Here is a 114,832-nt window from a genome sequence, read left to right on the forward strand (position 1 = left end):
GCTCCGTTGTACGGCGTACCTTACTGCGATCATCGGAAAGCTGCAACAGTTCCGAGTTCTTCAGCGCTGTAGCAATGTCCTCAATGTTATCCGTGAGCTGCTTGATTCGATTGAATTTGAGGAATTCCTCCAACGGAATGACTAAATAGTTTAAAAAAAAAACAAACACTTTATTACATTCAAAAGTCTCCAAAAAACAAGATTTACTCACATGGGTCACTCTTAATCCGTTGGCCGAGGTACCGATCCTTGGTGAGATTGGCATTCGAGAAGTAAAACTCCATCTGCGAGCGGATGGCGTTGTATTTTTGCTTTTTTCGGTGACGGCCCTGTTTGCCGGGTGGACCGACTTTGGAACTGTGCATTACCACGGGTTCCATAATCGTCGAGGAAGGCTCCATCGATCCTCGAAACTTGCTTGTCTGCGGTGAAATATTCAAAGGAAGAAACTGGGACTATAACCAAATCCGTCCAGAATGCGCGCCGGTAACGTTTATACAAAAATGTTGTGCTTGATAATAAATTGATGACATTACTGACCGTAAGGTTTGTTTACTCTCATCGGCGAGCTTCACTTGCACTCACGGAAAGACGAAACAACTCAAAATTAAGTCATTAAATGATCATCAAATTTTGTACTCATCTTGACAGCTAAGTGCAACCAATGAGCTGGATTACCAAGGTGAAGCAATCACTCACACAACCACTGTACGATACACGCAAGTACACGCAAGTAGTGACGTCACTACTTGCGTTTACGTTGATTTTTTGGTTTACTAATACAACCCTATTTCACGATCTGCCCACCTCTCTCTGTACCTCATTGAAGTGCAACCACTCAAAATTGAGGTTTTTGCGAAGTATCCAATTTTGAGTTTTTTGCTAAGACTTCGTTTTAGGTGAAATGTAACTATTTCGTAAAAAGTGAATGTTGGGTGAAAAGTACCTAAAACCGAGTATTTAATGTTAGTGAATATTGTCAAAACAATATTCTTTCCTTATTTATCTTCAGATTGCATTACCCAATCAATCAATAGTTTTATTTGCACTTATAAAATCTGAATCTCATTCTCATACATGTAATCTAATGTAACACAATAAAGCTTTCTCTCCAACGTTGTTATCACTCTAAGATAAGATTACCTAAAATTAGGTTTTGATTCTACCTAAGAATTAGGGTTGTAGAATTTTCACTCAAATTTGAAGCTTCGAAAATAAATTATGTATAATGTTTGAAAAACCTTCTGCTGTTGATCGTGTGATTATCGAGAAGGTTTTTGTCAAAAGTGGTACAATACCAGGTTTATTTGAAAATTTTACATCTGTCAAAATTAAGTGAAAATTCCCCACACGAAACGAAAATCAATTATGTTATTCATGTGTTTCACTTATACATTTTTGCCAAAAAATCAGCCTTATACATTCCATAAGACAAACCACATAGGTCCACTAAGAATGCATAAAAGGTATGTGTAACCACTTATACATTTCATTTGACACATAATCTTCATTAACTTTTCGCAAGGCGTCTGCTTATTAGTTGACTTATACATTTTATGAATAATCAGCAATAGAAATTTGCCAAAAGGTTTCTATCCGTGCAAATAGAACATAGCCTATTGGCGAATCAAAACCTTGAGCAAAGCCAAAACTGGCCATGCAACACCTAGTTTTTAGATTCGCATTAAAAAAAAATGATGATTTACTAAAAAAAAAAATCATGCAATTTGACAGATGAGCGGTTCCACGAACAAGTGGGAAATTTTTCCAGTTTTTATTTTTTGTATTTTTTGATTTGCATGAAACCTTGCATACAAGTTTTTGGGGAAGAAAAACGCCGTTTTGCATACTTGGTTCGCCATTTTGAATCTAGCCTTACTTATGAGAAGGGCCTATGAAAAATGCACTTGATATCTTCAAAAAATTGTATCTCGGAAACGGTTTGTCCGATTGGTTTGGTGTCTTAGGCAAAGTTTTAGACAATTGTTGGTGTTATATGGAAAAAATATGCACGGTAAAAAAAAAGTTTGGTATTTGTGTTTTGAACTAAAATATAAATTTTCCCTTTAAAGTGACATGTCAATAATTTTTTTATTATCCTTATGTTATAGCTGACTGAAAATGCTATCTAGTGCACAGTAGGTTGTTCTGGAGAAAAATAGGTTACGATGAAAAAAAATGTTTTTTAAAAAAATACAATTTTCAAAAAAGCTATTAAAAAAATCAAAAAAGTTTGTCACCCTAATTTTATGAAAGTACATCAAATTTGCAAACAAAAAGTACTTCGGTAACATTTTTCTAAGATGCACCGTTTAGAAGATATTACTGATTTAATAGTAGTCACCTTCCATCAAACTAGAGGGCTGCCGACTGATACCTCAATCAACAACCGCCGCACTCTTTATTCATTCCAGGTATATACAATTTACAATCTTCTTCAATAACAATATACCTACGCCAGCAAATCTACCTCGCTCCAACTCTCCAAACTCGTACCTGAAGGTTCGACTATACCTGAGCGTTCAACTCTACCTATCTTCCAACAGTCTTTACCCAGCATTCTATGATTTCTACCCGCGAGCTGTATAATAATGTCTGACTCGGTTCTGAATTCATCCAGTATCTACTAGGGAAAACCAAACAGTAAATGCAGAAAGGTTGCTAGTAGCATAGTGATTATAGTAATTTCAGCTCATAATCCTGTGTTTTTGAACGAGATCCAGTGTTGTTTGATAACATAATAATTGTAAAGGAAAGTGTAACACGTTTTGGTGCAAAGGTAAGTTTTAAATACACATTTTAATTATATGTTTTGTGATATTTTCGTACAAAACTAACAATTGGAAAATATTTTCTATGTTACAGATTACAAAATGAGTAAAATAAGATGTATTCGCCCATTCAAAGACATTCAGTGTTCGAAAGAGCTGCGATATCTCACGGATGGTATCATCCAAAAACTAAAATCAATTGGATTTTCCAAGGTATCCACACTGAACACCAAGGATTTTCGTGTTTGTTCGTCTTGCCGTCTACATATTGATTCAAGAGCTCACCTTACCCAAAACGAGGAACAAAGCGTAGCCGGCGGCTCAAGGATGCCAACTGTTGAAAGTTTGGTCACGATACCATCAGAGTCAACGCTAAGCACAATTAAATCAAATGAAGACTTCACGATGCCTGTAGACGTAGAAATATTCAACCGAGGAATAGCAGCTATTCGTGTTTCGCCTATAGATTTAGGTAAGGTTAAAAATGTTCGCTATCCTGAAAAAAGTGCGCTGAAATCGTCGAAGGTGTACGAAGAAATCTTTTTAAATTAGACGCTAAAACAGAAAAAGCAAACGAGTTTGATGAAGTCATAGAAAATATGAAAATTAAATTTTTAAATTCAGCCACAAGGCAAGAAAAACTATCAATTTTATCATTGTTGCCAAAATCATGGTCAGTACAAAAAATTGTAGACGAATTTAAAACCAGTAGAAATATGGCATCAGATGCAAGAAAGGAAAGAGATAATGTATTTGATTCATCTCAATATTGTTAAGAAAGTTGTGTAAACAATAATTTTATAAAAATACAGGAATAAAAATACACTGATGATATCCAACATATAATGTTATTTTTTATTGCGCACAATCACCATCCCTGGAAAATAAGCTTAATTCGCTCTTTTGAATCTTGCTAATTGAGGAGCTTACATTTGCAGTTCTCAAAAAGGTGTATCTCGAAATCGAGTTGTCTCATCGGTTTGATGTCTGTGGCGATGTTCGGCAATAGAGAGAAAATATGCACAGTATAAACACATCCAGTTTAAATGGATTAAACTGTTAGGCGATATGCAAGAGTTGAATGCACATTTTCAGCACAACGCACCAAAAATCACTTGAAGAAATCATTGTTCCTGATAGTGGGATTTTGAAACTTGTTTTTCAAAATACTTTTAAGGCAGAGAATTTCACTCGAATCTTTAAGCTGTCAGTGTCATTTTAACTCAAAATTTTCCAATCTTTCCGAAAAAAATACTTTTGAAACTGGAAAAATACGGAATACATCCGAAAAGGCCCAAAACTTATTAAGTTATCAAAAAAAAACAATATTAAATCAGTAATATCTTCTAAACGGTGCATCTTAGAAAAATGTTACCGAAGTACTTTTTGTTTGCAAATTTGATGTACTTTCATAAAATTAGGGTGACAAACTTTTTTGATTTTTTTAATAGCTTTTTTGAAAATTGTATTTTTTTAAAAAACATTTTTTTTCATCGTAACCTATTTTTCTCCAGAACAACCTACTGTGCACTAGATAGCATTTTCAGTCAGCTATAACATAAGGATAATAAAAAAATTATTGACATGTCACTTTAAAGGGAAAATTTATATTTTAGTTCAAAACACAAATACCAAACTTTTTTTTTTACCGTGCATATTTTTTCCATATAACACCAACAATTGTCTAAAACTTCGCCTAAGACACCAAACCAATCGGACAAACCGTTTCCGAGATACAATTTTTTGAAGATATTATGTGCATTTTTCATAGGCCCTTCTCATAAGTAAGGCTAGATTCAAAATGGCGAACCAAGTATGCAAAACATCGTTTTTCTTCCCCAAAAACTTGTATGCAAGGTTTCATGCAAATCAAAAAAGATGAAAATTACTCGTTGCTTTAATGATATGGAACCGCTCAGATATCAAAACGTCATTACCATTTTCACCCACTCGCCATCTGTGAGTCAATCGTCACTTTGATTCTTTAATAGCAAAATACCTATACACGCTAAACCGTTGTCCAGGCTGAGCAGTTAAAACCATGGTGGGTATATATCCTCATAAAATTCGACCCTGATGTTTGATTGGTTGCGCGGCAAAATAATCGTGATAAATTTTCAACACGAGGTTCAACAACCCTAATAAACAAATACCATAAACGAACGGTAGCCCGTACGGTCGAACTATCCCACAAATAGTTTGGATGATATTCCGAACACGTCGTTAAGCTCTTTCAATTGGTTATTTTTATTAGGGAAGCGCTTACATGTAGGAATTGAATATTTATTATATTATTTTTTAAATTAGGCAAGCTACACAGCAAAAAAAGGTGTTGAATATTACATCGAAACTGCTGCAACCAGGTCAATCCATCGGTTGTGTAATATCTCAAGGTACGATGTACATCGATTTTGCGAACAAAATTATATCCATTGATGTAATATTGTATCTGCTTTTTGCTGTTACATCATTATTTCATACATCAGCTTGAATTACGTTGATCGATATTACATTTTTTTTGCTGGGTAATCATGAAAAATTCAAGTTTCATTAATGATTATTCACATAAAATTTGTAACGCATGCATGCATACAATGCACATATAAACATAGCATAAAAACTGTAGGCTACAGTGCTGACACCACCAGAGGATGGTATTTTCGGCCGCCATTTTTACTAACATCAAAAATTTTTTTTACACATCGATGAAGTTAAATGTATTCATTTAACCTTAAAACAGTTTGAAAACGTCCGAAAGATTGGTAACGCTCCCTTTATGAAAAACAACCGTCATCAGAAGACTGATGGGATGACGGGGCTAACGTGGCGTTTGGTTTGTTTTGATGATGATTGTTATGATTCGTCGTCCCCTCTCTCATTCACAGCTGATACTGATGAAAAAATATGACTGTCATCGATGGCAAACGCAGGCAGTGGCAAATCGCTTTTTGTTATCAAACATTTTTCTTGTGAATTTCAATAGTTTTATCAGCGCAACAGTGTTTATTGTTTGCTGTGTATCCACCAAAGGGTGCCGTTTTTCTGTTTGCTGACGGATTGTGTAGATAAGAGTTGGCAAACAAACAACCATAACTAGAGTGTACTTTCTTCCACCCCCTTTCGGATGGATTATTAGTGTCTGTTTCTTTTGTTTTGTCCGAAGAATCATTCGGTAATAATATTATGATGGTTTGAGTGCACTTTCAGTGGCTACGTGAGTCAGTTTCGGTTGTTTCGGAATTGTGAAAATTGAACAGAGAGTACTGTTGTGTAGTGTGGATAATGCCACCAGAAAAGGATATCATCATCAAAGCCTGGGAGAAGCTGGACGATGACGTCATCATCAAAGATGTTGCCACCAAGGGTAAACACGTCAATCTTTGCGTAGCCTATCTGGCGGAGAGGAACGAACTGTCCCACAATGAGGCGAAGAATTACTTCCTGCAGAAGGTAAGATGGGATTATTGATGCAGAAACGTGAAGACAAAAGAAGAATCGATCTTAGTACCTGTTCCGGGATTTCCGATTCGTTATGTTTACCTGTGTAAGACGTTTTCCAAAGTTTGTTGTGATCAGTAGTTGGAGTTGAAGATCACTCGGTTGCGAGTCAGTTTTTTTTAGTTTTGTAATTCAGGAGATGCTTTTTTGAGGATATTCGTTTGACAAAGTCCATAAGGGACGATTCAAATATGACGTCCGCTTTTAAGGAGCGGGTGGGGAGAGGAGGGGCTTATAGAATTTGTGACAATACGTGTAATAAATATGGGAAAATGCGTGTCATAGGGGGGGAGGGGTAGAAAAATCGAAAAGCTTGTGGATGTCATATTTGAATCGTCGCAGGGTATACTGCCGTTATACGCATAAGAGTTCCACGGTGCATAAGGATTGCATAGAACATGGGACAGTTATGAGTAGAACGGCAGTATAGCAGTTTAGTAAAAAAAAAAACACTGTCCTAAGAATAGTGTTGCCCTGAGACTCGACCTTTTTAGTTCACTAGTCTTGTCTCGTCGGTCTTATCAAGATGACAATAGGCTCTGAACAGCATCTGCTCGACGTCCTCTCGCTCTTGCGAGGCGCCACGTTTAACATGAATCACTCGAGCAAACATCGGGCCGAGGCAATCTCAGCTTTTCTAGAAAGCTTAGTACAAATCGGTTCAGCTCGGTGTAACAAAACACCCCGCTAAAGGTGAACGAGTACCCCGACGCACTGGCACCAGCCGACAGTAAACAGACATGAGTTGATGCTCTAGTCTCGCACTCGGCATATTTAGAGTAAAGACGATCGGATCAATCGTTCTGTGACGACGATCTCATAAACCGTAGCGATTATCAAACGCAAATAGCACTACCAGTTGAAACGAGAAAGTGCCAGTAGCTTGAATAGCGATAAGACTCTACTTGATTGGGTCAGTTGCATCCTAAGAATAGGCCAGCGGGACAACATTTTGTTTTTTTCCTTTATAAGCATACCTAGAAATTTACAAAATCCTGATAGAGAAGCTTCTCCATTGATGCGCTCAGAACATTGAACCCATAATTTTACGGTTGTCTATACAAATTACCTCAATAAATTTGAGAAAATTATCAGCTAATTAATTGCCCGTCCAGACATAATTTCACTCTCCTCGTACTCGCCATTTCGAACTGCTCGTTATCAGCAACCAGTAACCGATCTTTGTTGAATCGAATCTCCCTTCGAGTCTCTCATTTTGTTCTCGCTGTCTCTGTGTTTGTAAACGAAGATCGATTCGATGAAATGCTTCCTGCTTTGACTTACCCCAGTGCACCAAACGACGATCCTCGTTAGGCTCACGACTCATTCATCGTTTGTACTTGCTCGTTTTCACACGCAGGTTAACGCGTACGTCTATCGGTTGCTCTCGAATCGTCAGCTCTTCAAGGCGGAACATATCCTGACCAACATTGATCGCGTTCCCAAGTATGTGCTCTACCAAATCGCCGCGGAAACCAGTGACCATAGTTTGAGGGACTTTATTCGGGAACATTTGGGCAAAACAATCGAAAACTACAGCGGTGGTGGTGAAGAAGACGGCGAGGGACGGCTGATTGAGGCCAACTGGAGAGTGTACTGCCTGCTGAAGGCGAACGTGCGCCAGTTGGCAGATTTGCTCCAACAGTTGGACAGTGAATATAGTGTGCTGGAAGTGGAAACGATGTCATTCAATACCTTCTACACCAAGGATGAGGTGTACCGGAACGCTGTTGCACTGGATTTGTTCTTCAAGAATCAAGGTAAGAATCGGATTGGGGTTGGGATCGGGGAAAACGTGGTGCAGTAACGATTTGAAGTTAACGGCCGATTGATGGTTGATGTTACTAGGCGATAGTGGTTGGCTCTGTGTAATGACGCTATTTGATTACGTAAATGAATTATGAATAAATTTGTTTTGTCGTTCTCCCAGAACGCATCGGTTTACTTTCATGTAAGTTGTTTCCAGTTCTTGCAGCTGACGGAAACATAACGTTACTTCTAGATTTTGTGAGAGGTACGATATTCTTACGCATGTTACAAATTATACTTTGTTTTGCTTAATTTAAAATTTAAATTTAAACGTAATGTTCATGCAATTACGAGAACTCTCACCATATAAAAAATACTAGGAAACATGAATTAAAGAAGGGGCGTCGATAGACCACCATAGAGGGGTCTAAAACGTCTCAAAAACTATTCACATGAAATGCGAATAGTCCCGAATAGAATACAATAAGAAAATAGGGGTAGACTATAGTCGCTATATTCATAGTCTAGCGGATAGAATTTCGATCTATAAAAAAGCGGAAAAACCGAAAAAACAAATCCACTCTTTGAAATAAGAATAAGCAATAATCGATAACATGCTTGTTACAACTTTTCAGAAACCCTACCGAAATAACTCCAAAATTGAATACATTGTATTGTATGAATGTGTAGGTGCGACAAACAACTCAGCGACTCGAAATATGAATAAATTTCGTTTGGAAAGAAAATTCTCTGAGTCAATTGCATTTAGTCGCTGAGTTGTTGTAGTTGGCCGTATACAGATATGAACAATATGAAAATTATGTCAACCTTAGGGTGGGTATCTTGCCTCCTCTACCCCTGCTATGACAAAATAATATAAAAATTATAGAAATTGCATTCACTGGGAAGCTTAATAAGCAAGAAAATCAAAATTCCGGCACATTCCGGATGTAAAATAGTTGGGCCTTGTTGGTCGTAGGAGCATGATATACAGCCCTATTATGCGCGGAATGATAAATTCATCATTCTTTCCTTTATTTAACGTCGGTCTCTGTTCCGCAATCTAGTGCCAATCACCGACGGACATCGATTGCCATCCATTGACGGCAATCGAATGTGCAGGAAGGCAGCTTCCACACCTGCGTAGGATATCGCACCCATTCAACACACATGGGCCGGGACCAACGGCTTTACTTCCCTTCCGAAGGAAGACGTGACCAGAGATTTTTATGCCTCAGAAAAATCCCACCGACCTCGGCTGGGATTGAACCCAGACCCATTGGGGTGTTAGAAAGCAGTCACGCTTACCACTACACCACCTGCGCCGGCTTGTTACATTCATCATGTCACAACTATTGTCTTGTCATTATATTACGCTCTAAGAGGGAATGGGGGTTCTGTGACAAGTGTTGTTGGAAAGTATCTCCGTATCATGATAAAACAACACCGCTTTGCTAGCAGTCCATACGGAACAGAGATTCGTGTTCCGAGAGCGAATTTTTCGGAGACACAATTTTCGGCCAACAAGTGCTCCTTTGTTTCAGAAAAGGAAACTAAAGTATTCTAAAAACATTACGAGGGATGCCTTAAATCTAGAACAGAGGTTGTAATAATCGAGATGTTGTGATAAATAATAAAGGGACTTCAATTTACATACGCTTTACAAAGTGTTTATTCTCGACGTTTTCACTACACTCCTTGCGTACCTTCACTGCCCGCTATTTACTCACCCAGGCCCGTACTTTACTAATCAATCATTTTACACTTAAACTTTTTTTTATTAGGAACCATAAAACAGAGCAGCACTCGGCACCACATCTCCCTTTGTTTAAATTTAAGAAGTTACATGTAGTAATCGTTGAGTCGGGCCGGTTTCTTCTTTGATCTACACTGTCGGCTTGATATGGTCAGTCTTGGTGCTTCAGTCACTTCTTCTGACTCAAAGCCAAATAAATCTTCTTCTGATGATGCCTGCAACTGCGCCTGATCTTGATGGTTGTCATCGGATGCTACATTTGGCTCAGCCAAGGTTTCAGCTCAAGGTCCACAGCCTTTTTGAGATGTGCAACATTCCTGTCATAAGATTTTCCGTTCTGAGGGTCTTCAACTGTTACACGAGGGCCTGATCGTGAGATAACTGTATACTGCTTTGGGTTGAAGGTCGTGGAAAGCTTGTTACTTGGCGTTAAATTCTGCATCAGAACAGTATCACCCGAATCGATAGAAGATCTTCTAGCTCGACGACGGGTATCTTCTGCCCCCTTCCCTTTTCCCTTCGATTCTTGGTCTCGATTACGGAATTCTGTGTTCTGTGGGGCTGTCTCGATGTCTCCGATCGTAGGTAGCTTCGAACGAATCGTGTGTCCATACATAAGCTCGGTTGGTGTTTTACCAGTAGTCGAGTGGGGCGTTATATAGTACATGATTAGGTAATCATGCAAGTCCTGTTTCCAATCTCTACCAAGCGCAGCGCTGATCTGAAGTCGTTTCACGAGAGATCTGTTTTGACGTTCGACGAGGCCGTTTTCTTGTGGCCAATACGGCGTCGAATGATTCAAAGTGATTTCATGTAGTTGGCTGTATGTCTCTAGCTCCGTGCTGACAAACTGCTTGGCATTGTCCAGCGTTATAGTCCGAGGATATCCCAAGCGAGTGAAAATCCTGTCAAGCCTGCTTATTGTCTTTTTGGCTGTTATTTTGGACATTATTTTCACTTCTTTATAACGACTATAATAGTCGATAATTACCAACAGGTACGAACCACAAGGCAATGGGCCGAGGAAATCTATCGCGGTGTCGATCCATGGAACAGATGGTAGCGGACGGCGACTCATTGGTTCGGGTCTGCTAGGTAATCCTACCAAACGACAGCCATCACAGGTCTTCACTCGAGTCACAGCCTCATTGTCCATACCCGGCCACCAAACACGATCACGAAGACGACGTTTCATAATAGACTCTCCCGGGTGTCCTTCATGGGCGATATCAAGCATCCTTGCCTTCAATTTACTCGGCACGATGAGTTTGTTCCCACGGACCAACAAATTTCCAACAAACCCAAGTTCATCCTTGAACGGTAAAAACGGTTTGACTTCTTTTTTTCCCAGCATCCAGAACGCAAACACTCCTTAACAATGCCCAGGATTACATCAGTATTAGTCGCATCTTCAAGCTCCTGAATGTCAATTGCTGCGGACTCCATAACTGCCAACACCATGAATTTACTCTCAGCGTCAAAGGTCTCGGAAGACGGGTTTTCAACGCGACGAGACAAGGGATCAGCCAAGTTGGACGATCCTTTGCGGTACTTTACTACAACAGAAAAGGATTGGAGACGCAGCACCCATCTTTCAATTCGAGCACATGGCCGAGAAGTTGGTTGAAAAATCACTTCCAATGGTTTATGGTCCGTTTCCAGCTCAAATGTTCTTCCGTACAGGTATATTGAAAATCGCTCAACCGACCAAACCAAGGCCAACGCCTCTTTCTCGGTGTGGCAATATCTGCGCTCCGTGGATGTTAAACTTTTGCTAGCGTAGGCGATCGGACGAGGCTGGCAATCCGTTGGACCTTCAAATTGAATCAACACAGCTCCAAGAGCCACTGGTGATGCATCCGCAATTAGTCTTGTTCGGAGTGTATTATCGAAAAAGTACAGTTGCTGAACGTTACCAATCATATCCTTAAATTTAACGAAAGATTCCTCTTGGTCTTTACCCCACGAGAACTTAATGCCGGATCGGATCAATTCCCGAAGAGGAGCCGTTATTGTTGCTAGATTTGGAAGGCATCGTCCGACATACGTAACTAATCCGAGGAAACTTCGGACTTCTTCTGAAGGTGATTGGTGTACGAAAGCATTGAAGCGCTTCAACCTTACTGTTCGAGGGTTTGATACCATCTGAAGAAATTGTGTGTACGAGAAAGTCTAAGCGGTCCACCTTAAACAAACATTTCTCCGGGTTCAGGAGAATTCCATGTTCGTTCAAAACCGATAACACTAATTTTAGTTCCACATCGTGCTCTTCCTCGGTGCTGCCGAAAACAAGGATGTCATCAATAAAATTTACCGTTTGCTTACAGCTGCTCAAAATTTGTTCCATGATTCGTTGGAATATTTCTGGAGCAATAACAGTTCCGTACATCAGCCGCTTGTTTTGGAAAAGACCCATGTGGGTTATGAAGGTTGTTATGTAACGACTCTTTTCCTTCAACTCCACTTGATGGAAAGCCTCCTTGATATCTAACCGGCTAAAATATCTTGCTGACGTGAACCGTGGCAAAAAGTCCTCAATTGTTGACATGATATGGCGCTCACGCAAGATCGCAACGTTCGCTCGTCGCATATCGACGCATAGCCGAAGATCCCCATTATCTTTAACCACAGTTACCAAAGGTGAAACCCACTGACATCCACCTTGAACAGGTTCGATAATATCACTAATAAGCAAAGACGTCAGTTTCTCTTCAATTTTTGATAAAAGAGCAATAGGAGGACGGCGAGGATGTTGACACACCGGAACGACAGACTTATCAATAGGAATCTCAACTTGAACGCCTTTTATCTTGGGAAACGGGTGTTTTTGTGTGTACTCAACCATACTAACTCCGTGTGTACTCGGTAATCCAATCACCAAAACACCCAGACTCATGGCTGTGGCACGACCCAGTAAGCATTGCTGACCTCCAACCACAACGTAGAATGTCGCAACCTGTTCGATGGTTTTTCCTCCATCGTCTACGGAGATATTTGCGTCAAATTTGCCAAGAACGGACAACGGTTTTGCTTCCTTGCCATATGGTAGAAAAACTTCGGTGCAGTGCTTCTCCTGGTTCCAAACCTTTGCTCCATTGTTCTTCATGTACACCCAGGCCTTTTCATTGATAATATTCTTCTTACAGCCAGAGTCAATCAATAGTTGCAACGTCACTCCCCCAAGCTTAAGCCACAGAAATTCTCCTCCATCGTTTATGCTAATGAAACTCCGATCTTTCCTTTCCTCCTCGGTTTAGATCTCATGTATGCGTTGTCGCTTGAATCCTTTGCTAGGGCCGGGTTTAGGTTCTTCAGCATACTTTCGTTTTCCTGCAGGGGTTCGACATCGTGCTGCAAAATGACCAATCCGTTTGCACTTTATGCACTCTCTACCACGTGCAGGACAGTTCGGATCATTGGCAAAATGATCCCTTTTTCCGCATCTCATGCATTCTCTGATCGGGATGTTTCGAATTTTGTTGACGTTATTTCTTTCGCCAGCATTGATATCAAAAGACTCCGAAAACCCAGTTGATGGAAGATTCATCAGCTGTGCCTGGTGTTTCACAGATTCGTACGAACTAACAATTTTCGCGACTTCATCTATGTTGAGAGAATCCTTTTGCAAAAGCTGCTCTTTCAAATCGCTCGGGGCAAATAAGATGACCTTATCAATAACATTTATTGCCCTGCTCTCCTGCGCAGTACTTCCGAAATTGCACTTACTGGCCTGATCCTGGCAACGCAACATGAATTTCTCCAATGGCTCTTCATGATTCGGTTTAAGCATCCAGAAAACGTTCCGTTCGAACGTTTCGTGCTGCTTAGGTGAAAAGTAAGCGTCTAGCTTCTGTATAGCGACAGCGTACGGATCCATATTCTTCTCCTTATCTGCAGTCACATCCGCGCCGGGAATTGAAGTAAACACCTCCTGAAGGTCCGGCCCAGCTCTAGATTCTTGATGCTTGTTTTATCGGTCTCCCCCGATGCCGCAACTATATACTCAAAGTTTCGTTTAAAATTAACCCACTCATTACAAACAGTGTTACGAGGGAAAGTCTTGAACTTGAAGGGCTGTATCTCCCACTTTTCCATAATCGATCTGTCTGATCCTAAAATAATAGTTTATAGAAAGTTAAACATGATTCATATTATTACTGTCTCGCGTATTAGTTCTTACCAAGCAGGTACTTGGTTTAATTGCAGTCTATAGCCCGTCGTCAGCTACCTGGTAACTTTTTTTTTTACCCTCACCCACTGTACAGCCGCTACTTAATCGTAGCTTATCACATCCAGTGACGATTATCCGCTGTCACAGCCGCTACTGTGTAGCCTATCGCTTCCAGCGACAAAACTCGAACCACTGCTGTTTCAGCAGTCGCTACCCTGTAGCCTATCGCTTCCAGCGACGATATTTGTTTTTACTCACTGCTCTTCGGCAGTCAATAAGCTTTCCAAAATACACAAATAAGACGACGTTACCTTCAACAGAAAAAAAAAAACATTGTAAACGTAACCTCAACTTCCTCCCCACAAACATCGGTTTGAGTAAACAAATATAGTCTGTCTCTCGCTTAGATTTTCATGCATTTCAATGTTCTTACCTGTCCAGTTACACCTCGTCGCCAATGTAATAATCGAGATGTTGTGATAAATAATAAAGGGACTTCAATTTACATACGCTTTACAAAGTGTTTATTCTCGACGTTTTCACTACACTCCTTGCGTACCTTCACTGCCCGCTATTTACTCACCCAGGCCCGTACTTTACTAATCAATCATTTTACATTTCAATAGCAAATTTTCATTATGTCGTAAGTAACATTCGCACCGATCCGAGAAAAATAAAGTTTTGTTTTGATGACCGAAAAGTTATTCCTATTTTCAAGTAAACACATATAATCTCATAGTGATAGCAATGTTTAACATATTCAGCCGGGTTTTAATCATTCAAAGGCAAATCGCTAGCTTTCATGCTAAGAAATACTGGTTTTTGAGTCAAAAGTTATTATACGTCGTTTGGTGGCCCCTATTGTTACTTAAGTCAAAGTGTATTTACCAGGATATTCGGGAGAATTATCAATTACGTCTCCTTACGTGCAGCCCATTCATCATTTTAGGACCACCGAAATTATCTTAGCAACAAACAGTTCGATTTATTCACTTTAATAATGAGAAAGCAAAACGACGAACGTACACTTTTCACGGTTTTCTCAGCGCTGTTACTTAAGTCAAACGGCATCTCCATAGAAATTGGGTGACTTAAGTAACATCGAAAACTATTTTGATCGGAAGGTGATTATGTCAAAAAGCAATTTGACTGGTAAATAAAGTTAAAAATGGGATTTGATCCTATGTTCGGACAGTATATAGTGTAATAGCAGGAGAATCGATTGACACTGATAGCTCGACTTTGTTTACCTTTGTTACATTCGACGTAATGAAAATTTGCTCTTGATTTATACTCTTTTTATTAGGAACCATTAAAACAGGGCCGCACCACAGAGGTTTAAAACAAAAATAGGCTATAGGCTTAAGCAACGTGCACAGATTGTTTCCCTGATTGTATGTCTGTTGCAGTGGTGACTGGATTTTTGGGAATATTTTGAGTCGCACTTTGATGGTATGCTGACGAAAAACAACGAAATTTTTGGTTATTTCACGCCTAGAACGCTGTTGAGTTTAACACATTTGGAAACAAAAAAGGTGTACCATTTGAATTTAAACACGTCTCAAAATCATTTTCAATCTAATTCATACTTGGAAAACCATATAATTGTTCACAAATAAGTAATTTAGAATTAGTTCACAAATAAGTAATTTTGCAAAATTATTTTTACACGTGTTTCGAGTAGAATGCAATGCGAATGTAAGATCTTGAAATCAAAACAATGTTTTTGTATTCACTTCAGATAAGCATAACTGTCATTTTGACAACTCTATCTGTCATACGCATGGCCCGCACTTATTTCATCCCGCACTTTCAAAGTGCGGAGTCCAGTAAGGTGCAAAATGCGCAATAATGAATGTAATAAAATGGTATTTTTCATGTGTAATTATTGCAAGTAACTCGAGTAACTTGTAAATATTCTCTGCAGTCCGCAAATCGCACCGTATGCTTCATAATTTGTGCGACGTAGAGGCAGTCTTAGGATAAGGTTATTACGAAGCGGTCGGGGTTGAACATTCAGGTCAATTTGCCTCGCAATCTGTCCTTCCTTGCAGGATATCGTCCACGATTGGGGCTCTGCTAGTCCGGACAAGTTCTAAGTCGATAAGTTGGCAACGCAAAACGAAGAAAGTGACGTTGAACCGATTCAATTCTCTCGGCACCGTTGATGTAGTTTGGCTTCCAAACCGCTGAACAATACTCAAGCGTCGATCGAACAAGCGAACAATAGAGATATTTTAGACAGTAGATATCGGTGGTTTTTAATTATCCTAAAAATGAACCCTAAAGTTCTTGACGCCTTATCGACAACATATGCAATGTGTTGCTTGAATGAAAGCTGCGAATCCAAGATCACACCCAAGTCTTTCACCTGATTCACGCGTTCGATTGTCGAGCCAAGTAGGCCATAGCTAAATAAAATCGGTTGTTGTTTTCGTAAGAACGTAATAGCAGAGCACTTGGCTGGGTTCACTACCATTCTGTTTAAACTGCACCAACTAGCGAATACATTCAGCTGACATTGAAGAAAGTGACTGTCAACAATGGAGCGGATTCGTAGGAAGATTTTGAGGTCATCTGCATATGATAACCGAGGAGCTTCGATGACCAGATGCACGTCGTTGAAGCACAGTATACAAATCAACGGTCCCATGTGGATTCCCTGGGGTATACCTGATATGCAATCTCCTATGGCAACCTTTAGTTGGCAACCGGTAAGATATGATCGAAACCAACTCAGAAGATTACCGCACACACCGTGCCTGCCGAGTTTAGCAACCGCAATAGCATGGTACAACTTGTCGAATGCTGCGGATAGGTCTGAATAAATAACGTCCGTTTGGACCCGATCCGACATGCTTTCGGTTATATACGAAATGAGACACAGCAGATTGGTGGTTGTAGAGCGGCCGACAGTAAACCCATGTTGATCAGCACTCAAATATTGCTTGCAATGGGATAGCAACGGTTCCATAATAACTTGCTCGAATAGCTTCGAAGTGGCACTTAACGATGTAATTCCACAGCTCGTTTTCTTCCTTTTTTTGTGGACGGGAAACATGTGCGCAAATTTCTAGCAGGATGGAAATATGCCACTGGAGAGAGACATTCGAAACAGGTGAAGAAGCGGAATTAACAAGCTAGCAATATGTCTCTTCAAAAATACCGATAGAACTCCATCAGATCCAGGATTGAAGGATGACTTGAGCAGAGTCGCGGCCTTAGAAATCATCTCAGCATTAACATCAATTGCACCCAGCGTTTGATCATTTACTGGAACGTTCCTGGCAGCCAGGTTAATATGGTCGTCAGTTAGTATCTCATTAGTGGATGCACTGGCAAACTTGTCGGAAGAAAGGCGGCATATATCCTGAACGGTGGCAGCAACTTTTTCGTTGAATTCCATTGACGATGGGAGGCCGGATTCCCTGCGTTGCTCGTTCACGTAGTTCCAATAGGATTTCGGGTGTAGCTTAAGTTTGAGCTGGATGCCTCGTTGGAAACTTGAAAAGCATTCACGCCTGACTCGCTGTTACATGTGATTCAGCCTCACATAATGAAGTTTCAGAGGAAGCGTGCGATACTTCGTAAATCTTCTCAATGCTGCTCTCTTGATTGACTTCAACCTACGTAGCTCTCTCGTCTGCCAGGGAGGGTAAACCACTTTGTGGTGAGTTCTTTTCGGGACGTGTCTGTCAATGACATATGCCAAGACATGTGAAAAGGTTTGCGCTGCAGCCTCACCGTCATCTGGATCAAGGATGTTCTTCCATACCACGCTAGACAATATATCTATGATGCTACGGTGGTCAGCTTTACGGAAGTCATAAGAAACCCAAGAAGAAACCGTAGCAGGATAATCGTCAAAATCACGCACGAGTTTGTCCTAAACAGTGACAATTAGAGGAGGGTGATGTGGAACTCCCTTAGTTAGTGCACAAGGTGCCGAGGAAATTAATGGAGCACTGTCCTGTGTGCTCACGAAGCAGAGGTCCAAACTACGATCCAATTTTCGTTATCTACATGATTAATTTGAGTAAGCGCCACTGCGCTGTAGTTGTCGAGAAGGCTAATAGCTCCTGCGTGAAATGTAGAGCTATCAGGATCTGGATACAGGAATCCGCTATGAGATGGACTCCACGAAACGCCTGGCAGATGAAGTCACCAAAAATGAATATCTCATAAACTGGAGTGGCACTTTCGATAACTGTGAAAACTGACCGACAGTGAGTATCGATGAGTTAATTGTCCGGACTCGATCAGGTGGAATAACAAAGCGCATAGAAATAGTGTGCGATCACCCAGATTGATGGCTGTCCAAACATGCTCAACATAGTTCCATGAATCGTTCTCGATGGCCTTAGCCTCCAACCCGCCACGGACAGCTACAAGGATACCTCCACCAGTAGATTTACGGCTGTTGTTAGGATTCCGAACGCAACGAAGTCCTCGTAGTCACTAGCGAAAATTTGACTGGAAAGCGTTCGATAATCGAGCCACGTTTCGCACAGACAGGACAATTACATCGTAGCAACAGCGAGGCGGTACTCTTCAACATCAGAATTTATTCCACCGGCGTTTTGGTAGAAGATCCCGACGTCCTGCTTGCGGCAAGGAATCGAACGACTGCTCTCCCACAAATACATCAGGTAATAACTGACCATCATCAAGTCTGATTGGATACTCGCCATAGTGAGTGGGTTACTTAGAGTTACCTCTATGGTATCGCTGAAAGGGATTGAAAGCCATAATGAGGTTTTGTTTCAACGTCGACAAAATCCACAGCCATCCTTTCGCTCTAAGCGTGCTTCTTTTTCATTTTCGTTTCCAGTTGATAGTCTAGCTAATGTTTACCTGACTTATAACGAATATACGTTTTATACGAGCACGTTGTATTCGAGGTACTCGTATAAAACGTATATTCGTTATAAGTCAGGTAATACAGCGAATTTTAGACAAAATTCCAACGAGGTAAGAGAGAAATATTCACAAAAGATTTTCAAAGAAATGCTGAAAAGAATTTCATTGGAATAGAACTCTGAAAGCAGTTCTATGCAAATTCAGAGCAAAGTCTCAAAGAAATTCAAAGACGAGTTCCAACTAGATGCTGAAGAAAGCTTTAAGAAATTTCTGGCAGTATTCCAAAAGAGAGTTTTTTTCGAGGCAATTTTTAAGAAAATTTCAATATCGTTAAGAGAAGGCTGATAAGGTTATTCTGAAGAGTACCAAGACACTTTTAAATAAAATTCGAAGAGAATTTTAAGGAAACTGAAGAACTTTAACTTATGTACTAGCTGGTACATTTCTCAAAACAATAGAAACCAAAATTATCTAGCTTTGTCTTTCTAAACAACTGCAGGTAATTTTTCCATGATCATTTGAAACTTTCTAGAAGCAGTCTCTTCACATGTTAAATCAATATTTTCGTGGTATTCTTAGATATTCGAAAAAAAAGTTGTCGAATATTAATAACTGGGAAATATTTTTAGGTGTAAAACGGAAAAATCTGTTGAAGATGCTAATTTCAAATAACAGACTGTAGTGGTAATTTTTATACGATAGATGGAGTAGATGAAAGCATAGAGTTGATAGTTCCGTTAGAGTACGGCAGTGTGAAGATTGTATATAGATAATTAGAACAGCGAGCTAGGACAACTTTTAAGGAAGGTACAAATCGTTTTTTTCATCTCTCTTTACCAAACTCCCCCTTTGGAGAGGGATGGTGAGGGGTGTCCCCCCCCCCCCCCCCACCCGCCACCATTGGCAAAAGAGATGAAAACCGACCGCTCAAGTACCAACTGCGTGTTTGAAACAGTTCTACCGATTTTTTACCGCACTACGGTTGATATTTGAAGGAAGGCATCCAGTCGTAGGTTTGGAAATTGCAACTATTGTTTACCCCTACCACGGGGGGACACCCCTCACCATCCCTCTCCAAAAGGGGGAGTATGGTTAGAAGAGATGAAAAAACCGATTTGTACCTTCCTTAAAAGTTGTCCTAGCTCGCTATTCTAATATATATATGCAATCTTCACACTGCCGTACTCTAACGGAACTATCAACTCTATGCTTTCATCTACTCCATCTATCGTATAAAAATTACCACTACAGTCTGTTATTTGAAATTAGCATCTTCAACTATGTAAATCGTTGACTTCACGTAGAAGTAATACTAAAACATATAGTCAAAGGAAAAATCTGGAAAAAGTCCAGAATTTCAGAATTAAAATTTAGTGACCACCCTGAGTGCATAAATAGTGGACTGCATGCTTCATTGTATGTCTTTGAAGAAATGGGATTTTCTATTATCGCTATTAATTTTCACACCACAACAAACAATCGAACAATCAATTGGCTCATAAATTTCATAATAATTGCCCCAACCGAGATAGATTACAACAGCCTCGTCAAGGCGCCTCCCCACAGAGAGTGGCGACAATGGCTCCGTACCGAACCGGACAGAGTAAAACACAGCTGCTTACCATTATCGGGGGTAACCTCATTTCCACCGGTCGGAGGGTTCACGTTAGCATAGAGCAAATTCAGTGGACCTGATCGTTGACGCGTACGGGGAGCTACTTCATTCAGAAGATGGCAAACACGCATGGCCGATTGAGAAGTTGAATTGTACCATTATCAGTGCAACGAAAGAAACAAATATACTAAATATAGCATGTCTCTTAAAGTAATTATTAATCTGTTTATGTTTGCTTGTTTTGCTTCGGCCAATCATTCCAGAAACGGAAATCTCTCCGCTGCTCGACAAGTACGCCGTGTGGAACTACCTGCTGCGGAATAACATAGACAACCTAGTGAAAATATGGATCCAGATAAATGCATGCATTCGCTGGTCACCGGAATTGATCAAGGACCCAACGTTAAGCTCGAAGGAATTGTCTCAAATCAAGATCGACATCTACGACGATCCTAGATTCAACGAACGCCTAAGGCAACTGTTTCAACGGTGGGAAATCAACGACTTCATGGTTTCCCAGCTCTCCAGCCAAAGGAGTATGTGCCGAAATGATGTGCTGTTGAATGCACTGGCGACTTGCGGCAAGTTTGTAGATCACGAACGAACAGATTCCCAATTGATACTGCGAAGGTTGTTCACTACGCAAACGTTGACAATGAATAAAGAGTTGTTGCAAGGGAAGCAGTTCCAGGAGGGATTGACCAAGCACCTGGTAGATAACCGTTTGTTTCAGCTGTTGGATTTGAGCGTGATCAGTGAGGAAGGTCTCAGAAAGTTAGCTACGGATGAAAGCTGTGATAGTAGAAGAGAGGTGGAGCTGTTTTTGGAATTGAACGAGCTTAAAAATAACGGTATTAGTAAGGATAGTCTACTAAGGATTTCTAGTAAGGTTTCAGAGTATTTATGTAACTACGAGCAAAGTTTTTACGATGAGAACCCAATTGTATTTCTGTTTGAATACTTTTTGGATCCACGCAACGTAACATTCCCCGACGATGATGAACGCCTGTGGAAACTGTCCCACCTGCGTAGCTTTATGAACAGATTAAAGCTCAACCCAGTATCGTCGATTTCAGCCAAAGATTTACTAGCTTTACACGATCTCCCTTGCCTGGAGACGATACGGAGCAATTTATTCAAAAATCGAAACGACGATGAAGAAGACGAGGACGAACAGATTACCAAACTAGCAATCATCAAAGAACATGGCTACGTTCCTCACTTCAATCATCCTGTACTTTGCGAAAAGTATTCTACACCCGTGCATCTCAACTATCTGCATTACATCCAACAGTATCGCTCGTGCTACGCCCTCTACCTGTTCTACCTAGATCAACTGAAATGCTATTCTCGAATAACACCTCCTCAAATCAACCTGGCAGCGCGATCGGTTGCCGAAGTCGCCGTTGCACACTACCATGATACCAATTTAGTTGCTCATTGTATCGCATTCATTGAGATGCTTGGCATGGACAGTTCCAAAACACGTGCCTATGTACGTTGTCTCAGTATGATTCCCCGTACGGGTGATGCGTTGAAGATTTCAACTAAAGAACTGTTGGATAGATGTGAGACTGTAGTTGCTGCCAAGAACTGGGAAGATCCGGAGCTGCTACTCGATTTGGAAGCTATGACCACCCTGTGCCGGTGCAGTTTGCTAAAATTTCCCGAACAGTTTCTCCGGCAACTACTCGGGGACAACAATTGGTTCCGGTTTTTGCTGCTCGTTGAATACCTGGACTATCCACAAGAACAAGTGCTGGAACTTTGCCGCAGCGGTTTCCGGGATGGTAATATCGGGATGAATGTTATGCGAGCTATCAAGTACTACGTGGAAACCGTGCAGCATCGTCGAAGCTCATCGCCGACGTCGCTCCGGAGAAAGACGTCCCGGAGGAGAAGGAAGGTAGGTTCATTGTAATTTAGAATTGTTACCTTTTAGTTTGTCATTCGATACTTCTTCTTGCTGACTCAATACGGTTTTAAATTTGGTGCCCTCAACTATAATCTTCTGTCAAAACCTCACCATCTTCATTTATCCCATTGAGCCTGCCATTACACGACTTCGTATAGGTTCCATATGCCAACTGCCTAGGGAATACACAACATTTCCAATTCAAAAAGAACCTCGACTGAACCAAGAACCCCTAAGGCTAATCAGGATTCCCGCGTCGCATGGCCCTTAATCTAATAGCAATGCAATGATGAAGAAAGCTTCCTTCCAAACCATCGTAAACAAAATCCTGAAGGTTCGCTACAAATTCCACGTGATCTTAACAAAACATAAAAAAAATGCCATGTGATTGTCCTTCTGCCGGCTCACACTATCTCCCATGCCATGATGTTATTTGAAAACGCTTCATTCGGTCGGCAAGTAGACGGTGGCTCGTGAAAACAATTGATAATGCGAGTCTGGTTTTTTCAGGCAACCGCACCGCATAGAGGTTATCATCTTGCCCTAACAAATTTTCGACTAACCCATTTTTTACGCTTCAGCTATCTTAATCTGGGAGATCACCCACCACTAGCATCGCAAAAAATCTAATCGCGTAACGTTTTGTCGTTCGAATTTCAGGGTAGCAGCAGCACAGCTCCACTGGACAGCTACTCGAGCATATCGAGCGAAAGTGACATCCAGTCCGGTCGACAAACGCGTCCCATCATCAGCGAGACGTCGTCACTCGATGCGGATCAGCAGCAACCAGCGCACTACGATGGTGCACGGTTCCTGTGCGGCCAGTACAATCGTGACCTATTTGCTACGGTTCTGTTGTGCTCAAATGAGGCCAGCAATTGTCGCAGTGGAAAATCGGAAGCACTGTCCAGCGATATGCTGGATTACGATGGCTTCAAACGATTAGTTCTGGGACTGGGTGGTGCAAAATCATCCAACACTTTTATGAACCTATTAGAACAAGCGGTACTTAGGAAATGGCCACTACTAGCCGTGTTGGCCGGGATGACAGCCTATGCGAAGCGGAAGTACTGCTGGATCACCTGGCTGATGGTTTCGACTGAGTATCCCTATCAGGATAAGATGGAGAGCCTCTCGGAGGATAGACTTCTACATGATCTTGTGGGATATTGCGTTGAAACTGGATCCGTCCAGACCCTGCAAAATAGCGTCGGCATATTCTATCCGGAATCGAACTTTAGTCTTCTAGTCAAATATTTAACTGAAACGAGTGCGACCAACTTCTCAGAAGATACCACCGATCTTCTCAAGCAGTTTTTGCACAACGCTTCATACTGCCCACTATTGAAGCTGGATAAACTCGATCTGGTCAACTTCAGCGCCAAACTGCTAACACTGCATCTCGATAGCAACTTTGAATCGTTCCATCATCAGATACAGCTGCTGGAGTCTTTGGTCGCCTCGGATATCAACTACTTCACCCATAAGGTCGACTTTACGACACTGCTGAAGATCAGTGAAATCATGCACAACTCAAAGGTACGGGTTGAGTTCATCAAGTTCTACGACCAACCTGATGACCTTCACAAAGAATTCGAAAACCTCTGCGGGCACTTGGTTGCTGGAAAGTTCTACAAGGCAGCTGTTGAGATAGCGGACTTATCGGAACTGCCGAAGGAGACGATCATTTTCGAACATTGGGTCAATGAGTTCGACGTCAAGGAAATCTGCGATTTTGAACAGTATCAACGCGATATGGAGCGGTACGCCTTTGGTCCGGAAGTTCTTCTCAACTTTTACATCCACATTGCCAACCGGTTGGAGCAGAGTGATCCGAAGAGATATATCCTTTTGAAGAAAACGTTGGACTTGATCAACGAAAGGGGTTTGTATCCGAGCGAGGTATTCGATCGCGATCGTTTGGAGTACGAGTTGGTGTTATCCTACGTAAGGTGCTCGCAGGATCCGTCCACGTTGGAGTTGTATCACTCGCATTTCTACAACACCGCTTTCACTCGCGATCGTGGAATTCTCTATCATACATTCCTAGAGCTGAAAGAAGTTGCCGGGATCAATGATCTTACCATTTCGAATCTTAAGATAGCGGACCAGGACGAGGTTGCTCAGCTGGACAACCTTATCAACCGTCTGCTGGAGAAAGGGGATATCGTTCAGGCGCTCCGTTACCAAGCTATCTTCGACCAACGACCAATCGATCTTCACTTCATCGTATTCTGCATGGCGCTGGCCGAGTCCTTGGTTAGTTTGTATAATCTAAGCAAAGAGGAACGTCTCATGCTCAACGAGGATTACAAACGGGCCTCGAATCGGTTCCAACGGAGAACGCTACGCTCCAGCCGGGTCAGTCAAAGCTCGACCAACAACTCGTGGATCAGTTCTCCGATGAGGGGTAACGCGAACGATTCATCCGATACGAGCGCGGGAGCTTCAGAGTTCGAGGAGCTGCCGTCCCGAGAAAAACAAGACATCTATGAAGCAATCAATGTAAGTTTTGAATTTTTGCAATGTCTTTCCTGAAAATCTAATATATATGTAACTTTCTTCTACAGGGTCTCGGCGTTCAGATCAAGTACGGTCAGGAACTCGCCAAACGAATCGTTCTAACCTACCGTATAGCGATGTACCTGGACAAAGAATACAACGAGATCCTCAAGATTCGTGATCCGGTTGGTTTTCTTGCTGAGGTCATCCAAGAGGACTGCATCCATAAACTGGAGGTCGTTAGTGATATCATGACATCCCACCAGCTGGTGGACGAAGTTGTGTCGGACTTCCTGTCCAGAGAAATCGCCACGGCTGTGGTTAGTTCTAAATTCTACCTACTGCAACAGGGATCACCGGGCGTTAGTACGAAACCCATTGAAGAACTCCTGTGGGATTACAACATCGATCAAGATTTCCATTTGTTCTTGGAACTGGCCCCCAACACGACCATGCTTGGAAATTACCTACTAAAATATTGCGATGCCATCAAGCAGTATAAACGGTTGGAGAAATCCCCAGAACGAAAATCAGCTTTGGAGGATTCAACTGCTGGGCAGGACGATCGGGAAATGTTGGAAAATCTAAAAACGATCTTCAAGGGTCAGGTCCTGTCGCTTAAAAAACAAAACACCATCATCGTGGCGCTGTTAGTCAAGGCTCACGATTGCTTCGTGCACGAATGCTCCGTCGAGGGGATTGTCGAAGTTCTACAACACTGCAAAGCGCTGAACTCGATTCTCACTGCTGCCAAATCGTGGAATCTGATCGTCAAACTTCTCGTAGGCATCGGACGATATCGTGAAATGTACTATTGCTTCGAAACCTTGATCAAGAACGATCAATTCGAGTCGCTGCTGGGACAGTTTGACGAGAAGCACACCAACGGTCTGAAGACTGCCATCATATCCTACCTTAATGAACACTGCCCGGAACAGAAGGAGTTCTTCCGACTGGCCGCTCTTCATTTCTTAATGTACAAAGAGATTGCTGAAATGTGGGAAACAGAAGCAAAGTCCACCATCGCTAAGGTTCTGTCCACGCATGAGAAAGCTGCCGCATCGACAAGTGGAAGTCCTAAGGTAGCCGTTCCTCGCTTGGAATGCACTCCATTGGTCGTTTCGGAACTGAATGGGGCAATGGAATCGTACATGCATGCTGCGGAAAATTATCTGCTGGACAACAAAATGAGTCTGGCCCAGAAAACTGCTTGCAATGCCGAGCTTATTGCATTGCAAATCTGTTTGATCAATCAAGCTCTGGTCGAGAAGAGCGGACCTCATGATGATAAACGGTCGTGCTATTCAGTGCTAAACATCAAAGACGAAAAAGGAAGCAACCTTGCGTTCTTTGTGAATAGTGCTCTAAGGTACCTAATTAAATCTTTCATTGCAATAAAATGTCCAATTCTGAATTCTCCCTCTATCTTCCGCAGCGTCCCCCAAGCGCTCATCGTTGCCCGGACGTACGATTACGAAATCAACTGGGCCACCGCTCTCTATCAGCACTATATTGTCAACGGGGAGACTGCGTATCTCGAGGACTACCTGGACCGAATGCCGCTGACGGATGAAATGATTGAGAACCTAGTTAAAACATTCCAATTGGAACCATGCGTTACTCCGGAAATGGAACGCGCTGTTGCCGAGCTGGTGGAGTTGGTCGAATCGGTGACGCTCAAGTACCGCCTGGCTTCGCTGCTGGGGCTGAAACGAACGATACACGAACTGATCAACGAGAACAGTTTCTACTATCTGAAGGATTGTGATTATGGGCGTAGCGAGCACGCCGTCGGTGGAAGTTGAGCGGAGTTTTGCTGTAAGGTTTACTGTGTTTTTCTTTTACGAGTATTGCGATTATGTTTTAGAAACTGGTGTTGTATGTTCGGTAACGACGCGTATTTATTTTAATTTCTATTACTATCTTTAAATGTATCGTTGTAATAAAACATTAACAAATTCAATCTGCTGTTGTGGAAGTCCTCCAAACTCACTCTAGAAGACTTTCGAAATCCTATATAGAATGTAGAAGTAACATCACCGACAAACCTACATGACACTTAAGTCTGACTTATGCCCGAAAATTGTAAACGACCGATTTAAATGTGCAGTGATCCGAACTGTCAAAACCATAGGATTTATTGATCTAGATAAAAATAATATGTCCAGAATATATCAGACACGCACCAATTCATAACTTTTGCATGCGGGTTCATGACTAAGCTAAATATTCCCCGCGAACACGGAGCCAGATGTCAGCAGTGTGCTTTGGTCAGAAATTTTATTGTTTTTACAACAGATATTTCTAGATAGAGCTGGAATTAGGGCGTTACAGCTTTTGTAAACAATGACTTCTACTGATGTAGATTTCTAGGAATTCAAAGCATGCCCTTGCAGACCAACCCAACCATCGGATAGGGGAAGTATTTTGCTACCCGATGAGGATGTTGATTTGCGTGGGCGAGCCTTGAATGTCTAGAAATCTTCAAGAGAAGTCATTGTTTACAAAAGCTGTTAGGCCCTAATTCCAGCTCTATCTAGATTTCCATTTTCCACTTTCGACGAAGTATAAATGGCATTTTGAACAATTATTAACCGATGGAAGCTGATTCTGCCGGTCGTCACATGTAGGTGAAGATTGTGGAGAGTTTTCATTTTTGCTCGATTACTGTTACATGTAAGTTATACGGATAGAAATCTCCTTATACCTTTTGGTAAATTTCTATTGCTGATTATTCATAAAATGTATAAGTCAACTAAGCAGACGCCTTGCAAAAAGTTAATGAAGATCATGTGTCAAATGAAATGTATAAGCGGTCACACATACCTTTTATGCATTCTTATAGGACCTATGTGGTTTGTGATGCAACATCAATGATGGTTCGCTTTTTCAAACCAGCATTGGGGATACATTAAACCTGTCGATGTTGGCTATCAAAAATTTATAAATTAGGTAGATGACCCATCTTGCCCCACCTGGCAAAAGGGAATATTTTGTGCAAATCTGCTAGTATACACTCTAAAAATTATGCACGTCTATGCTACGTGAAAAAATCTGGTTGCCCCTGAAACCGAGCCTGAAACATCCAGCATCCATCATTGCTACGTCATTCATGATTAAAAGCGAAGACATCATATCAAGAAGACTGGCAACTTTTCCAGAATCCAAGCGACAGATACAGTAGCGCCATAGAGGTAACTCTAAGACAAGAAAGTCCCGAAGAAACGTGCTCAACTTCTTGGCTCAGCTCTGGTACTATCTTCGGTCCCAAGCTAATCGATTCACCCCTCGAAACATAGGAAAATCCATGAACCCCTCATTTTATCTGTCAAACTTTCATAGCGAATCAAAACAAACATAGTGTAGTACTAGAATTTCGACTAGAATGGGGTACGTTAATCGATTTGCTTGGGACCAATTGGCTAGTCAGTGAGCCAATTTAAAATCGTTAGTTTCGTATTGATTGTTGGTAGCGCTGCACTTGAGCGAAGGTGGAAGCAACGCATAGAAAAATTAGCAAATACGCCAACCTTTCTTCTGAGGATGTAATATTTGGTATCAAATTCGTTCGAAGCATTTACCTTTGAGCGACAAATGACGCGATTGTGCCTGTCTTATACCGGTCTATGAGAAAATGGAAGAGTTGCCAGACATTTTGATATGTTGTCTTCGTTAAAAGTCAATAGACATTCAGATAAAAGTTACGTGTTTTTCATGTCCGATGACATTATGTGAATTTCACGTAGATGGTAAGTGATATCAAATGTTTGCAAGTATGAAAAAATTAGTGCGATTAAATATGGCGATGATGCATCTTTGGTGTCAGTTGTTGTGTTAGGTTGTTTTTATTGAAATCAAATAAATCGAGATCTAAAACCGATTTACGAATACAAAAATTTCAACAATTGCAAAATTTGCAGGACAACCACCGATAAATTACAAAGAAATTTGTGATCAAAGCACAAAACTGACATCTGCCGTGGAAAATATTTATCCTAGCCACGAACACGCGTACAAAATTTATGAGTTGGTTCGTGTCTAATCTATTCCGGACAAATTATTTTTTTATCTAGATATGGTTTTGACAGATGGGATCACTGCACATTTGAATCGGCTGTTATGGATTCTCGATCAAGAGTTAAGTTTAAGTTTCATGTCGGTTTGTCGGTGTTTATATCTTGATTTAAAAATCGAGACGGAAGTAAATGGGATTGAAAAATCAAATTCATTCATGTACACCAGGGGGTAAGTCACTCTGCCACCTTGTGTCCGTGCTTATTGTGCTTCTTCGGTGTTTTTGGGTGTCGGAAGAGGTCGGTTTCAGCGTGTCAACGTAGTTGTCAAAACGTTGAGTGAAAAATAAAGTTTTCTGGCAACCACAACTTCATAGCGAAAAATTTTCCCGATGAAAACAAATTACTGACACAATCACACTTTAGCAATCTCTATGCATCTAACGCATCGTTCGCTGTTGATTGGAGGAAGGATAACAATAAACAATAAATTGTCAGACTACTCCTGCCGAACGTACTGCGATACGGATGAACGTGGATCATGGTGGACTGAGCCAGAGAACAACACACACTGGAGTATAAGTTTTTGTCCCGCCCGTCTTAACACAGTCAACTGTTCCGTTTACCACGGTATTGCCATAGAGGTAACTCTAAGACTAGAAGGTAAAGAAATAACGTGCTCAACTTTTTGGCTCAGCTCTGGTACTATCTTCGGTCCCAAGCTAATCGATGCACCCGTCGAAACATAGGAAAATCCATGAACCCCTCATTTTATCTGTCAAACTTTCTAAGCGAATCAAAACAAACATAGTGCAGTACTAGAATTTCGTCTAGAATGGGATACGTTAATCTATTTGCTTGGGACCAATAGGCTAGTCAAGTAGTGAGCCAATTTAAAATCGATAGTTTCGTATTGATTGTTGTTATAACTCTCCAGTCTGGACAGCGTTTAAACCAACAATCAATACGAAACTAACGATTTTAAATTGGCTCACCACTTTAGTAGCCTATTGGTCCCAAGCAAACGATTAACGTACCCTATTCTAGTTGAAATTCTATTACTACACTATGTTTGTTTTGATTCGCTATGAAAGTTTGTCAGAAGATAACATCAGGGGTGTGTGGATTCATGCAGAACATGCAGGGGTGAGTGAAATAGTTTGGGACTGCTTGGGACCGTTGTTCTGGTACTGAGTGAGCCAAAAATAATAATGATTTTCTTCGCGACCCAGTGGTCTTAGAGTTACCTCTATGTTTAAACCGAGTTCAGTATTATTTTTTATACACACTTAATTTTTTTCGCCGAGATTCCAACAGCCGAGTAATTCTGCAATTTATTTTGCTGAGATTCAGTCAAACAATTGCCGAGATTCAGCTAACAAATAACATTTTGCTGAGATATCAGCTAACAAACAGATATTTTGCAGAGATATCAGCAAAAGTAAATGCCGAAGTAATCGGCTGTTGGAGATTTTACCGAGCTAGATTAAGTGTGTAAGTTTGTGGAAGGTGGAAGTATCAGTAGCTGGAATGTTTGCTGAACTTTCATCAAGTCTAAAATCAGCAAAAATTTACTAATTTTCAGCAATTTAAATCTGTTGTGTGGGCAAAAAGCTGAGAAAATCCGTTTCAAAAATGGAACAGAGGGCGTACCATCTCAAAACGGGAGATTCGTTAGGTCCATTTAAAAACGTTCTGTACATTTCCGTGAAATATTTCACATTATAGTTCGACGTCCCGAACCGAACCCCTGACTTTGACATTCCACGAAAAAAAAAACAGAAAAACAATAACGTCAACATTAACGTGGATTCTTGACTTTTCGCGATTATGTTGAGAATAGTGGCTCGTCGCCCCGATTGCTCGTTGTGAATTTCCTTCTGAACATTTCGGATGCTTCCGTAATTCCTCCAAACTGTCGAAACCATGATCGAGTACTACCGACTTGACCGTACCGTGTACCGTTTTGTGTGACCATAAGAGGATTATCCGTCATTTTCGTAGTGCTGTAATCGTTATTGTCATCGTCAAAATAGTACAACTTTCACGAGGGGAAAATGAAGTTGGTTCACAAAAACATTGACAAGGCCGGTGTCGGGTAAGTATCTATCGCGGCAGGTGTCCGTGATTATGAAACTTTTGTTCTTTTTTTCTTAAACCGTTTTCGTTTCCAGAAGCGTGGTACTGATCCCCGAGGAACCGGAAGACATGTGGCACGCATACAATCTGATATCAGAAAAAGATCAAGTCCGAAGCAGTACTATTCGGAAGGTAATTCTGGTTGCTTTGCGCTAGGGTTGAGAAATAGAATTAAGATCATGTTTTGCATTTAGGTTCAAAATGAAACCTCTACTGGTTCTTCGTCCAGCAGTCGGGTACGAACAACTCTCACAATCCGCGTTGAGTCAATAGATTTCGATACCCAGGCACAGGTGCTTCGCTTGAAGGGTCGTAACATTGAAGAAAATCAGTTCGTTAAGGTGAGTTTAACGGTGGTCTTGTGGTGATTGTGTAAAATTACCCCGAATGCCGTTAGCTCTAATGTGACTTCCCAGAACGCCACCAAAAGAAGGCATAATAGCATTCGGGGTAATGTAGCAAAACCCTTGGTGACATATTCATCATTTATATCTAAATATGATTTTTTTTAGATGGGAGCGTACCACACGCTGGATTTGGAGCTGAATCGCAAGTTTGCACTTACCAAACGGGAGTGGGACTCAATTGCCTTGGAACGGGTTGAGATGGCGTGTGACGTTACGCAGAGTGCCGACGTGGCTGCCGTGATCATGCAGGACGGGCTGGCTCATGTGTGTCTCATTACCGCCAGTATGACGCTGGTTCGCAGCAAGATCGATGTGTCGATCCCCCGCAAACGTAAGGGATATGTTCAACAGCACGAGAAGGGACTGGCGAAATTTTACGATGCGGTCATTCAGGGAATCATCCGGCACGTCAACTTTGATGTGGTCAAATGCGTGCTGATTGCGTCGCCAGGATTTGTGAAAGATCAGTTTTTCCAGTACATGTTTGAACAGGCTGTTAAAACTGATAACAAGGTGAGTAGGACGATTACTTGATATTGTTTTTAGGTGCTGTTGGACCAATGTAGAAGGTTATTTGAAAGTCGTTTATGGGCTACACGTTATTGATTGACGATTTGAAGTACCCAATTGGTTCTATCCCCTTATAAACAAATACCATAAACGAGCTGTATCCCGGATGGGTAAACTATCCCACAAATAGTTTGGATGATACCCCGAACACGTCGTTAAGCTCTCTTAGGGTCGATAACTCAGAATAACCTGTGCTCGAAATGCTGTCAGTTAGGTGCTGCATTGTGTATGTGAGGAAGTCGTACACATAGGTGTGGAATTGTGCACCCTATTCTTAATGTTGATTTATTTCTTTACACTGACACAAAATCCATTGGAAATAATACTATATTGCTGGTTTAAATTAAATACCGTCACCAATAGATTTTTGCAGAAAACAATTTCAATTAATTTTACGATTATTTCAATCAAAATTACTATGCATTTTGAGCAAGCATAGAAGTTTTGCCAGAATCATAGTAAATTTGTTAACATTTATAGTCAAATATACTGAATTCATAGTAGATTCAACTTTAATAAGCGTGGTTATACTGAAAATAAGTGTTTTCTGCAAAATAGTATTCCAAACTATGGTCCTTGTTTCAGTGTAGGTGATTTCTTGTAGCGTCACGTCGTTGTGATTTCTTGTAGCGTCACGTCGTTGAAGTACAGTACACACATCAACGACGGCGATGAAGCTAGCTGATCTGCAATCTCCTATGGCAACCTTTAGTTGGCGACCGGTAAGATATGATCGAAACCAACTCAGAAGATTACCGCATACACCGAGCCTGCCGAGTTTAGCAATCGCAATAGCATGGTACAACTTGTCGAATGCTGCGGATAGGTCTGAATAAATAACGTCCGTTTGAACCCGATCCGACATGCTTTCGGTTATATACGAAGTGAGACACAGCAGATTGGTGGTTGTAGAGCGGCCGACAGTAAACCCATGTTGATCAGCACTCAAATATTGCTTGCAATGGGACAGCAACAGTTCCATAATAACTAGCTCGAATAGCTTCGAAGTGGCACTTAACGATGTAATTCCTCGATAGTTATCCACAGCTCGTTTCCTTCCTTTTTGTGGAAGGGAAACATGTGCGCAAATTTTCAGCAGGATGGAAATATGCCACTGGAGAGAGAAATTCGGAACAGGTGAAGAAGCGAAATTAACTAGCTGTCTCTTCAAAAATACAGTTGGAACTCCATCAGGTCCAGGATTGAAGGATGACTTGAGTAGAGTCACGGCCTTGGAAATCATCTCAGCATTAACATCAATTGCACCCAGCGTTTGATCATTTACTGGAACGTTCCTGGCCGCCAGGTTAATATGGTCGTCAGTTAGTATCTCATTAGTGAATACACTGGCAAACTTGTCGGAAGAAAGGCGGCATATATCCTGAACGGTGGCAGCAACTTCTCCGTTGAATTCCATTGACGATGGGAGGCCGGATTCCCTGCGTTGCTCGTTCACCCAAAAGGTTTTCGGGTGTAGCTTGCGCTGGATGCCTCGTTGGAAACTTGAAAAGTATTCATGACTGACTCGCTGTTACATGTGATTCAGCCTCACATAATGAAGTCTCAGATGAAGCGTGCGATACTTCGTAAATCTTCTCAATGCTGCTCTCTTGGTTGACTTTAACCTACGTAGCTCTGTCGTCTGCCAGGGAGGGTGAGACACTTTGTGGTGAGTTCTTTTCGGGACGTGTCTGTCAATGACATATGCCAAGACATGTAAAAAGGTTTGCGCTGCAGCCTCAACGTCATCTGGATCAAGGATGTTCTCCCATACCATGCTAGACAATACATCTATGATGCTACAGTGATCAGCTTCACGGAAGTCATAAGAAACCGTAGCAGGATAATCGTCGAAATCACGCACGAGTTTGTCCTCAACAGTGACAATTAGAGGAGGGTGATGTAGAGAATCAGCTTAGTTAGTGCACAAGGAGTCGAGGAAATTAATGGAACCCTGTCCTGTTGCTGTTTGTTCAGAATAATTCAAAATTTGAAATTTTCGCTTTGCAGTACTCAAACGGTTTTAAATCTGATCCTGATTAGCCTCCCATCATTAGAACTCATTTTTTAAGAAACTAGCTAGGCACAAACCATCTCATGTTTATATGGAAATTACTATGGGAAAAACAAACTGTCAACTGTCAAAAAGTTCTATAACTATTTTTATGGGAATTCTTTCTCAGCTACAACTTTGCACAAGACCGTTTTTCAGTCAAACGTCATATTAAATACTTGTTTAATTGTTTAAAAGATTGATAATCTTATGGCATGACCAAGCATCACCAGCGACTTGAATCATCAATAACTTTTGTTCCTTTCATTTTTTATCGAAAAGTGCTTTTTAACAAAAACCTATAAGTGCAGTTATCATTTTCTATAACAGAGAAAATGGTGAATTGATAGATGTATACTAACAAAAAAGTTGGATTCCCATAGTAATTTCTATATAAATATCAAATGGTTTGTGCCTAATCAGTTTCTTACTAAATAACTTCAAATTTTGGAAGGCTGATCAGAACCCAATTTAGAACCGTCTGAACATGTCAAATTTTGCACCAGTCTATTGTCCATGCATGATTAAAAAAAAAGAGAAGTAAAGTTAAAAGATGCGATAGGATTCTTTTTAGTGGTTTTCGTCAAACGTCACTGACCAAACTGACCGTTAACAACTGTAGTTAGAACTTCTTGTTTTAACGTGTAAGTCGTACAAATGAAAAATGTTTTAAATTTGAGTTTGAGATAAGAAGTATTTTCACTAATAAAACGATGTTACTAATTGCACAATTCCAAAATCTGTCCCATTCCAGGTGCTACTAGAGAACAAAGGTAAATTCATGCTGATTCATTCATCCTCCGGTTTCAAGCACTCGTTGAAAGGTAACTTCGACCATTTGAAAAATAAACAAACCTACTTTCTAACGGTTGGACTACTTGGCAGAAATCCTACAGGACCCGGCTGTGGTGGCCAAGATGTCCGACACCAAGGCAGCCGGCGAGGTCAAAGCCCTCGAGCAGTTCTACGGCACGCTCCAGTGCGAACCGGCCAAAGCATTCTACGGCAAGAAGCACGTGATTAAGGCAGCTGAAGCGCAAGCCATCGAAACCCTGCTGATTTCGGATAATCTCTTTCGGTAAGTGAAACTCGTAACGCTTTCTGATTTTATTCTAGCATACATTCCATGTTAAGTCTTTTATTGCTGATGGGTGGCGGTCAAATTTGCAACGGTGGTAGAACGAACTGCTCCAACCGGTTGTAACCGAAGATGGTTCGGTCGTACTTTCGTTGATAGTTGAGTCGATTGTCCACTGTTGATGAGGGGGCCTTCCGTACTGCTACCGTAAATCTGTAACGAAAAGTGGCAAAGAAAGGAGGGAAAAGATTGCAATTAGTAACAATTTATGGACTCAATTTGGCGCGTTTGCGCGGCACACTCGTGCACGTAACCAAAACCTTTGGCAATAATAAGTCGTGGGAGCTGTTGTAAGAGGCGTGAGATTGGAAAAAAAAAAGTCGGATCAAAAACATTTATTGAACTGGATTAGTGTGCACCAAGATACTTTCTATCGAATGCTGCGTAGGGAAAAGATATTAAATGAAGTGCTAAGAACATATCGGCTTTACGGGAGTGGGCGATTGGATCTTATTCGCTCAGTGATAGGTATATATTGTTTGTTGCGGTCATATGCGATCGAAAGAAGGAAGGCGCGACCTTGATCGGGTGTTTCGCTGTCAAGATCAATTGATATTTGCTCTTAAGTGGTGCGCTTGATCTGTGACCGATTAATTTCATAAATGGTCGACATTTGTATGGACGGGTGGTTAATATTCAACGATGATAATAAATTATGAATCAAAACTTGCTAAATAAGAAACTGGTCCAAAATTATACATTAAAATAGGGTAAATGATTTTTTTTTTGTTTTTTTTAAATCTTTATTTAAGAGATTTTTAGCCATAGGCTAGTTCATCTAGGGTAAATGGTGGCTTCGGCACCCATTGACTGTTTTCGGCAACCAAAAACATTTTTAATAGCGAAGTGAGTCGTAGCAACCCTGTTTCTAATTGTTTTTTTTCGGTCTAGAATCTAGAATGAAAAGAACTACTAAACTATTTCCTGGTTCTGCTAAGAATGTACTTTGAAGTGCGTGTCTTTAGGTTTTTAACAGGGTGGCAAGTGATCCAGGAAAACCGGGAAAATGTCGGGAATTTGGAAAAGCCACCAGGAAAATAATCTTGTTGCAATAATTTCTGAATTTCACATGTTTTAATAAATCCATCGTCATCGTTTATAAATTTAAGCAGATCAAAATTAATCATTTTGTTCGACCTGAAACAAGAGTATCCGACGTTCTCACACGCCAAGTTGGCAAAATTTCTGGATGTGGCCAAATCGACCGTAACAAACGTTTTAAAAGTGTTCGGGGAGCGTCTGTCGACCGCCAGGAAGCCTGGAAGCTGCGGCAACCGTAATCCGGACGTGGCAGCGACGACGAAGAAGGTGGCGGTGAAATATAAGCGGAATCCTAACCTCTCCATCCGGGACGTCACTGGCAAGCTCAATGTCTCTCATACTACTGTGCAGCGGGCCAAGAAACGAGCCGGGTTGTCGACGTTTAAGAAGGTGAACCGAGATTACAAACAAAACACGTCGGCAAAGCAGCGGTCCCGAAAGCTGTATACGAATCTGCTCACAAAGTTCGACTGTGTCGTCATGGACGACGAAACTTATGTGAAGGCAGATTTCAAGCAGCTTCTGGGACAGGAGTTTTATACCGCATCAGGAAAAGGGGTGGTGGCTGATATTTTCAAAATCATCAAACTATCGAAGTTCCCGAAAAAATATCTCGTCTGGCAGGCCATATGCACGTGTGGTCTAAAAAGCGGCATTTTCATTACTACGAGAACCATCAATCAAGAGATCTACGTCCAGGAGTGCCTGAAACAGCGGCTGCTACCATTCCTAAAGCAACATAATAGATGTTAATGCTGTTCTGGCCGGACTTGGCGAGCTGCCACTATGGGAAAAAGGCAATCGAGTGGTACGATGCGAACAACGTGGTTGTGGTACCCAAAGACCACAACCCTCCCAATATGGTTTATAAATCCGGGAAATTTTCGAATCATTGTTCAGGAAAAGCGGGAAAACATGAAATTTGAAATGGAAATTCAGTTACCACCTTGTGTTAGGCAAATATTAAACTTAAATTTTTAATAGTTTAAAGTTTAAAAATAGGTTTGTTTTAGTCCGTCTGGTGATTTGTTCTAAAAGGTCGCTTCAAACTCATTGTAAATTGTCTGCAGCATTGTCTCAATTGAGAAGGTCATATAATTTTTCAATTGTTGAAAAAATTACCCCTGGTAACCTCGGCCTGGCTACCACGGCTTCCTCATCTCAGGGTGGTCAGCAAACCGGGATAACCGGGAAATATCCGGAAATTTGAAAAGTACACGAGAAACCGGGAATGAGCCGGGAATTCGACGAGAAAATCGGGAAAACCAATAAAGCTTAAATGTCTAAACGCGATGTAGGCGGAAGGGGGACGGAAACGGAAAGTTTAACAGTTGTCACAAATGACATAAGGATGCCTAATCGAAGTCGATTTGATCCTAACTATTTTTCAATCCGACAAGTAGGCTTACTCAGATCGGGCTTTTCCGCTGCCGCTGCCGCTCCGCGCAATGACAGACTGGGGCCTTAACATATTCCAACAAGCATTGAATGTTGAGTAAGAGCTTGAGCTTATTCAAGCAAAAATATGCTTCTTCAGCTGAAAAATTGCTTAGCTCTTAATTATCTTAAATCTTTGAAATTCTTTTCAACATTTTTATTTGAGCTTACGCAAAACTCTTCTCCCTTAAGTAAAAGAAAAAGTAAAACTCTTCTCAGCAATCGTTTTGAATTCTGCTCAGAATATCTTGGAATGTTGTGCTGAATTTTCTTAAGAATTTCATTTAATTTCTCCAGCATTTTTTTTATCAAACTCAGAGCACGATTCCTTTGGTATTTTTCCCGGACCTTCCTTGAAGTTCTCTTCTGAATCTCATTTAGTATTCCTTTGAAATTATCTTCAGAAAACTCAATCTTTTAATTTTGTCGAACCTCTTAACGGAATCCCTTCATGAAAAACTTTTTGAGTTTGTTGATTTATTTCCTTTTAATTCCGATATAATTGCTTATCTGTTGACAGATACGCGTATTTCGTCCACTACTTGAAGATTTCATCAGTGGTATTGAGTACTTGGCAAAAGATAAGCAATTATAACGGAATTAAAAGGAAATAAATCAACAAACTCAAAAAGCGCTTCATTCAGAAAACTCTTTAAATTCTGCTTATATTTCTTTTGATATTCTTCATTAAATTCACCTCCTATTCTCCTCACAATCCCCATAACATTCTCCTCAGAATCATCTAGGAATTCTCCTTGATGTCTCCTCACAGCTCGTAATTCTCGCGTGAACAAAAATTGATAGGTCCTTTTAATATGTTGCGCCAGAATTCTTCTAAGATTCCTCAGGACTTAACTCTTTCCTTAACATAACCCATGGTTACTCTGAAGTACCATGCCTTTGTGACATTGTGTGCTATAACTTTCTGAAATTACAACCTAATTTTGTAAAACTATTGTGTAACATAGTATGTACTATAGTTCTCCTATTATCGGAAAGAAAATCTAGGTCAATATCTCAAGACACTCCAGAGATACTGGTTTTTAAAATGTATTGGCGGGGAAGGGTTAATCTCAGAATTAATTTTGGATTCTTGTCAGAGCTTCTTCTTAGAATTTTTTTTTTTTTTTTATTATAATGCGTTTATTTTTCCAGGCTCATTTGCCGTAGCTTTGCGGAGCCGATATTCATCGTTTGGGTACAAAATTACTTAAAACTAACGTTAGTAAAGCGGGGGCCGATTACTCGCGGCTTTCTCGAGGTTAGGGGTAACAAATTGTAACAAACGGGTGGCAGGGTAGGGATTGAGAACACAATGTTTTTTAGAGCAATGTGCTCTTGATCTAGAACTAAGCGACATACTGGAGAAAAAAACAAACATGGGGGTACACCGATGGAGACCTAGCAACTTGAGAGAACACAAGATGACACTAACTACTAAATCCTCAGATCGATCCGTTTTAAAAACACATAAATTAAATTAAAATAATCGAGATCTCGGCTCGCCAAGATGTCTCTAACGGGCCGCATAGGTTGTTTTCCTCGGGCCCTGAGGGATGCGGATAACTCGGATCTAGCAACACAATGTAGGGTGCATGACCAAAGTACGTGGTCGATATCGTGATAGCCACTACCACATGCGCACAAATTGCTGCCTGCGAGCCCGATTCGGAAGAAATGCGAGTCTAACGAGTAGTGATTGGACATGAGCCTTGACATGACACGTATAAAGTCACGGCTCATGTCCAATCCTTTGAACCATGGCTTGTTCGACACCTGTGGGAGAATAGAATGTAACCATCTTCCCAGATCACTCTCATTCCATTTTTGTTGCCAGTTGGTGAGGACGTGCTGACGGGTAATTGAAAATAATTCCGCAAAGGCGATTTGTCGATCAAAAATATCGCCTTCCATAGCGCCCACCTTAGCTAGCGAGTCCGCTTTCTCATTACCCGGAATTGAGCAATGAGATGGGACCCAAACTAAGGTGATAGTATAGGAGCAGTTAGATAAAGTACTCAATTTAGCTCGGATTTCGGTCAGGAAATACGAGGAGTGCTTCATCGGCCTCATTGATCGAATAGCCTCCAACGAGCTAAGGCTATCAGTAAAAATAAAATAGTGATCAGATGGTAGTGAGGCAATTTGCTCTACTGCGTAAAATATGGCTGCTAGTTCCGCAACGTATACGAAACAGGGTTTTTGCAGTTGATATGAGGCGCTATGAAATTCGTTGAATACTCCAAATCCAGTGGAAGCGTTTATAGTTGACCCATCTGTGAAAAAACTCTTATTGTTACTAACATGGTGGTACTTGTTTGCAAAAATTAAGGGAACAACCATCGACCGATGGTGATCTGGTATTCCACGGATTTCTTGCAACATGGTCAGATCAAAATTTACAGAGGAACTATAAAAGTCTTGGAGGCAAACACGAGAGGAATTGAATGAAGAAGGGCCAATCTCCAGCGTCATGTACTCGTAATAGAGACTCATGAATCTTGTTTGAGGATTTCTGTCGAGCAGCTTCTCAAAATTTTCTATTACCAATGGGTTCATTACTTCACAACGGATAAGAAACCGGAAGGACAGTTCCGCGAAACGATCTGTCAGTGGGAGAACACCCGCGAGTACTTCGAGGCTCATCGTATGCGTCGAGTGCATACAGCCAAGCGCGATTCGGAGGCAACGGTATTGAACCCGTTGCAGCTTCAGGATATGTGTTTTCGCCGCGGATTGAAAACAGAAGCTACCGTACTCTAGAACCGACAAGATGGTTGTTCGATACAACCTGATCAGATCTTCCGGGTGTGCTCCCCACCAAGTTCCGGTAATTGTACGAAGAAAATTGATTCTTTGTTGGCATTTTTGTTTCACATACGCAATATGTTTTCCCCACGTGCTTTTGGAATCGAACCAGACACCTAAATACTTGAAAGATATACTTTGAGTGATTGTTCTACCCTTTAGTTGAAGCTGTAACTGTGCAGGATGATGCTTCCTAGAAAAAACAACCAACTCAGTTTTCTCCGGAGAGAATTCGATACCCAGCTTCATTGCCCAAGTAGACAAATTGTCTAAGGTATCTTGCAATGGTCCTTGCAGGTCCGGTGCACTTGGCCCTATAACGGACACAACCCCGTCATCTGCAAGCTGCCTAAGCGAGCAATTTTCATCAAGACAACCATCAATGTCTTTGACATAAAAATTATAAAGAAGGGGGCTTAAACATGAGCCCTGGGGGAGACCCATGTAACTAATTCGTGAAGTTGTCGAGTTTCCATGAGAAAAGCTCATATATTTCTCAGACAACAAGTTGCTCAAATAGTTGTTCATAATTGGTGAAAGCCCACTATCGTGGAGTTTATCCGAAAGGACATCGATACAAACAGAATCAAAAGCCCCCTTAATGTCCAAGAAAACTGAACCCATTTGCTGTTTTTGCGCATAGGCCAGTTGAATTTCAGTTGAAAGCAACGCAAGACAGTCGCTCGTTCCTTTGCCTCTCCGAAATCCAAATTGCGTATCTGAAAGTAAACCATTCGACTCGACCCATTTGTCTAGACGAAAAAGAATCATTTTCTCCAACAATTTCCGTATACAGGACAGCATCGCGATGGGACGGTACGAGTTATAATCCGACGCGGGTTTACCGGGTTTTCGAATGGCGATAACTCTTACTTCCCTCCAATCATCCGAAACAATGTTGTGCTCCAAAAATTGATTGAATAAGTTCAACAAGCGTCTCTTCGTGACGTCTGGGAGATTTTTGAGCAAGTTGAACTTGATTCTATCCATTCCTGGAGCTGAGTTGTTACATGAAAGGAGAGTAAGTGAGAATTCCACCATCGAAAACGGGGAATCTACTTCGTTATTACCCGACGGACGATCACGAACGTTGGTTTGAACCGGTACCGAATCCGGGCAAACTTTCCGCGCGAAGCTGAAAATCCATCTGTCCGAGTACTCCTTGTCTTCGTTGACCGGTGATGACGCGTTTCGCATTCTCCTGCCGACATTCCAGAGTGTTCTCATGGAAGTCTCTCGCGACAAACCATCGACGAACCGACGCCAGTAACCGCGTTTCTTGGCTTTAATCAAGCCCTTGAAAGTTTTCTCGAGGTCGGTGTACCGCTCGAAATCCCCGACCTTACCGTGTTTGCGGAAGCGTTTAAACGCGGCGGACTTCTCGCTGTTCGCGTCGGTGCAATCCTTATCCCACCACGGGGTGGGAGGTCGCTTGCGGACGGAAACACCCGGAACACGTTTCGTCTGTGCTCGCAGCGCACAATCGATGATGACACGCGCGAGAAAGGAGTACTCGTCCAGCGGAGGAAGTACGTCAACCGATTGACTGGCATCAAGAACCGCGGATGCGAATTTTCGCCAGTCAATGTTTTTCGTAAGATCGTACGCGATGTCGACCGAGCGAGTAGAAGATGAACCATTGGTAATAGAAATTTTGATTGGCAAATGGTCACTACCGTAGGGATCTTGAATTACTTTCCACGAGCAATCCAACGATAGTGAACTCGAACAAAGTGAGAGGTCTAATCTGCTTATTTTTGCTGGAGGTTTGGCTACTCGTGTTGCTTCCCCGGTGTTTAGAATTGTCATTTTGAAGAAGTCGCACATGTCGTATATCAAGGTTGAGCGGTTGTCGTCGTACAGTTCCCCCCAGCCTGTACCGTGAGAGTTAAAATCTCCCAAGATCAACCGTGGCTCCGGCATAGCCGTGCAGATATCCGCGAAACTTTGACGAGAGATCGCGGTTTTCGGTGGAAGATATACTGAGGCAATACTGAGGCATTTACCTCGAATATTAACCTGACATGCAACTACTTCAATGCCTGTCACTGAAGGCAGATCGATTCTATAGAAGGAATGGAGCTTGTTGATCCCCAGAAGCACCCCTCCATACGAATCTGCGCGGTCAAGGCGTATAATGTTGAAATCGTGGAAAGCAAGATCGTTGTCTGAAGAGAGCCATGTTTCACAAAGGGCAAATGCATCAGAAAGTGAGTTGTTAACTAAAAATTTAAATGTGTCAAGTTTTGGCATTAGACTTCTACAGTTCCACTGAAGAACAGAGATCGTATCCCCGACCTCATTCGGAGAATTATCCATCAAAGGATATGATCGATGCAAGGAAGGACCACCTAGAAGCTAGTTGCTTCAAAAGATTTTTCACCATTGGCAGCACTAAATTAATAATGCTCCTCGTTGAGTCAGAGATATTGAATATACTGAAGAAGCTATCCACAATACCAGAAAACGTGAACATGGGGGCATGTTCTTGCTGATTATTCAGCTGCTTTTCTGGCAGAAAAACTGGGACATCTGGGGTTTTAGATGATCCTGGAAGTGACGGAAAGTTCTTGTCATAATTACAAGGTTGAAAACCCGGTGGAATGGGTTTCGGTGCATTTCCGTTACCTCTTGATTTTTCCAAGGTGGGAGGGTGGTCCGTACGAGTGGCCTTACGAGGCTTTTCGGTGGTGTGTTTTTTTGCTCGTTTTCTCGTATTGCCTTTAAAGACAAACGGACTACCCTCACCGCCCTCTGAGTCAGAGTCTAGATCATCAACTGGCAAAATGGAAAACGTGTTACTGTTTTTTGGTGTGGTCTGGGAAGATGAAGCGGTATTCTTCAAGAGTTCTGCTAGTGTTCTCTTGGAGCGAGCTTGCAGAGACCGCTTAAGTTTTTCTCCCTGCTGTTTGTACCTCGGGCAGTCAGTCAGGGTATGCAGGCTTTCCTTGCAGTACACGCATTTTGGAGGAGCACCGCAAGGGCCCTCTTGATGTTGCTCGCCACACTGATCGCAGCGTGGTTTGTTCGAGCAGTAGTCCGGTGTATGACCAAGTTGTTTACATTTCGAGCAGTTCATTACCCGAGGTACAAACAGACGTACAGGCAGCCGAACCTTGCCAATAGCGACGTAGTGAGGTAACGCTGAACCCGAAAAGGTCACACGAAACGAGTTTGACAAGGAATACGTTTTTTTGGAGCCTACTACGGATACTGACTGCATTTGAAGGCAGTCCAATATCTTCACCTTCGGCAGGGCACGGTTTTTAAAGATTCCGAAGGAATCGGGATCCAAGAAATCATCACTAGTCAAACTCGCTTCGGTGACCACTCCTTCAATTTCTACCTCACTACTGGGTATGTAGACTCGGTATTCCAATGAAAAAAGCTCGCACGCAACAATTTGGTTAGCCTGCTTCCGGTCATCAACGGTAACGCGCAGTTTTATTGGTGTTACCTTGAAAATATCGGTAACGGCCGAAAAATGTGTTGTTAGATCCTTAGAGATCCTCGGAATGTTCAAAGGTTTTTGTTTGGGCCGGAAAAAAACAACCCATGGGCCTTTCGAGGCTTCTGGGTAAGCCTTTAGGCGGGGGAGCGCAGAGGTTTTCGGGGGCAATGGTGTGGGGGGTGCAGGTGGACGAGGAGGAGATGGTGGGGGAGAGGGTTGTGGGCGATATCTTTTCTTGGGATATGCTCCAGTATTTTTGCTGGAGAGCGAGTCAACTGGAACGTCAAGGGTTTCCATTTCCACAACTTCCTCGAGACTTTCGTGTGAGGTGGAATCAAGAGTTTCGTCGTCTGAGATGGAAAGCGACCATCCCTCGCCTTTATCATTTTCATCCATTGCGGTTAAATATCGCCGCAATGGTGTTTTTGGTAAATATTTTACAAATAATTACAGTAATTTCAAATAATATCAAAAATAGAAAAACAAAAATGCAAAAATAAACAAAAAAAAAAAAAAAAAATTGATATAGTTTTACTCTACTAAAGAGTAATATGAAAGAAACAAAAAAAAAAACCAAGAAAAAAAAAATAGAAAAAAAATATATATATATACTGAAAAAAAAAAATTGGATCACCCTAACTATACTCTACTTAAAAATAGTACGAGAAAAAAAAATCAAGAAAAAAAAAAATTATAGATATGTACTATTTACAAGATTTTGGATCACCCTAATTATGACCCAGCCTAATCTAATACTGGACCATGCGGGGAGATGCGATACTGGTGAAAACAAAGCGACACGGTATACCTATTGCACTGAGGCGGCAGATGACTGGTGCGATGCTATTGTATTCCCCAACGGCTGTTGGGTCGATAGCCTTGCAGCTGGTATGCCTCTTTCGCCTCGGTAGGCAATTTAACGTGCTTTCGTTGTTGCTATCAATGGGCCGATAGTGGTGATGATTTTACAGATGTTGATGTTAAAGCTGGACCGTAATCAAAGCGCTCGGCGTATGATTAACGGCTTCCTCACTCGCGCACTAGTTGTCTTAACACTATGCCAACTAACTTTGGCGAGAAAAAACCCTCGCGTGGGGAAAAACTCAAAAACTCAAAAACTAGTGTCGTACAACGAGACCGATGCGACTTGACCGGCTCAGCGTGCGAGACGGAATGCTTCTTAGAATTTGGTAGATATAATTCATAATTTCTTTGGAATTTTTGAAATTCTATAAAAACAAACTACAAATTAGTAGAGCCCTGGACATTTTTCTAATTTTCCAGGGACTATACACTCCCGAGCATAAGTTTAAGGACACCACCAAAAAAAAACATGACAAATTTGTTATGTTCATATCTCTGTCATATTACGTCCAATTTTCGTTCTCTTTAAATCATTTGAAAGGTATTGAATGGAACTTTCCGCGTAGGCAAATTGTTCAATTTAATTTTTAAATTTTGTGTGCTACAAGTTCACAAAAAGTTACAATATTTTTCAAAATTTACTCTGAAGAATCGTGACTGATTTTCTCAGAATTTGGTTGGCCAAATTTTGAAATAAAAGTAGTAGTAGAACACTTAGGGATCGTCCATTAATTATGTCACACTTTTAGGGGGGAGGGGGGTTTTGGAAACTGTGACGAGCCTTACAAAAAACAATTAAGGTCCATATAAAAAATGTGACAAAGGGGTGGAGGGGGGTGACATAATTAATGGACCTTCCCTTATGCTATACTGAATGGTAACCATTCAAATAACTTTTGGAGATCGAAAATTGAACAAAACATATTTGTATGGTTTTTTGAGGTGTCCTTAAACTTATGATCTTGGAGGCGAACCAGCCCAAGGCTGAAAGCCTCCTTAATAAAGCTAAATAATAATAATAATAACTTATGATCGGTAGTGTATATTTTTTTTCCAAATCTGGGAATCCTACATTGTGAGTATTTTTCTCAGCCCTATATTGTTGGAAAAAATTCAAATCCAGTTTTTTTTCTTAATCTTGGATAGATTTTTATACGTCACAAAGCTCTGTCATTCTAAGACTAAACAAATCTCAAAACTTCAAAATCCTTAACATTTTATTAGTTTTGTTTTTTTTGCGCATTTCTGTTAGTACAGATAACAATGTCTTTAAAACATTTTCTTGCTCTGAGATCTTTGTGTCAAGTTCAAGACTTCTAAAAAAAAATCATAATTGAATCTCTCCCTAAAAAATTCAAAATAAAGACCCATTCAGCCCGATAGCGTTCGGCTACGCGACCTTAAAAACAAATCCTTGACTCTGGTGCTTTATAAATTTTGGTGCTTTAAAATCATAACAGGACTCAAATCTAAAAAAAATATTCTAATTGACCTCGCAAATAACGTGATATGGCAATAATTTCAACCACTCTTTTTTGTTTGTTTACTAAATAATAAAATCGGATTTTTTTTAGATATGAGCCGGGAAAACCGGGAATTTTCACTGGCCACCCTGTCATCTAATTAAAAATCATCGACCAACAATTCTTCAAACTTGCACACAGCGTTAATATACCGTAATCATGACAGATTCTGACGCAGTAGGACTATTTTTTTGTATTGTTTTCAAAGATCAAAATGTCATGATTACCTTAGATTTGCCAATGATGTAAATATTTACGCGTCGTGCATTGAAGAGTTGAAAAGGGCCAAGTAGCCTTTGCAAACAAAACTTGTAATGTCCTTTTCGTGCGATCCGAAGCTCTCCTGCACAAACCAACAACACTGTCGGGAAGGAGAGAATTTCCCATGGGGAAAGTGACTCCGCAAATTGTGCTTCGGCACAATCTCGTAGGCTAGAGTCGGTGTATAATGAGTCACGCCAAGAGAAAAACAGTTGAACTCGCATCACGGTTTTCGAAAGATTCCAATTCTTTTCACTTGGCAACAGAGGACTTCTACAACAACTTCAAATGACTTCTAGCGAGAGAAAAAATACTGCGGCTGTAGTAAATCATTATATCAGTGATTTTGTCAAATTATCTTTACAAAAAAAAGTAGAAATTCTCATTACTAATCATTACCGAGCGTATCCCATGACAATTTAACGCTCACTGCGTGTTTATGCTCATTTGTTCGATTATATTTTATATTTTATTGCAATACCTTTCGTGAAACTTTCATAGCATCGTAATGTTTATTTACTTTGCACGATAGGTAGCCGCTTTGACAGTTCAATAGGTAGACTTGGCTTCACTCTTGGCGTGACTCATTATACACCGACTCTATCGTAGGCATTAGATTCGGGTAAATAATATGGCAACACTGCTGGAAAACTGTCATTTAAATTGTTCACAACATTACGTGATGTTTAACTGTATATTCAGGAACATCCAGAGGAACTCAGACCAGCAGCTAACTTCTCGGTTCACTTATAGATTTAAATCCGAAATGTAGGTTCTAGCTTGGGCTCGAGATAAAGAGGCACTTAATCAGACTCCATTAGTACCCTTAATTCAAATAATGCTGCAACTCACAGAAAACAAACTACAGAAGTCATATTCATCATCCTCTATATTCGGTCTCAAACAATATTCCCCACCGGTTCCAACTCTTTGCGGCCGCTGATAGACCGTTGCTTTTCACATCACGGAAGGCTAGGTTTCTGGTCTGCCTTTGAGGGCATTATAAAACCCTAATACACAGGACCTTTATTATCCTATGAAAACAAGCAAAATATCGCACACCCGCCACTTCCCGCGTCATCCTCAATTTGAGCATCATCTACAACCGATCAGATACATGTAGAGGCGGGTCCGATCAGTTTCCATGGGATAGTAACCACATCATATAACACATAACAATTTATGGGAGCATTTTTTCTTCAAATAGGTCCGACGGCGGTAGTATTTCATTGTTATATTTTTTTTAGACATTGGATTCCTCCTTGGTTACCATTAGACCGATTTATCATTGCGATTTCAAACCAAAACATTGAAGGTATCAGAAATACCGGGTTGCCGGGATGGGTTTTTTACAAACAATCGAAGCTTGCTCGGTATACCTGCGACACACTGACAAAAAAGATGACCCAAGATTGGTGTGCGGAGTGACCTACCCCCTGGAATTTCCTCATAACCGAAATATTGCACCTCACTAGACTCCTGCACTTAAAATAAGTACACAGTAATATTTTCGCACTGGTCATAATATTTAAATATTAAACATCTTAAACTTTCATAGAGTCTGATAGTGCAACTTGCCAATACTGTTCTAAAGCTGCTACTACTTTGCACTATTTTGGACGTTTGGCTGCTATGTAATGTTAATGAATATTTAAATGAAATGGAAATTACTGCCTCCAATGCTCATTCACTCTTCTAGTCCAGTGAATTTTTTGACTCATGGTGGTTGTTGGCTCTCCGAGAAAGTGAGTGGAGGCAAGTGGTGTGAGTTGCCTCTCCGTGATCTACCGAGTGTTTTTGTTAGCTCTTTCCTTGCTTTACCGTAGAATGTGGATAGGGAAACGAATTGAATGGTGCGGCGCTGAATAGTCGCCCTGGTTATAGCTTCTATAAGCCATATTGGTGGAACCCAATATGACTAGTCTAGAGCCAAATAATTACTATATAATCAACTGTTACAACTGTTTCAAAGATGTAAATTTTGCAAATTTCTGGTCTGTGTTCATTTTTTTGTGTGGCGTAAACTACGCAATAACAAGTTTCATCCAAATAGCCAAGTGCAAATCGCAATCGCGGTTTCTATTCTTTGACAACAATGCCTATTAAAATAATCACAATCGTCAATGCATCATCTCCCGTTCTCAAATTCCTGAAGATAAACAGATGTTTCCCAAATGCTTCTTCATCTCGAACCAGTCTCTAGTCCTCGCTGAAAGCCTTTCTCAGCACAGTATAAGTATTAGGATGGTTCAAAATATCGATTTTGCTCCACCAAGCTCAATCGATTATAAATCAGGTTCTGTTAATTCTTTTAAAATTTAAATACTGCATTGCCCCTTTAAAGTTTATATATGAGAATTACTATGGGAAAAGTGAACTTTTTGTTTTCAAGATTCTAGCCCTTCGCTGTAGACATCTACGGAAAAGTTTTCTGTCTATTCTAAATTTTATCAGCTGCAACTTTGTTGAAGCCCACTTTTTGATTAGACTTCAAATTAATTAGTCGACTGATTTCAGGGCAACACTGGATTTTGCATTTATGACATAGTAGCCTGGATTTTTTTTTTGCCTTTTCTTGGATGGAGCATGCAGTGAGTTCGCATCAAAATGAACTCAAATTTTGGGAAAATTATCAGGACCTGATTTGAAATCGATTAACCCTGGTGCAGCAAAATCGATATTTTGAACCACCCTAATAGGTATGTAGATCGTTAATTATTGGTTTACCATCAGTTGGTACATTCCATTCCATTCAGCAAGCTCGTTTGCCTTTGTTTCAACGCAACCGGGTAGAGGTTCATCCACGTCACGCCATGCCACCACGTGTATCCTATCAATCGATCCGATTGATGAGATCTCGCTACGATGCGATGCGTGCAAATCCATACGCTTTGTGCGCTTGGCTCATCTCGCACATGCCTAGGTTAGAGCAACAGCCGTAACCGGATCATTGCGTGTCTAGTTTTTGTCGTGCCAGGCAGCTAAAAGTTGAGATGTCGTTCGCGTGCTGCTCCATTTACCCCGAGTCAACGCGATGAAGAGGCGCTCAATTATGGCATTTCCACTCGAGTGGCTTCCCAAATTAAGATTGATTTGCATTCAATCGGGGCGACTTCGTTACAATGCCCTCTCCTCATGCTGTGAGTCAGCTATACCAAGGTGTTCCTCCCTTCCTTCTTCGTTGCAATTTGCTAATGGATGAATCTACGATAGGTACATGTTAGCTGATAACAAAGCAACAGAATAATTGGGTTCTACATGTTTAGATAAGACTGGCAACTTTGGCTTAAACACGGCGAAATATTTACATTTTGATAAGACTATTCATAATTTAGATAATTATTTCAGTACACGGTCATAAATCAATTCAGCGTGACTGAGAGAATTCAGCCAATGATGTCAAACAAACGCGATTTCGCCACGATCGGCAACCTTTTGGAAGAAACTACAAATACAAAATGACCAAATTGAGTGAAGTAACGTTTAACCAAACGCTTGCGTCCTGAGTCCACTTGATCACAACAACCGAACGAGGAGCATTCAACAACCTCATTAGCAATGCGTGACTTCAATTGTATTGTTTCAGCGTTGCTGTCTCGCTGCTCGCCACTCGCGACTATGGCCGCTTGTTGGTCAGCCAAACCAGGTGCGGATCGCCAGCCAACCAGCCAACCAATTGATCGATCCATCATAACCAATTTCAGACCGATTAGCAAACGGTTGGCTCATTGTCAGCTGCTGCTTTAGTTGCGCTGACGACTGGTACAACCCTTTTGATTGAGGTTTACTAACTTTATTAAATGTAACGATCCGCTTTGCATGGTGAACGATGATTCGGTTGGTTAGGTTTAATTAGCATGTTGCAGCTGGGAGAATGGGGAAAATTGGTATTTGGTATTTGGAGTTATTTGACTTATTGACCTAACAGTTATGAATTTTCTAAATAGGTACAGTCAAACTCGATATTCTAGGTACCGTAAAATGGGGTGAAGTTGATCACTACAGCATTCAATTTTCAATTTTCAACAATCGTTTTACGTGATATTGTTGTAGGATAATTTGTTAAGTATTTCGTTAAGTAGTTTAAAATAATACTTTTGAAACGTTTCGCATAACAAACGATGCATTCTATCAATCTAAATGTACAATTTTGTGGAAGTTTTAAAATACGCAATTTTCCACTGTTCTTAAATATCTTATCAGAATCAGTATTTATTCTGGTAATGAATCCGGTAAAATTACTTATTTAACTTAATAATTAATCGAATCTGAAATCAGATTTCGTATCATAAACATTATTGTTAGTGAAAAACTGATGTTCATAGCCTACATTTAGGCGTATTTTAAGGTGATACGATCCAGCGTCCACATATCATAGGCACTTGCACTGCCACTTCGAGATTTCGAGGGAGTTAGTCCAGGGCGCTATTGCGATTTCAGGCAATCAATTTGCATCACCATATTTGCTGCGTCGCAAATGTATGTTTTCCGGTAGCAGCAATTTTTGTTGACATTTTAACACCAGATTCTTCGTCTGCGAACACGAATCAAGTAAAAATGCTAACTTTTGAACATTGCATTGCATCACAATCTGCATGATTAACTTTACCCCAGAATTGATCATTTGCATTTTAATTCTAAAAATAAACTCAAGCATGCAATTTTAAAACTGAATTCATACATTATAAAAGCACGAGTGGTATTTGTTTGTGTGAAAAACATACGATTTGAAAAATAATCAGGTCTATCGGTACCAACTAGGGAGGAGTGGAGGGGAAAAAATCACAAATGTTAAATTCCATGTTAGCCAACATTTTAATAAACCATTTCGATTTAATGCTAATGTGAAATCTTACATCATATTTTAGTAGAAAGTTTTCATCTAGTGTCATCTTTTTAGATTTTTTGACTTAAAGTGAAAATGCATAATGAAATCGCATAATACAAGCAATGAAGAATGGACTATATTAGCCCATGGCAGCATAGCAAAACGCTTATAAATTGTCTCTAATTCTTCATGTCAAATGATGAAATACCCCGGAACAAAAAAGCACGCCTCACCGACAGCGTTACCCAGCAGCTGGATCATCTCATCAATCGTTACTCACCTGCACTGTCTCATCATGCCGTTCCCGCAATCGTTGTCATCAAAACGATTGGAATCGCCCATCTCAGCGACATTCCTCCGTTGTCGACCGCTTAGCAGCGTTGAGTGCGACCTTCCATGGACGACGGCACTGTTAATCCTATTGCAGTTACCGAGATTATGACTAAAATTTCTACTCATAGGAATGAACGACGACGTCGACGGGCTATGTGATGACGTAACTGAATTCCTCCGGTTATTACTTAATCCTGTTGTTATCACTGTTGATGATGTTGATGATGCCAAACTCGCGTTAGGCACCGATAATGCTGTACCCGTTGAATTGCTGTTATTATTCTTATTACTACCACTAGTGGACGAATTTGATTTATTACTATATTGGTTTCTTATCGCTATATCACTTTCGGTTTTGCTACCGCTCCGCGCACCGGTGCTTCCCCGATTTCGAACCGTTAGGTTGAACAAACATTTGTTCAATTTGACTGGGTCAGTACCGACCGGCACCGATGAATTTCGATTCATGTTTCTTCCCGAATCAACAGCAACAGGTCGCGGCACTCTGCGATTTGTTACTCCTACCAGCCGAGGAATTCCACTCGATCCAACGAAGTAGTCTGGCTGTCTACTACTGCTATTTCCAGGTGCTGCAAGCGTCGTCGCGGTCATTCCTCTTCACTTGGCTCCTTTTTTGGAGAGGTTCTCGCCGAGCTGAACCGGTGCTATCTCTTCTTGTCCTACCGAGCAATTACTATCTATGGAGGTAATATTTGAATCGCCGGTTCTTCTTCTCACGCTTGTTAGGCACCTCGTCAATTCCAAGGTTATCGGACTCTGCAGATCCTTTCCTTCTGTTTATTACATCTGACACGGTGGTGGTGATGATGATCATGAGGCTGAGTTGTTTTTATCGTGCACTAAACTGTTCTCCGTTGCGCTACATCGTGCAGCGAGCAACAACGGTGGACTAAACTGTGCTTTTGTGGGCTACACGTTTTTCGCCTCTTTGCGGCGGAGATCTTGCGGATGTTTCGCGTCGTGTGACCGGTACCGCTATTGTGGGGAAAAGCCATCCACGACCGTTGATGCGGAGCTGCTTGTGAGTCGATTGGGCATCTGCATGCGCTGTTGGAAAATTTATTGATGGTGTTAATTACCTACGTTTCGTTTTGAAGATGGAAGTTGGATCTCTCGTAGCATCGGATGGAATGCAATGGCTCATGATGTTTATAAAAGGAACATAACTGATTTACGCAGGGTGAGGCTATGGTCAAATGCAGCCAATAAGTCTGCATTCAAGATTTTTGAAATTGTAAGAAATGAACGAAGTCGTATCTTTTAAGTATGAGAATTCTTGGAAAAAAATAGGTTCTCAAAAATTTGGAACCAAACTAGTTTATCGCAGACATCTAGATTTATATAAGTGCAAAAAATGTATGAACACTAACATCGTCTAGCCAGGGTGCCCGGCGAACCAGGAAAACCGGGAAATAATCGAGAATTTTTAAAGTAATCGGGAGAACCCGGGACCTTAATGTATGGTCACTTAAATTATAAGTTTTTGTTTGATTGTTTATGACTGTACTAGTTTATTCTAACTGGTGATGTATTTCTTTTGCACCAACTTATTATAAAGTTATGAGAAAAATAAATTTCTTAAATCGCCGTGAGCTATGCAGATTTCAACTTTATAAACTTAAGTGTTACTTTTCCAAATGGTTTATTTAAAAGCAACAATCTTTTTTTTTTTATTCATTACTGTTGGAATTATAATTGGAATTCTTATCATGTTATTCATGGGATGGTCTTTAAACTCACAAGAAAATACCCTTGGAACGCTTCTCGTACCTTGGAATTCTCTTCAGAATTCGCTTGAAACTCCCCTAAGAATTTCCTCGGAATCCTTCAAAGCGTTCCTTTAATGGTAGCAGGTCACTTTTTAGTGACTTGGTCACTATTTTGAAGCCAGTCACTAAAAAGCCACCTTTTACACCAAAAAGTCACTAAAGTCACAATTTCCCTAAAAATAGTCACTAAAGTCACTTTTTCACTACTAAAATAGAGTTAAATTTAAAAACATCAACAACATGTTTAAATTGAGTACTTGGCACTGAGACAGTTTACAGTAGTTTTAACAAAATATACATATCTCTTAAATTTAAAATTTTAACCAGGATGACCAGTGAACCGCAAAACTTTAGAACACCAGGAAAACTATTGGGAAATGCCTTCTTCTTCTTCTTCGCGTTTCAAGCTTATTGCATATCGCACATTAGCTTATTGCGTGCTCTCAACTTAGTGTTCTAGATGCACTTCCACAGTTATCAATTGAGAGCTACCATTTTTGAATTGGTATAATTGTGTGGCAAGTCCAATCATACTTCTATGCCCACGGAAGTCGAGAAATTTTCCAATCCGAAAAATTCCTTGACCGGACCGGGAATTGAACCCAGCCACCTCCAGTATGGTCTTGCTTTGTAGCTACGTCTTTACCGACTGAGCTGAGGCAGAGAAATGCCATCAATTTCGATTAAAAATCATTTTCTCCGATGCCTCTTTTCCCAGAAAATAAATTGTAAACCTTGAAAACTTTCCAAAGGTATGTGATCGATTTTCAATGGATGATTCAGAACTTTAAAAAATCCAAAGTAAATGTTAAGAGAATTTTAAAGGATTCTAGGGATGACACCAAGATATATCAGAGGAGAATACCAAAGTACAGACTACGAAAGTCTCATGTAAAATTAAGTGCTCTGAGGACTGATTTCTTCATAAAGGGTGATACGGTCAAAATTTGGTCAATATCAACTTGACGTATTTCTTTCAATTTTGCATTTAAAAAACCTGAACACCCCTCATTTTGAAGGTGTGTGTGTGTAGAATGTTGCTCCTATTTTGATTTTGGAATTCACTCTTCAGTTGTCAAAATGCCGTCCAAGCAAGAAGAGCAGCGTATCAAAATTTTGCTCGCGCATCGCGAAAATCCGAGCTACTCGCACGCAAAGTTGGCAAAATCGCTAAAAGTTGCCAAATCAACCGTTACAAATGTAATTAAAGTGTTTGGGGAACGTTTGTCGACAGCCAGGAAGTCTGGATCGGGGGGAAATCGAAAACCGGAAGCCGCTGAGACGACAAAGAGAGTTGCCGGTAGTTTCAAGCGAAACCCTAACCTTTCTCTCCGAGATGCCGCAAATAAGCTGGGTGTATCGTCTACAACCGTGCATCGAGCCAAAAAACGAGCCGGACTATCGACTTACAAGAAGGTAGTGACTCCAAATCGCGATGATAAACAAAATACGACGGCCAAAGCGCGATCCCGGAGGCTGTACACGACGATGCTGACGAAGTTTGACTGCGTGGTAATGGACGACGAAACCTACGTCAAAGCAAGCAGCTTCCGGGACAGGAGTTTTATACGGCAAAAGGAAGGGGAAAGGTAGCAGATGTTTTCAAGCACATGAAACTGTCAAAGTTCGCAAAGAAATATCTGGTTTGGCAAACCATCTGTACCTGTGGCTTGAAAAGCAGCATTTTCATAGCTTCCGGGACTGTCAACCAAGAAATTTACGTGAAAGAGTGTTTGAATAAACGTCTGCTGCCTTTCCTGAAGAAACACGGTTGTTCCGTACTGTTTTGGCCGGATTTGGCATCTTGCCATTACGGTAAAAAGGCCATGGAGTGGTACGCCGCCAACAACGTGCAGGTGGTTCCCAAGGACAAGAACCGTCCCAACACGCCAGAGCTCCGCCCAATTGAGAAATACTGGGCTATTGTCAAGCGGAACCTAAAGAAGACCAAAAAAACTGCTAAGGGCGAGCAGCAGTTCAAGGCAAACTGGCTTTCTGCGGCGAAGAAGGTGGACAAGGTGGCTGTACAAAATCTGATGGCAGGGGTCAAGCGTAAGGCCCGGCAATTCGGATTTGGAAAAGCGGAAGCCTAACTGAATATTTTTCCTGAATTTTATACTAATTGAACTTGAAAAAGAAATTTAATTTGATTTTTTAAATAAACGATTTCACCGATTTACACGCGTTTTCCCTTGACCAAATTTTGACCGTATCACCCTTTATATGTATAGTTAAACTTGGCTTAACACATACGAGCGTCGCTTTTGATTATTGTTTAAATTATTAGAGACGCAAAATTCAGCTCCGAAACAATTTTGGAAATATTTCCAATATAATTGAGAGTGCATTTAACGAGAGTTCTGAGCAGAATTCTATGATAATTTGATGGGGATTCTAGGTCCAATTCTAATAAAAATTGAAGAGGTTAGAAGGAAAGGGGTGTGAGTGACTTTGATCTATTCTCTTAATCGACTTTCTCTTTTGATAGTCACAGCTTTATAAACCAATTTACGCTATTTCGGCCACATAGTTTAACAAAGGAGGTTCTCATCTAGCATCCAGAATGGCACACGAATCAAGGAATGTGTTTGCTGCTGAATTATCAACGAAAGAGAAAGTCGATGAAGAGAATCAATCAAAGTCACCCCTTTCCCTCTAACCCCCTCAATTCAAAATTAATACTGAAATTCCAAGAAAATTCTAAAGAGTTAGAAATAAATTCCTATAATTCCAATGGAATCGAATTTTGAAGGTTCAATCTCAAAGAAGAGTTTCAAAGTTATTCTGTAACGGATTTTTGTTTTGAGAATTCTAAGTAAATACTATGGGAATTCCAAGGAGAATACGAATTGAATTTCCAATTGAATGCAAGGAAGAAGTCCAAGATTATTCTGAGCAAAAATTTATGAAATTTCTGAGGTTAATTGCATGGAAATTCTAAGGAGAATTCACATAAATTTAAAATTGATTTATGGAAGGGGCCTTCAGGGAGTTTTTAGAAGAATCAATACAAAATCGAAAATGATCTGCTTTTACTAATCATGTGTTATTAACGGGTGGCAACTAAAATTTTGGAATTTTTTCGAGGCCTCTATGCTCAACAACAAACGAGCTCAGAGAGAAATAAGAGTGTGTATGTGTTAGCTCTCTCTCTCCTCTTTCTGCTAGTATTTTCTGTTTTGTTTATGCTTGCTCAGTTTTGCTCAAAATGTCGTCGAAACAAGAAGTATTTCGCGAGCGCGTTGTACAGTTCTACGAACTGCACAGAAATCTCGGCAAAAAGTATACGGTACAACATTTTAAAAGCGAAAATGTTGCGGCTGCGACTGTTTACAATATCCTAAGATCCCCAACAACTGCTCGCAAGTAAGGTAGTGGAAGACCAGCCAAAATTATGGACGCAAAAATTTCCGAGAAAGGCATTTCTAAGCCATGGTTCAATCCCTCTGGTTTGGCAATCAATCAATATGTGTACCAGAACGAATGTTTTATGAAAATTTTGATCCCGTTTCTAAAAAAACATCATGCTGATGGACAAAACGTGTTTTAGCCGGATAAAGCGTCATCGCATTACGCCAAAAAAACACAATCGTTCCTGAATACCCATTCGATCCCATTTGTACCCAAAAACCACAACCCGATAAATCTGCCTCAGTGTCGCCCAATCGAAGATTTCTTCGGGGTTTTGAGCTCCTTGGTGTACAAAAATAACTGGAGAGCCACGAATTGCAAACAGTTGATTGGTAGAATCAACAGATGCATTCGCAAAGTTGACATGAAGGCCGTACAACGCTCCTGTTCCGACATCAAACGGAAGCTTCGTCGAACATCCGATTACGGACCGTTTTCAAATGTTCACTAATTTTTTTTCAACAATGGACAATGTATCTTTAATTTCAATAAATCAGATCTTCTTCAAGTATGTTTGTCTTTTTTTGACAGCTTGAGAAAGAAATTCCAAAATTTAAGTTGCCACCCGTTACTTCATGCGTGGATTTAACGATGTACAGAATTGGAGATGCTTAACGTCAAATATCAGACTTAAAGTGGAGATTTTATTCGATAGATGAGGAGATTAAATTATAGAGTTGATAGTTCCGTTATAGTACGGCAGTTAGAAAATTGTATATACAAAGTAGGAAGCAAGAAAAGGACAATTTTGAGGAAGGTACGAATCGGGTAGTTGTTTACGTCAGATGGCGACTGTTTCCGCACATCGGAGGTACATGAGCAAATCGGCGATCATCCCTTTTGCCAGTGGTGGCAGGGGGAAACACCCCTCACCATTCCTCATTAATGGATGAGCTGGGTAAAGGAGATGCTCTACCCGATTTGTACCTTCCTCAAAATTGTCGTTTGTTCGCTTTCTACTTTCTATATACAAATTTCACACTGCCGTACTACAACGGAACTATCAACTCTTTACTTTCATCTCCTCATCCATCGTCTAAAATGACCATTTTAATTCTGATATTTGATGTTAAGCATTTCCAACTACGAAAATAATCTATTTCCAAGAATTTTGTTTGATTGTTCTGCAAAAAAAATCAAAGAATGCAGTATTATTTTTGTAAAAGCTTATTTGCCTCTGAATTTAAGAGAAGGGGAATTATTATAAAAAAGTTCTTAAGATCATTCTGGAGAAATTCTGAGAAAAGTTCTTAGCGAATTATCAAAGTTATCTACCTAGATATATCAAAATTTAAAAGAACTCGAACGCAGAATCAAATACAAAATCATACAAAAATGGGAATTACTATTTGCTAGTCATCATATATAACGTAAGCAAAAGTAACTTTTTCAAATCACTTCAAATGCTCTTCACAGGAGATTCCGTTGTGAGATTCGATTAAATAACACAGCAAAAAATTAATTTTGATATCTCATCAAAGTGGATGCACTGCAATCCTTATGAAAATATGGTGTAATATTACGTGCCAAAAAGGACAAAATTATCATTAATACAGTGCACACACTTAGAATTTTTTACAGGAGTCAGTATTTTTTTACTGGGTTTTTGAATTACTGAAAAACTCGGTTAAAATTCAAATGACCGTTATTCGTAAAGATTCGATAAAATCGCCAAATTTTATTTTTTATCTTTGAACGAGGTTAACAGAAGTATGTCTGTAAATTTTCGTAAAACATTTTCTCAACTTTGATTTTTCCACAGATTTTGTAAATTTTACCGAACAGTTCCGCAATTAAAAAACTCGGTAAAAATTACTGACTGGATAAGTGTGCATGAACTGACATTACGCTGATTTTACTGCATTTGTTTATTTTTGTGGCCATAAAAATTACATGAGATTTTCGACATGATTGAAGTGCATCCTCTTTGATGTAATATTAAAATTTATTTTTTGCTGTGTAGAGGAATTTATGAAATTTGATTTTAAATTCCATGACATAAAAAGTTTATTTCAATATCAAACCGTATTTGAATTTCTAAGTTACCATATAAATGGTTACTTATTTAGTATTAAAAAGTCACTATTTGGTCACTATTCCCGTAATTTTAGTCACTAAAGTCACTACAATTATATCGCATCAGCACTACCAGCCCTGTAGTATCATGATTCAATTCAATTCCTTTGAAAATATTCTCAAAATTATAATCAAATCCCTGCTCGGGAATCCTAGTATTGTAGAAGAGACTGACTGGCCTAGAAAACTCTCTGCAGGAATCCTCCTAAGTAATTTCTTTTGAAATTAAATATTCTCAGGAATGGAATTATTCTTAAAATTCACTTGCTATTCGCGTGACGACCTTGCAATCGATAGTTCAAGGAGAGGTAACTCACATCGCTTGCCTTCGCTGACTTTCTCGGAGAGTCAACAACCATAACCATATAATTATAAAGTTCACTGGACTGGAGTGAATGAGCTTTGGAGACAGTGATTTTCACCTCATTTGGAATATCCCGAGCAAAGATTGAAATCAAATTGCAGTCAACATTTTCTGTTATGAGTTATGATTCTGTACTTTTTTTTATTATTATTAAGCTAGTTGATCTCGTTTTGTATAGATTAACGGTTAACACAAATTGATAACAAGTTCTGATACCCGGTTATCAACATTGGATAACTTAACCTGTTATCATTGTGGTTGAATGAACAGCCAACATAATAAAAAAAATATAACAAAAGAATACTCCTTGGATATCTAAAAAATTACTGATTTAGTTATCATTGAAAACATCGTGATAACAAATCCTGTGATCCACGCTCTTTTTTTGCTACCAATTTCAAATTATTTTATCGATTTCGTACTAAAGCATTACGCTGATAACTGAAATATGATTGGAAGTGTTTTTTTTTTCCTTACCATTCGGATAATATTTGAAGTTTTGAACTAACCTTGCATCCTTTCATATTCTTTCATGATAATAATTTTTAACAAAATTAGTTGAGGGTAATAACTAAATTAGTTATGCGATAGCAACTGAAAACAAAATGATATCAGGAATAATAAGACTTGTTTTCAAGATGATATCAGGTTGTTAATTTACTGTGGGACACTCTATTATATCTAATATCTAATTTTAAAGAATATTACGAATATTGCTTAATAGTTTACTTTGTAATTAAACCATAAATTTATAAATTTTCCAGTGAAGTCTAGTACCAAAACTGTAGATTGACGTATTAAACTTTAATCAGTAAGCTTAATTTATTTTTTAATTCCCCTTATTTCTGTCACTTCTACCCTGTCTGGAATTTTTCAGAAAAACGTGTGGGAAATCAGAGAATATCAGGGAATTTATTTTTCATCATTGAGTGACACCCTTGTTATGATAGGAACAGCAAAATTTAATATCATTGGCTTTCATTTTGTTAACTGCCTTTGTTCGGGCAGCTAATAACACTTCATTACAATCAATAGTGGCCAGAAAAATAGTTCCAAAATAATCAAACAAGGACCATCCCATCAAGGCAAGAACACACACACAAATTTTACAAGAAATTTATACTAATTAACGCTAAAGTGTCAATACACGTTCGCGCACCGTCATGGCACGCTACGATTTCTGTTTTTAGCTTTAATGCACCTTCGCCTTCTGGTCGTCAGTCCAATATTCAATGCACGTAAACAAAAATGATGGCGAACATTCCATCAGAATTCATCACATAAACAACATTAAAATGCAAATTTGACATACCGCTGCAAATGACATTGGGACCCGTAGCCAAACTAGTGCTTACGTTTTTTGCGTCCTTTTTCGGACATGATTACAGCACAGCAGCCACCGGCATATTTTTTGGCACCTTAAATTACCTTCGCGCCATTGTCGTCACGAAGAATGGCTGTTGAATTTTAGTTGGCCACGCACGCGGTAGGCTAAATATTCGTCAAAGTGTGCTAAGAAGCATATAATTTAATGTTTTTAAGCAAAAACCGGCTTAACGTGCCAATATGTATGGGGCAATCGGGGCAATGCAGCGCAGCATGAATGGGAAAGGAAAGATTAAGTCAGTAGGGTTCAGCTCTACTGCATCGTATGGAGCCGATTTCCGTCGCGTGCGTCTTGTGTCGGAGCGAATTGGAGTACGACGAAGTGGCGCAGAACCCTAACAGCAGTCAAGTACAATTCGTTACTGCTAGCCAACCGGTCTTCTGTAGGTATAGTCTATACGATGCGGGTGGGTGAATGGACAACCAAAGGAAGGCGTGTGAGAGAACCAACGAGACAGGGAGAACAGAAAATGTAGCTAGAAAAACAAGTTTATCTTGTTTTATGCAGCCCAAGAGATAATGTAGGTATGTGGGTTCCATTATAAAATTGTAAAAATCTTAGAATCTATTCTTGACGTAGAAAACACCGGAGTGACGTTCTTTGCGTTGCTACCCATAAATGTACATTTACTTAGGAGCAAGTTTCCAAAAATACGAAACACCCTCGCATTTGACCAACAAATGCTGTGCTACAGTTTTACTCAATCGACGCAAGGCAAGTAAAGCTGATTACATGCATATGGGTATGAGAGATCAATTCCGAACTGAATGCCATCAAAGCAAATCCGGATCTCCATGAATCAGATAGCGGCGATTAAAAAAAAAACGAACAATATGACGTCCACCTTGTTGTGGTGAGCACTAAAAAAAAAAGAGCAATGTCGAAACGAAGTGAATCAATCCCACACAGCGCAGCCCCACCGCCACCGCAAACCATAGTGTATGCGATTGAAGAAGAAAACAATCAATCTCTGGTGCGCACTCGGCATGAATACCACTTTCCATTTTATTCGTTTATCGGATTGACGAAAATGGCAATACCTGTGCCGTGCAGAGGCGATCGGAATAATTTAGCTATCGGTATGGAAATCATAAAAACAAACATCCAATCCCATGACTTTGGAATAACCTGGTTGAGTCCTGTCTACGCCAAGTTCATCTATAATGTAATAGTTGAGAGGTCTTCAAGGAAACACTTGAGGACAGAAAAATAAGCATTAATTGCAAAGGACCTCCATACCAAATCCACTTATGTTGACTAAAATCATAAAATCAACGGAGTAAGAGATGAACCGACACCGATCTGGGGGTATAAAAGTAACCGTTTAACGCGTTGTAACTCCCTCAACTTGTTTAAAAAACCATCACTTTTGTACCACTAAGGGAGCATCCATAAATGACGTAGCATATTTTTGATCAATTTTAGACCCCTCCTCCCCCCCTCGTAGCGTATTTGGCTATATCCAATACATGGCCGGTCACAAATTCTGAAACCCCCACCTCCCCCCTCAAATGCTACGTCATTTATGCATGTTCCCTAAATGAGCTTTGAAGTCTTCCGGCATGACCTCCGATGTTTCGTGAAACCATCCTTTGAATATCCCAAACTCACCACTGTATCTATCCGTCAAACCTGCCCTGTCGAATTAAAATACATAATAGTGGTCACAGAAATGCTTCAGTTCTTGCAGTCGAAATACACTAAAGTACCACTCTATTTCACCCGGACTCAAGCCTGAAGCATTCCGAATCTTTTGTCCAAGTCTAATGTGCTCGCTTTTGAAGTTATTCAGGCATCTCCTGAGATTCAGTAGCTCTAATAAAAGTGCACTTGACTCGTCGCATAGCCGTCAGACGTGTTCACAAAATCCTTCAAGTCCACCGTTGAAATCCTGCAGAAGATTCAAGGAAATCGACCCCTGAAGACCAATGAACCTGTCCATAAACTTCTCCGGACTTTTTTTGTTCCTGAAAATCACCATCGAATATCTGGATATCTGGACTTTCCAGATCCAGAAAGTGCCAAAAACGGAACAGAACTGTATGATAATAATAATCAAAAAATCAATGTCACATCAATGTTTCGTACATTCTAAGCCGATGACGATCACAGGGCTGAAGCGAGTCACTTTTTAGTGACTTGGTAACTTTTTTCAAGCCAGTCACTAAAAAGCCTCTTTTTTTTTAAGGTCAAGTCACTAAAGTCACTTTTTCTTGCAATCAGTCACTATTTTCAACTTTTTAAGCGTGAATTTCTTTCAAGATTGATCATTCTTTGCTTTGTGACGTTTAATCGTCTTTCTCTATCTACAGGGTGTCTACTCATTTTTCTAAATAAAATTTTCATGAGTTTTCTAGGTTTTTCCAGAATTTAAACGGATAAATTTCAAGCTTATAATAAGAAAGGTATTTTTTAAATGCGTTCAAAATAGGCTTTTTCTGGAAGATCAAAAACAACAGTAACTAGCCCAAACGTTTTTAAGACATGGAAATCAGTTTTGATGAAACAACTTTATAATCAAATCCATTGAATGTTTGAAGTTTAGCACTTACTTAATTTCTCACTTTAATAAAGTTAAAAAAAAACGTACTTAATTTGAGTAAGTCCAATATCTAAAAATATTCTTATATGAGATAGAGATCTTCATTCACAACAATTCTAGGAGCTTTGAAGAAGTTCTGAGGAATGAAAGGAAATGCTGATAATTTCAGTGAAGCTCCATAAACAAACTGCGGAAACATAAGGGAAGTTAATACACTGAAATTATGGGGAACTTACTGGAAGCTTTAAGATCCTCAAATCGGTCCTTTTAACATCCGAAATTTTTCAGGAACGTTTATCAAGTTCCTAGAATTTCAGAACGAACTTGAGAAATATAGAAACCTTGAGGGGTATTGTGCAAATTTTTAAGAAGTTTTAAGGACCTCAGAAAAGCTAGATCTAGAAATCTTTGGGGAATTTGAGATCCCATGACTTTAGTTCAGACTTTTTGGAGCAGTTTCAATTTCTATAATCGTAAATTTATAAAAATTTAGAACCCTTAAGATGTTTTGAGGATTTCAGGGAAATACAAAGATCATCAAAGAATGTATGACAACTTCAGAAATATTTCAGGAACTTCACAGAAGTCCAAAGAATTGCAGAGAAATTTATCTTCAATATAATTGAGAGCTTTAGGGAAGCTTCGAGAACATGAAGACAGATCAGACAACCAAAGGGCAGTTCAAATAATTTCAAGAAAATTGTAGAAACCTTAAAGAAGTTTCCGGAAAACTTCAGCAAAGCTCCGATGGAACTTCTGGAACGTGATAAAAATTATATGAACATCCGGAAACGTGAGAGTATTTTAAGGGTGTTATGTCATGGAGATTTCAAGAACTTTTAAAAATGCGAAAATTTAGCTAAGTTGATTAGAGAATATCAACGAAGTTCCATTAATTTAAAAAAAATGCGAGAACTTTACGATAAATATCTTCAAGAAATTCCAGAGAACTTAGAATTTAGATAGTTTCATAATATTCAGTGAAGTTCCGAGTACTTCGAGGACGATCAGATAGTTTCAGAATAATCTCATTAATTTAAGCAGATTTGCAGCGACTTACAAGAAATTCCGTGGAGTTATGGGGTATTCCAAGAATTCTATGATTGATCCAAAAACGTCAGGGAATTTTAATTATATATCTATACAGGATGTCTTCCATTCATTTTGGGTAAAAAATGTTTTATTAAATTATGGAATAATAAGATATTATAGTAAAATTTTATTTGTGTAAGCAACAAGAAAAGATTGTAATGTTTGTGTTTGACGCATAAAACCTGCAAATTTAGCTTTGGCAGAGTCACAATTTCGCGAAGAGTGAAGAGCGAAGAGTGGGTGAGATAAATGACAAAATCGCTTATTGCGACACTCGTGTAGCAAAATTGGCAGGTATTATGTGTCAAACACAAACTTCACAGTCTTTTCTTGTTGCTTACACAAACAAAATTTTATTATAATATCTTATTATTCCATAATTTAATAAAACATTTTTTTACCCAAAATGAATGGAAGGCACCCTGTATCTATATATCAGAAAATTTGCGAGATTATTAAACAAATTTAGAGAACTTCAGTTAAGCATAGATAAGTACAGGGAAAATAAGTGAGTATTTTTAATGGTTAAAAAATGTCGAAACTTCAAAGCAAATCAATTATTTCAGGAAAGTTGCGGGTTCTTAAAATATACTGATCAATTCAGAGCTGTGGTCTTCACAAACATTTCGAGAACTTCATAGAACTTTACGGAGCTTAAGGGGAGATCCGCGAACTTCAGGAATTTTTAGGAACATTAGCAAAATGCGGAAGCATTTGAAAGAAGTTTAGTAAGCTCCGAAAATTAGAGAAATTTCAGGGAGAGGTCAGTTACATTAGTTTCAGAAAACTAGTGGGAAATTGAAAGCAGTTCCCAGATTTTCAGATAACTTCAGAGACGTCAAAAATTTAATTGAGGTCTTCGTATAAGTTCAGAAGTTCACTTAAGCTTAAACATTTTAAGGAAGGTTCAATTAAATTCAGCGCAGTACCACAAGCTTAATGAGAACTGCAAAAACGTTTGTGCAGTTTTGGGAATTTCAGAAGAGAACAGAAAACCTCAGACCATCTCCGCTAACATTAGAGAAGTCACAGAAAGTTTAAAGAAGTTTAGTGAACTTCAGCGAATTGTTAAACTTTTAGAAGAGATTCATGATCTTTAGAAAAATTAAGGAAACTTTAGGAAGTCCTATAAAGTTCAGGGAAGTTTAAGAATTTGAAGAGTAGTATTGTGAGCATCAGTCTAGTTTCTCAAACTACAAAATAACTTCAAGGCAGATTCATTAACTTCAGGAAAAATTTGAGAAGTTCTCAGAATAATCCATTCCATATTCAATGGAAATTTCGATGAAGCTATCCTCTGAATTAAACTTTCTTTTAGTTTTCCTCGAAATTATCTTGAAATTCTCCACAATAAGACACCCTTTGGAAAGATTATCAGAATATTCATTGAATTAATTTCAGATTTCCTTGTGAATCTCACTTCTCCCTTGGAACTCTACTCGCATTGAAAGTGTCCTAAGAATTCATTAGCATTTCTCCTCACAAATTCTTTTGATTTCTTCTCATAATTTGTTTGGCAAACTCTCCTGAATTTATTTTCCGAATTGCTCTTTGAAGATGTCCTGGAGTTATTCTCAGATTTAATAGTAATCCTTTTTTTATTAAAAAAAATCAAGGACTTATGCTCCGAATTTGTTTCCTCCCACAAACTTTATGAAATTATACTCAGAATGCACTTGGAATTTTCCGTTGAAGTACACAAGAGTTGGGCTCCTCAGAAATTCCTAAGAGTTTTCAATAAAATTTACTTTCAATAAAGTAAGGGTCACTTTTTAGTCACTTATTTCTTCAACATGGTCACTAAAATCACTATTTTTAACAGCAATGATGGCTACCAGCCCTGCGATCATATGTCGGATTCGTTTCGGACGAATGTCGGGTTCGTTTCGGACGAATGTCGGGTTCGTTTCGGTTCAATACTGTGCCAAAGTTGGGTTGGAGTCTGGTAGCTGATCCTTTGATAGTGTGATAGTGTGGAAATATTTTCATTTCAATTTAAGTATTAGCAGCACTGTTTCGAATGATAAATTTTCATGTTAACAGTTGCAATCAATGACCAGTGGTTACAAATGTACATTTTTTGCAAAACCATCAAGAGCAAAACAAAAAAGCCAGGATAGGAAAAATGTCGCAGTCTGTTATTTTTAACACTTCGAACACGATGCCTCCGGTAAAAATGTGTACCGGCACATTGGGAACGTTTGAAAAATCATTGCTCCGCAATTTATCAATAGATTTTAAATCTATTGATACCGAAGGAATCTCTAAAGTGTGAACTTTTTAATGGCGCCAAAAGATTTAAAATTCGTCAATAAATGGCTGAGTTATGATTTTTAAAACATTGCGAGTTTGTCGTTACGCACTTCACCGGAGGCATCGTGTTCGGAGTGTTAAAACAGTTTATGGTAATTAAATTTTAGCTGCAAGCTTGCGTGTGACAGTAAATTATCAGCTCCCTTATTTATGCATAATTTTAACATCATTTAACATTCTATACAATAAACTTCAAGTAAATGCAGTAATTAGCCAGAAATCAGTAAAATTCTACATGACATACAATTATGTCGCATTCTTCTTCGTGTGAAAATGTTCTTACGCCGGCAGAAAACAGTTCAAAAATGTTACGATACTTTCGCCGATTGCCAATTTGTTTTTGTGTGTCTTCAATATGGTCATTGCGAAAAGTATCAAGTACTCGTGCCACCACTGCTCTTGAGATTGAATGTTTCCTTCAACAAATTGGATCATTAGTTAAGCCATTTAATTACGATTAAGTGTTTTCTATTTCTTTGATAAAATTAATTTTAAAAATAGTCTTAGGAGCATTAATTTTTCATCATTATACTAAAAGTTTGCCTCTCGCAAGAAGAGCGTTTGAGCAAGGAGAGGACCAAATAGAAACAATGATTATCGTTTAAAAGTAGAATTTAGCAAAGTTCTAAGTGCTTTTTTGTAGCTTCATGCCTCCGACTTTGAAAGATCGTCGGTCGCAGTGGCTTATTTTTATGTGTAAGGGACACCGTCGTCGGGTTTGAATGGTTATGGCATCAACTCGATCATAAGAAGTGAGGAATCGGCTGCCTACTTCCTTACTAAGCTGAAAATCATGTTTCGATTTTCAGCCCTTCATATTAAGAAGTTTTAGAGCAGCGTTTCTCAATCTGGGGGTCGCCAATGGAAGCGATTTGGATGGGAAGAGTGAAGATGTCAACTCCCTGTTGCTAACATTTCGTGGATAAATGGTGGGTTCTTCTCCCCATTCTTTAGGGCATCTTCCTGTTGGATGGCTCGTTTTCTGGCCAAGTGGCTGATCAAGTTGTTGGAAGGAGATTCTTATTTGTCCCAAGTAAATGAATAGGCAAATTGCCTATCAATCCATCCATTCGTTTTTGGCCCTTTATACAGCGATTTTCTAATGACAATCAGAGGTTATCAAGCTTGATCAAGTTCAACAGTGAGGAGTGTCTACAGCTATCGGACTAGTTTCCGTGCTACAATGAGTGGTAGACCACTATCATCATCATCATCATCTCAATCTGTGGGTCGCAGAAATTCAGACAGCAATTTCATGTTAACTTAATATAAAATTATGTAGAGATAATCCAAATGAGCTACAATAACAAGCTGTTTCAAAATCATTGAGGGATTTTCAATGTATTTTTTTGTGATTATTCAGGCGTTTTCTAAACTGTTCTATCATTTAATTTCAGGATTATTTTGGCTTCTAAAGTCATTTTAGATAGCTAATTTTGACTATATTGGGCCTATTGAGTAATTTTTGGCGTTTCAAAATTATAATGAGATTTTGCGTTTTATTGCGAAATATTTGTCGTTTTTAATGCTAATGGCTATTTTAAACCTATTTTGGCATTTAATGGTCTAGTTTAGTCATGTTGGGGCCAGTTTTTGCGTTTTGATGTTTCAATGGCTATTCCGACGTTTTCAAGACTATATTGAGGGACGTTTTCAAAAGCCATTTCAGCGTTTTAAAGCATTTTTGTTTTCGATTTTAAGCTATTTTTAGCGTTTTAAGGTGCGTAGTTAAACAACTTAGCCCGGAGTCGTTGTTTTACCATTTCATCGTTTTGATTACTCTTTTAGATTTTCAAGATAATTTTCGTACATTGATGGCAGATTTTGGACTGATTTGACATATTAGTGCAATTTCGGCATAGCTTTTTTGGTTTTGTTGTTGTTGCTATTTTGGTGTTTTTAAATGCCATTTGGGTTTTGGGATTTAGCGAAGACAACAAATCAAGAAGACTGGCAACTCTGCCAGAATCCAAGCGACAGATACAATGCCGCTGCGCTTGAGTAAAGGTGGAGGCAACGCATAGAAAAATGAGCAAATACACAAACCCTTCTTCTGCGGATGTAATCTTTGCTATCAAATTCATTCGAAGCATTTACCTTTGAGCGACAGATGACGCGATTGTACCTGTCTCATAGCATTCGTATGAGAAAATGGAAGAGTTGCCAGTCTTCTTGATTTGTAGTCTTCGGATTTAAGCAATCAAGCAGTATGAAGGCTGTTTTGGCGTATTGAAGCCATTTTCGAGTTTTTAAGGTTATTTTTGCTTTACAACATCTGTATCAATATTGGTGGGTAATCCCTCAAAGTGAGTCGCAATCCACAACAGTTTGAGAACTACTGTTTTAGAGTCACATCGTCACATACATGCATAATGCAAAAAATCGAAGGGCTGCTTGAGACGCGGTTGGCCAGATACCCATATGTATTGAGATATCTAGCCCTGGACCCCTACTCCCACACGATTGTTCAATCTTGAACCGTATGTATAAAAGGCAATTGATTCTGGATGGATGCTTGATTCCCCACTCTCCCAAAAATTACGACCAGCGGCTATCACATTCCTACTTTAAATAATATTCGAAGATGGGACATTCTCATATGAAATTTGTATTATTAAATATTCGATAAAAAAAAAGTTTCTTTATTTATCGAATATTCCAAGAAAGGAATATTACCACAAATATTAAAAATAATTGTTTGTGAAAGAACGAGCAGCAATTAAAATAAGGAGTAATCTTTGATTGTAAATTATCTGTATGTTTCAAAAATATGTCGATTCTTAGCGATTATACCAAAAATGTCCGTTATGCCAAGTGTCCATTATGCCAAACATCCTTATGCCAAACGGACCAGTCCCGTTTGCTAGCACAATACCATTAATTCCATTGAAATTTGTTTTCCACAGTCTTGTTAAATAGGTACCGATCAATTTCCTTCGGGTTAGGGTATCCAAAATCTGCTACCTTACTTGAACGTTATAACCCCAGAATGTTTCACAAAAGCATCAAAGGAACTAACAGAGTCTTTTGCAAAAAAAATACCTGCTTAATATTTAAATTTTACCCTTTACGTAGCCAAACACGTTTTGTAAACACGTTCATTTCAAACTGGTTTCGTCGGTCGTTTTTGTCAACGATTCAGGCACTTATTGCAAAAGTGTTTACTGTTCTTAGCTTAAGCTAAACTTAAACAAAGCGGTTAGGTTTTTAAAATGTTCTAAGCATATCAAGCTGAATTATGCATTATCATTGACCGATTCTCTTCGTCGACATGTTAAGACATTTCCAATTTTCAGCACACGGATCGATGAAATAAGTTACCCGAGCAAAGTCTGTGATCAAATTGGAAACTAAATGTGTTGTTATGATGTCGCTGATAATGATTACTCATTTTGATGTCGTTTTGGTCGTTTCAACGGGCAAAATATGCAACAAAATCTTCCTTTGACATCACATTGAAAAATAATTCTGCTATTAGGGGGCGACCGCGGCGTAGTGGCTAACATCCATACCTCTCACGCTAAAGTCACGAGTTCAAATCTCACCCCGGACAAGTCACGAATGACCCAAGAGTGTTAAAGTGACTATAATAAAAAAAATCTGCTATCAGTGAGGGCAAACTGAAAACTTAATTTGATGAGCATTTTTCCTGTTGATAACAAAATGAGTATTCAATTTAATGTTCTGCGACGGCAATGAAAACAAAACTGCAACAACATATTTTTGAAGAGCAAATGTACAGCAAAATGAAAACAATTTTCATTTATATAAAATATGTCAATCGCCTAAACCGAATTCAAATTATGATATGTGAAATTGATATGACGATTTGGTATCGATTTGCTGTCATTTGGATGCTGGATTTTTCTCGAGTATTATCTAGCATTTTAAACGACAAACTCGACAAGAAACGGTTCAGTACCCAAGTTATTAACGGATGAGAAAGTCGATGAAGAGAATCGATCAACCTTAGGACCTAAGGCATCGTTCAGCTTGAACCATCATGAAAAATCTAATTTTTCTGAGCCCGATGATATCTTTGTCGATTTCATGTAGCTTCATTCTGGCAACTGTTATTGAAATAATAAGTCCAATGACACTTACTGTGTCCAAAATTTACACAAACTTTTCGTGCTGTGAAAGCCTACTTGCTTCGTGTTTAGAAAGCTCATTCACACCTTTTCTGCGAAGCTCTACGACATGCACTTTCTTTCGTGCACGAAGATCTACCAGTGCCGATTTTCCCCGTTTCAAAGCAACAATTAGGCAGACCATATCGTCAAAACTTTCTTCTCTCTTTCAGGCAAATTTGCACCGTGCAGTTTGGTGCGCTTGGTCCAACTATTTGAGTTTGCACAAACGCTTGCTGCACCCCTCGTAGGGTCGTCTAAAACTATTGCTTTTAGTAGCTGCTCAGTCCCATTCCATTTCCATCCGCTGCATTCGAGAGTCACGAACGAATGTATGTTTTCACCTTTGCGACCAGCTTTCTCAGACTGGTGTGCTGTTTTTATGTCTTTATATTAAGCGTGTTATGATTTCAATTCGTCGCCAACCGTGTGCTGCGTCCCCAAAAGTGCCTGTTGTGGTGTCACTGCTTTTTAGTCTGCCTTTATGCGATACTATCTTGTTTATTAGCTGCTCCGCCGTGCCGGTTTATATAACATTCCACTGAACTGTTGTGCTTGCCACTGCGGTGACGACGTGGAGATCTAACTTGAATTGATGCACTTTGAATACGCGATCAGTTCAATTCCAGTTCTGGGTTTTCCATGCTCTGCGTGATTGTAAAAAGCTTGCAGCAGACACAGGCGCTTTTCGGTTGCACATTTGTTTTTTTTTTAAATTAAAGATTCAAAATTCCGATGATTACGCGTGCACACAGTTAACGTTATCTGCTGTTGTTATCCAAGTTCAATATACATATCTAGGTATGTAAGTTGGTTCCGGTTTTCGGCAACAATAAAAAATGCCATCATGATTCAGTTCATTATTGGTATTGATTCGATTCAAGATCCGCCACGCGATAAATTCGACGGAGACAACGCGCACTTATTAACCAATTTCAATCGAAAATAATTGAATACGACGACTCAAGAAGGGAGATGTTGCCAGTGGCTTATTTTGAACGCGAGCGTGCACGTGAAATACTTTCTACGGGGCTGTAACTGTAGCTATACCACTGCTGCTATGCCTAACGTAAGTAGGTGAAGCGTAACGTGTTTGAGTCTCGGCGGCGTTCGTACGACTGACTGACTGACTCAGTTTCGCCGACGACTTAGGACTTAGTTGGCCTGGCCCTGGGCGCATACGCTACTCCTTTCAGTTGTTTTCTCTCTGCTTTCGGATCTCTCTGTAGAGCATCGCATGCTCGGGATCTCGAGATTCGAGAGATTTTTATCTTTAGGAGAAGTGTGGCAGCGTTGCCAGATCATTTTCAGAAAAATCTGGACCAGGTAAAATATAAAATCTGGAAAAATCTGGAATGCTCAAAAAAATCCTCTTTTTAACATAATGCTATTGAAATCAAAGTTATGTGACAATCTCCAGTAAAAATAGGTCAGTTTGATCATCTGGAATTTATTTAAAGTACTAGAATGGTTATAAATTACATGTTTAAATAAATTATATAAAGCAAATAACTTGTTAGCATTGGTAAAATCATCCAAAAGTTGAAAAGTATTGACACGGTGTGCCCAATAATTTCAAATATCGATTACGCAGCATTTCAAAAATTGAGTTAAATGTGGGTAAAAAACAGCAGAAAATATGGTTAGAATTGTTTTTTAAACTGTATTTTTTTACAAATAATGTAAAGCAAAAAATCAAGGAAATTTGATGGGATGAATTTTTTGAACTAATAGTCGATGTAGTCCTTACTATTTGATGCAGTACCAGAATTTAAAGATTTTATTAGTTCTAAATAATTCTAATATTACTCTGAGGTTGATCAGATCTACAATTTAATTCTTGACATCATACAACATACAACACCCAGCAGACCAGTAGGCAATTTTATTTTGAAGAAAAAATCACCGGGCAGTTTACCTAAACTACGGGTAACTCTACTATTCGCATGACCATTTCGAACAATTTTATGTCAAAGAATAATTTTATTATATTACTAAAATGAAAGTCTGATAGCTTCATTTTTGAAGTCTCAGGAACTTGCAATGATTCTAAATTCTGGAATTTATATTTTTCCTGCGTCCCAGATCATGAATTGTTTTGTTAGTCTGAATTTACTTGGGACTCTTCACAGGATATCTTCGCCTTTTTTGTTTTAGTTCAATTCGAATCATCCTAGAATTCCATCATATTTCTTTTCTATATTCCCCTAAAATAATCTTGAAAATATCTAAACTTTTCCAGTAACATTCTAAGAGTTCTTAGTATTACCTCTTGTAATCTCTTATAAATCACTCTCCACATCCACAACTCCCTCAAATTGGTAATAATTCTCAAGAATTGGCTCAATTTCGTGTCCATTTTTTTCTATGAAATTCTTAAAATATTCTTAACAATTTCCTTGGTACACTCTTCAGAATGACCGTCACACTCTTCTCAGACCTATCCGATAATTCCCTTTAAACTGCTGTGTAGGTAAGGTCAGAATTGTTTTGAAATCCTTTTCAGTATTATCTAAGTACTCAAGTACTTTGCCAAAATGGTTTTGAAAGTCTCCCAGAAATTGCGCTTAATATTTCATTAAAATTAATCTCCATAGAAACATTGGACAGAATTCCATTGAAATTATTCTCACGATTCGTAACAGCGTACTCCTTAAGTTTCATCATGAGAATTTTCTATAATTTCTCTTCCGGATTGTATTTCCTTTATTGACAAAATCTCCATGCAATTGTCATCAGAGTTGACAAGACAATTAACACCGTCTTCTACCAGAGGTTGCACATACTAAATATTCAACACTAGACAACGAACAACACACCACACCCATTAGACCAGTAGGGAAATTTTCAGGTTGCGAACCCTCACTTCGTGGCACTCACAATACGCCTAAATGATGGGTGACGCCGCACGACCCAGAAACCCACAAAGATGGATGTAATTCTACTCAGAAGTAGCTTGATATTCTCCTTTGATTACACAAACAATTCGCCTCACACTTAACTGTGAATTGTTTTCAACCTCAAAATTCCAATTATGTCCAACGTTGATGGCCTTTAATAATTAAAGTAGCAAGTTTATTTTTTATTAGAGGATATATCAATTGCAGTGATATTTTCAAAGCATTAAACATGTTGCAACAATCTGGGAAAATCTGGAACATATTTAAAAAATCTGGAAATATACGTGGTCTGTCTGTGTATCTGACAAGACTACTAAAAATCTGGAAAATCCAGATAAATCTCGAATACTGGCAACGCTGAGTGTGGCCATCTATGTAGGTGCAACATCTCACACTGAACAACTGTTGTTTGTTTTTGTTTTTATTTTTTAACTATTCGATTTATTCAAGTAGGGGAAATGGATCAATAAATTCCCTTGAAATTCAGCTTGGCATTCTCAAGTCATCCTCCCGGAATTCCCTGTAAACAAAATAAAAATCATCACTATACTGCCCATAAAAGCATATCAAAGCTGATCATTGCATTAGATCCTCTTCGTCGACTTTCTCTTTCGTTAATAACTTGAGCACATAACTGTTTCTTTTTTTATATTTAATTTTGTCGTATTAGATGCTAGGTAAAAACTTCTATCGATCTGTGTGCAGAAAAAAAGAGAAAGTCGACGAAGAGTATCTGCCAATGTTCAGCTTGATCCCTATCTTGAAAAACAGCAAGCCGCTGTTGACAATGCATTCCCGGGTAGAGGGAAATAGCAAAACCAGAGTAAAACAATATCAAATTTTACTAACAATATCTTATTATAGTTGAAGATGCTAATTTCAAATAACAGACTAAAGTGGTAATTTTTATACGATAGATGGAGGAGATGAAAGTCTAGAGTTGATAGTTCCAGTGGTGGCGGGGGGGGACACCCCTCACCATCCCTCTCCAAAGGGGGAGTTGTCCTAGCTCGCTATCTACTTTCTATATGCAATTTTCACACTGCCGTACTCTAACGGAACTATCAATTCTAGACTTTCATCTCCTCCATCTATCGTATAAAGATACCACTTTAGTCTGTTATTTGAAATTAGCATCTTCAACTATGTAAATCGTTGACTTCACGCAGAAGTAATACTAAACATATAGTCAAAGTAATATCTTATTATATTATTGGCAAGTTGTGCGCTATAACAAGTTAATAGCTTATTCTGCTATCAAAGCTTAATTAATGTTGTCATGATATTTTGGTATAATGAATTCAAGAGCTTATTTTGATCGTTGGAAAATGTGATTTGAAAGTGTTAATCAATTTAGTTACAAGTTGCGACAAATTCTAATAAAAATCAAGCTAAACATTGCATTAGGTTCTAAGTCATTGACAGATTTTATTCGTCGACTTTCTCTTTGTATCCCCACGGCCATGCAAGACATTTCCAGGTATTTTCAGTCCACAGATCGATAACAGAAGCTTTTATCTAGCATCTAATACTACAAACACATCAAGAAACGGTTATGTGCTCAAGTCATTAACGAAAGAAAAAGTCAACGAAGAGAATCGATCAATGTTACTTAGGACATAATGCAATATTCAGCTAAAAATGTGTTCAAATTTATATAAAAATTCGCCTTTTTTTAAGCTGTAGTCAGACATGGAAAAAATCGTTCAACATTGCATGTAACACTCGCTCACTTGTATACAATATCAGAAATGAACAGCGACGTATACATTCTAATTTAATTTGATTTTCACCGATTTTTTTCGTTGAACGAAGAAGCGATCCAAACTGACAGCTGAGTTATCGTGGTGGATTCTAAATGTAGTAGTGTGCAAGATTGCTCAGTGATTTCTTTTTCCACTCTGATTTGTTTCTGAGTACATTCAGTTGAAACAACTGAGTGATAATTTTGAAGAAAAATAATCATTTCGATTTCTAGCTCCATATGAGCTTAACGCATTGAAATAGGCAGAAGAACGTAAAACTGTCACACAAATAAATTTAACAGCTGAAATAAATCCACCCGACATAAATCACTGAGCGAAACTATGCTCACATGCTGATTCTAAATCATTACCTCTGGTTTTGGCGCATTCATGTCGGTTATTATTTCTTTCAGTTTCTCGTCTATTCTGTTTTGTTGCTATCCGTTTCGAGTCTGAGCAGAGTCGCTTGGTTGGACTTTCTCAGCAATCTGTTAACAACCAACAATGGTTCGGTGTCCATCCAACCGGGAAAACCGGGAATTCTGATTTACCGCGAAAAATGCGGGAAAACCCAAATTGCACCGGAAAAGATCATATATACTCATCCCAAGTAACAATTCTGATTTTATATTAGTCTTGTAGGCAATAATTTGGTCTTGAAGAATCCTTTAAACCTTCAAACTTGTAATGTTACTTGGAATCAACTTGCATATATTTTTTTTTCTCGCTCGCTATCTGTTCGCGCCCGGATCAAGCGTTGATTTTGTCGTTGTCGATAGTTAAATTTATATAATTTCATATGGTGTCATTGGAATGCATGTGGCGTCATTGCTTGAATTATTTTGCTACAGTTTTCTGAGTGAAGTAGTTCTAGTATAAAGGCTGAGCGAGACATATCCTGTTACGAAGCTACTTCAAGATAGAGAAGCAGATTGATGCCGTCTCAAACTCCTTGCAAACTCCGATCATGCTTGGCATGCGAATGTTTGACACCGGACATAGAGATAAATTAAACATTAATTTCTGCACTTTTCGATAACCAGGTACCAAGATTAGGACATTTTTTAATACCGAGGTTAGTCTGTAAAACATAAAGGTCTGAATCCATACCTCTCACTCCAAAATCATGATATCAAAGCTCTCCCGGATAAAACACGAATGATCCGAGAGTGTGAAAATATCTATAAATAAAAAAATACTCTTGGAATCCTGTAAAGATGCTTTTAAGATGATTTCACAAATCATGATTGGAATTTCCTTGCATTTCTCTGCAGGTTTTTAAATTCTTAAATAGAATGGCCAGACTGCATTTGTTTCAAATCCGTTATCTTCAAGAAAAATTAGGACATACCGTTCCATTGTTTATAATCTAGAGATATCACAAATTTTCTGAGATTTCGAAAAAAATAAACTCTGGTTCCGATATATCTTTGTCATCTTGAAAGTTGTCCAAGCCTAATATGTTGAAAAATGGTCTAGAAAACTTTCCAAGCGCTAGAGATTTTTTCAAAGACATGAATTTCGATAAATCTTGGAAGGCCGGAAGCATTAGTATCGGCAAACATCGAAAAATAATGTAGTAGAATTTTCTTTTTTTCAGAAGTTCTTTCCCAAGCCCATCAAATTGTATTTTCTACAAGTCCGGAATCAGCAAATTTCCAATCCCAGATTTTAGATGTATTCTTTGTTTAAAATCATGAAATATTTTCTATATTTTAGAAACATTAAATTTTTCTCGGACTGTGAACTTACATTCTAACACACTTACCTTACCAATCAGGCTAAGGCCTTGTTGTCCTCTGCTGTCCGAAGAAGTCGTCTCCACTCTACTCGATCCATGGCCACAGTTCGCCAGCCTCGTAGTCTGCGAAGGGTTCGCAGGTCACCAGGTCGATCCACCATGCCCGCTGCGCGCCTCTTCTTCTTGTTCCTGTTGGGTCGCTTTCTAGAACCATTTTCACTGGGTCGTCGTGCGGCATTCTTACGACGTGCCCAGCCCACCGTAGTCGCCCAATTTTTGCAATGTGGACGATGGATGGTGCAATTCGTGGTTCATTCGCATCCTCCACGTTCCGTCATCCATCTGCACTCCACCGTAGATGGTACGCAACACCTTCCGTTCGAAAACACCAAGGGCGCGTTGGTCCTCCACGAGCATAGTCCAGGTCTCGTGGCCGTAAAGGACCACCGGTCTAATCAGCGTCTTGTAGACAGTCAACTTCGTGCGGCGGCGAATTTTATTCGACCGGAGCGTCCTCCGGAGTCCAAAGTAGGCACGATTCCCTGCCATAATGCGTCTTTGAATTTCTCTGTTGGTATCATTTTCGGCGGTCACCAGTGAGCCCAAATACACGAACTCATCGACCACCTCGATTTCGTCACCGTCAATCTGAACTCGGGTTGGGAGGCTAACATTGTCTTCCCTAGAACCTCTTCCTTTCATGTATTTTGTCTTTGATGCGTTGATGGCAAGTCCAATCCGTCTAGCTTCAGCCTTCAGTCTGATGTACGATTCCGCCATCATCTCAAAGTTCCGTGCCATAATGTCAATGTCATCGGCGAAGCCAAGGAGCTGGATGGACTTCCTGAATATCGTGCCACTCGTGTCTATCCCAGCTCTTCTGATCACACCTTCTAACGCGATGTTGAACAGCAGACACGAAAGTCCATCACCCTGCCGTAACGCCCTTCGAGATTCAAAGGGACTCGAGAGTGTCCCCGATACTCGAACAACGCACATCACTCGATCCATCGTCGCCTTGACCAAACGCGTCAGTTTATCCGGAAGTCCGTACTCGTGCATAATCTGCCATAGCTGATCTCGATCGATTGTGTCGTATGCGGATTTGAAATCGATGAACAAATGATGTGTGGGCACGTTGTATTCGCGGCATTTCTGCAGAACATGCCGAGTCGCGAAAATTTGGTCCGTGGTAGCGCGGGCATCCATGAATCCCGCCTGGTATTGCCCCACGAACTCTCTTGCATATGGTGACAGACGGCGGCATAGAATTTGGGAGAGTACCTTGTAGGCGGCGCTCAGCAGTGTGATCGCGCGGTAGTTGCAGCAATCCAACTTGTCGCCCTTTTTGTAGATTGGGTATACGACACCTTCCATCCACTTCTCCGGTAATATCTCCTCCTCCCAAATCTTGGCAATTACCCAGTGCAGCGCTCTAGCCAGTGCTTCACCACCGTATTTTAATAGCTCACTTGGTAGTTGATCTACACCAGTTGCTTTGTTGTTCTTCAGCCGACCGATCTCCTCCTCAACTTCTTGAAGATCAGGGGCCGGTAGCCTGTCGTCTTCTGCGCGTGCTCCAAGGTCTGTTGCCGTGCCACCTTCGTTTTCTGCTGCTTCACCGTTGAGGTGCTCGTCATAGTACTGCTTCCACCTCTCAATCACCTCACACTCGTTCGTGAGAAGGTTACCGTCCAAGTCCTTGCACATATCGGCTTGCGGCACGTAGCCTTTGCGCGAACTATTTAGCTTCTCATAGAACTTCCGTGTGTCGTTTACGCGGTACAGATTTTCCATCGTCTCGCGATCTCGGTCTTCCTGCTGCCGCTTTTTCCTTCGGAAAACCGAGTTTTGTCTGTTCCGCGCTTGTCTGTATCGCTCCACATTCAATCTCGTGCGGTGTTGCAGCATTCTCGCCCCTGCTGCATTCTTCTCCTCTACTAACAGTTTGCATTCTAACATATCGTAAGTTATTCTACGTTTTCTTCATTTGTTTGAATTGAAGATCGCGAATTACTAAGCACCAGCATAAAACAAAAAAAAAATCCAATATCTTTACAATGTATACCAGAATAAGATCGAGATTTTTCTAGAAAATTTTCCTCGTTCCAGAATAATGATTATTATTGATACAATCCAGAACACTTGCCTAGGTTCCAGAGATATGAAAATTTGTCTATGTTTGAAGTTTTACAGAAGTCTCTATATTCGAGATCTTTAAAATTGCTTGTATTAAAATTGATGGATTTGTTCAAGACGTTGAACATTTTTCTCTGCGCCTGAATTTTCTCCAATTTCAAGGTTTCCTAATAAATTTATATGTTCAAACTTTCACATCCCGAAGTTCAACCAATTCGCGATCTGAATCTAAATTCAACTTATTCAACGGTTCATTTCCAAAAAATCGTGGCAGAAATGTGAGGAAATGGAGGATACAAATTAACCCATTGGTTATCCAATTAATACTGATTTTCCGAAAACAAATTTATAAGATCCTTCAACCATTTGTTTTATTTAAAAAAAAAATCTTGTAAAATGCTCATGGTGGTTTGGGAATTTATAATATTTGTCAACGCGGATTGCATTCAACCACAGATTAGATCCATATCTATAATATCTTTCCGATCAATAAATGGTCACTATTTTATTGTTTTAAAGTCACTATTTGGTCACTTTTTTCGTTATTGTAGTCAATACTATTGTATAAAATACCCACTACCAGCCCTGCATATTGTAGAGGAATTCTACTGACACAATTTTATCATTATCTCTAAAGGATTATATTTGAACGCCTTTTTTGTTTAAGGTGGAGTTTTTTTTAATACCCGGGAAAAAACCGGGAATTGAAAAATGGAATTTGAATGGACACCATGAATGGTTATTTTGTTCTTGCGGAGCTCGCACGAGTGAGTGAGTCAAACCTGTGGCGATTTTGTAACCGATTTAGTTAGAACTGACGACAGGTTATGTTAAAGATTGAGATCAGTTTACGTCAAAGTTATTCAAATTTGTTTGGAGTTGTGTTCAATGTCTTTTAAAAACACTATTATAATTATCGTTTATCGTCAGAAAATAATTCAGTTATACCAGATTATAGGGTGCTGAGTTGTTTTAAGATGAAATTTATGTTGGTACGTTTTGTATAAATTAAAACCCAGTTTTGACGTAGGACTACGTCTGTGATTTCTATATGGGGTACACTTTTTGAAAAATGGAAATGGAACATTTAACGAAATTGTGAAAGATTTTGAACGTTAATAACTCAGCTGCCCCTGGTCCAATTTCAATAATTTTATCACCAATCGATCAGAAATATTTCTACGCACCGATAGCATTGCTTCCATTTGTTTATTTTCAACAAGGAGCTATTCTTTTGTCATCACCTTTGCATGGGTCCCATCTCATTGCTCGATTCCGGGCAATGAGAAGGCGGACTCACTTGCTAAGGTGGGCGCTATGCAAGGCGATATTTACGATCGACAAATCGCCTACAATGAATTTTTCTTCATTTATCGTCAACAGTCGCTCGCCAGCTGGCAAAATAAATGGAGTGAAGGATGTTTGGGACGATGGCTATTCTCGATCATCCCTAAGGTGTCTAAGAGTCCTTGGTTCAAGGGGTTGGATGTGGGTCGAGACTTCATTCGTCTGATGTCTCGCCTCATGTCCAATCACTATTCGTTAAACGCTCACTTGTTTCGTGTTGGGCTGGGAGACAGCAATCTCTGTGAATGTGGACAAGGTTACCAAGACGCCGATCACATCCTTTGGTCTTGTGCTGAGCATCGTGGAGTCAGATCTGAGCTGTGCGATTCCCTTCGGGCTCGAGGTAGACAACCTAATGTTCCAGTTCGGGATATTTTGGCTAGACGTGATCTGGAGTTTATGAAACTCATATATGTTTACTTTAAGAATACTAACCTTAGATTGTAAGTTTGATTAACTTTGTGTTTAGTTTGTGTATTTTGCGTGTAGGTTTTTTTTTATGTTTGTCTTCAAGATGAATAGAAATAAGTTCATGTTTTAGGATTAATTAAATATTTGTACAATAAATCATATTTCAAACCTCCTTCTCCCTTTCCCCATCCAAAAAATTGTAAATCTCCACTAACCTCGAGACGACCGCGAGTAATCGGTTAAATTCCTTTAACTCTAGATTTAAAACATTAATCATGTATAATGCAAATGATAACTCGGCTCTGTAAAGTTTATTCGATTGAGCCTGTACAAATAAATTAATATAAAAAAAAACAAGGAGCTATTGAAAAAGGGGTAAATTTCAAGCATTTTCCAAAAGCGTCGAAATAACTAACAAATCCACCAATGCATATGCATATGCTGCTTCCCCAACACTGTCATCAGAGAGTCGTTAGTAGACGAAACAAGTCGAAGTGGCATTCGCCTACGATCTTCGGGCGTGTGCGAATAGGAAGGATGCAATTGCATAACATAACACTCATCGCCACGACTACACAAAATCCTCTCCAGAGTTGTAATCTTGTAACCAAACTTGGAAGCAGGGGTGCAAGTGATTTTAATCGATTATATTCATCGACTTTCTGTTTCGTTAATAACACGACGGCAAACACAATCATTGATACGTTTGTTGTTCTGGATGATAGAGGAGCATAGCAGAAATAGTGCGAAATAGGTTGGTGAAGCCATGGTCATCAAAAGAGGAAATCGATGAAGAGAATTGACTTTCACACCTATGCTGCCAGTCGTCGTTGAGGAAAAAATCCGAAAGAAAGTGATTTCTTGGGGATTTTAGCACAAAATTTCCTGAAGTTTTCGGAACATTCCTGAAATGCACTTTGGAATATTCCAAAATTCCTCGAAACTCGTTGGAAGTTCTTGCCTTAAGCTAATGGGGCTGTTTTGTAATTCTCTTATCATCCTCGAAGTACTTGGAACTTCCCTGATTATAATGAAACTCCGGAAAATATCAAATCTTCTATGAAGGTCAGTGGATTTTCTTGAAGGTTTCGGAAATCTAAACTGCTCTAACAATTATCTTGAAATTACAGATTTTTAAACTTACCCAAAAGTCTGAACTTTTCTGAAGTTTTAGAACTTCTTAAAAGTTCCTGCTTTTTTCCTGAAACTAATGGAACCGACCCTAATTAGGTTCTCACAAACTTTCGCTGTTTCTTCACTCTTCTGTCCAATTTTCGTGCCTATTTGTGAACTCCTTCTCTGCATAACTGCTAGTCGCTAATCACTAAAAATCTCCCCTGGCATTCAATAAACAGTTTGATTATTTAAAAAAATCGGTATAAATCGGTATAAATTCTCAAAAATCTGTATATCGGTATCAAGTTCGATAATCGGTATATCTGGCAACGCTTGCCACAGCCTCCCCTTTTAAATACCCTATCCTCTCCAACTCTCTGGTTTCTCTCCCACAGTTTCCATCCCACACTCTCCCAGGAAAAAGCAAGTTTTCAGTCGGCAGCAAATGCTAATGCAGTTGAAAATGCCTAGAAGGCATTTTAGAGTTTGCTCTCAATTACAAAGCTCAGTCCTCCTAGCTGTTATTGTTTACCACCTCAACCCCTTCATCCCATACACATCGCAGCTAGAACCTCCCACTGCTGCTGGTCGCCGATCCATCGGAAACAACCGGCGATCAGCACTGTGTTGTCCATTCAGACGGTTATTGGTGCGCGGTAGGATGAACGGCCGAAGCACACGATGCTAATTAAACCGAAAACAATTGCTGCTTAAAAGGCAGTTTGAAAATTAGCATTATGCTATTAAATGGTTCTTCTTTTTTGATGATTTTCCATGAATACGTAATTTCGGTTTCTCGATGCGCAGCAACGTAACCGGAACCGCACCATAGGTCAACTGAAGATTTAGGTACATCTGGTTATATGTTTTACATCAGTAGTGATGTGTTGATGCTCTCTACACAGAAAAAAAATCTGGTAATGTTAACATGTTTCTTTTCACACAAACGAGAAGCTTACATTCAATGTTACTTACAAAGATGGATAGCTGCATACAATATTTGAAATATTTCATGAAATATCTCATAACTTTACATTTTGAATTTGTATGATATATGACGCTCCATTTATGCGCATCATATTAAACGAAATTTACACTACTTTGTTTGAGCTGTGTATACTTAGAGAAAACATGGCTATTTTTATGCATTCACTACGCAGCTCCGACGACTGATGGTTACACGATCACGTCCATGATTTATGTTTACGCAGCGCAGCATCCATAGGACTATTCTCATTGTCTGAATGTGTGTTCTAATTGCTTGCTAGGTCTATTTTCGTTCAATACAAGATGCTACCAACCAACCAGGTCATAGTTCTAGGCCGCGGCGGTGATTATGCATGTAATTGGTAAGGTGCTTAAATTGAAGCTGTAAGTACAACTTGCTCAGACATTGATTAATCCTACCGGATTAGTATAGAGAAAATATTGCCCACCATCGCAAGATCAATGTTCAGGATGGCCTCTTATATCGCTCGTGCCATATGCGCATAATTATTACACAAACCAAATGTTTACTCACGGAGAAATCACCATACGATCTGACATGTGAACTCGGTCTGCGTAACATAAGCAATCGCAAAACTCGCGTGCCACAGCATCTGACTAACCAAATCCATGCGGCATTTTCCGTTTGATCCAAGTGAGCGTAGCGCCAAGCACAAACCGTGTCTGTTGACGTTCCATTTATTAGCCAAATGACATTTAAAACCCCCGTCCGAGCAGTAGATATTTCATGCAAACTCAATTACCATCAAGAATACGGTTCTTTACGAGACTGAAACGGCTGCTGCAAGTAGCTAGAGTGTAATGTAAGTAAGTATGCGTTGGTATGGGTAACAATTAAAACATTCCCAAGAAAGCAGTCGCCGTGTGAGAAACGAGTTTTTTTTTTTAATAATTATCGTCACTGTCCTGTATAAGTCAAACGAACAGCTGATTGATGTTGTGAGGTAGCTGGAAGATAAAGTCTACCTAATGAATGGACATATTTGCCTGTTCATTTTGATCGGATAGCTATTCAGGTCACAACAGTGAATTTAACAGTTTCTTCTAATTCTTCGGTGCATGCGGTAATAATATTTACTTCATTTGAAAAATCTCAAATAATCACAACATTCTGAACATAGCTTAACAGCATTACACAGTGGTCAAAGGTGGCAATTCAGCAAGACAAAAGTCTTGTGGTTTTGGTTTTAGTTTTAGACGTGTGGTTTTGGTGAAGTTTTGTTTGCATAAAAATCTCCTTAGATCATCCTCAAATTAATTGATATTCAAAAACTAGCTTTTTACCCTTCTTACAAAGAAGGGTATAGATATCACTTGAAAAACCGACTATCGATCCGAGGCCCGGAGGGCCGAATGTCATATACCATTCGACTCAGCTCTACGAGATCGGAACATGTCTGTGTGTGTGTGTGTGTACGTGTGTATGTGTGTATGTGTGTATGTGTGTGTGTATGTAACGAAATGAATGCGCTCAAGTTTCTCAGCAACCACTCAACCGATTTGGACAAACTCGGCGCCAAATGATAGGTCTTGGGGTCCCATTGAACGCAATTGAACGGTTTTGGAATCGGTGAACCGGTTCCGGAGATATGGCCGGAATAAGATCCGGTGAATATGGGCCTTCACGCTGGATTTAACGGAAAACGTATCAAAACCATCATGCGACACATCAAATTACTACAGAATTCAAAAATAAGATCAATGCAAGTCGTGTTAAGTGTTCCAGACGACATTGGACACACTTGGACATGTTCCGGGTATCCCTGGGAAGTTGCTTGAATATGAATTAAATCACATTAAAATACGATGATAAGGTGATTGGTAGCCTCACCAAATAGACTACACCCGGATATATTCCGGGAACCCCCAGGCAGTGGCGTAGCGTCACTGGATGACACGGGGGTGGGGGGCTTGGTCACTGATAATGACAATAAAATAAATAAACTTGAATAAGTAAGAAGGGTCTGATCACACCATAGGTGGATAAATTCGGGTTTTTGTTTTTGAATTGCACTTCGGCAGTTACAGCTGAGTTAATTAAAAAAAATGAAACTTTTATGACTTAAGTTAGGGTGTACATTAAAAAATACTATCTACCTTTTTGACGTAGGACTACGTCTGTGATTTATAATATGGGGGTACACTTTGTGAAAACCATAAATGGAACATGTAACGAAATTATGAAACATTTTGAACGTTAATAACTCAGCTGCCCCTGGACCAATTTCAATAATTTTATCAGCAATCGATAAGAAATATTTCCACGCATCGATAATAATGCATCCGACTGTTGATTTTCAGCAAGAAACTATTTTAAAAGGTGGTAAATGTCAACCACTGTCCAAAAGCGTCGAAATAACTAATGCATATGCTGCTTCCCCTACACAGTCATCAGAGAGTCGTTAGTAGACGAAACAAGTCGAAAGGGCATTCGCCTCCGATATTCGGGCGTGCGCGAATAGGGAGGATACAATTCCGTAACATTTTGCACACTCATCGCCATATTCAGAACCACACAAAAAGCTCTCCAGAGTTGTAATCTTGTAACCAAACTTGGAAGCAGGAGTGCAAGTGATTTTGATCGATTCTCTTCGTAGACTTTCTGTTTCGGTAATAACTCGACGGCAAACGCATTCATTGATACGTGTGTTGTTCTGGATGATATAAAAGTATAGCAGAAATAGCGCGAAATAGGTTAGTGAAACCATGGTCACCAAAAAAGGAAATCGATGAAAAGAATTGACTTTTACCTCTCTGCTTTTAAGCCCCTTAATTTAGTCGTCGTTATAGCTATGAAAACTAGCATCGCGCCGCTTTCGGTTCTTGGGTAACACTTGCTGGTTGCAATTCTGCTGTTCGACATTTTCGAAGGACTACCAAAAAACATGAAATTACATTATTTTTAGGGATGCTTAAAAGTCCAATTGTTGATTAACGATTAATCGTATAGATTTTTCCAGCTATTCGATTAAATATGTATTGAATTTTCAATTATTCGAGCGCGTCACCGACATTCCTTCTTAGTTCTACTCGTTTGATTTAGCTCAGTAGAGAAAATAAATAAAAATACTAATTTATTTGAACAGGCATAGAGAAGAGCCATGACGTGAAACAGAATCATAAATTCGCCGAAAAAAAGTGTTAAGCGGCTTTCTGCTAAAGGCTAAGATTTACCAACTTGTTGAGAGAAGAAGTTTAACGAGAAAAACTAAAAAGGGGAGGAGCTCTAACTGACTGGACACTGATATTCTGCGGCTTTCCAACCTGTCGCAGACACCAGTTCAACCTCTTCCAGCAGCAGACGGGCCGAGACTCTTGCGAGTGCCCAATCATATCGATAACAAGTTGCGAGTGCTCAATAACATTTAATATATAAGACCACGTAGTCCTACCATAGAGGTAACTCTAAGACCACTGGGTCCCGAAGAAAATCATTATTATTTTTGGCTCACTCAGTACCAGAACAACGGTCCCAAGCAGTCCCAAGCTATTTCACTCACCCCTACATGTTCTGCATGAATCCACACACCCCTGATGTTATCTGTCAAACTTTCATAGCGAATCAAAACAAACATAGTGTAGTAATAGAATTTCAACTAGAATAGGATACGTTAATCGTTTGCTTGGGACCAATAGGCTACTAAAGTGGTGAGCCAATTTAAAATCGTTAGTTTCCTATTGATTGTTGGTCCTACGTCACCATAGGGCTGTCTCTTGTAGTATTTTATTTAAAATTACTCGTGAAAGCATAACCTTGAATCACATTAAGAGCTTGCTGTTATGCACATTTTTGCTAAATGATTACGAGATATTGACGGATCACACCCTTTTCAATGTACTTAAAAATATACCATTTTAAATGCTAACGTGAAAATGTGTGTTGTAGGGGAAATGGATGTAATGTCGGCCTAAATGCCCTTAATTTAGGCCCATACATAAATTCAGCAACTGACTAAATTTTCAATAGCGACAAAAATATCCATTAGTGGGACGGTACGCGTATGACGCGTTCAACTAGATAAAATTTATAAATAGCAGATTTTTAGCGATGGGCCCAATCTTAGATCCATAGGCCAACATTAGAGCCATTTCTCCTATTAGCTAAATGCTGAGTAATTAATTTTTAAAAAGACGTACAGTGAACTCTCTTCAACTCGATATTGAAGGGACTATCAAGTTAGCTTAGCTCAGTCGGTAAAGGGGCAGCTATCAAGCAAGACCATACTGGAGGCAGCTGAGATCGATTCCCGGTCCGGTCTTTTTTAAGAAATTTTTCGTGTTGAAAAAATAGATAGAACAAATGTTTCTTCGACAACATTGTTTGAAATTTACTTAACTACAACTTTTCTCAAGTATATTTTTTTCTAATTCCGTAAACAAGGAAGTTTGATTTTGAATATCAATTAATTTGGGGACCACCCTAATTAAAAAATGTCAATATGAGAGAAAATGTTATGCAAAATATATTAGCGGGCAGCTATTAGCGGGCAGTAAAACGGACCGATCTGTTCAAGAGTGCGAAAACTAATGACATATCTAGCTAGAGCTGGAATTAGGGCGTGACAGCTTTTGTAAACATCGATTTCTCTCGATGATTTCTCGGAAGCCATGGCTCCCCTGGCAAATCGACATCACCATCGAGTAGAGGAAGACTTCTCCTACCCGATGGATATGTTGGTTTGTGTAGGCTTGCCTTGAATTCGGAGAAATCAACGAGAAAATTAGTCATTGTTTACAAAGGCTGTTACGCCCTAATTCCAGCTCTATCTAGATATATTTCTTATCTATCTACATACAGCCTACTGTGATCGAATGATAGGTGTAGCTTCAATCATGGGTTGCTTGTACTCCTTCACTCTTCCTCAAGCTGTATCGATTGAAGTCCCATCTCCTTCCGGCAGGTCTCTAGCTTCACTCTCGCCAGCGGCTTGGTCAAGGCGTCGGCGATCATGGACTCGGTAGGGCAGTATACAACCTGCATTACGTTGTTGCTTACCAAGTCTCGGATGAAGTTAAGCCGCATTTCGATGTGCTTGGTTCTTCGACTTCCTCCTTCAGCTCGCAGCATTGCTATGCAGCTCTGATTATCTTCGCGGACAACGATCGGCCCGGCAGCTTTCTCACCAACATACTTCATTAGCTTCTCCGACCAGAGCAACTCCCGGTAGGCCTCGGCTAGGGCAACGTATTCCGCCTCGGTAGACGAAAGGGTTACACACTGTTGCTTCCGAGCAGTCCAGGAAATCGGTCCGCCCAGATGGAAAACAGCCGGAGTTTGATTTGCGGTCTTGATGGTTGGCTAGGTCCACCGAGCTCCCGCAGAGTCCGCTTGGCTTCGGTCCAGTCAGCCTGGCTAGGGTTACTTACCTTGCGCCCCAGAATGGACATGGCAATATCGGACCGCGTGTTTACCGCAACATACAGCAAAGCACCCACTAAGCACTGAAATTCGTCCTTCCGTAGCATTGGTTTCTCACGCCTAAAACTAAAATCAAAACCACTAGACTTTTGTCTTGTAAAAGTAAATTATCTCATCCTGGACAACTGACGGTGCATTGGACATGGAAAATGACTCGAATCATGATCATGTCGAGTGTAAATGGTATCAACCACGTGAAATGCGATACACCTAAAACAAAACTAACTTCCTGCTTGCTTTGCAAAAAAAACATCATCGGGAATTTCAATAACCAACAAACAGACATCGATTGCGGTTGCGGACCTTTCGTATCTTTTCCCGGTAAACAGCAGATCATGGCTCAATCGCGGCAAGCCAAAAAATATGGGGCGTATTAATTGCATGCACAAATAAAGCTATTTATCAGCCATCAAAGAGAGGGAGAGAATGTCCATGCCTTCGCTTTGTTGTCAGCAAAATAAAAATAAAAAACTGAATTTATCCACCTATGGTGAGATTTGACCCTTCTTACGTAATCAAATTTTAAGCAACCGGAACATCTCCACTGCCTATAACCGCATATCAGTCCCATATGGATTTTCGTCAATTTAGAAATAACAACGCTATCCACTATCAATTGGCATCTTCTTTCATATTATGTGATAAAACTAAATACTTTGGTTAAGAAAAATGTGAAAACAACATCAAGTTCCATCAATTAAAGTAATCGCATATCAGTTCCATCTTGAAACTCAATCGTCCTGACTTTAACTTGAAAGAACTATTAATGAATATAGGAGAAATGTATGTAATGTTGGCCTAAATGTCCCTAATTTGGGCCCATACATAAATTCAGCAATCGACTAAATTTTCAATAGCGACCGAAAATATCCTTTAGTACCGTCCCAATGACGCTTTCATCTAAATAAAATTGATAAATAGCAGACTTTTAGCGATGGGCCCAATGGTAGATCCATAGGCCAACATTAGAGCCATTTCCCCTACTATGATTTTTTCAAATATTTACATGGGAATTGCACTTCGTAACTTCTACTTCCATTTTCTCAATGCCTACTTTATCCATATGGGACTGATATGTGTTGGTCAATGTGGTCCTGAGTTCTTAATGTAACCAGCAATGAGCTTGTTTTAGGGTTGTGGCACTCGTTTTAAACTGGCCACTCTCCCGGATGTGGCCAATGTAATTTTGAACACTCAATATTTCCCATTTTGACTAGGGTATTGTTTTCGAATTCTGATGTGATTTGATATGTCACATGTTGGGAAATGACTCCTAACTGTACACGATCTATAATGTAAACTTATATGATATATGACGCTCCATTTATGTACATCATATTAAACAGAAATGTAGAATACTTTTTCGAGCTGTGTGGCCACTCGGCATGGCTGTCATAGATTTGGTTTTTGAATTCTGATGTAATTTGATGTGTCGCATGATGGGTATACTCACCGGAAGTTATTCCGGCCATATATCCGGAATCGGTTGACCGACTCCAAAAAGCGTTCAATATACACACACACACACATTCTCCTATGTCGTTGAGCTGAGTCGATTGGTATATGACACTTGGACCTCCGGGTCTCGGATGAAAAGTCGACTTTTCCAGTGATATGTATACTCTTCTCTGTAAGAAAAGTAAAAAATAAGGAATCGCATTCGTGGTGAGCAAAATGCAAAATAACCGTTTCACACCATATTTGCACATTTTATAGACTCTCCGGTTGGTCCATAGCGCTTCGATCGGTGTGGCAATCGTCGAGAGTGCCGCCGCTATTGTTAAGTGGTGCTTAAATCATCCACTGCATAAATACGGCTCTTAAGACAAAGCAGGACCGATTTGTTCGACATGTTCAAAAGAGGTTGTTTGGTTCCGCTGGCTGAGGAGATTATGCCATGATTAATATGTTGAACTTGATGTACATACATATATGTACTTGAAAATCTGAATACTGTAAGCCCTTTTTGAGCCAATATGTTGAAAGAAATTCATTTCAAAATTTAAGATATAGGATAAGTGTGCCAGTTATGGCACTAGTCCTCCCCTAATTGGTCATATGGCTCAAATCAGGTTCAAAATAAGTTTTTGCAAATGCGTGCAAGATTGGCGTTGACGGCGACTCTGTAGCTCTTTACACCTATGGTAAAATCCATAAGCAAACGTCAGACTGTGCGTGAAACATGACGGACTTCGTACTATGCTTTCACTCAATCGAAAATTCCCATAAGAAACTGTCAATCTTTGCTAGAAAAGGTGATTTTTAGACGGTGCCGTCAACGCCAATAGTATCGAGACTAACATCCTGTGGAAGAAATGTTGAATTTAATGAAAATTTCAAGAATTTATGGCCAATTAGAGGACCACTAGTGCCATAACTGGTGCACTTCCCCTATTCATCAGGGCTGGTAGCGAGCCACATTTTAGTGACTTGGTCACTTTTTTCAAGTCAGTCACTAAAAAGTCTCTTTTTTTAAGGCCAAGTCACTGAAGTCAGTTTTTCTTGTAATAAGTCACTATTTTCAACTTTTTTAGCGTGAATTTATTTCAAGATTGATTATTCTTTGCGTTGTGACGTTTAATCGTCTTTCTCTATATACAGGATGTCTACTAATTTTTCTGGATAAAATTACCTGAGTTTTCCAAGTAGTTAAGTCCAAGATCTAAAAATATTCAATGCTTTGAAGTTTCGTATTCCATGTACAAGTTCAAGATATTTGAAATACTCAAAGTGCCAAAATTAAGTAAAGAAAAATAAATGATTTATTTCAAGTTCGTAATAAACTTTATGAAAGATTAGAGATCTTCAATGCAGTCCCATCAACTTTACAACAATTGTAGGAATTTTGGAGAAGTTCTGAGGAATGAAAGAAAAATGCTGAGAATTTCAGTGAAGCTCTATAAACAAACTGTAGGAACGTAAAGGGCGAACACGAAATTATTGCGACACATTCAACAGGGCATAACTTTTTTACCATTGGGTAAAAATCAACCAAATTTTGCACACTTTCTCACTGATGTGTATTGTGTACATGCTGTCAAACTCGAAGTCGTGTTTTTCGATTCAACGAAAATGGAGGTGAACCAACGCGAGTTGAGAGAACAAATTCTTTCCAAACACCTGGAATTTCCTGACCTGTCGCACCGGCAGTTGGGAAAAATGTTGAACATTCACCATTCAACCGTCTCCAGAGTGTTGAAGCGGTTCCAGGAGCGGTTGACGTTGGACCACGGCAAAGGAGCTGGAAGAAAACCGGGACCGGAGAACAAAAAGACGGAGGGAAAGGTGAAGCGAATGATTAAAGCAAATCCCAACGTCTCAAGCCGTGATTTGGCTAAAAAGATCGGCATGTCGCAGAGCTACGTCCAGAATGCAAAGAAGAGAGCTGGACTACATACATACAAGGTACAGAACTTCCCAAACCGCGATGAGCGGCAACAATCGACGGCTAAAACTCGGGCACGGAAGCTCTACACGAAACGAAAATCAGTTATTTTATTCATGTGTTTCACTTATACATTTTTGCCAAAGCATCAGCCTTATACATTCCATAAGACAAACCACATAGGTCCTACAAGAATGTATAGAAGGTATGTGTGACCGCTTATACATTTCATTTGACACATGAGATGCATTAACTTTTTGCAAGGCGTCTGCTTATTAGTTGACTAGGTATAAAGAGATTTCTATCCATGTACGAGAAGATGCTGACAAAATATGGCTGCTGTGTGATGGACGACCAAACGTATATAAAAGCCGATTTTAAGCAAATTCCGGGGTTGGAGTTTTTCACCGGCAAGAGCAAGTTCGATGTGGACGACAAATCCTAATTTGAACTAAGAGCTTTATGGAAGCTTCGAGAACATCAAGACAGGTCAGAGAATTAAAGGGCAGTTCAAATAATTTCAAGGAAATAGTAAAACCCGTATAGAAGTTTCGAAACTTCAGCAAAGCTCCGGAATTTCCGGAAACTTCAGCGGAAAGCTTCGAGAGAATTTCTGGAACGTATTTGAAGAGTGTTATATCATGGAGAATTTAAGAACTAAAAAAAATTCGAAAATTTAGGTAAGTTGATAAGAGAACATCAACAAAGTTCCATTAATTAAAGAAAAATGTGAGAACTTTTAGCAAGCAGCGATATCTTCAAGAAATTCCAGAAACTCCTAATAAATTTAGGCATTTTTAGATAGTTTCATGACATTCAGCGAAGTTCCTAGTACTTCGAGGACGATCAGATAGCTTCAGAATAATCCCAGTACAACAAGCTGAATGAGAACTGCAAAAACTTTAGACATGACAAACGTTAACATGAGAGAAGTCACATAAATTTTAAAGAACTTCAGCGAATTGTTAAACCTTTACAGGAGATCCATGATCGTTAGAAAAATTGAGGAAACTTTAGGAAGTCCTATAAAGTTCAGGGAAGTTTGAATTTGATGAGAAGTATTGTGGGCATCAGGCTAGTTTATCAAACTACAAAAGAACTTCAAGGCAGTTTCATTAACTTCAGGAAAAATTTGGGAACATTCAAGTAGTTTTGAAGCTCTCAGAATAGTCTATTCCATATCCAACGGAGATTTCAATTCCTCAAAATTTAGATGAAGCTATCCTCAAATTTTTTTTTTTAGTTTTCCTCGGAATTACCTTGAAATTCTCCACAATATGAACGCTTTGGAAAGATTCTCCGAATATTCAACAAACAACAAACTCTCCTGAATTTATTTTCCAAATTCCTTTGAAGATGTCCTGGAGTTATTCTTAGATTTAATTGTAATCCTCCTTTTAGTATTTTAATACAAATTCCAAGGACTTATGCTCTGGATTCGTTTTCTACCACAAACTTTATGAAATTATCCTCAGAATGCCCTTGGAGTTTTCATTAAAATTTACTTTTAATTCAATTCAGGGTTTCTTGAAATTCTACCCAAAACTTTCAGGCTTCACATGAAATCAAAATTCCTCAGAACTAGGGAAGAGCGCTACTTCGTCATAATAGCCCATTTCCGTTCTATCGAGAAGAAGTCATCAATAATATCAATGATTTCACCATGCACAACACAATAATACGTTTGTTCCGATCCGTTAGTTCATAAGCCACAACATGAAGCATATTACAGCGCATTGTATGAATATTTACACTCATTGTGTGTGTATGTGTGTATTCAATCTAACCCCCACTGGCCGGCAGTGGTATTATGGAAGAAATTTGCTTACAACAATCCTTGATGTAATAGCAAGCAAGTCCGGGAGTTAGAAAGCGATAGCTCTACTGCAGATTCAGCAACCCATTTCAGAATGCCTGGTAATTCACGTCCATTCCGAGGTTACTTTCACATACAATAAGCCCCGCATGTAAACACTACCGTTATCATATGAATAATGGTACTGCAAACACACTTCCAGATTTCGAAATGTGATGTTTCGAAATCTGGCGCGTATTTAGTAATATATGGAAACATGCATTTATGATTGATTATAAATCAAATGGATCTCACCAAATTCTGCCTCCGAAATAGGACCGGTTTGTTCACTCGCGGTAATCGAAAAAAATCTTCCGCGTTGTTTTTACAACCCAACATGACATTTTGAATCGCATTCGAAGTTTTTCAATTGCACCGAATTTTTGCTTGACACCTCATTCGCGTGCATTCTCCGGAAGGCAGAACGCCAGCACCAAGAAAAGAAAAAAAATACCCGGTAAAACTCTTCTTGGGAGGGAGGCAAAGTACCAAAAACAAGCTAAATGAAAAACCGACCGACGCGACACCACAGCAACACAGCTACTCGAAACAAATTCTTGTCCCAGATTTTTCACGTTAATTACAATATCACTAAAAAAAACTTCTTAAGACGTGATAGATCTTAATTTACACTTATCCACACGCGAAAACTAATATTTGTTTGATTTGGATCAATGAAAAAATATGCGAAAAACAGATGAAAACAATGCCAGCAAAAACAAAACCAACCGTTCGCGGACAGAGCCTACTGCGTTTTTTCTGTATGAATATTTACACTCATTGTTCTCAAAACAAAAGAAGCGCTCCTAGCGAATCCACTTTTTGTACCATCATCCGTAGGACGAAGAAAATCTAATGGCGTTTCAATGCGTTGGGACGGAATTGAAACTCGTAGGACGAATTTAGATTCAAGAAACAGTGTTAGATTTTTAATAATATCTCAACATTGTTTGACTCTTCATCAAATCCAACGGTACGTATGGAAAGGTGAATAAATTTAGAAGTTATCTTTGTTGAAAACATTTCATGTTTTGTTCAAACCCTTTCAAAAAAGAGAGGTAAATTGCGGTATGTGCTTAGTAGGACGGAAATTAGATCAAAAGCCCTACCTTGAAAGAAGATAGCATTTCCAGAACAACATGTGAAAAGGGCATACAAGCTTTTTGTAAACAAACCTTCTTATGCCCTTTTCTCGCCACCCATATGACACCAACGCAAACCTTTAACATCACCGGGTAGGGGACATTTTCCCCTTCCCGATGATATTGCTGGTTTGCGTGGGCGACCCTCGGTTGGTGAGAAAAGGGCCTACAAAGGTTTGTTTACAAAAAGCTTGTATGCCCTTTTCACATGTTGTTCTGGATTTGATGTTTTTTTGAAAGATTTTTTTCCAGAACTCCCTTGGAATGAGGTTCTTAGAAATAATAATAAAATTCCACGAGCCTTTAAAACTGTGCATGGAATTTGACTCCAGATTCTTAAAACTTCTTGAGGTATTATAGCTTTTGTGTGCTACTTTTCTTCTCTTATGTCACTTTTTAGTCACTATTTTAACAACTTTAAGTCACTATTTGGTCACTTATTTCTTTAACAGTGACCATGTGACTATTTTTGTCAGCAGTGATCACTACCAGCCCTGCCTATTCTAGAGGACATGGTTGGCAAATGTCATTTTCAATGAAAGATCTCACGCGAAATTTACAGAGATACTTCTGTCACTATCATTGGATGAGAAAACGATGATAGAGATTTTCTTCAAAATCTCATCGAATTTTTTGTCATGACAGAACGTGACAGTGTTGTGATCATCGTAATTACTAGCTCATTTAATACTATTGAAGTTACTTGTACCGAGTAAATCTTAATAATATATTCACTCTACCGATTACATACCGTTTTTTGCTTAAATTCATCTAAATCAGCTAGAAATGTTGATGTCAAAACCGCATAAGAATTATTCTCATGAGTGCTTGATCATTGAAAATGACAAGAAAGCTAATGATAGGTAGTCTCGTCTCGTGATAGTGAGAGGACCTGTTTTCTCATCGTCACATGACGACCGTGATATTTACCAGCTCTGGTTGGCATGCATTCCGTATGTGATAGCATTGCAATGAGTTGATGAAATTTGTTGCGATAGGTCTGAATTTGCATGTAGACGATTTAGATCAAGAGCCTACATGGAACAAAAAAAATACCAATTATTGTGTTCCATTCACTTAGGTCGAAAGTTGCGTGCGGGAAGTTTTTTTTTTAAATAATGCGTTTATTTTTCCAGGCTCATTTGCTGTAGCTTTGCGGAGCCGATATTCATTGTTTAGATCACCAAACGTACGGGAAGTTAATTTTGAGTTAAAAGGCTTGAAGTAGTTATCATTCGCGCACATGTTGACATACTACTTACTACTACCCGAGTAGCACACTTCCGTTAAGAAAAGTTGCAGCAACTTGTTTATGACTGAAATAAGTCGTAAAGAAGTTTCTACAACCGATATGTGACAAGCGTGCTATTAGGGTACTCAATATTAACTCGTCGTCAACTTCAAACTACTCAATATTAAGTTGTGCATGACTTACTTAACGTTAACTTCCCACATCTAGGTGGTTTTGCTCTTCATTTTTTGACAACAAACCTGAGAGCGAAAGAAAAGCACTACTCGATGGTAAGTTTAAAGAATTCAATCGTTGTGTAGTTTTGGTTTTCCGTGTTGTACGTAGTAGCCTGGATATGTTCCCCTATCTCCAGAAGGACTTTATTTTTCTCTACAACTTTGTCTCAGACGTCATTTCGATCAGAAGTGACGTTTTCTTGCTACAATAGATTGAAAAATGGCATAGCCGCCATTTTGAAAATAAATTACAACATCCAAAATGGCCGAATTTGTGTAAAAATGTGAATGATTGCCCATAACACACAATTATGCAAAATTGTATGCAAAGTGGAGAAGTTGAGTCCTTTTCTATTTTCTATCTATATACCCTAATATATATGCGTGTTTAAGGGACTTGATTCATGAAAATCTGAAGGATTTTCCCGATTCATCCAGATAGATAGTCTACGTGGGTTATGAACAGCATCTCATCTCTTGAATTGATTAATACTTTTGTTTTAGCCAGTTTCAAACCGCTTCAAATAAGTAGTGGATCATTAAACCCACAGAGACAGGGTTCGTTTGAAAATGGAACAATTTAATGAGCCGTGGTAAGTTTGCCAAAGTAAAAAAATAGTGCCTTGTTCCTGATTAGCTGCTTTATTTCTCTAAATCAGAGCTTCTAATAAGGTGAAAGGAAACTAGTGGCAACTTGGTGGTTAGTTTCCACCAGAAATGGAATCGCTATGGTAATAGTGTCTCTGCAACCTTAAGTTGACCGTGTGAAGTGCGCGATGAGTTAATAATTGTTCACACCATTAACTTTTTCCGTAAAATCAACCTGGTAGCAAACCATTCCGGGCCACATAAATCATAAATCATATTCTCAAGCTCCTCACTATCCCACTGGTCGAGTATAGGCATTTTGCTCTCAGCTCAGGTGGTGTGCGAAGCGTGAACCATATTTTTCTGTACGCTGGATCTAAAAATAATACCTTTCGATAGATTAAATTAGATGGCAATAACTGCTATGGCTAATGATTATGCAATTTCGATCTAAAATATTGAACTATTTATTTAGATGCGAAAATGAGGAAAGTAAGAACGGGAGCATTTTCAGGTCGTGTGACGAAAATTCTCAATGCAAAACCGTTCGTGTTTAGCGTGGAGAGAATCGTAAACATTGGCTGTGCTATAAATAAAAGACGCATGTGTGACCGGCTGAGAGGAAAACGTGATTATTTTTTGTCGGTTATAGGGTACAACAGGGCTCAAGAGACTTCTTATGCTTACGTTAAGATTCTTAGGAAATATAAACTGCGAAAAATAATTGCAATGGATAATAAAGTATTTCAATCACTTGATCGATTCTCTCCTTAATTTTCTATTGGATCGCCACGACCGTGTTAAGATATTTTCGGACATTTCCGACGATTTCAGAAGCAACTATTTAGTATCTAGTACGACAAAGACGATAGAAAACTTTTTTGTAGCCGAGTTATTTACGAAAGAGAGAGAGTCGATGAAGAGAATCGATGATTGGTCTATTTGGAAAGTGAATTTGTGTTCCGTAGTAAAGTTTGAGTGGTAGGAAACGTCAATCAATCACCACTCGAACTGTTCTGTTTCGAAAAGATCTGGGTGCTGAAAAGTAGTACTTTTCGACACTGTTATTTTAGTTAGTAAAAAAGATCATTTTGTTATTCAAAACTGTGTTGTCGAAAAGTGCCAAAAAATCTTAAATGTAGATATTGACACATTTTCTTAAAATCTCTGGTAGAGAAAGTAGATATAGAAATCCCAATACTGCTCGACTTAGTGATTATTTAGCATGCAGGGTTTGTTTACACGCTACATTCAAACAGATTGAAATAATCCGCCGGAAAGCCGGTATTAATCAAAGTGTCTCCTTTCCCAACCGTTGCAGATGTTGTTGTGTTTTTTTTGCCGAAAAACAAAACATGACTCACACTGCTCGAAACGTTGTCGGTCTAGCCTAATTAGTATGACCTTTTTCCGTTCTCCGTTGATCTTCTTTCTCCGCAGATGCCAAGATGTCGCAACGAGGAAGGAGTACGTCCAACTGGTCGACTCGGTGCGCGATTCCGGCGGGGAGGTGAAAATCTTCTCGAGCATGCACGTGTCCGGGGAACGTAAGTGACCTATTGCAAAGCAAAGCAAGCAACAAGCGGTAATTCCACTATCTTTCAGAACTGGCACAGCTCACGGGTGTGGCGGCAATCCTTCGCTTCCCGATGCCGGAACTCGAGGACAGCGAAGACGAGCAAAGCGATTCCGACTCGGACTAGACCCGGCGATCGTTCCTTTTGAATCGGTTTCCGCGATAATGTTTAGTTGGGAAAAGCGTTTAGTTTGATCATTTATGATTATGTTTGTCATGATAATTTATGTTACATACCTAATAGTATGCCCTCAGGAGGAAGCTTAAGAACTGAAAGGTAGGTTTTTCGAGCTTCGAAAAAGAAAAACAAAACAGATATTGCTTGCTACTCATCTATAGAAACTATACGCAATCGAATCAAATGTCAGGTTGAGTTTTTGGTATAATTAATTGTACATATGCTATTGTATTTGTATTTTAGTGATCAAAACTATTAAAATATTAATAAATGATGTACCAGCATCTAAATGGTTGTTTCCTTCCGCTTTTTCAAGACTCCGCATCCATCATATAGCTTTAAATGAGACTGTGTGTGTTTGATTCTCGATTAAATTACTCTGTCCCTAGGCGCTTAATTCAAAAGTGACACAGCAAGAAGTGGTGTTAGTTTGTTGGTGAAAATGAACTATAGAGCTTTTTGACGTTTAATCGGCGCACACTAATGCAGCATTTAAATTGAAGGAGTGCGAGCAAGAGGGAAACAGATTAGTGTGAAAACAAACTATCCATTTATCCCTGTGTGCTAGATAGAGAAAGACTATTAAACGTCAAAAAGGTCTATGAGCCATTTGTATGGCAAATATTGATCACTTGCGCAGGAAATCAATTTGGCAAGGCATTTAGGACCAGGATCCTCACCCCATGCGACACTCCATTCAAAGAATTCCACGAAACTCGTTGTGCGTTACGGTGTAAGATCTACGAAATCGAACTTTGGCCCTAAGCTCTTCTTGTTGACGGGTATGAGCAACGTATCCTGAATTTCGTTATTAAAACGTCCGGTGCTTCCATAATACGGGAATTGCGTATTTATTTCATGATAAAATAGACCTATTCTGCCCGGCGTATGAGGTGAGGTGACACGCTTTCGGGTGAGGCGAATCTCCGTGCAAATCAAGAAACCTATTCTGCGCCGCGAGTAAGGTTAGGTGACTCTCCATTTGATTTGCACGGAGAGTCATCTCACTCGCGGTGATCAGTGATGGATCGCTCTTTTGGGACTTTTTCATTACTTTTTAATGTAGAATGCTTACGTTAAATCCAATTAAATTTTTAGGTAACCCATCTTAAAATAGATAGTTTAATGCTATTAATCTCTCTATCAAAATTCAAAATGTTCGCACCGTAGAGCCTCATACCCTGGACAGACTACCCAGACAACCAGAAGTCGTATAACAATGTACAGACAGTATCGTAAATTGCTACAGTTTAAGTCAAAATCGCATATTAGAATGGCATACCTCGCATTATGTTTAAGTTAAATCGTATAGAATGCAAATTTCCGACTTATATGCGATGACTCATTTTTCCGTCGTACTGTATCACAAATTTAATCGGATTACATCGTAAGACTTTTCAAAATGGATTTGTTATTACAGATCAAATCGCATATGATGTTAAATCAACTCGTTTAAAATTAAACGAAAATATGCACGTATATGGCCTCCACTTTTGTACGTATAAGCCATTTATTTGCATTCTATACGACTTGTTTGTTTGTATATATGTTTGTATATCACGAAAACAACTTTGAATATACGTGCATTCTGGTTGTCTGGGTATGGCTTATATCATGTAATATAGGCTGTCTTGAAATGAGCACTCATACATAGGATTTCCAGTGAAAACTAGATGTATGAGTGCTCATTTCAAGATAGCCTATATTACAGGGTGTGTGACGAATTTTTGCAGTAAATTTCAAATAGTAATTTCTCATGCTTGTGCATCATGATTTAGATATATTTGGCAGCACTGGATAGCTTATACTGTTAGGTGTAAGATTTAAACAAACAATGTTGAGTAAACGTAAAGATGTCGAAACAAGAGAGCAATCTGTCAGCCGTTGTCGCTTTGTTGCGCGCCGGAGTATGCATGAAGGAAATAATTCGGTCGGTAAATGTGTCTGAAAGAACAGTGTATAATATTAAAAAAGGCTTGGGAAAGTGATAAGACGGAGCACCTGCTCATACTGCTAATAAAGCACAGAAATGGCTTACGGAAAATATTTCGTAAATTTGGGAGGAAGAAATTTGGCCCCCAAGCAGTCCCGATATCAATCCGTTGGATTATTTTGTATAGGGCGTCGTCCAACGGGATACCAATAGAACCCCTCACACCACACTTAAGTCGCCAAAAGCTAAAATCAAGGCAGTGATGACATCTATGGATCGAAACATTTTAAAACGTGCATACTGCAGTTTCCGGAAGCGTCTAACTACAGTCGTCGTAAGGGAAGGCAATTTTTTTGAATAAATTTACTTACAACTTCCATATGTTGCGAAAGAAAATAAATCGCACAAAATTCATTGCTAGAATAACTAACTGGTGTATTTTTTCTCAAATATGCCATTTACTGCAAAAATTCGTCTCGCACCCTGTACATGATATAAGCCATAGTCTGTCCAGGGTATCACTCTGTGTTTTCACTGAAACCACACTCGATAGCGCTCTCAAGTGTACCTTAAGTGAAAACACAGAGTGTGGCTCTACGGTGCGGATATTTAGAATTTTGATAGGAAGATTAATAGTACAAAAGTATCTATTTTTAGATGGGTTAACTAAACATTCAATTTCGTTTAACGTAAGCATTCTCAGGGCTGGTAGTGGATATCTAATATAATAGTAGTGACTTTAGTGACTAAAATAATGAAAATATTGACCAAATAGTGACTTTAAAGCAATAAAAAAGTGACTAATAGTGACATTTATTGATCGAAGAAAAAATGGAATTTAGTTGACTGCGAGAAATTTTATAAACTCACAATCACAACCCATCCTGAACATTTTTCATGCTCCTTCAAAATAAAACAAATAATGGTTACCGATCCCATAAATTTGCCTCGAAAAATTATCATTTATTTATTATACATGAATCAGGAATTCAGGAAAACCGGGGAAAAGGCGCAAATTCGAAATCACCGGGAAAAAATCGGGAAAAGTCCGCGAATTTCGATGACAAACCGGGAAAAATAAGATTCTGGACCTTTAAACAATCGCAAGGCCCCTAGACCGGAACATATTTTCAGGATACAGTCACTTTAATGAACTAAATTTTATGAGATTTTGATGCAGATAACAGCAATGTTTTTCAGAGAAAAATACCAATAGATTTTTTAAAGGACTCTAAGAGAGATTTCACTAGAACTCCAAGTCATGTGTTATGGGACTTCAGACGTTCTGAGTAGAATATTTAGGTAGTTCTTTTGGAAAATTCATGACGATTGTGAAGCGGACTCAAGGTCCATTTCAAATGGATATTCGAAATAAGTTTTTAGAAGAATTGTGATGGAAATTCAAAGGAAATTATTAGAAAATTTAAAGATAATATCAAGCGAATTCTGAAGAGAGTTTCATGGATCTCACAATAAAAACCAAGGGAGTCGAATTTGGAGGGAACAACCCAAGTAACCAACAAGCCCGTTAATCGCCCTTTTTGGTATATACGGCTGCTATACGACTGATATAAAGTTCGGAAACACTATATTTACCTTATATCGCAAAAAGAGCGTAGTTAGCGGGCTTGATGGTTACTTGGGAATTCCAAAGGAATTCTGAAATGAGTTTTATGAGAATTCCTAGTTTAATTCCAAGAGCATCTCGAGAAGAATTTCAAGGGTATTCGGAGGAGAATTCCAAGCGAATTTTCAGAAGAATTTAGTGGAGAGCTCCAAGATAGTTATGAGCAAAATTGTGTGATAATTTTGAGGATAATTGCATGTAAATTATAAGGAATATTCAGACTAATTCTAAATAGAATGTTAAGAGTAAGTTTAAGTAAGTTTTTTCGAAGCGAATCTTAGGATGAATTCTTCGATTTTTTTTTTTTTTCTGAAATGCTGTATAGACATTTTCAACGGTCTCTCGGTGAGAATCTCAAATTAATTTAAGAGAAACTAGGGAATATACTACAATAGATCAAATAAATGGTCGCAGTGGTAATGTACCCAACAGGAAAAAAAGAGAAACTCTGAAAATAACTCTGTGATAGGAAATTATTCTAAAGGAAATTTGAGAACATTTCATAAAAATCCTGTAAAGAGTTTTGAGCAAACTTTTTTTCAATATAGTTAAAACATCGAAAAATCTTAATGACTTCTTGATAAGAAGCTAACGATTTTTTCAAAAAAATTGGGTATTTCCCTGTTGTGAAATATACATTTAAATTAAGCATATATACGATTGAGCCGAAGAGATCACTGAGCTAAATGGGTTTTAATTTAGTTATCAGAAATTTTCTTGGCTCAAATCAACCGGGAGAGTTACCAAAATTTTGGGAAAGCCCCGGGAAATTACAAATTGGGATTTGCTGGTCACCATGATTATGACAAATGCTAATTTGATTTTTGTTTTGTGTCACCCAAAATTTGAAAATTTAGCTCTTTTTAAAATTATTTTCCACTCTACGCTTTATCCTTAAAGTACACATTTTTTTATTATTGATTTATGAATTTATCATTAATGAGTTACTTACTCGTCCTATTTGAGTGATGTCGGACAAAAAATGAAAATATTATTTGCATCTTCCTTATGCCTTATTAGGTAATCAAATAATAATAACAAGGCAAATGTTGACAATTTTTAGACAATAAATTTTAAAGACCTCGGATATAGAAACTTCTGAAACACCTCAGATTTGTATGCTCTAGGAGCTAAACAACTTTTCTAGATAGCGGTCCAAGAAAAAATCTCATTATTCTGGAACGAGGAAAATTTTCTAAGATGGAGGGATCGTGAATACACACGGCAAATTAATCTGATTCATATTTGACTCAAGTTCACTTGAATTCGCAAAAACGTAAGTCACAGAAATGAGTAAATTTTTACTCAAAGATGCGTAATTTTCACTCATATATGAATAAATGGCATTCAAATATCAGTCATATTTGCTCATATTTGAATAAAAGTTTACTTTAATGCGAATTTAAGTGAACGGGACTTTTATATGAGTCAGATTTATTTGCTGTGTAAAACAGTTTGCATGTGTCTCGAACTTAACATCTGGAAATCGAAAAAAAAAATTGAAACATTCCGGGATATCAAAATCTCTAAGACAAACAAGTTAAGAAACTTGTGCGGCCCGGAATAATTTTCATATTTTGAATATAGGGAATGTAAGTTCACAGTCTTGAAAAATTTAAATTAGTAAATTTTCCTAGACCATTTTTTGAAATATCTTAGACTTGGAATCACGAAGTAAAGAAGTCAGGATGTTGGAATCAGATTTTTTTATCGAAACCTCAGAAAATTTGCGATTAAATTTTCTTTTACTATTTCAAAATCACAAGGCAAAAGAAAAACTTAAAAATTTTATAATTTTGTCTGGAAAAAAATCGAAGAGAACGGACCTGAATGTATAAATCACGGATGAAAAAAAATATATATATATTAGTGATTCTATCAGCACCAATTGGACAGTTCTGGTCTGTTCGCAACTCTTCTTTGTCGTGTAAAGAATGTTGTTGTGTAAAGAATTTTTTTTTTCCAAATCGAGCTGTTACTTGATGTGATTTTTTAAAGGAAAATTATTAACTCTTGACATTATTAGTCGTAAAAAAGTGACTTTAGTGACTAAATTTTAGGAAATAGTGACTATAGTGACTTTTAGGTGAAAAAAGTGACTTTTTAGTGACTGACTTGAAAATAGTGACCAAGTCACTAAAAAGTGACCTGCTACCAGCCCTGCATTCTATACTAAGGCTGTGAACCATTTGCCGAGTTAAATTTAACTCGTAGTTAAAAGTGACATTTCGAAAGTTATTTCTTATGTTCGAAAATCCCCGTGCTGTCGATCGACTGGTTTTCGAGCCACGGTCGTCAAAATTTAACTTCTTGTCTGTCAGAAATAACCACGCTCGGATAGCAGGGTTAATCGATAACTTTCCATCTGTCAAATTTTAACCAAAAGTTAAAATAATCCACCAAATGGTTCAGAGCCTAAAAGAGCGATCCATCCATGGCAGTGGCTATTGTCACCTCACTCACTACTGACAGCGAGTCACCTCACCTCACTCGCGGCGCAGAATATACCTCAATAGACCTTTTTGAAGTTTAATCATCTTTATCTATCTAGCACACATGGATGAATGGACGGTTTGTTTTCCCACTAATCTGTTTCCCTCTTGCTCGCACTCGTGCGCTTTAAATGGTACAGTAGTGTGCGCCGATTAAACGTCAAAAAGTTCTATATCTTATTTCTGTTCCTTAGGCTCTGAACCATTTGGTGGATTATTTTAACTTTTGGTTAAAATTTGACAGATGGAAAGTTATCGATTAACACTGCTATCCGAGCGTGGTTACTTCTGACAGACAAGAAGTTAAATTTTGACAACTGTGGCGGTCGATCGACAGCACGGGGATTTTCGAACATAAGAAATAACTTTCGAAATGTCACTTTTAACCACGAGTTAAATTTAACTCGGCAAATGGTTCACAGCCTTAGTAGTGAGGAGTAACGGAATATGCACTAAGGCTGTGAACCATTTGCCGAGTTAAATTTAACTCGTAGTTAAAAGTGACATTTCGAAAGTTATTTCTTATGTTCGAAAATCCCCGTGCTGTCGATCGACTGGTTTTCGAGCCACGGTCGTCAAAATTTAACTTCTTGTCTGTCAGAAATAACCACGCTCGGATAGCAGGGTTAATCGATAACTTTCCATCTGTCAAATTTTAACCAAAAGTTAAAATAATCCACCAAATGGTTCAGAGCCTAAGCAAGGAACACCGGCCACATCACAAAAGATCAATGTGCTCGTCGAACAAAACAAATCCCCACGGCGGCGTCTGTATTTCGGCTTTCGCTCATGACCTGCGCTGCCGCTGGAAGCATATCAAGCTGAACATTGCATTAGGTCCTAAGTAACATTGATCGATTTTCTTCCTCGACTTTCTCTTTCGTTAATAACATGATCACATAACCGTTTCTTGTTGTGTTTGTCGTATTAGATGCTAGATGATCGCTTCTTTTATCGATATGTGTGCTGAAAATACCTGGAAATGTCTTAAGATGGCCTTGGGGATACAAAGAGAAAGTCGACGAAGAGAATCTGTCAATGACTTAGGACCTAATGCAATGTTCAGCTTGATAGGGGAAATGGCTCTAATGTTGGCCTATGGATCTAAGATTGGGCCCATCGCTAAAAATCTGCTATTTATCAATTGTATCTAGATGAACGCTTCATTGGGACGTTACTAATGGATATTTTTGGTTGCTATTGAAAATTTAGTCGATAGCTGAATTTATGTATGGGCCCAAATTAGGGACACTTAGGCCGACATTACATACATTTCCCCTATATGTTGTCCCATGTGTGAAACTCCATAAATACACTCAACGAATAAATCACATATCCAATGGAAATATTCATTAGAATTTCACATAATTGGGAATTGCACCACAAAATCACATGAACCTTGTGTGTCAAATGAAATTTAAGTGATTTATCATGCATGAGAGGGTTATTTTTGTTATTTTTGTTATTTTATTTATTTACATCAACAGGCTGGATGAAGCCCCAATGATTTAAACCTTATCAACTATGGAAAAAAAAATACATTCAAGCATGGTCATAACATAAAAAAAAACATTAAAAAACGTATATCTTATAGTCAATATCTTAACTCCTGCTGGCGAAAAACAGAAGAAAACTTTCGACGAAGCGCATCACGGGAAAGATGAAAGTCGAAAACAGATGCAACTCTGTTGAATGTTCTCTGCAGTCCGCAAATCGCACCGTACGCTCCATAATTTGTGCGACGTAGAGGCAGTCTTAGCACAAACGAAGTTACAGACGACTTTCTCCGAAGAAATGAATTAAAATAATGTGGTTCTCTGTAATAGAATTTTAGTCCACCTTCCGCCCCTCACCGCCAGGTTCGCTAGTATTTTTGTTTTGAATTAATTCAAGTTGGTTTTGTGTGCAATGATCTGGCAACTCGTGTCCTTGCTCGTGTTGACGGGGTGCTGTTTTGTCACTCATCGAAGGAAATTTTGATGAGAGTGAGAAAGTAAGGAACAGTCAGCGCGGGAGCCGTGTGCGTTACTATAGGTGCGGCAGAAGGAATGTAGTCGACTCTGTCGTTCTCACGGTGTTCTTACGCATGATCCAACGTTTCGTCACACTAGATTATGCATAAGAACGTCGTGATAATGCAAGTGCTGGCTTGTTTCCTTCTGCCTCACCAATCACATTGATCACAGCACATACGATTCTCCGTCGGTTCGTGGTGCATTGTGCATTCTTTGTGCCATACCACCAGTCCAAACACTAGAAGTTTTGGAAGGTTCTCCCTCAGTACCTGTAAGCAGTGTGATACCAGCTGACATTCGCATGGGTAGAGAAATCCGGAACATTTTCTCGCTTTTGAGCATCAACATCAACCCGGTCTCGAATCGCATTTCCGCTTGAGGTGGCACCGTTGGCAGTAATCTATTGCGCCGTGGGAAAGACCTGCTTAGTGCACTAGTGCTGGAAAATTCTGCAAGTTCGTCATAAAAATTAAATCAACTTTTCTTCGCTGTAACGTACTCCGGATCAGACTCGCTGGTGGAACGTTTTCGTGGGACGGTTTTCGACCCAAAAAGCTTCAGTTTGAACTGCTTTCCAAAAGATTTCTGGGCAGGCGTGTTGGGACGCACGATCTCCACAGAGGCATCCGTTAGCGTGTTCGTGTCGGAGCGGATGACCTGTTTGATCGGCTGCAATTCTACCATCGATTTTCGGCCCCGCTTTTTGTTTAACTTCACACGATAGTTGAAATCGAACACGGTCGACGATCCGGCGGAGGATGCTTCGTCTTCATTCTCCGAAGAAGTCAACGATTTGATCTTTTCCGAGCTGAGCTTCTCGAGCCTTACGACCGGTTTGACTCGAAGTAATTTTTCGACGGAAGTTCCTCGTGGCAGTGGAATCTTCTTGACCAGTTCCTCCAGACTGATTTCTTCGCTTCGAAGAAACGAACGAGGAAGAACTAGATGAAGACGTGGACAGCCGTCATTTCGACGTTGGTTTCTTTCGTGTAGAAACCAGATCGGAATCGCTGTCGTCACTGTCTATTGCGGTTCGTCTTTTCTGAGATTTGCGTTTGGTCGTCAATGCAACTGACTCTTCAGAATCTGAATCATCCGATTCAATCTGACGTCTGCCACTAGATCGGCCCCTAGAACTCCCCTCTCTGCTATCGTTACCGGCTTCCCCCATCTTGCTGCTTCCACTCTTCGGGAAGCCTCGGCTAGCTTCAAAACCGCTTCCGGCGTCTTTCGGACAATCGGACGACAAAAGGTGAAAACATACACTGAACCAAATTGTCCATACATCAATGTATGATTATTGCTTCACTTGAGCCCCATACGGATTATTTTTCTATTTGTGAAAGATTATCATTCTCTGATTCAGCTCTCAAAGCACAGAAGAACTGAATAGCATTAATTCTAAAACAGGATGATTTTCGTTCTGCACGCTGTAAACCATTAGCATGATTATCATCCATTCTTAGGAAGACTTGAAATGAACAAACCGTATGATTAACATTGAGATAGATACGGACTCGTCATACAGTTTCAAAATAAATTGTCATGCAACGTTTAAATGAAATATAAGTGCAATCTGAATGAAAAATATATGGAAGCAGAAAGCTTATTTTACTGTTTAAAAATTGTGATCATAACGAAATATATCTCTTCTAAATTGTTGGAACTGTTAATTAATGTTGTAAATGAAACACTTCTGTTTTATAAGCTGAACAATTGTTTTTTTCATTTATTTGTTTTATCTACACTAAATGCTGCACTGGGCCGGCCTCGCCCCTGGCGTCCCCATCGAACAGTGGATTCGCCGGTTCGGACTCGTCATTCACGGAATCGAACCCAATCACGTTCTGTAGGAACTTGTGCAATTTAGGATGTTGGCTCGGGTTGTTTGTGGCCTCAAAAAGCAGTTTGAAAATGTTGTCCAAAATCTGCTAAACGAGCTCATCAGCTGGTTGGTCTTGAAGATATCACTGGAAGATAAATTTGTTTTGTTAGAATTTTATTGCTTGAAACCAAGCTCCCTCCCAGTAACTTACTGAAGTCTAGGAATTTGAATCAACCAGCGGATGTTGTTTTGATTACACGTTTCTGTCGATGGCCACTTGGCCAGTTTGTAAAACTCCACTCGTTCGGCGACTTGCCGTAGTACGAAAGAGGCAGTTCGGCGTTTTGGTACTTGCTTTCCTCAAAGTCGCTGACCACCTCCTCGAGGGGGGGCTGGATCGGGAACAATCCACGGGCACTGAAGCATTCGAATCAAACGGGAACGGAACGAGTAGATATTTTTTTGCCACATGAATCCGAAAACTTTTTTCTCGTTCGCTTTTTGGTGACACTCCGCGTGGTATGCGAAAAAACTGTGTACTGCTATTCGAGAGAGACGCAACAAACTGCGAAAAAATGGTAAGGCCAAAACGTAATGGGAGACTGAAACGATATGAAAATTAATCGTATGACAGTTGTTGTATGATTTTCGTTATGGGGTTCACTTGGATGATTTTAGTTCATTTTTGTTCTTGAATTCATTTATTGTTAATACCTTTCAAAATTTGAACGGTACTTCATTAAGTGGTTGATGTTATTTCCTTTTATGATATGTATGATGAATCATCCCGTTTAATGTCAATTATCAGTCAATCGGGTATCTCATATTATTTTCGATGTTAAAGAAATCGGATAGCTCTGAATGATTAATCATGCAATGACGACATGGTAAATTCGCTCAGTGTAGTTCTTCGAGGGAACCTCCATGCACTGATCTTGGCGACAAGTCGAACCGCACGTTGCACAAAGGATCAGATCCCAACGCTTGCAATCGTCGTAATCTCGCCCATACCGACAGCGACACTCTTCAGCGTCACACTCCGAAGGACGTTCCAACTGATCGTTGAATACATTCGGTTCCAGCTCCCACGAGGCATCCCTCGAACAATTAAAATAAAATATTCAGTATTCAAATACCGATTCACCCACCTCCGCCGCTTCGCTTAATTTTCCGGAATATAAATGCCACGCTGATGGATCTGCTGACTAAAGTCGTCCTTGTTGCACAAAGGGCAATTGAAAAAGTACCTCGCCGATTGGGCAAACTGCGCCACGTAGCTCCGATGGAACCAGCCATTCTGACAGCACGGGTCACGAATCGATTCCAGCTTCCTGTACGGTCCCATATCATCGTAGCAAATCCCACAGGCTTCGGTCTCGGAGTGTTTCACCTTATCCACCAGCGCTACGTGCTTATCGCACCACGACTGGAACGTTTCCACGTAATGCGACAGGCACTCATTCTGCATCCCACAAAGCGTATAGAATGAACGGAAGCACTTCTTCGCGCAACACCAAACGTTTGCATACCGTTCCTTGCAGATGTAACACTTTTGTCCTCGGATACGAGCTTCCTCATTTCTGATGTCCTCCTCCATGAATCCGAAGATTCCCTCCTCGTCTTCAGGTAACAAGGTACACGTAGCAGGTATAATGACTAGTTTTGCCACGTCTAGTAGCCCGGTCCAGAATAGAGCATCGCACCATCGTACCGCAATCATGCTCAAACGCGTGACATACAGCATCTTTAGCCGAAATAAATAATAAATTGAACAAAATTGGTTTCATCCGATCCTCCTTCATTCTCACCATCTCACCTTCAGCACGTCGATCGATTCGATGGATTTCGGCATGATTTTGGAGTAAATTTTCCTTCTTCAGATCGCCCTCGTCGAGAGCTTTCAGTTCCTCTACGGAGGAGCAAATGCATACCGAGTATGGCCACCCGAAAAAAAAAAATAATTATAATAAAATAACGAAATTACAATGATTTTTACGGTTGAATTTCGGGCACATTATAAATTTATTGTTAAATTATTGGACGGGTGAAAAAATAAATTTCGTTTTAAAAGATACAATTCTCAATGAAAATTAATTTGATGAGATCAAATTTGTTCGAGAAAAATCAGTTTTTTTATTGTTAAGATGCTTAACAACCCCCCTTTTTTACTGTACATTTCTCATATACCATGATTTTCGTTTTAATTTTATGATAATCAACAAAAATCTCCATTCAAAATCATTGTATTTTTATTGGATTTTTTTACGGGCGGGTCCTGTTTGGCGTCCAACAACGATATCTTCTCGGTCGCGAGAGAGACCTGAGAGAGACATTCGGAACAGGCGAAGAAGCGGAATTAACAAGCTAGCAATATGTCTCTTCAAAAATACAGATGGAACTCCATCAGGTCCAGGATTGAAGGATGACTTGAGCAGAGTCGCGGCCTTAGAAATCATTTCTGCATTAACATCAATTGCACCCAGCGTTTGATCGTTTACTGGAACGTTCCTGGCAGCCAGGTTAATATGGTCGTCAGTTAGTGTCTCATTAGTGAATACACTGGAAAACTTTTCGGAAAAAAGGTGGCATATATCCTGAACAGTGGCAGCAACTTCTCCGTTGAATTCCATAGACGATGGGAGGCCGGATTCCCTGCGTTGCTCGTTCACGTAGTTCCAAAAGGATTTCGGTTAGGAGGAAAGAGGTGTAAGTGACTTTGATCGATTCTCTTCATCGACTTTCTCTTTTGTTCATTTGGTTCTACATCAACAGACTGGGTTTAGCCCTAATGATGGATTAAGCAATACTAGGAAATACAATATACCCAACAGAGTCGAGTTTCGAACGCCTTTGGATACGGTTGTGTGTTAAGAGTACTTGTACTATTTTTAATAATAACGTCTGTTCAGGCTTTGTTCACACAAATCTGGAGAATTTATTCAACCACAACATTGAACACTATTGGTGTTGTATAAGGTATGTCGAGAAGCTTTTATTCGACTTATTTGAGTTGTAACAGAGTTTATACGATAATTTTGTTTTTGATTATTCAGCGTTTATTAGACATCACTGCTTCCTTAAAACAGTGATGCTCTGTATACGCTTGATTCTCATGTGAATTAACGTTTATAATTAGACATTATTATACATTTATTAAACGATTATTCAACTGTGGGAAAATTAACCCGAAAAACAAGAGGACAGCGGGACAGGGACAGGGACAGGAAAGGGTGTGTGTGTTTCTTAAGTGTTGTATTTCAATATTTCTGACGTGTCTCGCACCACACAGATATCAGAAAATTTATTAAATACTTATACATGCCGTTGTATGGGATTCGAACCATGTACCTTCCGATCACCAGCCGCTTGCCTTGTCATCTGAGCTATCCTAGAAGTCATCAAATGGGCAACTCAATAATCTATAAAAGCTTGCATGAAAGTAAATACCTATCAGCACTTCCGATCGCAACTCTAGCTCCTTCAAGGCCCTGTGGGAATGATTAATTCATTCAACGTTGTTTTAAATGAGACCAATTTTGCCTCTTCACATCTCCAAATCGAAAGAAAGGATGCTCGGTTATATTTTAAACTAGATCAATGCATTCATTATCGTGAGTCATGTGATCGATATTGAAGTAGATATTTAAATTAATGATGTTCTACACAAATAAAAAAAGGTTGAGCTTGGGATTGAACTCACGACCTTCTAATTGGAAAGCGGAAACGGTAACCACTACACTGAAACAAAGACCATAGTTAGGAATACTATTTTGCAGAAAACACTTATTTTCAGTATAACTGTGCTTAATGCCGTTAAATCTACCATGATTTCAGTATAGCTGACTATAAATATAAACAAATTTAATACCACTCTGTCAAAACTACTATGCTTACTCAAACGGCATAGTAGTTTTGATAGAAAAATAAGTAATATTAAATGAATTTCGTTTCTGCACAAATCTATTGGTGCGAGTATTTAATTTAAACCATCAATATAGTAATTTTACCAATGGATTTTGTTTCTGTGTACTCTACTGATTTCGCCTTGTTGTAAGACTGAATCAGTGTTGTCGAATAATGAATATAATACGTCGTTAATAAAGCATTTACAAATCATGTGATTACAACATGGTCGCATAGTGGTATAAGAGCTATTATGCTGACTGTATTCACCTTTATTCAGCAATATTGTAAAGTAATGCAATGAAATCTAATAAAGGAACTGAAGAACATTTATTAGACTTCTAATAAAGCATGTTATTAAATCATTTGAAAACAGTCGAATTAAAGTGTCAATGTATGTACAAATTACACTTATTCAGTTTGTTATTAGATCAAACTTCTGGCGTTGAATTGGGAAGACATTAAACACTTTTACAGCTTTTAATAAGTAAATTAATCAGATCAGAGTGGAACAATGAGCTTTTTCAGCACATAATTCGACAACTCTTTTTATTCAGCATTTTTTTGATTCAATGTATATGCTTATTTGTGACTTTGAATTGTTTGTTAGGTGGTATAAGAGCTATTTTGCTGAGTGTATTCACCTTTATACAGCAATATTGTAAAGCAATGCAATAAAATCTAATAATGGAGCTAGAAAACATTTATAAGACGTTTAATAAAGCATTTTATTCAATCAATTGAAAACAGTCGAATAAAAGCGAAAATTTATGTGCAAATTACACTTATTCAGTTTGTTATTAGATCAACCTTCTAACACATAATGAATCTAATACGCTGTTTATAAAGCATTTACAAGGCATGCAATTAAAACATTAACGCAAAGTGGTACAAGAGCTAATTTTGTTGACTGTATTCACCTTTTTACAGCAATATTGTACAATGAAATCTAATAATGGAGCTATAAAACGTTTATATGACGTCTAATAATGCATTTTATTAAATCAATTGAAAACAGTCGAATTAAAGCGTAAATATGTGTGCAAATTACACTTATTCAGTTTGTTATTCGATCAAACTTCTGGTTCTGAATCAGGAAGACAGTCAACGTTTATAAAGCTTTTAATAAGTAAATTAGTCATATCAGAGCAAACGGCGGAATAAAGGCGCATCTTTCGATCTCAATGAGCTTTTTTCAGCACATAATTCGACATCCTGTTTTATTCAGCATTGTACACTGTTATACAGCATTTATTCAATGTGCATGCTTATTTGTGACTGTGAATTGATTGTTGGGTAGTCAAGAAGTAACAAGCTGCAAAGGCCGTGAAGTTCAACTTAATTCTTAAATCTCTAAAAATATATCACGGAAGCTCTGACGTAGTGTCTCGCATGCCAAGTGAAAATCAAATTAGGAAGCAACACGATTGTAGCTTTGTAGCCCTTTGATAGCACCATACAAACTATAGTTTGTACAACGAAAAGGTATCCTCCGCATTGCGTTGTTACAGAGTGCTCGTGGTTGAACGTTAACGTCGATTTGTTGTATACAACAAATCGACTTTAACGTTCCACCACGAGCACTCTGTAACTGCAAATAAAATTCACGTAATATTTACCTAAAAAGGTACGTAGATATTTTCCATCTTACTTTTCAGGTGAATATTACGTGTTTTGAGATTGAAATCCCGTTCAAATGAAGCACATAAAAATCAAGTGATTTTCACGTAAACTATACCGGACCAACAGATGGTATTCAAATTGGCAACACTTTAAAGTTACGTGAATTTTCAAGTAAGTTTCACAGGCTTCTATAGTTAGTTTTAAGTGAATTTGTTGCCAATTATTTTGGTAACACATTTATTTTCAAAGTGTTTTATTAAACTAAAATTTGGGGAATGCCAATAGTTTCTTCTGTCACCAACAATGGGGAATGCCAATACTTTCTTCTGTCACCATCTTGAACTTACGAGGTTATGCACAGAACATTTTCACGCCATGAGATCACGGAAAATTTACGTGAATTTCACATAACCTTCACCAGCATGACACATGGACTCGACCAGTAAATCCAGTATATTTCATTAACATATTGTTGAATTTAACGTGTAGCATGTAAATTTTATTAGAATCTTGTTTTTAAGAAGTCACCTGAATTGTCAGGTAAAATTTAAGTTTGTTATTGGTTCAGTGTATAGAATTAAAGCACAAC

General features: G+C 39.3%; 4 protein-coding genes and 1 pseudogene across 4 annotated transcripts in view; 2 read left to right on the forward strand and 3 right to left on the reverse strand.

Moving 5' to 3' along the window:
* The window catches only part of Larp7 (La related protein 7), a 1,833-nt gene extending 1,367 nt beyond the window's left edge, over nucleotides 1-466 (reverse strand). The window contains exons 1-2 of the mRNA XM_065237959.1: nucleotides 212-466; nucleotides 1-141 (exon numbers count right to left, since the gene is read on the reverse strand). The exon at nucleotides 1-141 is cut by the window's left edge and continues 643 nt beyond it. Of these exons, the coding sequence (XP_065094031.1) occupies nucleotides 1-141; nucleotides 212-401 (331 nt within the window). The 5' untranslated portion in view covers nucleotides 402-466. The remainder of the gene's footprint in view (nucleotides 142-211) is intronic.
* Nucleotides 467-5,692: 5,226 nt separating this feature from the next.
* Nucleotides 5,693-26,746, forward strand: LOC135714589 (spatacsin). The gene is made up of 6 exons (XM_065237974.1): nucleotides 5,693-6,221; nucleotides 7,630-8,029; nucleotides 20,684-22,326; nucleotides 22,996-24,840; nucleotides 24,906-26,206; nucleotides 26,273-26,746. Exons 1-6 carry the CDS (start codon nucleotides 6,054-6,056, stop codon nucleotides 26,640-26,642), a joined length of 5,727 nt encoding a protein of 1,908 aa, XP_065094046.1. The 5' UTR covers nucleotides 5,693-6,053; the 3' UTR covers nucleotides 26,643-26,746.
* Nucleotides 26,747-30,650: 3,904 nt separating this feature from the next.
* Nucleotides 30,651-99,115, forward strand: pelo (protein pelota). The gene is made up of 8 exons (XM_065237975.1): nucleotides 30,651-30,948; nucleotides 31,025-31,121; nucleotides 31,184-31,330; nucleotides 31,502-31,909; nucleotides 34,774-34,843; nucleotides 34,905-35,097; nucleotides 98,512-98,618; nucleotides 98,677-99,115. Exons 1-8 carry the CDS (start codon nucleotides 30,908-30,910, stop codon nucleotides 98,772-98,774), a joined length of 1,161 nt encoding a protein of 386 aa, XP_065094047.1. The 5' UTR covers nucleotides 30,651-30,907; the 3' UTR covers nucleotides 98,775-99,115.
* On the reverse strand, nucleotides 35,140-71,917 carry LOC135714592 (uncharacterized protein DDB_G0283357-like). The gene is made up of 3 exons (XM_065237976.1): nucleotides 71,153-71,917; nucleotides 51,651-52,771; nucleotides 35,140-35,310 (listed from the first exon to the last, which is right to left on the reverse strand). Exons 2-3 carry the CDS (start codon nucleotides 52,313-52,315, stop codon nucleotides 35,178-35,180), a joined length of 798 nt encoding a protein of 265 aa, XP_065094048.1. The 5' UTR covers nucleotides 52,316-52,771; nucleotides 71,153-71,917; the 3' UTR covers nucleotides 35,140-35,177.
* Nucleotides 99,116-107,366: 8,251 nt separating the features above from the next.
* LOC135714568 (pineapple eye protein-like) lies at nucleotides 107,367-110,652 on the reverse strand (annotated as a pseudogene).
* Between the last annotated feature and the right edge of the window lie 4,180 nt (nucleotides 110,653-114,832).

This window comes from Ochlerotatus camptorhynchus, unplaced genomic scaffold (assembly GCF_037179485.1).
Source record: "Ochlerotatus camptorhynchus isolate MF236.1 unplaced genomic scaffold, CSIRO-AGI_Acam_v1.1 ptg000667l, whole genome shotgun sequence".
NCBI classification, from domain to species: Eukaryota; Metazoa; Arthropoda; class Insecta; order Diptera; family Culicidae; genus Ochlerotatus; species Ochlerotatus camptorhynchus.

Excerpts from the sequence above, each read along its gene's own strand:
- LOC135714589 (XM_065237974.1), top strand. The coding sequence starts at position 6,054 with ATGCCACCAGAAAAGGATATCATCATCAAAGCCTGGGAGAAGCTGGAC. Across the intron at positions 8,030-20,683 it reads TTTGTTCTTCAAGAATCAAG|AAACGGAAATCTCTCCGCTG; the intron begins GTAAGAATCGGA and ends CAATCATTCCAG. Across the intron at positions 26,207-26,272 it reads TTTGTGAATAGTGCTCTAAG|CGTCCCCCAAGCGCTCATCG; the intron begins GTACCTAATTAA and ends TATCTTCCGCAG.
- LOC135714592 (XM_065237976.1), bottom strand. The coding sequence starts at position 52,315 with ATGACCGCGACGACGCTTGCAGCACCTGGAAATAGCAGTAGTAGACAG. Across the intron at positions 35,311-51,650 it reads GGCATGATGAGACAGTGCAG|ATTTACGGTAGCAGTACGGA; the intron begins GTGAGTAACGAT and ends TTTTCGTTACAG.
- pelo (XM_065237975.1), top strand. The coding sequence starts at position 30,908 with ATGAAGTTGGTTCACAAAAACATTGACAAGGCCGGTGTCGG. Across the intron at positions 31,910-34,773 it reads CTGTTAAAACTGATAACAAG|GTGCTACTAGAGAACAAAGG; the intron begins GTGAGTAGGACG and ends GTCCCATTCCAG. Across the intron at positions 34,844-34,904 it reads TTTCAAGCACTCGTTGAAAG|AAATCCTACAGGACCCGGCT; the intron begins GTAACTTCGACC and ends ACTACTTGGCAG.